General features: G+C 41.2%; 3 protein-coding genes across 5 annotated transcripts; 1 reads left to right on the top strand and 2 right to left on the bottom strand.

Annotated features, from left to right (window-relative positions):
- Positions 1 to 305: 305 nt before the first annotated feature.
- On the bottom strand, positions 306 to 77,707 carry ARHGAP19 (Rho GTPase activating protein 19). Of its 3 annotated transcripts, none has more exons than XM_049855975.1 (12): positions 77,668 to 77,707; positions 41,901 to 42,166; positions 40,277 to 40,357; positions 38,557 to 38,766; positions 32,897 to 33,123; positions 30,992 to 31,078; positions 25,120 to 25,185; positions 12,281 to 12,424; positions 10,679 to 10,777; positions 7,975 to 8,085; positions 7,354 to 7,432; positions 306 to 4,201 (listed from the first exon to the last, which is right to left on the bottom strand). In XM_049855975.1, the coding sequence occupies exons 1-12, from the start codon at positions 77,703 to 77,705 to the stop codon at positions 4,191 to 4,193; spliced, it is 1,419 nt and encodes a 472-aa protein (XP_049711932.1). In that variant the 5' UTR covers positions 77,706 to 77,707; the 3' UTR covers positions 306 to 4,190. The 3 variants fall into 3 exon arrangements, with proteins under 3 accessions (XP_049711932.1, XP_049711933.1, XP_049711931.1); XM_049855976.1 differs by lacking the exon at positions 77,668 to 77,707 and adding an exon at positions 76,479 to 76,517; XM_049855974.1 differs by lacking the exon at positions 77,668 to 77,707 and adding an exon at positions 61,692 to 61,768.
- On the top strand, positions 76,887 to 79,402 carry FRAT1 (FRAT regulator of WNT signaling pathway 1). Its single transcript, XM_049855979.1, has one exon. The coding sequence runs from the start codon at positions 77,077 to 77,079 to the stop codon at positions 77,884 to 77,886; it is 810 nt and encodes a 269-aa protein (XP_049711936.1). The 5' UTR covers positions 76,887 to 77,076; the 3' UTR covers positions 77,887 to 79,402.
- A 19,603-nt stretch (positions 79,403 to 99,005) lies between these two features.
- On the bottom strand, positions 99,006 to 102,514 carry FRAT2 (FRAT regulator of WNT signaling pathway 2). Its single transcript, XM_049855981.1, has one exon. It carries the CDS (start codon positions 102,311 to 102,313, stop codon positions 101,597 to 101,599), a length of 717 nt encoding a protein of 238 aa, XP_049711938.1. The 5' UTR covers positions 102,314 to 102,514; the 3' UTR covers positions 99,006 to 101,596.
- Positions 102,515 to 106,049: the final 3,535 nt, after the last annotated feature.

Below are 106,049 nucleotides of genomic sequence, written 5' to 3' on the forward strand. Positions count from 1 at the left end.
TAGTTTTGCTTCTCTAGAGAACCTAGCCCAAGACATATACTCAGTCATGGGAAATCAGGAAGCTCAGAATTCCTTTAGGTTCTAATCCCACTTGCTATCAGCCCAAAAACCCACACCCCTTGAACCCACCCACCTAGGTGGAAGACAGCTAAAGCGAGCCTTTTTAGAGGCCTCTCATTCCTCAGAACAAGAGGTAATCTCTCTCCTCTTCAGAATAATCCATCACTCAAAACATGGAACTCAGAAACCAGTCAAAGCCTATTGATATGAAATAAAAGAAATTTAATTTCAGAATATTACATGAATATAGAAGATAATACATATGGTGCGTCTTTACAGTTACATATATATATATGATATATAGTCAAACAAAAATAAAAAAATGGTGAAGCACTTAAACCTTGTTTCTCTTGTTGACTGAGCTCAGAGTCAGTATAAAGGCAACCCTTGCTATGAAGAAGCGACTCTGAGGTGAGGGAATGTTGTTTCTGACTGGTTCTGCTGGTCTCCAGCATATCTAGGGGAGTGCTCAATGGCTGTGGCTTTGCTCGTTTCCATGGTAACCCAAGCACTCAGGCTATTATGCACTCCGCCTCCTCACTAGCCCCTCCATCAACTCTACACTGTTAGAATGGGCTCAGCATTAACTGCCTAGGAAAGCCAGCTTTCTATAGCGAGTTTTAGAATGGGTCAATTGCCACTCGTTAAAAAAGCCTGTGGATCTTAGGAACCCAAATCTCCAAGTTCTACGTCAATCCTGCAAATGCTGGTATCCGCCTTTGACGCTAGTCCTATCTTCAGTATGAAGGCTTCAGGGTGGAGGAGGGCAAGGATACAGCTCTCTCCTGGGGAAAGGAGTTTTATTTAGAAAAGATCTCAGAATGGGAGCCATAAATTTCAATCAACTGTGTAAGGTCCTGTATGAAGTAAGCAGAAAGGTCTAGAGAAGTCCATTCCCAAAGATGGCTTCCCCAGTTATACATAGCTAGTTCACTGTGGGGCACAGTCCCAGTGATCACAAATTCTCCTAGAAGGCAGTATTTTAAACTGTATCGTAATGCAGGCTCCTGTGTGGGAAGCTGAACAGAAACATTCCTACTCAGGAGAGGATGGTTCTCCTGTAACATTCTGGGATCAACTGGCTTTCTTACAGGCCAAGGGAATAGTCATCTCAGGAACACCCAGTAGTCTCTGCATTCCACAGCCCTGCACTGACCCCATTTCCCAAGGGCATTCCCTTGTCATATCTCACTGACCACAGAAAGACATTCAGGGTAAAGAGCATTCCTTCCCATTTATGATTTGCTAAGTATCTGCTCCTTTAACACGTTTTGGCACTCAGGTACAATCAATACTTCCTAATCCTTTCACTGCTGCAGTGGGCTTCATCAAACCAGATTCATTGGTCCCAGAAAAAAGTCCATCATTGTAACAGGTTAGAAACTCCAGTGCCTTGGCTTTTCACTGATTCAACCAGTGTGGCTCACTCAACACAGATCTGAAGCCAGGAAGTGGTCTGCGTTTTTATGCTTGGTTCCCTGTATTGCCTCATATTAAAGCCCATTGCAATTGGTCCCAGAAAGAAAGAAAATTTTAAAAGCACAAAAGAGGCACTTTCAAAGAGATTGTTCCAACATGAAAAATAAACAAAACATTTTTAAAACACAGATTAAAAGTTTTTAAGTACTGGCTCAAAAATAGTACCTACCCTCCAAGTCTGAATGGAGGCAGTATCTTCTGGTGGCAAATGATAACGGGTATCTGTTTGCCAGAAGATACTACAGAATTAGAATGGTTTCATATTATAAGGCAGAGGGTTATGCTGCTTACTCCTTAAATTTGGATTGCAACTAGATCACAGCTTCTGTAAGGAAAATGACCTATAAAATACCCTTAAAGCAAGGGAAATAATATTCAATAAATTACTGAAACAAAACACACATACCAAAATACATATATACACTACCCAAGGGGACCAGCTATGTAAAACCATGTGCATGTGATAAACATCTCTCTCATCACCCTAGCCCCAGGAACACTACCCTCGGTTACTGACTCCATTCATCCAAAGAGTGTCTCCTAGATTTCGGCTACCTCCCTCTAACAGTACCACAAAACTGATTCGATGACAAGCAGGTGTCAGGTCAGTGCTCTGCTCTATCTGATGCCAGACCTTCTTTAACAGAGCATCACCCCACTTCAGGAAAGAACACACTTAACCAAAGAAAGGAAGTACCAAGTTGAAGGATATTTAGCTTCGGTTTGGTGATACCAAAAAGTGACTTCAGTGTTTAAAGTCACTGACATCTGGTAGGAGGAATTTTGTTTTTTTGTTTCTCTTAATAAAAGAAAAATTGACATAGAAATCTACACAAATGAATTTGATAGTAAGTATTTTTAAGAATGACATCAAACTGCTCTAAAGAAAAGGGCTTCTGAGCAGTTGTATGTGCCTAGCCATCTATTGTTCATACTTTATCCACTCAGAAGCTCACATTTTACATTTCACTACTGCTGTTGCAGCAGCAAAAGAAACAGAAAGCATGGAAGAGAGGGATGACACACAGACACAAAGCCAAACTCTGCTCCCCCAGAGTCATCTTTCGCCTCTGTAGTAACACAGCATTTTTAGTAGTTTAAAATAGATCACCGAACCATACTTTGCTGGGCAACTGCTTTCCCACAGACACCTGACTCAGCTCCAGTACACAGGGTGAGGACGGTTATATAGCTGAACAGAGCCAGGCACACACCTGAAAATTCTCACCTGCCATGCTACTCTCTGGGCAGGAGACATTTTATACTTGATCAAAGCCATGGCTCACCTCAAACATATGTGTACATCCCCAACCCAGCCAGAGTTCTGGCACCATCTCCAAATGACATCTGTGCCATCCTGATAAGCAGAGGGGCAGTGCAGCAACTACTCCTTCAACACTGATGATAAGCCACAACTGCTTCCAAATAAATTCTCTTCTTTAAATTCTACCAACCCTTCAAAGACTGATGCTCACTTCTTTCCTCTGGCTCCAACTCGCTTCTCAGGAGATGGTCTAGCCTGCACACCTGATCCCTTGGAAGGATGGAACAGAATTCCACCCATGAAGAGTCATTCTGTGACATAAGGCCAGCCAGCCCCATCCCAGTCACACTCCAGAGCTTCCACTACATACAAAAATTTCAGCAAACCTCTATTAAGCTGTCAGTGACTTCTCCTGAGTCACAGTGATTTGGCACAGAAAGAATAAAGCTCAGAAGTATTACACTGGCACCAGAGATGTTTTAGGCGAGAGGAACTGAATGAAGGAAACAAGCTCAGCAACCACACGGTTATTTTGGCATCACTAAGAAAAGAAAAAAAGGGAGAGAGAGAACTGATGGGAAGAAAGGGAAGGAGGGAGGGAGAGAAGGAGGCAGAGTTTAATAACTGAAATTTGTTAAACTATTTTATCATTCTGAATCCTCCTTTTTCAATATTATATTATAGGTTCACTGCCCTTCAATCTCAGATCAAGAAATAACTGAAAATTTCCAGAAAAGGTATAAATTCTTTGGACACAAATAAAGTATTAAGGAATACACCTCATGAGATAAAGAGTTTTCCCAAAGTTTAGGGTAAAAAAAGGTGAAAGACATCTGGCTTAGAGACCACTTAGACCTTTAGACTACCTATTCCCCTGCCCAGAAAATGGCTTACAAAACAACAAACAAAAACAACCAAAATACCCGCCAACATTTCAAAACAGAGAAAAGCCACCTAAAATATCAGTTAAAAATAACATCAATCCACTAGGATTAAAACCCGCTAGGATTGGCAGTACTTAAAAAGAATCACTGGCAGCTAAATACACATTTCATATTTTTAAAAAATAGAATCTGCCTAAACAACACACTGAATGAGCATTGGAGCCCGCCTGATTCTGCCCATTTATTGTGCTGTCTAAGCTGGCTGGCTGGTTAGTGGTTTCCCCCTATTAAAAAAAAAAAAAAGTTCATAGCATTCGCTCAGAAGGCACAGTTTACAAACATCCAGTGAGTAGGATTAGAGGTATCAGTCAGGTGTTAGCTGGCTTTCACGATTCACAATGCAGCAAGCAAGCTGCAAGTCCAAGCATCGCTGTGAGTGGTAGTGACACTTGGCCCACTAAAGAGAAAACTCCTGGGTGGAGGACAGGGCAACTCTGGATCCTTCAGAGGAACCCTAGGTTGGAAGAGAAACAACAGCATTAAGCACATTTATAATTATTTCTTTCTGCACACATCCCACCTGAAAATTAGAGAATGTACACCTAATATTTGTTCCAAACCATGAGGGTTAAAGAGTTTAAGAATTTATGACTCTGGCGCAGTGGTTAAAGTGTTCAACAGCCAACCAAAAGGTCAGTGGTTCAAACCCACCAGCCACTCCATGGAAGAAAAATGTGGAGTTAAGATTACAGCCTTGGAAAGTCTATGGGGTAGTTCTACTCTGTCCTGTAGGGTCACTGTGAATCAACTGGACAACAATGGGTTACCAGTAAACACAATCCATCCACTTGATCCTATCTCCATTCATTAAATCATCTTAACGATAATAACAGCTATCACCTATGAAGTGCATATTTTGTGTCAAGGGCTGCTCTAATTTTTTTATCCTCACAACAACCTGTGTAGTAGGTAATACTCTTACCATTTTACAGATGAAGAATCTGAAGCCTATACAAGTTAGCCTGCCCTAAAATACACAGCTACTGAGCAGCAAAGCTGGGATTGAAACCCAAGCCTGATTGAGTGCAGGGCTCATGTCCTCACCACGACTACCTCTCTCACCAGTGAACGTACGCTAGATACAAGACGCTGTCATCACTGGAATGAAGACAAGAAAAGGCACTGTCATCATTGGAAGGAAGGCAAGAAAGAGACAGGAGGCCACAAATACATTCTTAAGTCTGGTATTTGTCTCCCAGAAGAGGAAACTGCTACAGAGATGAGAAAATACATGTGAAATAACTACAAAAAATCCTATTAAATATCAACATTTTAGTTGAGTCAATAAGAGTTCAGGGAAAAAAAACTAATTATATATGGTTAGGCCAGGTTTCAAAGAGGAGGTGGGGTTTAAGATGGCCTTTGAAGGAAAGGATGGTTTTGACTATTGCAAATAATGGCTAGTTAATAAGTAGGTGGTTCTCAGTTGGGAAATATTTTGTCTCCCCTTTCTCCTCCCCCTCACCCCGCGACATTTGACAATACTGGAGGCATTTTTGGTTGTCACAACTGGGGGAAGGGTACTACTGGCATCTAGAGGGTAGGGGATGCACCTAAACATCCTACAAGGCATAGGACAGCTCCCCACAACAAAGAATCATCTGACCCAAAATGCCAATAAAGTTGGGGATGAGAAACTCTGTGCTAAGTGTCTTTTTGGATTATGCTATTGATGATGATAATAAAATTACATTGTCTTCTTCAAAGAATATGACTTTTAGGAACATCACCATCACCATTAAAGAAATATAGGGTTACATTCATTGTTGTGTAAAATAAATACATGCCAACTGCATCTGCAGGCTGAGAGATTAGAAGAGAGTTCAGATCTGGTGGCACAGGCTTAGGAGCAGTCATCATACAGACAGCAGAACTCAGCCATGGAAGTAGACCAAGCTGCTAAGAAAAAAAAAAGCAAAGGCAGAGAACTTAAGATAAAGCACTGAAAAACAGGAAGAGGTAGTGGGATAGGCAGACAAGAGTAAGCTACTGCAAAGAGGGAAAGAGTTAAAGAGGAAGGAGGACAAGAACAATGTCACACTACGACTGCCAAGGAAGGCATCTCAAGACAGAGTGCAACCAGGGAGAGGAAAGCGGAAATGCCACTGACTGATCCAATCAGAGGGCATTCATTATCTGTGGGCCTCTATTTTTCTGAATCACTGACATTTTTGAGAATCTAACAAAAGCTATACATTCTCTCACCCAAAAAAATGCACCTACCTATAAGACTGTATCAACACTATTAAGAATTTTATAGATCCCTTAGGAGGCCCAGAGATAACAGGTCAAGAATCCCTGCTCTAAAAATTCTTAGTGAAATGCTAAGCTGGCTTATTTTTTTTAATCCATTTCTTTCTTTCCAAAGCATAGTTGTCAACATAGAAGGACATTATTTCTTGATTACCTTCAAAAATGAAAGTGACAAAAGATGTAATTGATACAAAACAATATATCCTTCAGAAATAATTTATCCTTGGCTTTAACTCATGGACATGGAGGCATAAATATTTAGACACACATAAATCAGACACTGAATGTGCCTCAATCAGACAACTCAGCCTAGAAGTCAGAAACAAAGCGGAATGAAAAGATAATTCATTCAAGGATAAGTAAGGAGACTACAGTGAAATCTAATTTTCTAGAAAAAAATACAGACTTATCCATGAGGATTAGGCTTTTGTTCTCTTTCTTTTCCTGATGTCTTGAATAGTAACTGTGCTCATGTCTCAGAGGTAAAAACGAGCATACCAAACCAGAGATGACTTCATCTGTTATGTAAGCCATATATAACAAGACCAAGTCTCATCTATTAGCCTTAACAATTATAATGTGTTTCCAAAACATTATTCTGATTGTGCCTCATAGACGTTTGTGAAGTAGTTATAATTATTATCCTCATTTTCAGCAAAGGAAACTTGGGCTGAGAAGGAGTCAGTGGTTTTACCAGTTTAGAGAAATGATGACTCAAATCAGGTCTAACTATAAATCTCTGGTCTTTCCAGTGAACCACACAGCTTCTTCACAGGAGAGCGGCAACGCAGCTTCTTCACAGGGAGCACAGCTGCCGCTGCCTCTTTACCAGAAAAGCCTGAGGCAACCAACAGTCCCAACATTAAATAATCCTTCTTGTCCTCAACAGCCTCAAAAACATGTTGTATGATGTGCTTTCCAGTGCCCTTCTGCATGAGCTGTTTATCCGGAAAGCTTCATTGAATACACAAGGCTAAAGTCTACACAGAAAAGGAGCTTAACTATTCCAGGTTTACTGAGCATTCTCTCAGCCCTTCTACGGTTTACACAAATTAGTTTATACTTGCTTTGAGTTTACTTAAATAAGTAGTCTTAAGATATTTTACATGTGTGTCCTGTCTGTCCAAGGACACTGGGACCATCTGGGCCTGAGCTCACAGCTCTATCCTCAGCACTTGGAGCAGTGCTGAGTACATGCTCAATAACCATCTGCTAAATCAACTCAACAGCCTTATAATTTGTCTGTAAGTTCTGACTACAACTATACCACACTGCAAATTCAAAAAATGCTGACTGGCTAGATGTAGCAATGAGCTACATTCAGTAAGAACGGAGAACAAGTACCATTAGTACCTTTTTTCCCCTCTTTCTTCCCCTCAGACCATTTCAATCTTGTTGGTGTCATCCTGACAGCTGGAGATCCAGAAAATAACTGTAAAAGAAAATTTTACAGTGGCTTAAGAATTCTGTCGTTCCCAAAGGCAGATTTACTATCAGAGGAATTACTTACTTGTTCAAATTTAATGTGAAGAATTTTACTGAGACTGACGTCTTTCTCTTAACTGACTTTACTGCTAGCTTAATGAAGTAACCACACCTGGGACACCTTGAAGGACTATCCCACAGGTGATGCAGCACCAAGGCCTGGCTCAAATGTTACCGGCCCTGTGGAGTCTTCAGTTAGAATTAATTGCTCCCTTCAGCGCTTTGTTTATGGAGTATTTCGCTGTATTTATCATCTGGGCTTAGTCCTGTATTTGTTGAATAAATCACTGAAAACCCACAGACAGAAGACAACATAAAGGAAAGGATTAATAGGAAAAAAAAGGCATAGTTGCAGGGCCCAGAGAAACACAGTAAAACAGATGACAGTTTATATTAACCAAAACCAAACCAAACCCAAACATACACATATAGACAGAAAGTCTACGAACATACACATGTAGTCAGAAAGGCTGAAGAACAGTGTCTTACCGAGTTCACATTTTCTTTGCTGACTCTATTCAATTCACCAATGGCCACAGATTCTGGAGTAGAGTACTTGTTTTTCTTTTCTGACGTCAGCTGATTCCCCAGGACCTTCCGCTGATTTAGGAAGAGAAAATATTTTATTTATAGACATCTACTGTATCTATATTATAACTATACTGGCCTTCAAAACTACAGTTTCTTAGGTTAAAAAATTTTCAGCTTTCTGATAAATTCTGTATGTACCCTCCCAGGCCATCTTATACGGGAAAGCTAAAAGCATGTTCAAAAAAAAAAAACAATTGAAGTCATTGCCTTTCTTTAGGTGATTACTTTTCCTCTACATTTAAAAAAGCTGAAATGGCAGAAGCAACTTTATAGCTGACTTAAACTAGCTAATATAGGCCAATTACAGTGTGCCTCTGAGACCATAACAAACTCCAGTTACTTACCAGTCTAATTTTTTCCCCAAAGATGTACTGTCTCTGGCAACTGTTAAAAGTTTCCCTTCCTCGCCTCCCCACTACGGATACTTAGGCTGAGTCCACTTTAAGATTTTACTTCCCTGCCATGTCATCACACAGGACTGGATAATTTGGAGAGGTTCTATAAGAGTTCCTAATATAGCCACAAGGCGGCACAGGCCTTAAGAGGGTCACATGACTATACTGACATTCAGAGCAAGACTGAAGTCCTTTCATCACTGAACAGCTTAGGAGCTGATATAACCTACTGTAACAGCTGACAGTGACAATTCTACCATCTTTGGAGAAAGCTACCCCTTTTTCCCCTTGGAGAATAAATTTGAATTCCAAAAAAAGAACATGTCAAAACTAGAACATTAAAATCTACAACATAAATATCAGAGCATTATTCTGAATACTATGATGCAATAAATTATTTACATAAGATGAACTCTGGAGGAAAGAAAAAAAATGTAACCTAAAAAGGGATCAAAGCTCGATAGAAATCAAATAGTTAAAACACAGAAATGTTGAAAAATAAGACCAGTACCATCATCCTCTCAAAAGTCAGCGATCACCTCAGAGTAAGCCAAACTGGGGATGACAAGAGCCACAGGACTTGTCATAAAGCTTCCACTCAACTTTCTCTTTGTTTTTTAAATTGTGATGAACATATATATAACAAAATATATTCCATCTCAACAATTTCTACATGTATAATTTATCCACTGATCTTTTTAAAAGACATTTCATTACTCCTTTACAGACCTACTGAGAAAAAATACCTTACATCTATTATTAGCACAAAAATCTCTTCATTTATAATGAAAACACTTTACTCCTGTTTCACAAAATTTGCAAACATTTGTGTTTAAACTTATTCTAAAATGTCTTATCCTGATAAAATTACAAGCTCTTTTATAAATTCTAATGTTCTAAATTCTCTTAGCAAAAAAATGGGCAGCTGCCAAGAGGATACTATTAAATTTGCATTTCAAGCAACAACTAGCAATATAGCTAAAGCCAGGAGACTAGCTCACTAAAAACAGAAAACTACAGTCACCTAACTTCAGGTAAAGACACATTTATCTGACTAACGCCTAAAGAAACATTTGACTATAATTTTTCTTTTCTTCAATTATCTCTATGACCCGACAGTCAGTGGGAATGACAGACTTTTTCAACCAAGAAGGAAAAAAGAGGATGAACCAAGAGTGTTTACCAGCCACATCTAAGCAGGTGAATATACTTCTAGGGTTCTGCAAAGGAAATCTGGATGTAACGCAAGCCTAATATCCCATACTGACTTCAGCAGATTGGGATTGAGAGTGAATTCTAAACTTATATAAATTATGACTAGGACCAAAATTAGGGTTAGATGAAGCTGCAACTGCTAAACAGCTGCTGCTTAAAGAAAAAAAATTACAAGGTTATTCATTTTCTGAGCAAAAATTTTTAATTTTAAACAAAGGGCTCCTTACAATGTTGTTGGATATATAGATTTTAATAAAGTTAAAAAAAAAAAAAGTAGAACCCAGAATAGTGCTGATCCTCTCCAAGTTAACCAGAACCTTGCCTTAGTTTATGCCTATAAATTTGAACTCCATAATCAAGGTATCTACTGCCACCTGATGGCAATATTCTTCAACTACAAGTCCAGAACATTCAGGCCCATAAACTGAATCTACAAAGAGTGATGGCAGTAACAGCATAGAAGTGTGGGTTTTTGGTCTGTTTTAAAGACAAGATTATTAATGAATTTGATACAAGGGAAGAGAATACAACTGATAAAAATACTAAGTTCACAAAAATCTGAGATACTGAAAACTCACTAATCTATTGGAAAATCCATTTTTCTAACAATCTTTCAACTTCTTCACTTCTCCACAAGTTTAGAGATTTACACAATGAAGTCTGTAGTGCAAAGCAGGTCAGAAAAAGAGACTTGTTACACTGCTCAGTAATAAGGATCCTGTTTTCAGCCCCAAAAGAAAAGAACAGACCTTTATTTCTTTTACTTCTCACTTCTCTAATCACAGAGTCCCTGATTTAAAAGTTTCTCTGATTTGAAACACAGCAAAATGCTTTGAAAAATAAAAGCTTTTCCAAATTCTATCCCTAACCCCTTACAAAGGAACCATTCATAGGATCACAAAGAAAAGAAAAAAACCTTGTTATTCATAAGAGAAGTCAGACTGTTCCATTGCCTCACAATTAACGCTAACATGACAGCACAGTGTCCCTACCTTAATAAGCCCGCTGAAGGAACGGGAGCGGGTCCTCTTCTGTACTCGGGGAATAGGAGATTCTTGCCCTGGCGTTTGGGTCGCAGAGTGCTTATTAAACTAAAAAACAGAGAAAAACATTATTATTCCCCCATCAAGAGACAGCACTCTGTGACAACCAATAGCTAAGTCCAGAAAAGTCCATGAAAAAGTGGGCATATGTATACATGGATTAGTGAGGCTGCAAGCAAATCCCAAAGGCAGAAATGGTGCTGCCAAAGAGAAGTCAAAATTTAGTAAATTACTCTGAGGGATCCTGTACTTCACATTCATTATTTCATATGCATTGAGGGTGGATTATTATTCCTATTTTACGGACATGAAAATTGAGACTTGGAGAGCTTCTGTAATTTGCCAAAGATCTCTAGATGGTAATCAAGGTTTTGTGCATAAAGTATCTTGGACATAGAGAGTTATTAGCACAACCTTTTTAAGATAGGGAATAATTTAACAAAAATTACACAGGATTAAAAAAATTACTAAAGCTCCTTAAATGGATGTCTATCAGGATGACCTGCCAGCATCATCCTCAGAGAAAATATAGCAGAATGCAGACTTGTCAGTTCTATCAAATCAGCTCTCTGGAGGCATCTAAGGTAGAAAAAGGGAAGAACCAAGCACTGTACAGTCTCATTCAATACTATGATTAGCCACTCATCTCCCCACTTAAAATTAGTAATAATATAATACTTAATTCTACTCTTCTTCCTTTTCTAACTGTCCTTTTTAGTTTTCTCAATTGTCATTTTGTGAATTTGTATCAGTCCAGGTTCAGTTCTACAGGTTAAAGAAGTGACATTTTTTTAATATACAGGTACTCTGAGGTTCTAAAAGTTAATTTTCTCAGCAGATAGGAAATCTAGTCACCTCTAAACAGCTCAGCTCAGTAAATAAAAAATACAAGTAAAAACCAACCATTCCTGATAATCCTGGCAAGGGTGCAATAAGGTGGGCCCTCTCATATCCAACTGGTAGGAGTATTAACTGGTAAAACTTTCTGGAAAGCTGTTTAGCAATATGTATCCAGATCCTTTTAAAAAATGCATATTGAAAAGCACACATCACTTGTGAAGTATGCTCTCTCTAATACTTCTAATTACTGTATCTCTGATACTTCTAATTAGTTCACCTGTAATCTTTACACTCATGAAACATGGACAGTACTATTATGATTTTACAAACAAAAAAAAAAAATTAAAATTCAGAGAGATTACATTATTTGCCAAGAAAACCTTAAGGGTTTAAACTTTGGAACAATACATTGATAACTACTGGTTCTCTGTCAGCACACTTGGTACATGACCAAAATTAGAGAAGCTCTAAGCAAACTTTGATCCTTTTGTTTAACTCTAGAAATGAAGAGCCTCTTCTCTTTTCTCTAGTAGGGTAGTACTACAAAGATTGCCATTGAAGTTCCATAGACAAGCTTGCTTTATTGGCTGAGCCACAACTTGGCCCAATAAGAGCTAAAAATTAAATGAGATACTTACAATAGTCCCTAGTGATTCTAAAACCACACTCCAATTCCGAAAGCCCCATCACTATTTCCCTGCCTGTGGTCACCTGTCTAATAAGCTGCTTCTTCTTTGCTGACTCTGGCATATTGTGGACATGTTGGAATAGCTCTTTCAGTGCCTCTTCCGTGCGCTGTTGGGTCTCCAGCTGTAAGGACTTGGTACGGCATGAAGTTATCAAATCAAGGTCATCCTAAAGAAAATTTAAAAGAAAAGCAAGTTAATACATCCTGCCAGCTTTGCTTTCACGTTCCCACAAAAGCTTAGTGCAAATAAATGAAGGGGGGCGAGGGGCCGTGGCATATTCCTATACCCAGGAACAAGAATAATCTTAATGCTTTGATCAGATAAAGAGGAACCTTTAATTATCAGTTACATTAATAGCCCCACTCCCATGGCCTGCCCAGAGAACCCTAAATTCATTCAGAATATTGGCAAGAGTTATGCTTGTATAACAGTTCAGTTTTCAAAGCATCCTTTAATCTCATATAATTCTCACTGCTATCTTCTGAGGGAAAACATCATCCTTTCCATTTGACAGAAGAAAAAATTGAAGTTAATAAGCTGAAAGTCATCTAGATACTGAAGTGACGAACCCATCCTGGAGCCCAAGAGCACTAGTTCTTGGCTGGTGCTCTTTCCCACACGCGACAACAGGAGGTAACAATTATATGGCAAGTGGTAAAGGAACATAAACCACAACTCTCTAAGAAAGAGAAACTCTAGTTAAACACATCGAGATCAAATACTCTTTTCCTGGTCATACCAAATATTTTCTGAATGAAATGTAGAAACTAACTAAAGGAACAGAAAAATTAGTATAATTAGAAGCTTAAGTTTCTAACCAAGACAGGCTAAACAGAAACAGTCAGAAAGTGATTGTGCAATTTTTGTTAAACTTCTCACCTTTGCTTTTGCTTAGGGGGCACTGAGTTTTATGTTAATGGTGGTGGAATGATTTGGAAAAGGATATCAAGAATGGTTGCACAACTTAAACAATGTACTCAATGTTACCAAATTGTACGTGTAGAAATATGTTTTGCTCTGGATATTTTAACCACAATAAAAATTTTTAAAGACATTTACATTAATTTTTTAAATATATTTTTAAAAACTCACTTTTAAAGCTCAGTGTGACAAAAATATGTATTCTATTCTGTTAATCAGCATCACATATTTCCCTCTCTAAGCTCACGTGGTTTCAAGTCTTTCAGCCATCTGATAGAGTTCTATCTTACCAACTGAACCTGAAGTAAGAATATATTACATAGAAGTATACTTCTATTACTGAAAAATGTTTAATAATTTGCTATTTAAAGATTGTTTAACATGACTCATAGTGACCCTATAGGACGGAGTAGAACTGCCCCATCAGGTTTCCAAGGAGCAGATGGTGGATTCAAACTGCCGACCTTTTGGTTAGCAGCAAAGCTCTTAACCACTATGCCGCCAGGACTCCTTTTTTTTTTTTGGATTTTTTGTTTTATTATATGCAATAAGAATGTATAAAGGTGGAGAGGCAGGGCCAAGATGGCAGAGCGGTCAGATGTATCCTGTGGCCCCTCTTAAAACAACCAAAAAAAAAACAAGGGAATCAACCATATATAACAATCTAGGAGCCCTGAACATCAAACACAAAGTCGAGGAGTCAGACTGAGCAGAAGAGGGAGGGAGAGACAGTTCAGATGCAGTGAGGATTTCCCAGACCTGACCTGGCTGGCACCCTGCAACCTGGATCAGCCGGTGCTCATGAGCTGAGGCAAGCAGTAGTGCTTGGGATGTGTTTTCCACATCAGAAGAAAGCGAGTGGTAGAGAGTCTGCTCAAACCTCCAGAACCAGGGAAAAACAGCACTGAATCGGCGAAGGATAAGTACAAGTGTCTAACCTACTATGTGGATCAAAAAAACCCTTCCCCCCCTTGAGAAGTACCTCTCTCTCAATCACCTGCCTCCTGTCCACTCTGCTCTGGGTCCCATTCCAGCTTCAGCCATTGCTACGACCCCTGGGCCAGAATTAGGATCCAGCACGTGCCCTGAGTCATTCTCTTGGCTTTGGAAAGGGAACAAATTAACAAACAGGAAAAAATAATCTGCCATCTCCCCTAAGCCAGGAACTCAGAGCAGACACAGCCTCTTTACCTAAGCACAGGCATAGGGAGTCCACAGACTTTGAATGCCTTTCACTTCTGCCTAGGCCTGTGTGGGCCCATTTCAACAGTGTAGGCCCTCATTAGCCTAGTACAACAGGGTATGTATCTGAAGCCTATTTTCAACCGCAAGAGCTAAGGGGGAGCACCAGATTCGTGACATTTGACACCGCCCTGCCCATTAAGCAGGATTCTAACCTACCCACATCAGGGGCCTGAGCACTGATGGCTCCACCCAGTCCACCTAGCCACCTGTGATAGGGGTCTGGGAATAAAAGGTGCCTCCCAGTCCTTACAGCCAACAGCATGGGATGCCCATAGTCCGGCTGCAAAACCCACCCACCTACACACTCTAGAGAACAGGGACACACCTACCCAGGCACTCAGGGGCAGCCGTCAGCCCCCTGCCTTCCTCAGCACATGACCCCCTACTGTAGCCAGATACCTGTGCCTACAACAATCACCCCTGCCTCTCTAGGACTGTAGGTGAGAGCCTGCACCACACACTCAGTGACCAATGACCTAGACACCTGAGCTGAATCCATACAAGAAAAGTAACAAACTCCTAGGCTCGCATACCTAGTAACAGCTCTAACCACCTGGTGACAGGATATGAGAGCTTCAAAGACAACAATAATCAAAGTAGCTCACATGACCAGCATATCTGGGCATATCAAGACAAAACAAAACAAGAAGCTAGAACACAGTAAGCAAATGTAATAACTTACTGACGGCTCAGAGACAACGGTCAATATCAAATCATATAAAGAGGCAGACAATGAGGGCTTCAGCAAGCTACCAAAACAAAAAACCAAGGAACCTCCCAGACTAAGAGACCTTCTTGGATTTACTGGAGGTAGAATTCAAAAGATCAATATACAGAGCTCTTAAAGAGATCAGGCAAAACACAGACCAAGCAAAGGAACACAGAGATAAAGCAACAGAGGAACTTAAGAAGGTTATACAAGAGCATAATGACAAATTTAACAGGCTACAAGAATCCATAGAGAGCCAGCAAACAGAAATCTGGAAGATTAACAATAAAATTTCAGAATTAGACAACTCAATAGAAAGTCATAGGAGCAGAATTAAGACAATGGAAGTCAGAGATTGAAGATAAAGCACTTGACACCAACTTATTTGAGGAAAAATCAGATAAAAGAATTTTTAAAAATGAAGAAACCCTAAGAATTACATGGGACTCTATCAAGAGGAACAACCTACAAGTGATTGGAGTACCAGAACAGGGGAGGGTAACAGAAAATACAGAGAAAATTGTTGAAGATTTGCTGGCAGAAAACTTCCCTAATATTGTGAAAGATGAGAAGGTATCTATCCAAGAAGCTAATTCCATGTCACACAGGGTAGATCCCAAAAAAGAGTCCCCAAGACATATTATAATCAAACTTGCCAAAACCAAAAATAGAGAATTTTAAAAGCAGCTAGGGATAAATGAAAAGACATCTACAAAGGAGAGTCAATAAGACTAAGCTCTGACAACTCAGTAGAAACCACGCAGGCAAGAAGGCAATGGGATGACATAAATAAAGACTTGAGGGAAAACAACTGCCAGCCAAGAATTATATATCCAGCAAAACTGTCTCTCAAATATGATGAAATTAGGGCATTTCCAGATAAACGGAAGTTTAGGGAATTTGTAAAAACCAAACCAAAATTACAAGAAATAACAAAGGGAGTCCCCCATTTAGAAAATCAATAACATCAATTAACAACCGGGCACTAGAAGACAGAACAACGAGATATCAACCCAGATAGGGAAGTTACAAAAATAAATCAAAACTAAAGCACTGAAAATAGGGAAAAAGAGACATCAATACGTAAAAGATGACAACATTAAAACAAAAAAGAGGGACTAAATAATGTAGTCACAGGACTTTCATAAGAAGAGGAACTCAATGCGTTATCAAAAAATAAAAGATTGCCTTAGACTTAGAAAAATAGAGGTAAATACTAAGGTAACCACAAAGGAGACTAATAACTCTACGCATTGAGGAAAAAAAAAAAAAGAATCCAAACCAAAAAAAACTAAACCCACTGCTGTCAAGTCGATTCCGACTCATAGCGACCCTATAGGACAGAGTAGAACTGCCCCATACAGTTTCCAAGAAGCGCCTGGTGGATTTGAACTGCTGACCTCTTGGTTAGCAGCCAAAGCACTTAACCACTACGCCACCAGGGTTTCCAACAAAGTATCAGCATATACAAAATCAACAACAATAAAAAAGATGAAAAGAAAATACATAAAGAAAAACGACTCAGCACAGAAAATTAAGTGAAACAAAGAAACTGTCAACAACAACACACACACACACACACACACAAATGACAGCACTAAACTCATTCCTCTCAACGCACCAATAAAGAGACAGAGAGTCGCAGAATGGATAAAAGAACATGATCGGTCTACATGCTGCCAACAAGAGATGTGCCCTAGACTTAAAGACACAAACAAGCTAAAACTCAAAGGATGGAAAAAAAATATATCACGTAAACAACAATCAAAAAAAGAGCAGGAATACCAATATTAATCTCTGACAAAATAGACTTTAAAGCAAAATCCACCAAAATGATAAGGACACTATATAACGATTAAAGGATCAATACACCAGGAGGACATAACCATAATAAATATTTACACTCCCAACGACAAGGCTCCAAAATACATAAAACAAACTCTAATAGCATTGATAAGAGAAATAACTCCACAATAACAGTAGGAGATTTCAACACACCATTTTCAGTGAAGGACACAATATCCAGAAAGAAGCTCAATAGACACAGAAGATCTAAACGCCACAATCAACCAACTTGATCTCATAAACATATACAGAACTCTCCACCCAACAGCAGCCAAGTATACTTTCTTTTCCAATGCACATGAAACATTCTCCAGAATAGACCACATATTAGGCCACAAAGTAAGCCTTAACAGTATAAAACATTGAAATATTACAAAGCATTTTCTCTGACCATAAAGCCATAAAAGTAGAAATCAGTAACAGAAAAAGCAAGGAAAAAATAAAAACACATGGAAACTAAACAACACCTTGCTCAAAAATGACTGGGTTATAGAAGAAATTAAGGATGGGATAAAGAAATTCACAGAATCAAATGAGAATGAAAACACGTCCTACCAGAACCTTTGGGACACAGTGAAAGCAGTGCTCCGAGGTCAATTTACAGCAATAAATGTACACATACAAAAAGAAGAAAGGGTCAAAATCAAAACATTAACCCTACAACTCAAACAAATAGAGAGCAACAAAAGAAGCCCATGGGCACCGGAAGGAAGGAAATAATAAAATCTAGAGCAGAATTAAATGAAATAGAGAACAGAAAAACAATTGAAAGAGTTAACAAGACCAAGAGTTGGCTCTTTAAAAAGACAACAAAATTGATAAATCATTGGCCAAACTGACAAAAGAAAAACAAGAGAGGAAGCAAATAACCTGAATAAGAAATGAGACAGGTGATATCACAACAGACCCAACTGAAATTAAAAGAATCATAACAGATTACTGTAAAAAATTATACTACAACAAATTTGAAAATCTAGAGGAAATGTACAAATTTCTAGAAATATACTACCTACCTAAACTAACATAAACAGAGGTAGAACAACTAAATAAACCCATAACAAAAGAAGCCATTGAAGGAGTAATCAAAAAACTCCCAACAAAAAGAAGCCCGGGCCCTGACGGCTTCACTGGAAAATTCTACCAAACTTTCAGAGAAGAGTTAACACCATTACTACTAAAGGTATTGCAGAGCATAGAAAAGGATGGCATTCTCCCAAATTCATAACCCTGATACCTAAACCAAACCAAAATCAAACCCATTGCCATCAAGTTGACTCTGACTCATAGCAACCCCATACGACAGAGAGAAACTGCCTCACAGAGTTTCCAAGGAGCACCTGATGGATTTGAACTGCCGACCTTTTGGGTAGCATCCGTAGCACTTAACCACTGTGCCACCAGGGTTTCCAAACCAGGTAAGGGCACCACAAAAAAAGAAATTTACAGACCAATATCCCTCATGAACATAGACGTAAAAATCCTCAAAAAAATTCTAGCCAATAGAATTCAACAACATATCAAAAAAATAATTCACCATGACCAAGTGGGATTCCTACCGGGTATGCAGGGGAGGTTCAACATTAGGGAAAAAAATCAATGTAATCCACCACATAAATAAAACAAAAGACAAGAACCACATGATCTTATCAATTGATGCAGAAAACGCATTTGACAAAGTCCTAATACCCATTCATGATAAAAACTCTCAGCAAAATAGGAACAGAAGGGAAATTCCTCAACATAATAAAGGGCATTTATACAAAGCCAACACCCAACATCATTCTAAATGGAGAGAGTCTGAAAGCATTCCCCTAGAGAACAGAACCAGACAAAGATGCCCTTTATCACCACTCTTACTCAACATTGTGCTGAAGGTCCTAGCCCGAGCAATTAGGCTAGAAAAAGAAATAAAGGGCATCCAAATTGGTAAGGAAGAAGTAAAAGCATCCCTATTTGCAGATGATATGATTTTATACACAGAAAACCCCAAAGAATCCACAAGAAAACTGGAACTAATAGAAGATTTCAGCAAAGTATCCAGATACCAGATAAACATACAAAAATTAGCTGGATTCCTCTACACCAACAATGAAGATTTCGAAGAGGAAATTCATCAAATCAATACCATTTACAGTAGCCCCCAAGAAGATAAAATACTTAGTAATAAATCTAACCAGAGATGTAAAACACCTATACAAAGAAAACTACAAGACACTACTGCAAGAAACCAAAAGAGACCCACGTAAGTGGAAAAACATACCTTGCTAATGGATAGGAAGACTCAACATTGTGAAAATGTCAGTTCTACCCAAAGCAATCTACAGATACAATGCAATCCCGATCCAAATTCCAATGACATTTTTTTCATGAGATGGAGAAACAAATCACCAACTTCATATGGAAAAGGAAGAGGCCTCAGATAAGTAAAGCATTACTGAAGAAGAAGAACAAAGTGGGAAGCCTCACATTACCTGGTTTTGTTGTTGTTGTTGTTGTTAGGAGCCATAGAGTCGGTTTCAACTCATACCAACCCTACACACCATCCATACAATTGTTGCTATGTTGAGCCCATTGTTGCAGCCACTATGTCAATCCATCTCGTTGAGGGTCTTCCTCTTTTGTTGACCCTCTACTTTACCAAGAATGATGTCCTTCTTAAGGGACTGATTCCTCCTGATAACATGTCCAAAGTATGTGAGACATAGTCTCACCATCCTTGCTTCTAAGAAAGACTCTGGTTGTACTTCTTCCAAGACAGATTTGTTCGTTCTTTTGGCAGTCCATGGTATATTCAATATCCTTTGCCAACACCACAATTTAAAGTCATCAATTCTTCTTCGGTCTTCCTTATTCATTGTCAGCTTTCACATGTATATGAAGAGACTGAAAACACCATGGCCTGGATCTTAGTCCTCAAGGTGACATCTTTGCTTTTCCACACTTTAAAGAGGTCTTTTGCAGCAGGCTTGCCCAATGCAATGTGTCTTTTAATTTCTTGACTGCCACTTCCATGGCTGTTGATTGTGGATCCAAGTAAAATGAAATCCTTGACAACTTCAATCTTTTCTCCTTTTATCATGATGTTGCTTATTGGCCCAGTTGTGAGCATTTTTGTTTTATGTTGAGGTCTGATCCATATGGAAGGATGTAGTCTTTGAGCTTCATCAGCAAATGCTTCAAGTTTTCTTCATTTTCAGCAAGAAAGGTTGTGTCATCTGCATGACACAGGCTGTTAATGAGTCTTCCTCCAATCCTGATGCCCCATTCTTCTTCATATAGTCCAGCTTCTCAGATTATTTGCTCAGCATACAGATTGAATATCTATGGTGAAAAGGTACAACCCCGACAAACACCTTTCCTGACTGTGAACCATGCAGTATCGCCTCGTTCTGTTCAAACGACTGCCTCTTGATCCGTGTAGATTCCTTATGAGCACAATTAAGTGTTCTGGATTCCCCTTCTCCACAATGTTATCTATAAAATCTGTTACGATCCACACAGTCTAATGACTTAGCATAGTCAATAAAACACTGGTAAACATCTTTCTGGTAGTCTCTGCTTTCAGCCAGGATCCATCTGACATCAGCAATGATATCCCTAATTCCACATCCTCTTCTAAATTCAGCTTGAGTTTCTGGCAGTTCACTGTGGGTATACTGCTGCAGCCACTTTTGAATGATCTTCAGCAAAATATTGCTTGCATGTGATATTAATGATATTGTTCAATAATTTCCACATTCGGTTGGATCACCTTTCTTGGCAATAGGTATAAATATGGATCTCTTCCAGTCAGTTGGCCAGGTAGCTGTCTTCCATATTTCTTGGCATAGACAAGTAAGCACTTACAGCACTGCATCCGTTTGTTGAAACATCTCAATTGGTATTCTGTCAATTCTCAGAGCCTTGTTTTTTGTCAATGCCTTCAGTGCAGCTTAGACTTCTTCCTTCAGTACTATCGGTTCTTGATTATATGTTACCTCCTGAAATGTCTGTACATTGACCAATTGTTTTTGGCATAGTGACTCTGTGTTTTCCTTCCATCTTCTTTTGATGCTTCCTCCACCATTTAATACTTTCCCAGTAGAATCCTTCAGTATTGCTGCTCAAGGCCTGAATTTTTTCTTCAGTTCTTTCAGCTTGAGAAATGCTGAGCATATTCTTCCCTTTTGGTTTTCTATCTCCAGGTCTTTGTACATGTCATCATAATACTTTGTCTTCTTGAGCCTCCCTTTGAAATCTTCTGTTCAACTCTTTTACTTCATCATTTTTTTCCTTTTGCTTTAGCTACTCGATGTTCAAGAGCACATTTCAGAGTCTCTTCCAACATCCGTTTAGGTCTTTTCTTTCTTTCCTGTCTTTTTAATGACCTCCTGCTTTCTTAATGTATGATGTCCTTGATGTCATTCTACAACTCATCTGGTCTTTGGTCATTAGTTTTCAACACATCAAATCCATTCTTGAGATGGTCTCTAAATTCAGGTGGGATATACTCAAGATCGTACTTTGGCTCTCATGGACTTGTTCTAACTTTCTTCAGTTTCGACCTGAACTTGCAAATAAGTAATTGATGTTCTGATCTGCAGTCGGCCCCTGGCCTTGTTCTGACTGATGATGATATTGAGCTTTTCCATCATCTCTTTCCACAAATAGTCAATTTGATTCCTATGTACTCCATCTGGCAAGATCCATGTGAATAGCCACTGCTTATGTTGTTGAAAACTGGTATCTGCAATGAAGAAGTTGTTGGTCTCACAAAACTGTATCATGCGACCTCAGGCACTGTTACTATCACTGAGGCCACATTTTCCAACTTACAATCCTTCTTCTTTGTTTCCAACTTTTGCATTCCAATCACCAGTAATTATCAATGCACCCAGACTGCATGTTCAATCAATTTCAGACTGCAGAAGCTGGTAAAAATCTTCAATTTCTTAAACTTTGGCCTTAGTAGTTGGTGTGTAAATAGTCATATTAACTGGTCTTCCTTATAGGCGTATGGATATTATCCTATCACTGACAGCATTGTACTTCAGGATAGATCTTGATATATTCTTTTTGATGATGAATGCAATGCCATTCCTCTTCAAGTTTTCATTCCCGACATAGCAGACCATATGATTGTCCACATCAAAATACCAATACCAGTCCATTTCAGCTCCCTAATGCCTAGGATATGTATACGTTCCATTTCATTTTTGAAAATTTCCAATTTTCCTAGATTCATACTTCTTACATTCCACGTTCCAATTATTAATGGATGTTTACAGCTGTTTCTTCTCATTTTGAGTTGTGCCACATCAGCAATGAGGTCCTGAAAGCTTGACTGTATCCATGTCATTAAGGTTGATTCTACTTTGAGGAGGCAGCTCTTCCCCAGTCATATTTTGTGTGTCTTCCAACCAGAGGGGCTCATCTTTTGGCACTATATCAGACAATATTTCACTGCTATTCATAAGGTTTTCACTCGCTAATTCTTTTCAGAAGTAGACTGTTGGATCCTTCTTCCTAGTCTTAGTCTGGAAGCTTAGCTGAAACCTATCCACCATGAGTGACCCTGCTGATATGTGAATACCACTGGCATAGCTTCCAACATCACAGCAACACATAAGCCCGACAGTACGACAAACTGACAGACATGTGGGGGATTTGAGAACCTGATTTTAGAACCTATTATACTGCTATGGTAGTCAAAACAGCCTGGTACTGGTACAACAACAAATACATAGGCCAATGGAACAGAATTGAGAATCCAGACATAAATTCATCCACCTATGAGCAGCTGATATTTGACAAAGGCCCAAAGTCCATTAAATGGGGAAAAGACATTCTCTTTAACAAATGCTGCCGGCATAACTGGATATCCACCTGCAAAAAATAAAACAAGACCCCGACCTCACACCATGCACAAAAACGAACTCAAAACGGATCAAAGACCTAAACATAAAATCTAAAACTATAAAGATCATGGAAGAAAAAATAGCAACAACAGTAGAAGCCCTGTTACATGGCATAAACAGAATATAAAACACAACTAACACCAGAAAAGAAACTAGATAACTGGAACCTCCTAAAAATCAAACACTTATGCTTATCAAAAGATTGCACCAAAAAAGTACAAAGGCAACCTATAGACTGGGAAAAAAATTTTGGCTACAACATATCCAATAAGGGTCTAATCTCCAAAATCTATAAGATACTGCAAAACTTCAACAACAAAAAGACAAATAACCCAATTAAGAAATGAGCAAAGGATATGAATGGGCACTTGACCAAAGAAGACATTCAGGCGGCTAACAGGTACGTGACGAAATGATCACTATCATTAGCCATTAGAGAAATGCAAATCAAAACTACAATGAGAGTCCATCTCACCCCAACAAGGCAAACATTAATCCAAAAAACACAAAATAATAAATGTTGGAGAGGTTGTGGGGAGACTGGAACACTTATACACTGCTGCCGGGAACGTAAAACGGTACGATCACTTTGGAATTTGATTTGGTGCTTACTTAAAAAGCTAGAAGTAGAGCTACCACATGATCCAGCAATCCCACTCCTTGGAATATATCCTAGAGAAATAAGAGCCATCACACAAATAGATACATGCACACCCATGTTCAATGCAGCACTGTTCACAATAGCAAAAAGACTGAAACAACCTCGGTGCCCATCAACAGACAAATGGATAAACAAATTATGGTATATTCACACAATGGAATACTATGCAGCAATAAAGAACAATGATGAATCCGTGTAACATCTCACAACATGGATGAATCTGGAAGGCATTATACTGAGTGAAATTAGTCGCAAAAGGACAAATGTTATATAAGACTACTATTATAAGAACTCAAGAAAAAGTTTAAAAACAGAAGAAAACATTCTTTGATGGCTAAGAGGGTGGGAAGGGAGGGAGAGGAGAATTCACTAACTAGATAGTAGAAAAGTATTATCTTAGGTGAAGGGGAGGGCTACACACAATACAGGGGAGATCAGCACAACTGGATTAAACCAAAAGCAAAGAAGCTTCCTGAATACAACCGAACACTTTGAAGGCCAGAGTAGCAGGGACGGGGGTTTTGGAACCATGAGTTCAGGGGACAACAAGATCAATCGCCATTAGAAAATTTATTAAGAAAATGTTGTGCATCCCATTTTGTTAAGTGGTGACTGGGGTCTTAAAAACTAGCAAGCGGCCACCTAAGACGTATCAACTGGTCCCAGCCCATCTAGAGTAAAGGAAAATGAAGAATACCAAAGACACAAGGAAAATATTAACCCAAGAGACAAAAAGGGCCACATAAACCAGAGACTACATCAGCCTGAGACTAGAAAAACTGGATGATGCCTGGCTATGACCAATGACGGCCCTGACAAGGAACACAACAGAGTCCCGGATGGAGCAGGCTAAAAGCGTGGTGCAGAATTCAGATTCACGTAAAAACACCAGACTTAATAGTCTGACTCAGACTAAAGGAACCTCAGAGGACATGGCCTCTGAACTCTCTGTTAAACCAGAACTAAAACCATTCCTGAAACCAAGTCTTCAGACACAGATTAGACTGCACTATAAGACATAAAATAATACTCATGAAGAGTGTGCTTCTTAGTTCAAGAAGATATAGGAGATTAAATGGGCAGCTCCTGTCCAGAGGTGGGATGAGAAGGCAGAAAGGGATAGGAGCTAGGTGAATGAACACTGGAAGCCTGGGGTGGGGAGGGGGAGCGTGCTATTACATTATAGGGATAGCAACTAGGGTCACATAACAATATATGCATACATTTTTGTATGAGAAACTAACTTGAGCTGTAAACTTTCACCTAAAGCACAATAAAAATAAACAAAGAATACATAAAGCCTTTATGGAAAACCCTGAAATCTACAGTCTATGCCATCACTCACACATAGAAGATCCCATTCACCAGTGGAACACCTCCGAAAGCAGACAACAATACTGTACAAAGAGGCATTTTGATTTCAACATATAACTTTCTTCTTCTCACTCTCCTTCCTTATCTCAAATGACTAGATAATTTTGAGCTATAACTACATGGATTTACTTTCATACTTGGTTTTAAAACTTTACTAATTTTAATGAACTGTTTCATTGTTTGGGCTGAGAGCAATTTCCTTTTCTTACCTTTGATGCTTGAGTTCTGGAGCCCAAATAGTGCAACCTGGCACATTCCCGAATGTACGCAGGAGCCTGGACAAGACATAAAAGAAAACCAAGACCCAAAAGTTAGTAGTACCTAAAATTCCAGACTGCAAGAACAGTGGTTCTCAAATGATTTTACTGGTAAATTACTTTGGAAAAACAAAAGATCCTCAAAATGCCTTATTCCATAGCTTCCTCATTCTTACCACCAAAAAGATCTTAGCAAATCACAGAAAAAAGAACAAAAAAACTATTTGTGAAAAGACACCTCTGCTCCCTGGAAACCCTAAGGGGCAGCTCTACTCTGTCCTATAGGGTTGATATGAGTCGGAATCAACTCCACAGCAACAGGTTTGGTTTGGATACTCAAACAAGCCAGGAACAAAAATAGAGATATTTGTGGTAATGTTTGTATGTGACAAAACCACCCCAAGGACTCTTATAATCAGTTAACCAGCTGCCGTCAAACTGATTCTGACTCATGGCAACCCCATGAGTGTCAGAATAGAACTGTGCTACACAGAGTTTTCAATAGCTGATTGATTTTTCAGAAGTAGATTGCCAGGCCTTTCTTCAAAAGTGCCTCTGGGTGGACTCAAACCTCCAACCTTTCGGTTAGCAGCCAAGCATGTTAACCATTTATTTATTTATTTTATCGTGCATTAGGTGAAAGCACACAGAGCAAATTCGTTTCCTATTCAACAGTTTGTGCATAAAGTGTTCCATTACATTGGTTTCATTCCACTCTCCCCACTAGATTCCCCATTTCCTTTCGTCCTGATTTTCTATCCCTTCCTGCCTTCTCGTTTTTGCTTTTGGGCAAATGTGGCCCTTTTAATCTCGCATAATCAATTGTTCTAAGGAGCACATTCCTCTGGGCGTTACTGCATGTTAACCATTTACATCACCCAAGGACTCCTTCACAAATAAAAAAAACTCACCGTTGAGTCCATTCCGACTCACAGCAACCCTACAGGATGCAGGAGAGCTGCCCCATAGAGTTTCTTAAGGAGCACCTGGTGGATTCAAACTGCCAACCTCTTGGTTAGCAGCCATAGCACTTAACCACTACACCACCAGGGTTTCCTTTCACAAATATAAACCCACTGTCATCAAGTCGATTCTGACTCTTAGTGACCCTATAGGACAGAGTAGAACTGCCCCATAGAGTTTCCAAGGAGCATCTGATAGATCTGAACTGCTGACCTTTTGGTTAGCAGCCGTAGCATTTAACCACTACACCACCAGGGTTTCCTTTCACAAATATAGGGTGAGTAAATCATAGCAAAGGGATATATTCAAGGGAAAAGGAACTGGAGGGAAATTTTAAGCTTCAGTCAATAGGTTTATGTAGGTTTACTCTTAGTGGTGACAGTTGTATCATTTTGAAACTAATTTACGTATATTGTAGGATAAAGCAAATAATATATATAAATGCTATTAAAATCTGTAATCTGCAGTATAAGAAAAAAAAAAAAAGAGATACAAATATAAAGTAAAAGAAGTCAAGAAAAAGCCCCGTAATGTTAAATCCAAATTGGAAATATTAACATGAACTAATGGGTTTTTTTTTTTTTTAATCTACTTCCTTGCCCTGAAAGAGCCTAGAAGAAATAACACCTCAGTAGGAATGAGTACACCTAATGTCACTCAAAGAAACCAGGGCTCCTTGGAGGAAATAACTGATTCCAGTTCTAGGGTTAAGCAAGTACAAAGTGAGCTGGGGACGTCTTATGCCAGAAAGAAAAGAAGCACTCTATGACTAATGAAGTCTTGTCAAAAAGATACACTAGCCAGCTTGCAGGGGCTATCACTGGCCAAATTTGGGACAATTTGAATACCAAAATTAATATGTGAAATTGACTAGCCTTTTGAATAAATAAAAATCCATGAGTCTACAGTGCTACTCATAAAAAAGAGACAGAAGAGGAAAGCTATTCTCAATGTCACCTAATAAAGATTAAATGACAGAATTTTTAAAAAAATCATTATTTTGCAATGCCCAACGTCATGATTGATTCCTAACAGGATTTCCATGGATGCTAAAGCCATTACATTAGGTAATTGCCCTCCAGGCTATTTATTAATTGTGAAGAGAAAAAGGTACCTTTATAATGGAGAAATCTGGCAGTTGGCAAAACGAGCACCCCTGAGAACAGGGACAATCTGACGTTCTCTGTGCCGACACAGTGTGCTACACTGTGACGCACACAAACATCACCTGTGAATTATCTTTGCCCAAAATGCTTGACCTGAATCGAGCCTCCAGACTTAACTTCTCCTTTACAGAAACTACACGAGAGGGGACAGAGGAACAAGATAAATGACCTTGAGAAAACGGTAAGACTGATTCAGAATGTGGGACACCCTACAACACATTTGGCCTGAAAGTTTCAAAAAATCAGCGGCGCAGGAAAAAGCATGATTGTTCCAGACGCAAAACTGTTCCAGACCAAGCATCCAAAGCAGCACGTAAACTTTGATTAGCTTATACGAAGAAGAAGCGCTATAAAAGGCCTTCTTGGGACAGTTCAGGAAATCTAGAGAGCACTGCGTGGTAGATTATATTAAATTCTTGTTGATTTTATTATTTGTGATCATGGTACTGTGACTATTAGAAGAATATCCTTATTCATAGGAGATGAATGCTTAAATATTTAGGGGTGAAGTATCGTGATATCTACAACTTACTTTCAATGGTTCAGCAAAAAAAAAGTATGAATGTATATAAAGAGATAAAGTAAACATGGCAAAATGATAACATTTGTTGAATCTGAGAGTGAATTATATCAGTGTTCACTAGTGTGCTCTTTCAATTTTTATCTAATTTGAAAATTTTCACAATAAGTTTTAAAAAGTATCCTGTGATAAAGATATTACAATAGCTATAGTTTAACTTTTAACTTAGAAAACTATACAGCAGAGCTCAGTACCAAAAGAAATTTTCTCCAGACAAGAATATGACAGAACTCATGCCACCTCTTCTATAAACTACATTAAACACATACAAGCCACTGGCCAAAAACACACCATGAACTGAAAGGATATCCACAAAGAGAGCCAGAGACAAATGGGTTTAAATGAAAATCTGAGGGTCTTGCGTATTTTACAATTCAAAGGGAAAACAACAAAAGGATTTCCCAAATTGTATGGGAATTGGCCTTAACTATTTTTTATATAAATCCCAAGGAAAGGATATGCTGACTCATGCTGGGGAAGAGATAAAAACAGAGTGAGTTAGATGGGTTAGTGAGTTAGCTGATAATAGTAGAGGACTATAAAGAATTAAGGGGAATTTTAGGAAAAACGGTAGTGCAGGGGGAAAAAAAAAACAGATAAGCCAACACAGAATCTGAGAATTCACGTGAAAAGTCTACCCAAAGAAGCCCTGAGAACAAGAAGAAGAAGGTTCCAAAAAAGCACAGGAAGGACAAATCTGGGGTAAAACAGGAACCTGAAATAAGTGATACAGCACTTAGAACGATCGACTACTTCTGATCAGGGAAGAGCTCAGAGAAGAATTAAATCCGCTAAAGTGGTGAAACAGGTGGTCACAAGGACAATGGTTAGGGCCCAAATCCAAAGAGATGAGACTGGAGGCCAAAAAAAGTCTCCAAAAAAAAGTTTCTCTCTCCCTTAGGGATCAACGGAGGCTCAGAGTATTCAATCTAGCCTGAAAACAAAGAAACAGTAGAAGCAAGAATCAAAATCCCAAGGTGAGGTGCTAAAAGATGAAATCTATAGAAGAGACAGAAAAAGTAAAAATAGAGAATGTTTGATACAGTCTAATAACTAGAACTTGTACCAAGCTGAAATACATATAGGAGATTACACTTGTGTTTTATCTCCAAGGTCTGTATGAGCTGTACTCTCAAAAAGAGAATACACAAATGAAGCACAACACCACTGAATACTTGAATTGTGTATACTGAGCAACGGGCAAGGGAGAAAGGCCTCCACTCGTAGATCAGAAGGTGGAAAGCTTAGAAATTGTGATGTGAAACCGTAAAACGGAATACTGCTGATTGATTGATCTCTGAGATCCCACCTCTCTTTTAACTTGTGGTTGGTGGCTATGAAAGTTAACCCTAAATCAATGGTAATAACAGCACTCAAGTGAAGGAACTGCCTATTAGGAATTGCCCCTAAGAATCCCTCACTTTGATTCATAACTACTGCCAGGTACTGCTTTACTTTCCATACCCACAGCTCTTCTCTACTTATAAATCCACGCTTTGGAACTAGTTCTTCCCTTAAACAGGAAATATACAAGAACTCTGGTCTGCAAGCTCTTTGCTTATCATTAAAAACCATCCTTTCTTCTGGTGACCAATTCACTTACTAGATTCTGACCTCTTATTGACCAGAATCTTTGGCCTGGGCAACTTGGCTCTTAATGCATCTCTGACCCTTTGTTTTCCAACCTATTAAGCCAAAGATTCTGATCTTTCATTTCTAAACTCTGGACTCTAGATCGCTTTCTAGGTCCTAAGGTAACTCCCATGTTCACATCCTGTATAATCCCCTCCAGCTTGAGGCTTGAGTGTGAATGGGACTTGTGACTAACCAACAGAATATTGGTGACTGAATGTCACTCTTGTGATTAGGTTATATTACATATCAAGGTGATGCAATGTCACAACTCAGATTAGGTTATGATACATACATATATACATAGTTCTGTTTTGCTAGCACATACTAGAAAGACTCTCCTGCTGGGCTTGAAGAATCAAGCCTCTATGATGCAACAGGAAAAAAATAAAGTGAGGGAAGAAATGTTAAGCAAAAAAGAATCAAGGCTGGATGGTGTGAAAATTTTCCGCCTCTACAGATGGCAAAAGATGATAAAATTAAGAGATTCACTGTCAGGAAAACATGCTCTAAAGAAAAGGCCAAGGATGTGGCTGTACAACTTCTGCTAAAACCTTAGAAAGACCAAAAGGTCAGAGTATTCAGTCACACAAAGAACCCTTTGAAGAAGCTGAGAGTGTGCCTCACAGCCATCCCCACCACCCCATTTGTCAGTTTGCCATACCATGGTGGCATGGATGTCATTATGATGCTAAAGGCTGTGTCACTGGTATTTCAAATATCAGCAGGGTCACCCATGGTGGACAGGTTTCAGTGGAGCTTCTAGACTAAGACAGAACTATTTTAAAAAATTAGCCAATGAAAACCTCAAAGAACACAACATAATACTGTTCAATATAGTGCTGAAAGATGAGCCCCCTAGGTTGGAAGGCAGTCGAAATACACAGCGGCCTCAACAATGGACTCGAGCAAATTTCATTCTGTTGTACGCAGGGTCACCATGAGTCGGAGCCAACTTGATGGCAACCAGCATCACAGCCATCTCAGCAAGAGGCCAAGGCAGAAAAGGGTTTATTTTCAAAAGATCTATATATGTGGTTTTTATCTAATGGAGTGAATCCTACTGAAACCCACAGAAGACCCAGAGAGTTCTTGAGGAAATTATTTCACCAAAAACACTGCCAGTTTGGACTGAAAGGGACAAGAATACAAAATGAAGAGACCATCAGATCCTCAAAATTCTTCTGGTAGGAAGCAGGCTGATAAAACTACTCAGCTGCCAAAAGGTGCTGCCTTTCAAGAAAAAGGAAGGATGACTCAGAGTGTAGAGCCAATTTACAGAGGGCAGAGCCCTACTCAGTCTCAAGGTTCCTTCCTATTCTTCCCCACCTTGGTTGTTCTTCCTGGGTTTTGGCACTGCCCAACCTATTTAAAGTCCCAGTCAGCCCCTTTGTTATCTAGTTATCTTCACAGCCCTGCTTAGGACCTCGCCTTGCTCCATCTTCCTTGTTCTGTTACTACCCAAATCCCACACCTTACTTACCTTAAAAAGTTTCTGGGAGTGTTTAATCATAAAAGCCATCCCATTGTTTAACTTTGTGATGTTCTCTTGAAGGTCATTTGCAGTGACCTATTCAGAGGAGGAGAAATGGGAAAAAAAGGGAGGCGGCATTAAGAGCTGGGCAGTAGAAGGCAGATATTTCATTTACTTAACAATAGGCTTATTCTTTCAAAATGTGTAATAGTTTATATCCCTAACAAAGGTGCCTTTAATAGAACTTTTAATTCTGGAAAGGCTTTTCAGTTTAACAGGTTTCCACAGGATATGACATAATCTAGGAAGAGCATGTATCCCTGGAGTGACCAGGAAATCCTTAAGAACCAATCTTCATTTACTAATTCTGCTTGAAAATTGGACATGCAAGCAAAGCTACTAAATAAGATCTAGTTTCGGATTCGAAACAGGCAGGAAGAACAGAATCTGTTCGAGCCAACAAGACATTATCTCCTCAGATAACTCACTTTTCTCCAAAGATCTCCAAAGACGAAAGAGAATTACTGCTACCAACTGATACCAAAGGTAACATCTTTTTCTAAAAACCCTGGTCAAATTTTCACTGATTCCCTTCTTTCTCCTGCCTCCTTTTGAAGCACTACAGTAACTCTGGAAACCCTGGTGGCAGTGATTAAGAGTTCAGCTGCAAACCAAAAGGTTGGCAGTTCAAATCCACCAGGCGCTCCTTGGAAACCCTGTGGAGCAGTTCTACTCTGTCCTAGAGGGTCAGTATGAGTCTGAATCCACTTGACAGCAACGGATTACAGTATCTCTACTATCCCAAAGCTCTCTTCCTCAGCATTATCTTTGTTATCTATCTGCTTTTACCAAAGCCCCTTAAATGCTTCTTTTTGTAGCCACAGTTTACTCACTCCTTTTCCATGTCTTGGTTAGCTGGTTCTAAAATACCTTCATTAGGAGGCTTGATCTCCTTAATATGGACAAGTGTCAATGTGTCCTCTCTTCCCCCACCTGCCTTTCTTTGGCCAGAGGCTCTCACCCCTGGCCTAGAACTTTATATTCTTTTTTCCCTAGCTACTTGTTAGGTAATTGTTCCACACAGCCTCTCTCTCCTTTATCTTCCTTTTCTCGTTTCTTACGATCTCAAAAATCTGTAGAAGTCACCATAACCTATTTCAATTATCTTCCCAACTTTGTGAAATAAGTAGTAAAGGTACTATTATGCCCAGTTTACAGAGGAGGAGCCTAAGCAGAAAGAGTAAAGGGCACAGGTCACATAACTGGCTTGTAGCTTCCAACCCAGGAACCCTGGCTCCCAGTTCCATCATACAGTAAAACCTGTATTATGAATGGGCAGGAATATGAAGTTACGTGCCTCCAGATCAAGAATTAGTTCAAGGGACTTTATTTCTTGTGTAAGTCCCTAAGTAGACCATGGTCTTAGTAATAAGAAACACATTCAACTTTATCCAAAAAGACTATATCTGTTGGAAATACAAAAGTTAGGACAAAGCAGGATTACTCTGAGTCATCTTATTATAAAGCTCTCTCTATTCTGAATTTACACTTGCCACACGATTTTCAGAAATTAATTTTATTTTCTAGGAAGGCTTTCCAATTAAGAAGGAATGCACATTAACCAGCCAAAATGAGTATTTTGTTTAGTTAGTAGCCATAGTTCTTCACTAAGAGTTTCCACTAATAAGTTGCCATTCAGCTTATAGGACTAGTTTACAAGTGAAGTTAATAAGAATTGGCCCTCTCGGGTTTGATGACTCTTGAATGAACTAATAAATAAGTTCCTAACCTCATAAAGCTAAACACTAGACCTTGGACCCTTGATAACCTCGCCAAGGTGTGGCCACAGGATGAGGCCCAGCCCAAGAAAGCCAAGTAGTCTTTACTCTTCCCTTAGTCTCTCTCAATACTCACATTTTTTGGCCACAGGACATGGGGTGCAAACATAAGAGCAAGGTTATAGGCAGACATCTTATTCTTGTCTTGTTTCTTTGCTGTCTGGTACAGGAGATCAAGCAATAACTTCAGCAAGTTACGATTAGGTGGAGGGAGAATGAGGAAGAGCAACTGAAGAGCCTCAATTTGCCGCTCCTTATCCGGTATATTGGTCTTATTGCCTTTATCATCAAACTGCATCAAATCTTGAGAACAAAAGCAGTTATTGCAAAGGAGGAAGAAAATAACTGGGGGAAAAGAAAAAAAATCAATGTGCCTACTATTATCCTCCCCTCAGCTCCCATCAGAAAAAGAAAAAACATAAAATTGAAGATTATAGCAAAACAACGTCAATACAATTCAAAAATTAAAAGACAAAAATAACTCAATTTATAAACGTACAAAGGTTTTAAACAGACATTTCTCCAAAGAAACTAAACAAATGGCCAATAAGCACATGAAAAGATGTTCAACATCATTAGTCAGTAGAGGAATGTAAATCCAAACCACAAGGATACCACTTCGCAACCATTAAAAAAAAAACAAACCCGTTGCAGTGGAGTCAATTCCAACTCACAGCAGCCCTACAGGACAGAGCAGAACTGCACCACAGGGTTTTCAAGGAGCGGCTGGTAGATTCGAACTGTCAACCTTTTGGTCAGCAGCAGAGCTCTTAACCACTGTGCCACCAGGGCTCTTCACAACCACTAGGATGGCTGTAACTTAAAAAAAAAAAAAAAAACTGACAATAACAAGTGGTGGAGAGAATGAAAATATGGAGAAAATTGAACCCTCCTACATGACTGGTGGGAACATAAAATGGTGCAGCTTCTATGGAAAATAGCCTGGCAGTTCCTCAAAAATGTAAACATACAGTTCCCATATGATCCAGCAATTCTACTCCAAGGTATACATCCAAGAAAGACGAAAACATATCCACACAAAAACTTGCACTCAAACATTCACAGCGGCATTACTCACAAGAGCCAAAAAGTGGGAACAACTCAAACGTTCATCGACTGATAAATGGATAAACAAAATGTGGTATATTTACACAATGCAATGTTATTCCACCATAAAAAGGGATGAAGTACTGATACATGCTACAATGTGGATGAACCTTGAAATCATGCTAAGTTAAAGAAGTCAGACACAAAAGACCATATATTGTACGATACCATTTATGTTAAATATCTAAATCAGGCAAATCCATAGAGCCAGAAAGTAGATTAATGGTTGCCAGGGGGTTGGGGTAGGAAGAAATGAGGAGGGACTGCTAATGTGTATGAGATTTCTTTTTGAGGTGATGAATGTTCTGGAATTAGATAGTGATGATCGTTGCACAATCCTGTGAATACAGTCGGCCCTTCATATCCTCAGTTCCGCACCTGTGGATTCAACCAAGCACGGATGGAAATTATTTGGGCGGTGGGGGGGAATGTTCTAAAAAGCAAAACTTGAATTTGCTGTGGGTCTGGCACTACACAGAATCCAGGAGATGTAGCCAACCCCTGCTGTAGCCTCCCGCCATTTCAGAGATCCTCAGTACATCTCCAGCACTTGTCTGGGTACTGTTCGCCTCAATTCTGTTTGTTTGCTACTTGTGTTGTGTGCACCCTTTGTATCTGTGAGAAAATGGCTCCTAAAAAGCAATTACATGGTCAAAGCAACCCCTCAAAGGAGAAAATAAAAATCTGAGATCTTTTGAAAAGTGGCATGTTGCTTGACAAAGTGGGCCATAAGTGTAAGGTCGGTAAGAATAAATCCAGCACTCACAATAAAGTAGAAAGAAGCTGAAATTCATGGCAAAAATGCTTGCAAAGACTGAGACAGCATCAAGTGTTAAGTGTAAGCATTAACAACTATTTACATGGCATTTACATTATATTAGGTATTACAGGTAACCTAAACCCACTGCCCTAGGTCTATTCTGACTCATATCGACCCTATAGGACAGGGTAGAACTGCCCCATAGTTTCCAAGGAGCACCTGGTGGATTCAAACTGCTGACCTTTTGGTTAGCAGCCATCATACATAACCACTACGCTACCAGGGGTTCCATAAGTAACCTAGAGATTTAAAATATACGGGAGGACGTGCGTAGGTTATATGGGAGGATGTGCGTAGGTTATATGCAAATACTACGCCATTTTATATAAGGCACTTGAGCATCCACAGAGTTTGGTATCCACAGGGTCCTGGAACCAATCCCCCATGGATACCAGGGGACAGCTGCATACTAAAAACCACAGAAACGTACACTTTAAAATCGTAAATTTTATGATATGTGAGTTATATTCTATATATAAAATGAAAAAAGTCAAAAAGCCATGCATTTCTAACACGTGGACTAGATTCCCTGAACTGGCTATGATTTACATATCCACATCTGACTTTACCACACATTATTTAAGATAAGGGCGATGCTTTGCTTTAGAAACACAATACTAATGACCTTTTTTACCTTAATAATGCCACCCTCTACACTTTTCTCACCCGAATATTTTACTGCTGAAAGAAAAATGACAATGAATCATGCCCTGATAACAGGATGGTTCCAGGCAGCCCCTAAAGCCAGAATTACTGTTTCTCACCTAACAGGCTATACAGGTTATCAGTAAAAACAGTTCCTGGGTAATCCGAATTTCAAAGGACACTAATAAACATTTGCGTATAATTTTATATAAACCTGAAAATGATGACAGTGTGCTGTCTAAGCTGATTAACCTCAATAACAGTTCCAGGTTTAGGCAAGTCAGGTGATAGTTCTAGAAAATGTTCCCTGTTAATATGAAATTGAAAACAAAAATTCCTCCCAGATATCAGAATGGAAAATCAAATGCCACAACTGTGCCCCACCTCAATATGATCTCAAAGTACAGTGAATCACAAGGTGAGAGAAGGGAGGAGTTCAAATACTGCATGGAATGAGCTCGACATGAAAGTAAACAGAGCGAGAATTTGCCACGTCAGCATTTATAAAAACACTTTATCAGTATTGTCCAAACTTGCTCCAAACAAAGATCTAACAACTTAATTTTTCCCAAAAATAATAGTAAAATTATATCACATTCTAGCAACATTTACTCATTCATATCATCTGGATTGCTATTCCAAGTGCTAAAAAGTCTGATTTTACTAGATTTTAGCATTCAAAGCTAGTTGGTTTTTTTGTTATTTTGTTTCAAGTCAATAAAAAGTTTTCAAAAGAAAAAAACTGTGTATTTTTTTCCTAAAATGAAAAGGAAGAGGAAAGGAAATGCTCAAGAGCAGACAACTAAGTAAAAGCAGTACGGATTCTGACGCTGTGTGTACTTAGAGCCTAAAGCAGCAGAACAGTTGTATAATTTAAGAGTGAATTCCCTGCCATATAGGCATAAAAGACAATGAGGTAACTATTTGAGCTGAAAAATGGAACAATCACCAAGATACATTAAGTAAAAAAAAGCAAACCACAAAGCCATGCATATAATAATGCCCTACCATTACATAAAAAAAAGGGGGGAAAGGAATACAGATAAGTACCTGTTTCTAAGTACATAAAATTCCATGGAAGAATGTATTAGAAACCAATAACATTGGTTGTCTCTGGGAAGGAGAACTTAGTGCTGGGAAACAGGGTTGGAAGGGAAACTTTTCACTGTATATTCTTTTGAACCTTTTGATTTTGAGCCCTGTGTTCAGAAAACAAATAAAAATTATTTTCAAAAAACAAATTCTCAGTTTGCCAACAGAAAGTGATAATGGTTGCACAAGACGATGAACGTAATTAATGGAATTGAATTGTACATGTAAAAAACGTTGAAACAGTTAAAAAAGAAAAAAAAATCTAATTTCCAAAAGTAGAGATGAACGAACTCAACTGACACATGGTAATACTTGGCAATAGTCCCAAACCAAGGCTAACATGACAAACTTGTAACCGTCTCATGTATGTGTATCAATCCAATGAACAGCACACATTTACTGAGCAACTACAATACTCAAAGCATTATTTTAGGCTCCCTCAGGAATAAAAAAATAAATAAAACAGAGACCTTAACTTCAAAGAAGCTTATTTAACCTAAGTGCCCATCAACAGATGAATGGATAAACGAATAATGGTACATACACACAATGGAATACTACGATAAAGAACAATGATGACTGGCGAAACATCTCATGACATGGATGAATCTAGAGGGCATTAAAACCAAAAAAACCAAACCTGTTGCCGTCAAGTCGATTCCGACTCATAGCAACCCCATAGGACAGAGTAGAACTGTCCCATAGAATTTCCGAGGAGCGCCTGGTGGATTCGAACTGCCGACCTTTTGGTTAGCAGCCATAGCACTTAACCACTACACCACCAGGGATTCCCTGGAGGGCATTAGGCTGAGTGAAATAAGTCAATCACAAAAGGACAAATATCGTATGAGACCATTATTATAAAAACCCAAGAAACCGTTTACACACAGAAAAAAAAAAACAATCTTTGATGGTTACAAGGGAGGGGAAAACACAGGCTAGCAGACAAGTGTTAACTTTGGTGAAGGGAGACAAAAACAATACAGGGGAAGTTAGCACAACTTGACAAAGGCAAAGTCATAGACGCTTCCTAGACACATTCAAACACCTTGAGGGACTGAGTAACTGGGCTGAGGGCTGGGGGCCATGGTCTCGGGGGACATCTAGGTCAACTGACATACCATAGTTCATAAAGAAAATGTTTTACGTGCTACTTTGGTGAGTGGCGTCTGGGTTCTTAAAAGCTTGCGAGTGGCCACCTATGATACATCTATTGGTCCCATCCCATCCGGAGCAAAGGAAAATGAAGAAAACCAAAGACACAAGGAAAATATTAATCCAATGGACTAATGGCCCACATGAACCACAGCCTCCACCAGTCTGAGACCAGAAAAACTAGATGGCGCCTGGCTATCACCACCAACCACTCTGACAGAGATCACAGTAGAGGGTCCCAGACAGAGCATGAGAAAAAAAGTACAACAAAATTCAAATTCACAAAAATAAAGACCAGATTTACTGGTCTGACAGAGACTAGAGGAGCCCCTGAGACTGTGGCCCCGGGACACCCTGCTAACTCAGAACTGAAGCCACTCCCAAAGTCCACCTTTCAGTCAAAGATTAAAAAAAAAAAAAAAAAAGATTAGCCAGACCTAAAAAACAGTAACACACATATGAGAATGTGCTTCTTAGTTCAATCAAGTATATGAGACCAAATGGGCAACACCTGCCCAAAACCAAAGACGAGTAGGCAGGAAGCAACAGGAAAACTGGACAAATAGGAACCCAGGGTGGAAAGGGAAAGGAGAAGAACGCTGACACAGTGTGGAAATTGCAACCAATGTCACAAAACAATTTGTGTATAAATGTCTGAATGAGAAACCAATTTGCTCTGTAAACTTTCAGCACAATAAAAATTTTTTAAAAAGCTTATTAAGAAGGAAAAATATTTGACTAAGTCACACTTAATTGGCCAGTACTTACGAGTACCCAAAAAAAAAATCCAAAATAACATAAAGTTTTAATCAATATTAGTAGAAGTACTGCTGTGGGTTAAGCAACAGAATATTCCAAAGGACTCTACTAAATTGAAAGAAATGTATTTATATACACTTCTCAATTTCTATACTCACCAGCAATTTTGAGGTGTGCATGGAAATGTTTATGTGTCAGCAGGGGCTCCGGTAACTCTCCTAGAAACATCTTCAACAAGGTGGCAACATCATTTGAGTGAAACTCCCCTGACTCCAAGTCAATATCAGCTCCATTATTGAGAGCATCCCTTAAAATCTGTTGCCGGACACTATTCCCTGGTACTCGAAATAAACCCTCTACTCGCAAGTCTGCTTATAGCACAGCAAAAAAAAAAAAAAAAAAAAAAGCAAAAAGACAAATTATTATTATTAAAATAAGTAGTCTAAAAGACATTTTAAAAACCCTTTACAAAAACTTTGAGGGAGGTTTTTGCCCTTATTCCCAGAGTTGTTTAGAACCAACTAGCCCCCTGAGGAGACGTATCTGATCCTGAGCACCTGGAGATCTCCCAGACTAAAAGGTGATCCTCCCAGGATTCAATCAGCCTGTGACGTATATATGGAGACTGAATTTAACCTCATCAATGGTTGGAATGAGCTTGAAAAATAAGTTAAAAGAAAAGCCAAATTTCCCTAGACACCTTTCTCTTGGTAGTCCCTGGCTTTGTTTGGAGGGGCTGAGTTCATCTGTAGAGGTTTGTTGCACCTGTAAACTGTTTTCCTAAACCAAAATGAATCTAGAGCCTCTGCACTGCTCCAGGAATTAGAACCCTAACCTGTTAGATCACCTTTAGTCTAAGATTCGCAGAACTAAACTATTTCCAACTAAACTATTCTTTCCCCAAACCAGGCTCTAAGCCAGTCTAAGAGGGATTATAAAAAAAAAAGGTGGGAGGTACAGTTTTGGCCTGATCCATAAGAAAAGAAAGAGCTCATGTTTTCAGCTTAGGTACATATTCATCTTGGTATAACTCTCTTATTCAGGGGTCCAAGTTCAAATGCCTGGAGAGCCAGGCAGGTACTAGGAAATCAATGAACGGAAACCATAGCGAACTAGAGAGTCCATACCTGTGCTCTAGGGTGGCAGTGGGGCCCAAGGCTGCTCGCAGATCTTTCTGTTATCCAAATAAGCTGAACACCTGGACTCTCCCCATTTTAAAACACTGATAACTAATTTTAATGTCTAATTTAACCCTTTATAAACCAAACAAAACATGAATATAGATGACTCAAGCCCTTGGGCTGCCAGCTTTGCAACCTCTGCTCTAGTAGCATAATGTCCCACATAGATAAGCCATAAATAAGTGGTTGTGTTGAATTTATCCAGAAAATACTTTGTTATATTTTGGTACCACGTATTTCACATATACTCAGCTGTGCCAAGCACTTGGTACAATGACACAGACAGCATGACTAGCAAATCATGAAGCTGGAATTAAATGAAAAATGCATATTAATTATAACATTCTGGAGATAAAAAGTATCTTTGGTGATACATCATGCTCCCTTGAGTAACTGTAATGATTCTTTAGGGATGACGTGTTTTTTCAAAAAACTATCTTTCTGAGTTAAGGAGAAAATGCGATTTCACAGACACTTTCTAATTTATGTACATCTTGGAGAGTATAAAGCAAATCACACATGAAGTGAACTTTAAAAGAAAATATATTTAGAAGCATGCCACCTGAAATTATTGCTGGTTAGTTTCTTTGTTGATGGGTGACTGGTACCTGTTTTCCTACCTCAGGACGGTTCACTCTCAATAGAAAGCAGACCACCTGCATTAAACAAAGAACAACAAAATTTCAAGTAGTCTTACTTTTGTGTAGATATTCAATCAGTTGGTATATCTGGGCAATGCCTTCCTCTGTCAGTGGGGATCCAAACACCACTCCTTTTTCTGAAAAAACATATGATAGGACAGGGCTACATTTTGCACAAATAGTACAAATTCATCACACTGAAATCGACTCAGGCATCCTGTTCTACATTTCGGCAAATGTTTGCACAAGGTCAGTAAACAAAAACCTTAAAGCTGGAAGGGTACCAGAAAAAGCAATCAGAAGAACTTTCAACCAACTCTCTCCAAGTTTAACATTAGACTATAGGTTCCTTGAAGGCAAAGACCCTCTTCTTGTTTAAGTCACAACGCCTAGTATGTTGATATTTAATTTAAAACTAACAAAAATCAGAAATTAAGAGCTGTGAGCGTCAAAGCATCACAGGTTATTCACTAGAGTTGATACAGGGTCTGATCTGTTATAATATTTAAACTTTTTTTCCTACCTTAATGATTTCTTTATATTTCATAAAATAAAATAATATCAAAAGCAGTACTACACAACTATTGGTCTCTTCCCATCTGGAGCAAAGGAGAGTAAATGAAACCAAAGACTCAAGGAAGAAATCAGGTCACAGGACTAACGGCCCACACGAACCACAGGCTCTTTCAGCCTGAGATCAGAAGAACTAGATAGTTCCTGGCTACCACCACCAACTGCTCTGACCAGGGACACACAGGTGGTCCCAATCAGAACGTGAGAAAAATCAGAACAAAATTCAAATTCATAAAAAGACCAGGCTTACTAGACTGATAGAGACTAGAGGAACCTCTGAGACTATCACCCTAAGATACCCTTTCAGCCTGGAACTGAAGCCACTCACCTTTCAGCCAAATAATAGATTGGCCTATAAAATAAACAATACCACTGGTGAGGAATATGCTCCTTTAAACAATCAACTGTATGAGACCAAAGTGTCAACATTTACTCAAAAGCAAAGATGAGATGGCAAGGAGAGACAGGGAAACTGGACAGAAGGAAATGAGGCAGGTGTGGTGGAAAATAATAAGAGTGCCAACACACTGCAGGGACTGTAACCAATGTCACAGAACAATTTGTGTGTGAACTGTTGAATGGGGATCTAATTTACTGTGTAAACGTTCACCTAAAACACAATAAAATATTTTTTAAAAAGCAGTGCTACAATTTCTTTATTTCCCTGGGAAGGCTTTTTTTTGGGGGGGTGATCTGTAGGGATCTGCCTTACCGAATCATTCCATGGATTGAAAATATTTGAGAACTACTGCAATTAAAAGATGTTCAAGCTTTATTTACTGTGCTCTGCAGCTGTGTTAACTTTTTTTTAAATACTATTTCATTACACTATTAATAGAAACATGAAAATAAAGGTGCCTTTGATAACCACCAAATCATTTCATCTCTTGGGGGCTGAATATACTTGCTTTAGTTTAGTGATTTCTTTATTTAGACTGTTTTTATAATTTTGATTACTATTACTTAAGGTTTTGCTACTTATGAAAATGAGAAAATTGATCCAAAACGCTTTATGACTAATAGTGACCCCTCAATTAAGAATGTGCAGATGTTTAAGAGTGAAGCCCAGGGAGTAGCTGAGACCCACTCACTTTCACAGTCTCCTACCTTTTCGTTTAAGAGACATTAGAGACCGGAAGAAGCCTGATGCTGGGCCAGCCCCACCCGGCAACTTTAGGTCCACTTCTCCCATCAGCTGAGCCAACTCAGTTCCAGGTAAATCAATCAGCCTTGTGATATTGCTGACCACCAACTCGGTGAACACCTCAGGTTTCTCATGTCGGAGCTTCTCCACAAAGAAGTCAGGGTTGAAGATAACGGGCTGACCTCGAAGGGAAGAGTCATTGCAGATAACAAAACTGCAGATGGCATCTCTGAAAAAAATGAAGCACGGGAAGAATCTTTAAGTGGATTATTTTTGTATGTGTTTCTCATGCCCTTTCAGCCGTACAATTACTCATGCTTTCTATGGTCTCTTGAAAAACCTAAATCTTAATCTGCTGACTGCAGAAAAGAAGCCAATTTGGGTTTGTTGCTTTTTAGGTTCATAGCCACCTTAATAAAAGATACTTAGGAGTTTAGTTTGATGAAAAGACACCAAATAACCTCTATGATACGACCTGAATTTGCCTCTTAACTGTAGGCACACACCCTAAGAAGATATAAATCACTAACAGGCTACCAGGTCCAATAGTGTATTCGAATTGGTAGTCACACAGATCACATTTCCTATAAAAACAGTCAAATCCTAAATGATTATTGTTAAATACCTGGTAAGACTTCAGACCCGCAGCTGTGGCCCGTAACACAGCAACGGGTAATCATTAAATTAAGGCCTTGCTCGGAATACAGCCAGCATTTCCCATGCCGTGCTCAAATGCTGACAGCACTCCCTGCCAGCCAGTCTCAAACACCACAGAAACCACTTTACAGTAAGCGTGAGACTATATAACGGCTCAAACTATAGCTAAGAAGTGTAATAGATATTTTGGAGATAGTCTACTCTACCCATAGGGTTCTTTGGTTCCTGGGTCCATACAAGGCAGATGTTTCCTTAAAATCAGCCCCCTTTAATTCAGCTAGCTGCCCTTGGATTCTGTGCCTCATAACCAAAAAGCCTTTACTTCTTCTTAAACCAAAAACCCACTGCCGTCAAGGTGATTTCGACTCACAGTGACCCTATAGGACAGAGCAGAACTGCCCCATAGGGTTTCCAAGGCTATAAATCTTTACAGAAAAACTGTCACATCTTTCTTCCGTGGAACGGCTGGTAGATTTGAACCACCAGCCTTTAGGTTAGCAGCCAAGCGCTTTAAGCACTACATCACCAGGGCTCCTCACTTCTTACAGGTATGTATGGTAGATATTGATTCACCTTGCTCAGGTCCAGAAATAGGCTTTATTTTAAAATCCTTCAATTCTGGACACCTCTGACCCATCACCTAAGTTCAACCTTTGCTTAGAGTCCTCTCTAGGGCACTTGGAAAAATTCTGTATTTTGCTTCTACTTTAACTCTCCTATCACTAAGTGATACTTGAGCAGATATGTCCCACTGGCCCTTGATCTTAGCTGGTTTTCCACTCCTACATTATGTTGGGCTATGCTCCTGGCAAAGTTTCTTCGATTCTCAGAAATATTTTCTTCCCCATTCTTTGCTTCCCAATGCCTGACTACTATACCCCTTTTTACTTTTTATGTATTATTACATGTATTATTATTATTCCATCTCTTGTAGCGGACACATCACTTGTTTTTATTCTTTATCGATTAACTCTAATGGCTTGTTCTAATTCTTATTATATAAGCAATCATTTATTATGTAACCAATGAATACAACAAAAGTCAGAAGGGACAAGTCATCACATCTCAGTCAGGCAAAGTTAAAGTTCCTCTAACTCATACAACATTTACACAATCACAACTTAAAAGTCTTCCGCTACATCCTAGATACCAAAGCACTATTCCAGGAAAAATGACACCTCTAAATATAAATAGGAGCCCTGGTGGGACAGTGTTTAAAGCGCTCAACTGCTAACAGAAAGGTCTGTGGTTCAAAACCACCAAGAGCTCTGTGGGAAAAAGATGCGACAGGCTGCTTCTGTAAAGATTTACAGGCTTGGAACCCCTCTGAAGTTGCTATGAATCGGAATCAACTCGGCGGCAGTGGATTTGGTTTTGGGGAAATGTAACTAACGTATAACACGTTTTGCCAACAGATACATGGATAATTTTTAATAACGGTATAATGAAAACAAGGCATGGGTAAACTTTAAAGTTCATCACCACTTTCTTGAAAAATATTACACAATTTTAATCAACAGCCCAATCTTCTGTTGGTGTTTACTAGATTCCTTTTTTTCTCTAAAATGACAATGCACCATGAGAATTCACATAAAATTTTAAAACTATGAATGTGTGTTCTCAAGCCAGTCACTAAAGAAAAATAAGTTAAAATGTTTGTCTCTTCAGCCTTTCTACAGGCTAGGATAGGGTATTTTTCCTGTATAAACTTAAAGATGCCAATGATTACAAAATAAACCAATTAGAATTAGAAGCGATTTCATCCTAAAAGGTTGACAACAGCCACTTTTTTAAAATGTCAGCTTATTTCAGTCAGGAAAAAGAGTCAACATAAAACTATTGCTTATAATCAACACCAGTGAAAAATTATTACTCTATGGATGGAGCCAGAAATCATGAAATGTGTTAGCACTGAAATGTCTTGTAATTTATCTAGTCTAAATCATTTTATGGAATTCACATCACTATTAATTCTGAACCGCAAATCTTATTTCAGAATAAATTAACTCTAAAATATAAATATATACGAACAGTATCTATTATATTTCTGAAGTAAAAACATATATAGACATAAAACCTACACACCTTTATTTTATTAATGTGCAGAATAAGACTCAGTTAAGATTCTAAAACTTACATCACAGTTAACTCTTCTGCACTGAGCTGGACAAACACACAGGTGAGAAAGGAGCCAGAAGCACAAAGCCTCGTTTCTCAACAGAATCCCTCCTATCTGGCCATCACTTCCAAACTGCTCCCTCCTAAACAAGTGGGGCATAGATGGAAGAGTCAAGAGGTCAAGGCTGCCCCTAGCTATTTACAAAGAATACAAAAAAAATTCCTTGGGAGTCCTAACACACAAGTAACACTTAAGCAATCTCTTTCTTTTCCTCTGTTTTTTTCTCCCCTTCCTCCCCTGTTCATTCCCTCTTTTGTTTTGCTCCACTTTAATTTCTTTCAGCTAGTTCTTTTTATTGCTTCCTCATTTTTCCTTAGTGAACAGCATTTAGTAAGATAGGATCTAAGAGAGGGAAAGGGTTATTAAACAAAGTAGTAAGGAAGATGAGAAATGGAAAAGAAAGATACAGTGGGTTATTTTTTAAAGTTATCGCCATGTCATGAAGCCCATTAATCCCTTTCCAAAGAGTACACAATGCCACAATACAAAGCTAAAAAGATTTTGTTTTAGTATTGCTTATCCCTGACTATGACTAGAGAAAAAACACCATATTTAAGCAAAAACAACTTCCTACTCTACAATATCTTATTTTAAAACAAACTAAGTTTGCTCAAGTTAAAGAAAAAAATTAATTTCTTACATAAGTGCTGAGAGCTTCTGATGAGGCATTGGTACATCGAAGAGACAGAGAAAAAAGCTTTCTCCTTGTTTGTTGTTAGAAAGAAATCCTCCTCTCCCTGCCCCAGCACACCCTACACAAATTCCACACGTGTTAGAGGACACAAGGGCACATTATGGAGCCTGAAAGGCAGCAGTTATAAGGACTCTGAACACCATCTACAAGTAGGAACAAAAACAGAAATTAAAAACTGGACCAACTAATTGTATTTGCCAATGTGTAGATGAAGCTCAATGGCAGATTCCCGTTTCCAATGAGAGTTGTATTACATGAAATAATCACAAGGACAAGTAGTTTTACAATATGGAAGGAGGGGCAATCCCTACCTCACATCATACACAAAAAATAAATTCCAGACAGAATAAAGATGTAAAGATGAAAAACCAAACTTTAAAACTTTTAGAAAACAGTGTAGAAGAATAAATCAATGAGGCAGAGGAACTGTTTCTTAATCAAAATGCAAAAAGCACAATCCATAAAAAAAGATTATTACATTTAACTACATTAAAATTTAAAACTTCTGTACAACAAAATTTATAAACAAAAATGCAAGTCACAATGCCTCTAGAGAAGGGAACTGGGTAAAAGAGGAAAAGGAGTGGGAGAGGAACTTTTCATTATATATTGTTTTGTATTTTCTGAATTTTTGAGTCAAGTGAACACACTACCCACTCATAAACTTAAAACTTAAAAAATAATAATGAAATAAAAGACAAGCCATAAGAGACATCTGCCATGCATATAGCTAACAAAGAATTAGTATTCAGAATTTATCAGTATGCCTAAATATTGATGTCATTCAACTAAACAGAAAATTGGACAAAGGATATGATCAAGTAATTCATAGAAGAGGGGGCCTGTGTAACTAATAAACACATGAAAAGAAGCTCAACCTCACAAGTTATTAGGGTAAATAAAAAACCCATTGCCATCAAGTCAATTCTGCTCATAGCGACCCTATAAGGCAGAGCAGAATTGCCTGTGGATTCAAATTGCCGACCTTTTGGTTAACAACTAAGTTCTTAACTACTGTACCACCTGGACTCCTATCAGGATAAAGCAAATAAAAAAAAAAAAAAAAACAGTAAAATAACTTCCCCTACCCATCATCTTGGCAAAAATTATCAGGTTCAGACAATGCAGTATAATAATTGCTTTCGTGTGACCTTTCTCACCATGGTCTTGTAACTCCCACCCAGGTGATTGTACACGACTGTGTGATAGGGTAATTGTAGCCCACAAAAGGGATTGGTCAGTTTTGCCATTCCACTGGGCTTGAAATGAGCAACCCCAGGGGCGGGAAAGACAGAAGAATCCCACTACCTCCAGGGAAGAATGGCCAGGACTGCCATGTCTTTTGGACTCCGGGATCCCTATGCTAGGGGGCTCCTGGGACCAGAAGACAGAGAGAACTGTAACCTAAAGATGGTGAGAAGCGGTGGCAGAAGAGGCCTGGCAGCAGAGACTTGGCAGCAGAGACCCAAGAGTAGAAGACAGCGCAGTGGGCTTCCTGGCCCACAGATCGAGAAAGTTGTGTGTCTTTGGGCAGAGATTGAGAGCCTGGGAGAGGCATGCCTGTGAGCATGGCTGGGAAGAAGCTGTCCTGATGGAAGAACTGGATGCCTGAGTGTTCCTGAACCTGAATTTTAACCTGTTACTTCCCTAACAAACCCCATAATCATGAGTATGCTCTATGAGTTGTGTGGCCATCCCAATGAATTATCGAACCCAGCAGAGAAGTAGAGAGTGTCATGGGCAGGACAGTTGGTATCAGCATTGGAAAACACGACAGAGAGAAGAGGCATGTCTGACCACCATCTCATAGGAATCAGCCTTGGGCTGTTGATCTTGAGTCTCCTTCCCCTTTGTGAAGTTAGAGGAGGCAGACCCACCGCCACACCATTTTTACAGGCAAGATCTTTTTACTCCTAGTTTGCTAAGAATGTATTTATTTATTTTAAATCATGAGTCAGTGATTTATCAAATACTTCCTGTGTACCTATTAACAATAATCATATGATTTTTTTCTCTATTTTGTTAAAGTGGTCAATTACACTGATTAATTTTCTAATGTTAAACCAATCTTGCATTTCAGGAATAAACTCAAGTTTGTTATGATGTGTCTTCTCCATATATATTCATAAGTGAGACTGGCCTGAAACTTTCCTTTCTTGTAATATCTTCATTAGGTTTTGTATCAAGATTGTGCTGGCTTTATAAAGTTCACTGGGAACTGTGTCTTATTTTTCTGTTTTCTAGAAAAGTTCATGGAAGATTGGTATTATTTCTTCCTTAAATGTTTGATTGAATTGGCTTACGAAACCATCTAGACCTAAAGTTTTCTTTGTGGGAAAGTTTTTAATCATATATTCAATTTATTTTGTGTTATAAGACTATTCAAAATTTTTAATTCTTCTTGTGTTAATTTTGGTAAGTTGTATATCTCTAAGAATTTGTCTATTTCACCTCAAAGTTGTTTATAATATTCCTTACGATCTTTTTCTAATGCCTCTAGGTTCTGTAATAAGACCCCTCTCTTTGTTCCTGATATTGGTTAACTTGTGTTTTCTTTTTTTATTTATAAGCTTTATCAAAGGTTTATCGATTTTATTAGTTTTATCAAGGCTTTAACGACTGGCTTTGATAAATCTCTCTATTGTTTGTTATTTATTTTCTTAACTTCTGCTATTATCTTTATTATTTCCTTCTTTCTACTTTCTTCACTTAGTTCAGGATAAAAGTGACACCACAAATCAGTGGGGAAAAGATGATCTTTCCACTAAGTGGTGCTGGGACACTTGGATTTCTATAAGGAAAACATTAAAATTGACACCCATCTCATACTATACACAAAGATCAACTGCAGGTGAATTATTAATCGAAAGGTAAACAACAAAACAATAAACTTCATAAAAGGTGATAAAAAGTAATATATTCTTAAACTTAAGGTGGAGAAATAATTTTTAAATAAGACATAAAGAATATTACCAATACCGACTTTTACCGCTTCTATCCAACATAATACTCGAAGTCCTAGCCAAAGAAATTAGGGGGGAAAAAAGGCACTCAAACTGAAAAGGGAGAAGTAAAAGTATCTCTGTTTGCAGATGAGATAATCTGATATGTAGAAAACCTTAAAGAATCTACAAGTAACTATTAGAGTTAATAAATAAATTTAGCAAAGTTGCAGGATACAAAGTCTACACACAAAAGTCAGTCACCAGCCAGTGATGGAAAAATCACATTGATTAAGGGCACGGTTGCACAGTCAATTAATGCAAACGCAGTCCTTAAGTTGTACATCTGTAAAAAGTTGAACTGGCAAAAGTTGTGTGATGGATACATCTACAATGACCAAAAAAAAGCTGCTGAGGCTGCTTATATACAACCAACAGCTCATGGGATTTGGTTCCTTGGAGGTTTTAGGGTCATGGTTTCATGGGACATTCCCATTAATTGGCCTAATATGTTTAGTGCTTCTGTTCTATTTCCTAGTTCATTGTGTAGTGCCTGGGGTCTGAGAAGCTTGCAAGCAGCCATCTAAGGTACAACAACTGGTCTTCACTCACCTGGAGCAACAGGGGAAGAAGAAGATTCAAAATAGGAGGAGGATATGGAACATGTGGCTAATTGTCTCCATGAACAACCACCCCCTTTGCCATGAGACCAGAAGAACCGGATAGTGCCTGGCTACCATTACTGAACGTTTTGATCAAAGATAGTACAGAAGAATCCTGATCAAAAGGAAGGAAATGCAGAAATGAATTTCAAATTCTCATGGAATCCAGACTTTTTGGATTTCATGGAAACTGTATGAACCACCAAAAATACTGCCCTGAGATCATCTCTAACCTTCAACCTTAAACCAAAAATATCCCCTGAAGTCTTCTTAAAACCAAACAATAGCTTAGCTTAACTAGTAAGGAATGTCTGCCTGGAGCATTGTGCTCTTTTAAGAACTATCTACATGAGATCAAACTGACAACAGCAACTCAAAATATTAGACAGGAAACTTAGGGGGCAGTGGTTTAACAGTGGAGAAACAATTCAGAAAACGAGAGTGACAATGGCTGCACAGCTTGAAGAATGTAATTAGTGTCACTGAATTGTACAGGTGGAAATTACTGAATTGATATACGTCCTGTTGTGCATATTCTTAACAACAAAAATAAATAAATAAAACAAATCTTTAAAAACGGTGGTGGTGGTAGTGTCAGTTACCACAGAGTCAATTCTAACTCATGGCAACCCCATGTGTGCAGAGGAGAAATCTCCATAGAGCTCTCCGAGCTGTGACCTTTTGGAAAAAGATCTCCAGGCCTGTCTTCCGAGGTGCTTCTGAGTAGGTTTGAACCACCAACCTTTCAGCTAGAAGTCGAGTACTTAATCGTTTACATCACCCAGTGGTAAAATTATAGAGAGAAGCAAAGATGTATTTACCATAAAAGTTGAGATAATGGTTACCTTAGATGGCCAATTAAGAGGAGGCATGCAGGGATTTTCAGGGGTACAAGCACTGTTCTTGTGAGAAATCCTTGAGCTACGGGGAAAAGGGGGGATTTGAAGTAACTAGGGTAAAATGTTAAGATGTGTTAAAGCTGACTGATGGGCAAAGAGTGTTTATTATTCTATATACTTGTTATATTATTCCACATACTTGCATGTATAATCAAAAAAATTTTAAGATACCAGGTAGTTTTGACCTGAATCTTGTTACAACTTGACCTGACTATCATGAAAAATCAAAGTACACACAAAAGGTTAATTTCCTCATCATAAGTTTTTCACAGCCAGCCAGAAGCAAGAGAATTAGCAGCTAGGCATGTTGGCAAAGATGGCAAGGGCTCCAGTTTTAAATGCATCTACTTGTCAACTATCCCAAACATTAACATAGGCAAGAACTCCTACCCCTCAAAAAAGTTAATTTTTACAACCCACTAACAGTCTGCAATTATTACTTTTACCACTAGATGGAACTCTACATATAAAGTGATATGCTTAGTGGAGGAATGGAAACAATACTTAGCTGAAAAATCAATTATAGAAAAATGAAATGTAAGTGCTTTTGAAGCATAGTGAACTCATGAATCTGCAAAATTCAAGGCAGTGAAAAAAAACTTGTACCCCGCAGATGTATCATTTGGCTGACTACTACCAAAACTGCAGACTCAGAAAACTAAACATTTCCTCCCTGAGGAATTGCTCAACTTGATTTGTTCTCCAAGAACCACAACCTTGGCAACATTTATCGAAACATGAGCTATATTTAAAGTTGTCTAAATCTGACTTAACATTCTAAGAGAAGTATGTACTCCCTTATAAAATATATATATACAAAACTTTTATAAATATACATACATATATAACAAAACATTTACCATTTGAACCATTTTTAAGTACTCAAGTGTACGATTTGGTGACATTAATTAGTTTCACCACGTTGTGCTACCATCACCGCTACCCATCTCCAAAAGTTTTACTTAACCCCAGTAGAAACTCAGTACCCCTTCAGCAATAACTCCCATTCCCTCCTCTGCCTAGCCCCTGGAAACTTCTAATAAACTTTTCTCTATGCATTTCATAGTCTAGATATTTCCGTAAGTGGGATCATATAAAATTTGTCCTTTTTGTCTGACTTATTTCACTCAGCATAATGTTTCACTCAGCATAATTTCACTCAGCATAAAGTTTCATCCATGTCGCAGTATGTATCAAAACTGCATTCCTTTTAATGGCTGAATATTCTCTCTTATTGCTTTTTTCAAACCTAAAAGGCTCTGAAGCATGACTTTAATTGCGTCATTTTTTGCAGAGTTGTTAAGATAAACACATACAAGTGTTAAACAAAAGGCTGTATTCTTCCCTCCTTTCTACATACCAAATTTAAACTGGTATCATGAAAGCTATACATAAAAATACATAAAGAGAGGACAAAACTGCCCGAGCTGGCAGTTTTTCTATACCAGAAACAATTCAAAGTCAATAAGTAGTACCACAAAATTTCAGGGAACAATATCTAATTTCTTAGATAAAATTTTTGAAACATTTCACCTAATGTCTGCCCTTAGGAGCAGCTTATCCAAGGTTTTTTAATATGGACCTCTTACCTGTAATTTAGACTCCAGTAGCCTACAAAAGTGTATTTGGTTCCTATAAAACACAGGCATTATATTTTATCTCAACTTTTACTAGTTTTAAACTATCAGAGCAACTTGGTCTGAATTAAACTGGCAAACTATTTAGAAATCAAAGAATTCTTGATTCCTTACCTTCTTCACCTAAACATTTTTAGAAATCTGACCTAAGAGAACAATACAAGGTTTTGCCCTATGAAATGACAATGTAAAGTTCTTAGTCAAAAAGACTACTAGATGGTGCCTAGTTACCAACATCAACTGCTCTGGCAGGAATCACAATAGAGGACCCTGGACAGAGTGGGAGAAAAACGTAGAACAAAATTCAAACTCATAGAGAAAAAAAAAAACAGGCTTGCTGGTCTGACAGGGATTGGAGAAAGCCCAAGAGTATGGCCCCGGACACATTTTTAACTCAGTACTCAAGTCACTCCTGAGGTTTACCCTTCAGCCAAAGATTAGACAGATACGTAGGGCCAGCAATAACACACGTGACCATCCTGCTTCATAGTTCAATCATATATACAAGACTAATGGGCACATCACCCCAAAAGCAAAGATGAGAAGGCAGGAAGAGACAAGAAAACTGGATGAATGGAAACGGGGACCCTGGGGTGGAGAAAGGGAGAGTGTGGACACCTCTCAGGGCTGGCAATCAATGTCACAAAACAATTTGTATTATTAACTGTTTAATGAGAAACTAATTTGCTCTGTAAACTTTCACCTAAATCACAATTAATAATAATTTCTTATAACTTTAAAAAAGTAATTATACCACCTCAAAGTATCAATGCCAATGTATTGACTTATTTATTTACTTGTCAATTTTTATCCTTTTGGGTATCACAAGAATTGGTATTAATTCTGTTGCTGACACTTCCCTTAATTTTTCTCTACCAGGCTGGTGTACAACAGAAAGAAAGTTACTTGTATTCAGTAAGCAAGTAACATCAAAATTTCCTAGTCTGTGGAGAAAGCTCTATAGGATATTTCACTGACAATACAGTGTCTCTCTTACCATTATCCAAAAGCAGTTCACCCCTCAGAAAAGTATCATCACAGCTTCAGAAGCCTCTCTTTTACTACAGACTTTAAATGTCATGAACCTCAGGCAATTCAAACAAAGAAGTACTTCTATATACGATCAGATTAGACTCCAAAAGACTACTTCTAAATCCATTTGTTCCAAAGTCCGGAGTGATACTATCCAAGAAACAGCTGATGCTCTTGCTGTGACACATGACTTGTTCATTAACTACACAAGTTCACATACTGAAGACTCTTTAGAAAAGTTTCTATACTTTTAGTCAACCAGAAATACGCAACATTCTATGAACCTAGCCATAATAAATCTCATCAACTAGCAGAAGAGGGTGCTACCATGTGTCTCATGTGCCAGTTAAAATCAACCACAATCTGCTAAGTTTTTGTAATTTTAAGGTGCAGTAAGGTCTAGGGACAAGAAACTAAAGTTTAAGTCTCCAGCCTCCAGGAGCTTAAAGTTTACTGAGCACTAAAACAGACTACAAGATTTAAAATAGGAGCTAAAATCACAACCAAAAAAAATGATACAAGATCATTAACCCTCAAATGCATGAAACAAACAATAAAGGCTCTAAGAATTCAGAAGTAGGAAAAAGCGGTTCACCCTTAAACAAAATGAGATTTCAGCTAGGTCTTAAAGGTGAGTAGGATTTGGAAAATGAGAGAAAAAATAAGTAGAACTTAAATAAGGGCTTTTTTTTTTGTCAAACCAGGCCAAGGAGACTCAATTCCAAGACTTTTGCTAGATACTAAGATACTAAAAGAAGCCCTGATGGTGCAATGGTTAAGCACTCAGCTGCTAACCAGAAGGCTGGTAGTTTGAACCCACCCAGGAGCTTCACAGGAGAAAGGCCTGGTGATCTGCTCCCATAAAGACTGAAGCCTAGAAAACCCTATGGGGCAGTTCTTCTCTGTCACATATGATCACTGTGATTCAGAATCAGCTCCACAGCACCCAGCAACAACAGCAAGATTGCTAAACTGGTAGAAAGTAAGAGTGCAGCTGCTGGTGGTCATTACTGCCGCCATTCGGGGACAACCTGCCTTCATATGAAGTGAACGCAGAGGAAGTCAGGTCTAAGAACAAGAAGCAAATGCCTAGTGACACTTTGAGATCTGAGATTTTGAATACAGATTTAGCAATGTTTGATCTAACCACTGGACTCTTCCGTTTTCTTGAGCAAATCAATAATAAGTGTCTCTTTGCTTAAACTAGTTTAAGTTTCTGTCACATATAACCAAAAGAATCCTATCTAATATAAATGTACAACACTGTTTGCCCCTACTGTGAATCTAAGCCCTCCCTTCCCTATCTTCATCTTCGGAGGACGGAGTTGTCATTCTGGGTATTCCTGGGATAGTCTCTGTCCTCCAGGATCACTTCTTGCTCAGCTCACTGTCACCGCTGCCTCCAAGCCCTGCCCCTGTGGCTGTGACCGGCAACCTCTACTAGAAGCTCACCCGCTTTTCTTTATATTTTCCATTTTTTGTCTTAACTCTGTGCTTTTCCCTTCCATACCACTTTTCCAATTCTTGTTAGTTTTTCACAAGCAAGTCTTGGTTTTTCTTACAAATGTGAACATCTGTTCGGCCAAATCTACCAATCACAACACACATAGCTTGTAGCCTTTGGTTCTTCAACTCTTTGTATCAAATGTTCTCTGTTCAAAGATCTAGATAGTGCCTGGCTACCACCAAGGACTGTCCTGATAGGAAACACAACAGAGAGTCCCTGACAGAGCAGGAGAAAAGTGGGGTGCAGAACTCAAATTCTAGTAAAAAGATCAGACTTGATGGTCTTACTGAGACTTGAGGAACCCCCAGAAGACATGGCCCCTGGACTCTCTGTTAGCAAAGAACTAAAACCATTCCCGGGGCCAACTCTTCTGACAAAGAATAGACAGGACTATAAGACATAAAATGATACTTGTGAAGACTGTACTTCTTAGTTCAAGTAAGATATATAAGACTAGATGGGCACCTCCTGTCCAGAGGCGAGATGAGAAGGCAGAAGGGGACAGGAGCTGGCTGAATGGACACGGGAAATCCAGGATGGGAAGGAGGACTGTGTGTCACATTATAGGGATAGCAACTACAGTCACCTAGCAACATGTGTATAAACTTCTTGTATGAGAAACTAATTTGAGCTGTAAATTTTCACCTAAAGCACAATTTAAAAAAAGGGAGAGTGAGAAAATGTTCTCTATTCAAATTACTATTTAGTTTCTGTCTCTTGATTGAACTCTGGCTGATATACCAGATAAAATTAACAAAACATCAACACAAAATAAAGAGGCTCTGGCATCTATAGAAACAAACAAACAAAAAATCCTAAAAGATGGTTAATAAAACTGCAGCTGAGAGGGTTCATTCAAGGTGACCAGAGGGTATATCTTAATAAAGGAAGTGCTGATAACAAAGAAAGCAATAAACTAATCAATTGTAATGTGTTTCTCCCAAGGACAAAATGTGCTAATAGCTTGACTCTGTGTGTGTGTGTCTGTGTGTCTGTGTCTGTGTCTCTCTGTGTGTGTGTTGCTAACCGGAAGGTCAGAAGTTCAAATATACCAGCAGCTCCACAGGAGAAAAGACCTGACGATATGCTCCAGTAAAGATTACATTCTAGGAAACCCTGTAGAGCAGTTCTACTCTGTCCTATAGGATTCCTATGAGTCAGAAACAACTCAATGGCACACAAACACAAATTATCAAATACGTGTTTGCCTTATCAACTGGCTTCTTGTGAGCCTGGATGCAGTCATTTTCCCCAGACCTGACTAATAGATAAAATAGTTTCGGGACTGACAATAACAATTTAAAAACACTGCCATTTGCTGAGAACCTTCTACACAACAAGCCAGCAATCTCCTCCGACATTCTTTAGTCTCACAAATTCTACATAGGTTAGAGCCAAAGAAAGATGGGATGTTTGAAGAGCATAGATCAGCAAATATCAACTATTCATTTCACCCACCCCTTACCACAATTATTTATAGCTATCCAGATCTTACTTTTCAACATAAGCTACTAATTCTTTCCTCCTTCAGCACTGTAAAGAACAGCACAAGTATCACTGCTCCCTCCCTTCCAAAGCTAAAACTAAACCACAGTCATTACGACTCCTATCAACCCTATAGGACAGAGTAGAACTGCTCCACATGGTTTCCAAGGCGTACCTGGTGGATTTGAACTGCCAACCTTTTGGTCAGCAGCCGAACTCTTAACCACTGTGCCACCAGGGCTCCTATGGGGTGTAGTGAGGGCTAAATAAGAAATTACTTGTATTCCAATCATGGCTTTTTTGCTGTAGTATTTCCAAACCAGAACTCCATCTGAGATCTTCTGAGGTACTCACTGGAAGAAATTGGGAAACCAAGAAAGGAAATCAAATCATGGACAGGATGTATTTTAAATAAGAAATATTAAGTGTTACAACTGAGAAGGGACCTTCAGATTCCAGTAAAACCTCTTCATCATACGACGAAAAGAGGAAAAAATCTAGAGACTTGTATTAGGTCATACAAGATAAACGGACAATCCTGTGCCACTAATCATATTAACCAAAGCGGAATTTGAAATAACTTGAACATGTTTAAAAGGAAGTTAGAAATAAGGGCCTGACTCTTAGAAAACACATTACGACTACAAACAGATATAGAACCATCTACAAATCCAAAGTTGATAGTTAATCTGCGAGGGTAAACTCATTAAGGGAAATAATATATAAAAATAACGCCAAAGGGCCAAACCATAGAAAAACAACCAGACAAATAAGGTGTACTCAGCTTGGGCATTTATAGCATCAAATCTCAGTCTTCATTTTCCTTACCTCTGTGCTGCTTTTCACTGTGCACATATCTTTTTAAAACGCCCCCCTTTAAATGACCTGTAGGGTTGCTATCAGTCAAAATCAACTCAGGGCAGTGGGCTTGGTTTGGTTATCATCCAGACAGTGTTATACAAGGAAGCCCTGGTGGCGTAGCGGTTAAGAGCTACAGTTGCTAACCAAAAAGTTCACCGTTCATATCCACCAGGTGATCCTTGGAAACTCTATGGGGCAGTTCTACTCTGTCCTGTAGGGTCACTATGAGTTGGAATCGACTCGGCAGCCATGGGATTTTTTATGGGTACTGTTACATAAATACAGATAGTTACCAACTTACAACGGGGTTCTATTTCGACCACTCCAGTGTAAGTCGGTTCTGATGTTAAATCAAATATCTCTTTTTTTTTAAATAAAATATATTGCATCTATTCTTTTTTGCATATATTCCTATATGTCAAATATTAAATTAAAAAGAGATAACAAAGGTTTTAAAAAAGACAAAAAATGATCCCTACCAGTCAAACAACAAACTGCACCCCAAAAATGAGACTTTAAAACCTAATCTCTTCCATCTCTACAATCAACAAAATTCCATTTTTAGGGTTCAATTAATTAAACAAGTAACTTTCAAACCCTAGATCAGACTGACTCTCTTCTAAATCCCCCTAATCCCAGAACACGCAGCGTATAATCTTACACATAGATGGATATTTTTAAATATTTTTTAGAGTAACATCATTTTTCCTAATCCAAAGTGTGCACAAGCATTTATTAAGTAGAAAGTTAAAAGACATACCTGTTTAAAACAGTCTGATAAACACAAATTGAAGGAGAATTTATAGATAACTATAGCATCTGTGCTTAATACTTTTGCCCAGCAAAACATGAGTTCTCGATTTCTCAAGATAATAACAAGGAAGACAGTCACATACAGGGTAGACCGCAAACAACATGGTATATACTACCATGGCAGCAACAAAGTAAATCCCACCAATTCTAACCTTGTTAAACATCTCTGTAGTTCAGCAGACAGCTGTTGTCCCCTCCTCCTTGTTTTTCCCTCTTCCCTGTAACTTCCTCCCTATAATAGCACCCGTTAGCCCCTAAAGTTTTTCTAAAATATTTTGGAAATAAAATCAAATTTAATTACACATATCACCACCCAACAGCAGAGTCTACAGCTGTCTGCTCCTATCTACTTACACAACGGATATACGTATATCACAGATGCAGTCCCTGACAGTGCAAATGTCTTCTCCGAATACATGTATGACACCCAAAACAAAGTATTATACAACATATACGTAGATCCTAGAAAGCAAAGAAATCCTGCTTGGCTTAAAGAAATCCTACCATCTTCCTAGAGAGATAATTTTTACTTTTTTCTTTATATTTCCCTACTGAATCACTTGAACTGAATCTGCCGGTAATGTTCTGTTTCTTGATCTGATCACTCGTGTGCATTCGGTTTAGGAAAATTAAACAAGGTACACACTTAAGGCGTGTGAAAGATAGTCACAGAACTTCAAGTGCCATCCTGACTGGATATTCATGAATTATTGTTAATTTTTAAGATGCGATTAATGGTATTGCAGTTGTTTGCACCTCTTTTGTCCACAGATAAATGTATCTACTTCTCTGTCCCAACTAAAATTTCATTTCCTCAAATACCAGCATTTCTTATAAATAAAAGTCTACTTGTTACCACTTTTGGTTTCTTTTATGGTTTAAATACTATGATGGCACAGCAGTTAAACGTTCAGCTGCTAACCAAAAGGCGGGCAGGTCGAATCAACCAGCCACTCCTTGGAAATCCTATGGGACAGTTCTACTTTGTCCTTCTAGGGTGGCCATGAGTCAGAATCGACTCGATAGCAATGGGTTTTATTTCAATAATATTATTTTCTACCCTTTCCAGTGTAGAAAGTTTAAGTAAACATTATGGGCTAAAAATTTTCTGTAGCTATCCTGAATGCAAAAGGATGAAAAACATTTATTAGAGACCCAGTATGTACAAGAAACTATGAAAGGAAATCTACATACATTATCTCATTTAATCCGTACAACATGGTAAAGGATATTATTACTGCAAATGAGGAAATGGATTCAAAAAGGTAACATGCCCAAGGTCTCATATCTAAAAGTAGCAGAGCCAAGATTCAAGCCTTGGTCTCTCTCTTCCACCTGAACATGCTAATTCCTCAACAACTATTTATAATATTTTTTCTATGTCCAAAATATACTTTCAAAGACCTTTAAAATCTTAACTTGCTAATGTCAAAATATTAAAATACTCTTAGAAACTATATATTTTAATATAAATCAAATTTCTGAATAGGGAAAGGCTGCCTCAACTTAAACTGAACTTTAAATTTGTATATGTAATAAAAAAAAAAAGGATGACTTAGATTATCAATTCAAGATAGCTGATTAAACCCCTTTTCCATCCTATGATCCTAATGACAGTAAAGATACATGAAAAAGAACAAATCTCTCGCAGCCTTACAAATCAGAAAGGAACACATCGACAGACTAGGACTTTGATGACTTTCTGCAAAATAGAAAGCAGAGAGGATCAAAAGTAAAACGACCTCAGGAAAGAAAGTTGTAGAGGTGATGAACACCATTCTTACCAGTACAGCATCCAAAAGACTCTAGGCTTGGAGTTGCCAGGTTTCTTGAGAAAGGTTTGCAGGGCAGCAATCAGGGTTACTTATTCTCTCTCTATATATGGACCATAACGAGCCCTGGTGGCACAGTTGTTAAGCTCTCCGCTGCTAACCAAAAGGTCAGTGGTTTGAACCCACCAGCTGTTCCACAGAAGAAAAATGTGGCAGTCTGCTTTTGTAAAGATTACAGCCTTGGAAACCCTATAGGGCAGTTCTACTCTGCCTTTAGGGTGGCAATGAGTTGGAATCAACTCAATGGCAATGGGCTTGGGTTTATATAGAGCATGTGGCAGAATTAGTCATTCCTGAGACTGATCTCCAAAGCAGTGTTTTCAAATTTCAAGTCATGATCCACTTAGTGTGTCACTAAGTTAGTTTAGTGGGTTGTTAACAAAAAATTTTTAATGGAATAGTAAGAGACAAGAAAAGAAAAACATCTACTACATACGTATACTGCATGAAATAAAGGTAAATGTTTCATGAAACTTTTTTTCACATAGACACAAACACATGTATACATGTATTTCTTACACTGTTTTAAAAATGCTGCCCTAAACAGAGTGGAAAATTTATGGAGTGGAAGGGGGCCACCAGGGTGAAAATCTTGGGACTGGAGATAAAGGTAGCAGGGAGGGAGGCAGCTCCATCTAGAAATGGAATACATTAAAGACTAAAGAACTCCACTTGAGTAAAATCCTTCTTTCCTTGCAATCTGAGGTCTGCCTACCTGCTCCCTCTGAAGTGAAGCCTTCCTTCCACTCAATAACCCCGTGAACTTTCACAGAGCCTCTAGTCAGTTCTCCCACTGGAGAGAAAAACTCTTGGAGGGAAAAAACTCTACACAGCTGCAGAAAAAAACCAAATCAGGTATTTAGGCAAATCAATAGAATTCTAATGAAGTCAATCATGTATCATCAGAAATTTGAGGAAAACCAACAGTAAGAAATCCCATAAATGTGCATACAAGAACGGATCCTGATGGAAGCCGATTAAGACAAAGATCACAAGAGTTCTGCTTCCAGAACAGCAGAGTTTAAGAAAGTCAGGAAACCCACTCCTCTGTAAAAGCAACAACAACACTGGCAAAAACTGTCAAAATCAAGTTTTTCAGAACTCCGGAAATTAAAGGCTTACAACCATCGGAAGAGTTATTTACTCATGTAAATGACAGTCTCACACAAACTTTAAATTCAACTGGCAATTTCCTTTAAAGGAATTCAAACTACTCCTGCTACAAAATAGTATTTCATTTGTCCTCAGATTTTTATTACAATTCAAGACTTTAGAGCCAGAGGAGGGATGATCTAATTTATAAATCCCCTCTACAGTTCCCCGGCAAAAATGGCCAGCCATTTATGGACAGAGCTCCAAGTGTGGAAACTTCCAATAAAATATGAAATAACACATTCAACCACCCCATCACCGCTCAGGAAGGAGCCCAGTGCCCGCTCACAAACGACTTCCAAGACTCTTGGAGTCTCTTATTCATTACAAACCACACCAAGAAACTCGCTGTTGAATTTTACAAAAAAGTATTTGTAATCAATTAAGTACAATGTCCTGACTGACAAGACCACCTAAAAAGTTAATTCCAGGAAAAGAGAATGCTCCATTATAAAGTCATCATTTCCTGGATTACAGACCTCTGAGATATGTTTTTCAATTGTTCTAGAAGGAAAAAAGAAAATCTATCTGTGGTTACTACATGCCAGTTGGGAGAAAGATATGGTAGGCTGCTTCTATAAAGATTACAACCTTGAAAACTCTATGGGGCCGTTCTACTCTGTCCTATAGGGTTCTCATGTGTTGGAATCACTTGATGACAATGTATTTATGGGTACTAGAAGCTTGGAGTGGACTGTCTCATTTAATCCTGACATTTTGGAGTAGTCATCATTATGTCCATTGTACAAATGAAGAAACTGAAACAGAAGTTTAAAAATTCGACCAAAGACACACACCTAATACGGGGTTAGGTCAACTCAAGCCAATTTCTGATTGACACTCAAATCCTTGCTCGGGCTTAACCACATAAACTGTTTCAGAGCAGATTAAAGTGGCGTAGTGGTTAAGAGCTACGGCCGCTAACCAAAAGGTGGGCAGTTCGAATCCACCAGGCGCTCCTTGGAAACGTATGGGGCACTTCTACTCTGTCCTATAGGGTCGCTATGAGTCGGAACAGACTGGACCGCAATGGGTTTGGTTTTGGTTTGATGGCAGCGTTCTCTCCGAGCGCCGTGGGACGTCGGGGAATTCCGCAACAGCTCTTAGCTCCAGTGTCCACACTGTCAAGCTGAATCTCAGCGCAAAGGCGACCAGCGTTGCCGCCACCGACAGATCGGTTGGCAGCCAAGGCCGCGGGCCAGTGTCCCGAGGGCATCAGCAGGGACAGGCGGGGTCCGGGCCGGACCTCCGCGCCTCTGCCCCCGCAGGCGCGACGGTGCAAAACGCCGTGGGAGGAACAACCAAGCCCGGCCCCACTGGGTCACAGTGACTCAAAGGCAGGGCACAGTCGACCAGCCCACAGCCTCGTTTCCTAGGCAGCTGGACCAAGAAGTCGGCTCACCTCCGGCCTGGCTCTCGGACCGGCACCTCCCCTTCGCTCTGCGCCTCCGTCGCCATCTTAGTCAGCAAATCTCTTTCTCCGCCCTCACACCAGGTCCCACCCTCCACGCCACTGGATTGGCTGGAATGTTCCCCTCTTCCAAGTTATTGGATGACTTTACCGCCCCGCCTCAACCTGAACAATTTCCCGATATTATTGGTTTATTCAAATACTTAACCGCCATTGGTCTTCCCGAGACATGGCGGAAAAGAAAGGAAGACCCAGCCCCGATGTCTGCCGGGAGGTGTAGTTTCTCATTTTGATTAACCCTTCGAATCCCACGGACGTTTAGGTTCAAGTCAGAAATCCCCATAATGCTCAAATTGTTTCTTGATGTGTAACTCGCAGAATTACAGAGCTATCGAAATGAAAGTGACTTTAAGAATCACTCTCTAAAATGCAAGCCCCTTTTTCTGTCTTGACAGATACTTAGAAGAGCAGGCACAGAGTGGGTGGATACCCAAGAAGTTGTTGTGTGCCCCAAGGAGTCAATTCCGACTCAGAGCGACCCTATAGGACAAAGTAGAACTGCCCCATAGGGTTTCATAGGCTGTAAATCTTTATGGGAGTAGATCTCCAGGTCTTTTCTACCTTGGAGCCGCTGGGTGAGTTCAAACCTCAGACCTCTGAGTTAGCAGCGGAGCTCTGTACCACCAGGGCTACTTACCCAAGAAGTACTTATTGCTACATGTAGTCCAAAGCCTTCCTTCTTCAGATAGGGGAACTTGTCCCAAGTGACGCGGCATAGCGGCAGGCCGCTTCTGCCTGATCCCCCCGCTCCCTTTTGGCTTCCCAGAGAACCCACAAAATTGGCCGCTCTGGTCTGAACTATGGAACCAAAAGCTGCATAACTGTCCCTGACTGAGCTTTTATTCACAGTGATAGAAATAACAAGAATTATCCTTGCCCTCTCTGCCACATAGGCTTCTGGTGGGGATCAATTAGGCAACAGATGTACGTACACTGTAAAATTAAAGCATTAATTTTCTGTATTGTTTTTCTATGCCCAACGTTTCTAGAGATGCCTTTTCTATTGTTCCCCGTCATCCTGTCACCTGACGTTCTCCCAGCACTCTCCCTCTTTTCCACTAGGCTTCACCCCTCTACCCACCTGTGTTTCAGTTTCTCAACAAACTCTTTCCTGTCTTGGGGCCTTTGCACACGTTGCTTTTTCTGCCTGGTCCACTTTTCACCTTCCCATCTTTCAGGTCACAGTTTAAGTGTCATTGGCTCAGGAGCCTTCTGTGACCCCCACTGTATAAATTAGTTCTGCCACTAAACTTTCACATAGCACTTTGTACTCTTCCTTCATAGTTCTAATCATAACTTACAATCATCTAATTCTTGGTGTGACTATTTGTTTCATGTGAGGCATCCCAGCTAGGCTTTCTGCCACAGAGAGGCTCCCTACAGTGCCTGGCACATACTGAAACAACCAAATCTATTGCCATCGAGTTGATTCCAACTCATAGTGACTCTATAGGACAGGGTAGAACTGCCCCCATAGGATTCCCAAAGCTGTAATCTTTACAGGAGCAGACTGCTACATTTTTCTGCTGCAGAGCAGCTGGTGGATTCCAACCACCAACCTTTCCGTTAGCAGCCAAGCACTTAACCACTGTACCACCAGGGCTCCTTTCCTGCCACACAGTGAACATTTAATAAATGTTTTTTGAACAAATGAATAAACAAGTCCTCAGACTATATTGTGGCATGGTGGTCAAGCATCTGGCTGCTAACTAAAAGGTCAGCAGTTTGAATCCACCAGCCACTCCTTGGAAACTCTATGGAGCAGTGCTTGTCCTGTAGGGTTGCTATGAACTGGAATCAACTCGAAGGCAATGGGTTTGGTTTTTTCGGTTCAGATTATATTATTCAAATCAATTTTCTAACTGTTCTAATAGATTTTCAATTAATATTCATGAATTCATATTAAAAGTTCAATAGAAGTAAAAGAAAAAAGTTCAATAGAAGTGTCAAAACAAAACTGCATTTAGTTTTATGGCTAACAAATTGTTTTTATTGAGCAAATACATGAAAAGAAATACAAATTCAACAAAGACATATCAGTGAAATTTTTCATTGAACCCAGGCAGCCTTAGGAAATCCTGGCTCTGTAACTGCTGTGTGCACTAAGCAGGGAACTCAAGACTTAAATCCTTTCCTTTCCCCAATGTATGAACAAGTTTTTCTCCCAGCCCCATGGCACCCAGCACATGAATGATTGATCAATTGAAATAAACTGATGCCTTCATTAAAGAAGAAACATTCAAAATGTTAAAATATTAACATTCAACCAGGTTCACCTGTTATGATGAAGAATCCCATTTTTATATAAAACATGAAATTATTTTTTTTTATATCACAGTAGTTAAGAGCATGGCTTCTGAAGTTAGTGAACCCAGGTTCAAACCCTGGCTCCATTTCCTAGCTGTGGGATCCTGAGAAAGTTACTTAACTTTCTGGTTCTATTTCCTCTTCTGTAAAATGAGAATGATAATAGTTCTCACAGAGTTATTGTGAAGATTAAATGAGACAATCTCTGAAAAGCTGCTTAGCAGGACAGTGTTTGCCACCTAAAACCAAACCCACTGCCATCGAGTCAATTCCAACTCATAGCAACCCTATAGGACAGAGTAGAATTGCCCCATAGGGTTTCCTAGGCTCTAAATCTTTACAGAAGCAAGCTGCCACATTGTTAGCCCACGGAGTGGGTAGGGTCAAACCGCCAACCTTCGGTTAACAGCCCAGCACTTAACCACTATGCCACTACGGCTCCTTTTTGGCACATACAAGGTTAAATAAATGATGATATGAAAAATATCAAAAATGCTAAACTCAACATACATGTGAAGAATGTTAAAAAGGTAAACCACAATCAAAAAAAAAGCTAAACTCTCTTCTCAGGTAATACATCTACCTTCATTGCTGCTTGATACAACTATACATTACAACATAGTCGGTACAGTTTAATCAGTTACTTTGGAGTGGGGAGCGTTTCTCCTCAAAACCAGCTATACTGCTGTGACTTCTGATTAAAAGCAAATATCATTGCTGCGTGCTGTAAAAATACCCACTCAGCTGATAAGCCTGTACACTTTGCTTCTACAAGGGCATCAGGGCTCCCCTGAAATCATCCTTACTCTATCTAGGTACAGGTTGTCAGTCTGATGATAAGCATGGAATTCAAGAAAGTCCAGAAAGTCATCTTGTTTCCAACAACCTGGTGGAACAAAAGGTCACAAAGAAAAGTGGTCTTAGCCCTAAAAGAGTTTACAGTTAACAAGGGGAGACAAAATGAACACACATAAATCACACACAATAGAAGACAGTTTGAAATGGTCGTTGTTAACTGCCATCGAGTGGACAACAAAATGAAACATTGCCCAGTCCTGCATCATCCTCACAATTACCAATATGTTCAAGTCCATTGCTATGATTATTGTGAAAATCTATCTCACCGAAGGTCTCCCACATCCTTGTCAGCCCTTTATTTTGCTCAACTTGATGTCCTTCTACAGAGATTGATTCCTCCTGATGACACGTCCAAAGCAAGTGAGTGAGACAATGTTCTATTGTGAGCCATAAAATTTTCACTGGCTAATTTTTGGAAGTAGATTTCCAGGCCTTTCTTCCTAGTCTGTCTTAGCCTGGAAGCTCGGCTAAAACCTGTGCACCATGGGTGACCCCACTGGTATTTGAAATACAGCTAACTTGTATTTGTCATAATAAAGACTTGGAAATAGTGGCATAACTTCCAGCATCATAGCAACATGCAAGCCACCACAGTACAACACATGAACAGATGGGTGGTAGAGTTTAAAATTATGAAGGGCTAAACATTAAAATTGAGAACAAACCCCTAGGAATTCAAAAGTGTAGAGAAGTGAAGAAGGTTGGGGCTGTAGGGAATGGTTTAAGTGCAAGGGCATGAACTAGAGCGTGCCATGAACATCATTGTAAATCTACCCACTTCCCCCATCAGACTTTGAGCTTTGGGGGGAGAAGTGGAGCTTTAATCGTCTTTGTGTTCCCAGGTCCTAGCCTCAATGGAGGAAGAAGGCAGAGAGAAAAATTACGAGGGAAGTGAAAGAAGGAACAAGGCCGAAGGGAAAAAAAAAAAGGAGGGTCTGCCCTTGCCCTCACAACCTCATCCCCTACCAGCCCCCCAACACCCCTCGCACCCTCCAACAATGCAAACGACTTGTAGTTCCCAAGTGCATCTTTCTGCTTCACACTTTTGTTCTTGCTGTCCCCTCTGCCTAAATTAAAGTAAGACATTCTGATGCCCACAACAAAATATAAATGCTTCATGTACACAATAAGCATTTCTGAGCTTTTCCTCAGTCCTGAGCCTGATTAGGGATAGGATGAGGATACCTATCTTTTTTTTTTTTTTTTTTTAAGGCTAAAAGTTTAATTGTTTGTTCTCTTGTCCAAACTGCCAACAGTCCCACCAAAATATTACATGCCCACCTGGAATACCCAATCTTTCCCCCTTTTTTCCAAGGTAACTTGTATTTGTCATCATAAAGACTTGGAAATCATCATTTTAATGGTTTTCTCATCCCATTATTACTCAGGTCTTTTTTTATATTGTTTATACACGACTAATACATAAAGATATTTGCTTCAAAAATTCAAATAGATGGAATATGTTTTGGTGTGTATATTTTCACCACAGTGAATTTTTTTTTCAAATAATGCAGATAAATCCCTCTTGTCTACCTACCCTCCTCTAAGAAACCACTGTTTTCAGTTTGATGTGTTCTTCCAAATATTTTTCTATGCAATACATTCATTCAACAAATGCTTATTCAGATCCTACTATGTGCCAGGCACTCTTCTAGACCTGCAGACATAGGCATATACAAAACAAAGTCCTTCTCTTGTGGCATTTTCATCCTAATGGTATCACAGCTACATAGGGAAAAACATAATTTTGTCTTAATTTTTAGCTAAATGCTGACATATTGTACATATTGCCCTCAAATGTGTATCTTGGAGATCGTTCTGTGTAGTACATGAACAGCTGCATTATCATTTTTAACTGTTGCATAATATTCCATATTATACGTGTTCCTTTGCTTATTACACTGCTCTCTCCAATTGGGCATTTAGGCTTACATCAGTTAGGGTTGCAAGCAATGGAAAAGGACTTTGGCTAACATAAACAAAAACTGGATTTGTTGGAAAGATATTAGATTGAAAACTCGCAGGGAGGAAAGGGCCTAGGGAGCTGGAAACTCAGCCACGATTAGGCCATTTAGTGCCCCTTGACTCTCAGCACAGTCTTCCTTCTACTGATTTCCATCTGTCCTTGGGTCTCTGTGTCACTTCCTGAGGCAGGGGTATGGGTGAGGGAGAACTTATGATTGGCTGGGCCTGGGTCACGTGGCTCCGACCTTCTATTGGGAGGAGACTACTGTCTCCCACCAAAGGTCTCCCGGTGGGGAATTATTCCCAAATAGGAAAAAAAAAATTAGAAGACAAATATTTACTACAAAGTATTCCCAATTTTTTGTTCCCAGGGCCTCCTTCTGTACATGGGCACCCACTTATTCTTGGATAAGCCAAAGTTCAACTATTACATCTCTTTCAGATATACCAAGGGCTCTAATATCTAACTTTCATATGCAGAAGAAAAAAACAAAACAAGCCTGTCCATCTTCTGCTTCCCTGTGGAATCCTCTTCAAGGCTGGCCACAGTACCAGAGAGTAGGAGAAGAAAATCAGTGACATGAAGGGAAGAGGCCCAATTCTAAAAATGGCCAAGTTTAGTGCTAGAACTCCATGAACAAAAACTCTGATGGCCATTTTCCCAGCTAGGAGAACAAGTCAGGGAAAAGCCAGGCCATCGCCAAGAGGCATCAAAAGGCTGGCAAAGAGGAGAGGTGGAAGCACACCAACTTATTGAGCATTTATGATTGGAACTCCCCATGTGTCAAGACACTGAGCTCAGCACTGGAGCTACAGACCTGAAAAGGTCATGGATTCTATTCACAGAAAGCTCAAAGACTGGTAGCTGGAGTGCAAAGCAGTCGTGCCACCTGGGCTACAACAGAGACAAGAACCAAAGTCTCTAAAAGTCTGGCAGGGCCCCAAGCAACTAAACCTGGCATGGCAGCTGGATCTGAGAAAGGCATGGAGGAGGATCCGGGTCATGAGTCTCGCAGTAAGTCGGAAGGCCTGCAAACAGACCAAAACAATTCTGAATTGAAATCTTCCTGGCTCCCTAATCTAAAATACTCTAGACCTCAAACCAGGAGGCCCCAGATGCTGATAGTAAGTTTCAAAGCAGTAACACATATGTGATGTTCAGGTGTGGCTGGAACATTGTGAACCTGCTGTGTCAAGTGTTATTTCCACAGTCATGTGAGCTGAAGTCTGGACAGATCTTTTTTCTGCCACTATTCCCGTTCTCAAGGGGAGGTGTTTTGGTATGGAGAGAAATTTTGCACATATAGTGTCTATAGTACAAAGGATAAGGAAGGGCACTATGTAATAATTAAAGGGTCAATATACAAGGAGGATACAACCATAATAAATATTTACACACCCAAAAACAGGACTTCCAGATACACAAAACAAACTCTAACAGCATTGAAAACCGAAATAGACAGCTCCACAAAAATAGTTGGAGACTTCAACACCCCACTTTCGGTGAAAGTCAGAACATCTAGAAAGAAGCTCAGTAAAGAGACGGAAGATGCCACAGTCAGCAAACTTGACCTCACAGACATGCACAAAACAGTCCACCCAACAGCTGCCATGTATACTTTTTTTTTCCAAAGCACTTGAAACATTCTCCAGAATAGACCACATATTAGGTCATAAGGCAACCCTTAACAGAATCCAAACCATCAAAATATTACAAAGAATCTTCTCTGACCATAAAGCCATGAAAGTAGAAATCAATAACATAAAAAGAAGGGAAAAGAAATCAAACACTTGGAAACTGAACACCTTGCTCAAAAACCACTGGGTTATAGAAAAAATTAAGGACGGAAAAAAAGAAATTCGTAGAATCCAGTGAGAATGAAAACACTTCCTATCAGAACCTTTGGGACACAGACAAAGCAGTGCTCAGAGGTCCATTTATATCAATAAATGCACACACCCAAAAAGAAGAAAGGGCCAGAATCAAAGAATTATCCCTACAACTTGAACAAAGAGAGAGCAACAAAAGAAACACTCAGGCACCAGAAGAAAGCAAACTATAAAAATTAGAGCAGAATTAAATGAAACAGAAAGACAGTTCAAAGAGTTAACAAGACCAAAAGCTGGTCCTTTGAAAATATCAATAAAATCGATAAACCATTGTCCAAACCACCATCATCCTAAATGGAGAGAGTCTGAAAAACAGGAAAGGAAGCAAATAACCCAAATAAGAAATGAGATGGGCGGTATCACAACAGACCCAACCGAAATTAAAAGAATCATATCAGGTTACTATGAAAAATTGTACCCTAGCAAATTTGAAAACCTAGAGGACATGGACAAATTTCTAGAAACATACTACCTACCTAAACTAACACAAACAGAGGTAGAACAACTAAATAAACCCATAACGAAAGAAGAGATAGAAAAATTAAAAAACTCCCAGCAAAAATAAGCCCTGGCCCAGGCTGCTTCACTGGAGAATTCTACCAAACTTTCAGAGAGTTAACACTACTACTACTAAAGGTATTTCAGAGCATAGAAAGGACGGAATACTCCCAAACTCATTCTATGAAGCCAGCATAACCCTGATACCAAAACCAGGTAAAAACACCACAAAAAAAGAAAATTACAGATCAATAACCCTCTTGAACTTAGATGCAAAAAATCCTCAACAAAATTCTAGCCAATAGACTGCAACAATATATCAAAAAAATAATTCACCACAACCAAGAGGGATTCATACCAGGTATGCAGGAATGGTTTAACTTTGCAAAAACAATCAGTGTAATCCATCATATAAATAAAACAGAAGACAAGAACCACATAATCTTATCAATTGACGCAGAAAAGGCATTTGACAAAGTCTAACACCCATTCATGATAAAAACGCTCAGCAAAAAAGGAATAGAAGGAAAATTGCTCAACATAATAAAGGGCATTTATACAAAGTCAACAGCCACCATCATCCTAAATGAAGAGAGTCTGAAAGTATTCCTCTTGAGAAAGGGAGCCAGACAAGAATGCCCTTTATCACCACTCTTATTCTACATTGTGCTGGAGGTCCTAGCCAGTGCAACTAGGCTAGATGAAGAAATAAGAGTCATCCAGATTGGTAAGGAAGAAATAAAATTATCTCTATTTGCAGATGACATGATCTTACACACAGAAAAACCCTGAAGAATCCTCAGGAAAACTACTGGAACTAATGGAAGAATTTAGGACACAAGATAAACATATAAAATTCAGTTGGATTCCAAACAGAACACTGAAGAGGAAATCGTCATATCAATACCATTTACAATAGCCCCCAAGAAGACAAAAACATACGAATAAATCTAACGAGAGACATAAAAGACCTATGCAAAAGAAAACTACAAGACACTACCGCAAGAACTCAAAAGAGACCTACGTAAGTGGAAAAACATACCTTGCTCATGGGTAGGAAGACTCAAAATCCAAAACCCAAAAACAATTGTGAAAATGTCTATTCTACCTGAAGCAATCTATAGATACAATGCAACCCTGATCCAAATTCCAATGACATTTTTTAATGAGATGGAGAAACAAATCACCAACTTCATATGAAAGGGGAAGAGGCCCCAGATAAGGAAAGCATTACCAAAAAAGAAGAACAAAGTGGGAGGCCTCACACTACCTGATTTTAGAACCTATTATATATACACCATGGTAGTCAAAACAGCCTGGTACTGGTACAACAACAGATACATAGACCAAAGGAACAGAATTGAGAATCCAGACATAAATCCATCCACATATGAGCAGCTGATATTTGACAAAGGCCCAAAGTCAGTTAAATGGGAAAAAATACAGTCTCTTTAACAAACGGTGCTGGCATAACTAGATATCCATCTGCAAAAAAAAAATTAAACAAGACCCATACTTCATACCATGTGCAAAAACTAACGCAAAATGGATCAAAGACCTAAATATAAAATCTAAAACAATAAAGATCATGGAAGAAAAAATAGAGACAACACCAGGAGCCCTAATGCATGGCATAAACAGTATATAAAACATTACTAACAATGTACAAACACCAGAAGAGAAACTAGATAACAGAGCTCCTAAAAATCAAACACCTATGCTCATCCAAAGACTTCACCAAAAGGGTAAAAAGACTACCTACAGACTGGGAAAAAGTTTTTAGCTATGACATTTCCAATCAGTGCCTGATCTCCAAAATCTACATGATACTGCAAAAACTCAACAACAAAAAGAAAAATAACCCAATTAAAAAATGAACAAAGGATATGAACAGGCACTTCACTAAAGAAGACATTCAGGCGGCTAACAGATACATGAGGAAATGCTCACGATCATTAGCCATTGGAGAAATGCAAATCAAAACTACAATGAGAGTCCATCTCACTCCAACAAGGCTGGCATTAATCCAAAAAACACAAAATAATAAATATTGGAGAGGTTGTGGAGAGACTGGAACACTTATAAACTGCTGGTGGGAATATAAAATGGTACAACCACTTTGGAAATGGATTTGGCTCCTACTTAAAAAGCTAGAAATAGAACTACCATACGATCCAGCAATCCCACTCTTTGGAATATATCCTAGAGAAATAAGAGCCACCACATGAATGGATATATGCACACCCATGTTCATTGCAGCACTGTTTACAATAGCAAAAAGATGGAAACAATCTAGGTGCCCATCGATCGGTGAATGGATATATTATGGTATATTCACACATAGAATACTACACAACAATGAAGAACAATGATGAATCCGTGAAACATCTCATAACATGGAGAAATCTGGAAGGCATTATGCTGAGTGAAATTAGTCAGTTGCAAAAAGACAAATATTGTATGAGACCACTATTTTAAGAACTCAAGAAGTTTAAACACAGAAGAAAATATTCTCTGATGGTTATGAGGGTGGGAAGGGAGAGAGAGAGGTATTCACTAATTAGATAGCAGGCAAGAAATATTCTAGGTGAAAGGAAGGGCAACACACAACACAGGTGTTGTTGCTGTTGTTAGGTGCCATCGAGTTGGTTCCAACTCATAGCAACCCTATGCACAACAGAACAAAACACTGCCCGGTCCTGCTCCATCCTTACAATCGTTGTTATGCTTGAGCTCATTGTTGCAGCCACTGTGTCAGTCCACCTCGTTGAGGGTCTTCCTCTTTTCCGCTAACCCTGTATTCTGCCAAGCATGATGTCCTTCTCCAGGGACTGATCCCTCCTGACAACATGTCCAAAGTATGTAAGACGCAGTCTCGCCATTCTTGCTCCTAAGGAGCATTCTGGTTGTACTTCTTCCAAGACAGATTTGTTCATACTTTTGGCAGTCCTTGGTATATTCAATATTCTTCGCCAACACCACAATTCAAAGGCGTCAATTCTTCTTTGGTCTTCCTCATTCACTGTCCCGCTTTCACACGTATATGATGTGATTGAAAATACCACGGCTTGGGTCAGGCGCACCTTAGTCTTCAAGGTGGCATCTTTGCTCTTCGACACTTTAAAGAGGTCCTTTGTAGCAGATTTACCCAATGCAACGCATCTTTTGATTTCTTGACTGCTGCTTCCATGGCCGTTGATTGTGGATCCAAGTAAAATGAAATCCTTGACAACTTCAATCTTTTCTCCGTTTATCATGATGTTGCTCATTGGTCCAGTTGTGAGGATTTTTGTTTTCTTTATGTTGAGGTGCAATCCATACTGAAGGCTGTGGTCTTTGATCTTCATTAGTAATTGCTTCAAGTCCTCTTCACTTTCAGCCAGCAAGGTTGTGTCATCTGCGTAACGCAGGTTGTTAATAAGTCTTCCTCCAATCCTGATGCGCCATTCTTCTTCATATAGTCCATCTTCTCAGATTATTTGCTCAGCCTACAGATCGAGTAGGTATGGTGAAAGAATACAACCCTGACACACACCTTTCCTGACTTTAAACCCATCAGTATCCCCTTGTTCCGTTTGAACTGCCTCTGGATCTATGTAAAGGTTCTTCATGAGCACAATTAAGTGTTCTGGAATTCCCATTCTTCACAATTTATCCATAATTTGTTATGATCCACACAGTCGAATGTCTTTGCATAGTCAATAAAACACAGGTAAACATCCTTCTCATATTCTCTGCTTTCAGCCAGGATCCATCTGACATCAGCAATGATATCCCTGGTTCCACGTCCTCCTCTGAAACCGGCCTGAATTTCTGGCAGTTCCCTGTCGATATACTGCTGCAGCCGTTTTTGAATGCTCTTCAGCAAAATTTTGCTTGCGTGTGATATTAATGATATTGTTCTATAATTTCCACATTCGGCTGGATCACCTTTGTTGGGAAACGGTAGCTTTCGGGACCCCACAATCTGTAAAACAATGCTCTACCCAGAATGAAATTCCAAAAAGAAGTTTGTCAAAAGTAAAAGATTCAGATTGATTCATGTGATGATTTTCTTTATATAATATTTTATTGTGTTTTTGGTGAATGTTTACACAGCAAATTAGGTTCCCACTTAACAATTTCTATATAAATTGCTCAGTGACATTGGTTACATTTTTCACAAAACCAACCAAACCAAACCCAGTGCTGTCAAGTTGATTCCGACTCATAGCAACCCTATAGGACAGAGTAGAACTGCCCCATAGGGTTTCCAAGAAAAGCCTGGCAGATTCGAACTGCCGACCCTTTGGTTAGCAGCTGTAGCACTTAACCACTAGGCCACCAGGGTTTCCCATTTTTCATAGTGTATCGAAATTATCATTATTTCCATTCTGGTTATTCTGTTTCCATTAATCAAATTTCCCTGCCCCCCTCTCCTTACCTTCTCATCTTTCTTTAGAGTATATGTTGACAAGTTTGGTCTCACACAGATGATTTTTCAAAGGAGCACAGTACTCACAGGTGATACTGTTTATTTTATAAGCTGTCATGGATTAGGAAACCCTGGTGGCATAGTGGTCAAGTACTACAGCTGCTAACCAAACGGTCGCCAGTTCGAATCCTCCAGGCGCTCCTTGGAAACTCTATGGGGCAGTTCTACTCTGTCCTATAGAGTCGCAGTGAGTTGGAATCAACACCACGGCACTGGGTTTTTTGGGTAATGGGTTGAATTATGTCCCCCCAAAAATGTGAGTATCAACTTGGTTAGGCCATGATTCCCAGTATTGTGTGGTTGTCCTCCATTTTGTGATTCTAATTTTATGTTGAGAGGATCAGGGTAGGATTGTAACACCACTCTTATTCAGGTCACCTCTCTGATCCAATGTAAAGGGAGTTTCCCTGGGATGTGGCCTGCACCACATTTTGGAGATTAAACGAAAGAGAAGCAACCAGAGTTGAGGACCTCATACCACTAAGAAAGCCTTCCCCTGGAGCTGACGCCCTGAATTTGGACTTGTAACCTACTAGGCTGTGAGAAAATGAATTTCTTTTTGTTAAAGCCATCCACTTGTGGTATTTCTGTTATGGCAGCGCTAGATGACTAAGGCAGCAGTCATACCATTTTCAACCCCAGAAAAACGCTTGAAGCTTATAAATCCTGAACCAAAGAATAAAAACAGAGATTAGAAACTGCTCCTATTTATTTTCATCTTAAAATTTTAAAGAATCAGGTTCAGAATAGTATAGCTAATAAATGGCTGCTTTGACCACATTCTCAAATGAACAATTTAAAATAAGTTGTTGGTCTTTTCACGATAAAAACACTCGAAAAATCAGGAATGGAAGGAAACATTTACAACCTAATAAAGGTCACCCATTCCAAAGAAACACGATTCAACAGAACGCAGAAATTATCAAGCAATATCATGCACAAGTAAAATTTTGCTGAAGATCGTTCAAAAAGGGCTGCAGCACTATATAAACAGGGAACTGCCAGAAATTTGCCAGGATTCACAAGAGTACATGGAACAAGGGATATCATTGCTGATGTCAGATGAATACTGGCCGAAAGCAGAGAATACCAGAAAGATGTTTACCTGTGTTTTATTGACTATGCAAAGACATATGACTGTGTGGATCATAGCAAATTATGGGCAACACTGTGAAGAATGGGAATTCCAGAACGCTTAATTGTGCTCATGTGGAACCTGTGCATAGACCAAGAGGCAGTCTTTCAAACAGAACAAGCTGAATACTGCCTGGTTTAAAACCAGGAACAGTATGAAAGTGTTGTATCCTTTCACCGCACTTATTCAATCTGTATGTTGAGCAGATAATCTGAGAAGCTAGACTATGTGAAAAAGAACAGGGCATCCCGTTTGGAGAAAGACTCATTAACAAACTGAAATACGCAAATGACACAACCTTGTTTACTGAAAGTGAAGAGGACATGAAGCACTTACTGATGAAGATCAAAGACCACAGCCTTCAGCATGGATTCCGCCTCAACATAAAGAAAACAAAAATCCTCACAACTGGACCAATGAGCAACATCATGATAAATGGAGAAAATACTGAAGTTGTCCAGGATTTCATTCCATTCCACCACTTCCTAAAGGATTATTACTCTAAGTGTCATCCTCAGCACCACTCACCAATACCCTCGATTTCTACTTGTTATCTGGATCCCTGGCCCCCAATCTTTCCCTCTTGCATCCCCTTTCTAAAGCATCCCCCTCTGTTATCGATAAAGTAACAAGCACCCTGTTGCTTTGCACAGAGTCCGAACTCTCCTTGTTGGATTCTGTGTGTTTGTGGGTGTGTGCTTTGTGGCTAATTTTTAAAACAACTTTAAAACCAGTTGCTGTTGAGTAGATTCCAATTCACACCGACCCCACGTGTATCAGACAGAACTGTGTTCCGTAGGATTTTCAGTGGCTGATTTTTTGGAAATAGATCTCCAGTCCTTTCTTATGAGATGCCTCTGGGTGGACTCAAACCTCCAACCTTTTGCTTAGCAGCCAAGCAGGCTTCCTAAACAACTTTTCCAAAATGTAATTTATATGCAGTAAAATTCAGTCATCTGAAGAGAACTTTCAATTATTTTTAGTGAATTTACTTAGTGGTGCAGCCATCACCATAATTCAGTTGGTGATGGCCTGGTTGGCTTTTAAAGGCAGGTCCACCAAAAGCTTACCTATAAATGCAGTGTCTGAAAGTTAGGCCTGGAGGGCTTGGAATTTTGAATAACAGTCCAAAATCCCCAAGCAACATGACACTAAAGGATCATTTTCTGCTCCTTTGGTTAAAAATGAAGTCTTGGTTTACCACTAAGCCAACCATAATATCTACAAAGGTTAAGCTAACCCACATCTCCATTTTTAACCAAACAGCTTTCCATTTTCCCCTCCTGCTAGCACCTCAGCAGGGATCCTCCCTACTGGGCTGCGGAATTTTTCTTAAAAGAAGCCTTTCTAGCTCACGGCCCCCCCCAAGCCCGTCAACCTTCTCCTCTGTCTTCAGCAACTCCAGCCCTAGTCCAGGCCCCCCACGCCCATCCGCCTGATCAAGAAACACTAATCACCTTAATGTGTGGCCTGTCTTTGCCAATTCCAACTCCGCCATTACCACTTGCACCGAAGTGTCCCTTCCTACCTTCCATCCCAGTCAGCCTTGTTTTCCTAACCTCTAGCCAGGCCCTCTGCCTGGCTCCCCCACCTCTCCATCTTTGCCTCTCCAGCACTTCTCGTCATCACTCTCCAAGCACCAGCACCCAGGATCACGAAAGCGCGAAGGTTAAAACAATATTTGTCGCGCCGAGAGAAGGGGTGTGTGTTGGTGTGTGTCTAAGTGTATGTGCTTGTGTGTGGAAGAAACCAATGGTGTCCGCGTCGGTGTCCAACTTCTGGAAATGCCTATCACTGCTGGCTAAGAAAGCCAGGATCAGCTCCCCAGTGCACTCCCGCACACCGCACTCGGCCATCCTGAGCTCAGAGGCAGCAGGGCTTCAACCTGAACCCCAGACCTGCAGGACCCCTGCCCTCGAATGACACACCACCCCCAGTCCCCGCGCTGTGGTAGGGCCGGGCGCTACGTCACCCATTGTTTACAAATCTAACAGCGGGTAGAATTCTGGCTCCCGCGACTGCAGGCGCGCAGCGAGCGCCTGGCGGGCTCCGGCTTCCTAGTCCTCCGCATCCCCGGCCCTGGCTTTGGCGTCAGGATCACTCCCGGCTCTGCTGCGGCCCACCGAACCCTAACGGGAGCCGGGCCGCCGACGACGCCTGCAGAGCTCCGGGTGCCCGGGCCGGGGGCCATGCCGTGCCGCAGGGAGGAAGAAGAGAAAGCCGGCGAGGAAGCGGAGGGGGAGGAAAAAGAGCAGGAGGATAGCTTTCTCCTGCTGGAGCAGCCAGCGAGGCTGGGCGGATCGGCCGAGGTGGACCGGCTAGTGGCCCAGATAGGCGAGGCGCTGCAGCTGGACCCGGCGCAGGACAGCCCGGCCTCCTTGTGCGCACCGCCGTGGCAGCCGCTGCAGCCACCGCTGCCCCTGGCTGAGGTGCCGGCGTACAGGGCCCGGCCCCCGGCGCTGCCGCTGCATCTGCCGCCCTCATCGGTCGAGGCCACGAACCTAGGAGCCCTGTATAGCACCTTCGGGGACTGCGGCAGCGTGCGGGACTGGGCTGCGCCCTACTTAGTGGCCGAGTTTGCCGCCGGCCCCACGGCGCTGTCACTACTACCCCCTCAGCCCGGCTTTGAAGGAACTCCCGGATCCGGCAAGCCGGGCGCCTCGCGGCAGCTGTCCGGGCGGTGCCGGCGAGGATGGCTCCGGGGTGCAGCCGCCTCCCGCCGTCTACGACAGCGACTCGGGCCCCGGGCCAAAGGCCGCACCAGCGACGACGACTCTCACCGTCTCCTGCAGCAGCTCCTACTCTCGGGAAACCTCATCAAGGAGGCAGTGCGGAGGCTTCGCTCGCGACGGCTGCATTTATATGCAAAGCTTCCCCAACGCCGGCTCCCGGGACCTGTGCTCCCCCGCAGCTCTCGCGCAGCCTGTAGTGACCCTGGCGCGTCCAGGAGGAGCGCGCCGCTCAGAACTGCAGACAGAGTTCTTGTCCCCAGCAGCTAACAAGCCCAGGGTACCCACAGCGCCAGCCTCAGACTAGGCGTCGGGGGTACCCACGGGACTGCAGCCCTGCTCGAGACTAACGGAGAACTCGCGCCTTTGAAAGCAGAAAATATAAGCTAATGAAGACGAGGAATAGGAAAATCGCGAAGGTTTCCGCGGGGAGCTGGGGACAAGCGCCCCTCTCTTTGAAATACAGGTCTTGGCCCTATTCAAGGCAGATTACATTTCGCAACCCCAGTCCTAATAAGACACGTACTGGTGGCGCAGCGTGCAGTTCCTTGCAGCTAGCTTCTCAGGGCCCTACAGCCTGGTGGCCATGTGACTACAGTCCACCCTACTCAGGACAGCAGAGCTCGGGAAGGACGCTGTCCAGGACCGGGGCCCGGACGCCCTCGTCGCGAGTCCAGCGGCCTCACTGGGCTCAGGCTGGAGGGCGATCCCAGTTACTTGATCAACCGTTTCAGGGCTGGTCCCTGATCCATTTTGAGGGAGGGAAACACAAATAGACATTGATAATTCCAGGGAGCACCTCAAACTGCCAGGCCTGAAATTTTACATTTAAAAAAGGACCTCATGTCTTTTGAAGTGCTCTTTCTTAATATAAAACGCACGTACCATGAAAGGAACCTTTGAGGGTTGAATAGGAGTAGCCTTTTTCTCTGCCCCTTCTTTGGGGCCGGCTGCTGTTTTCAGAGCCGTCGGGGAAGGCTGTACTCCTAGCCTGGGGACAGGAGAGTAGGACCCGGACAGGAGGTGTTGGGTGGTGGAAAGGTAGAGTGAGGCGGGGAGTGACCCGTCGGTCCTCTCTAAAGTGGCTTTTAACAGCCGCCCCGCCCCTCCTCCGGGTCAAGGTCAGTTTTCTGGTCGCACATAGCGGTGCCAGGCTCCAGCAGGGTAGAAGAGTCGCCGGGCTCTGCCTATACTCCGAGAAGTGCGCGGTGTTTTGCAATTGCTGGAGTCTCCTGAGGACACGCGCGCCGCCGCCACCGCGGGTGTGGAGAGGCTGGGCTGTGCCCGGAGCCTGTGCTTCCCACTGACGGCTGCCGCCCCTGGCCACGCTCTGGGCTGTCACGGACACTGTCCTGAGACGTGGCCCCAGATCCCACCTCTGTCCCTCGGCTCTCCTCTCCTACTCAAGCGGGTGGCGCGGGCGTTCCTGGGGGCCCGGGCTGGGGGCTGGGGAGACGCCACGTGACAGGCACTCCAGGGACAGCCTCTCACTGCAGCTTATAATGGGCTCTCCGGGGCTTTTTGCAATAACAGCTGCAATTTCCTGGATAGGAGTTGATTTCCTCCCTCTACCCCACCGCCAGCCATGCCCACTCGCCTTTGTAAGTGAAGTAAACCGAGTAGAAAATGCTACTCTCCAAATGGAGAAGCAGCAGGCTTTGCCTTTGTGAACCGTGGTGAAGTGCTTGGAGCACGCTGCGCACTCACTCCAAGGGAGCTAAAACCTTCTAGTTCTTGCTTTAGCTTTGTAGGAGTCAATGGCTTGTCCATCATCTGGATGTGGCTATCTACACTTGGCACTGGAGTGTCTGGAATTGTGGCTATCCTCATTATAGGATTTTATCTTAAATACGTTTTGAATAAATGTGTTGGGTTTTTGCTTGGTTTTATCCTTCCGCTCAGTGGAAAAGATGTACAGAACACATTTCTCTGATCTCCATAAACATGAAAACACCTGAAATCCCTGTCAGCCTGGCTTTGAGATGGTAATTACAGCGTCTTTGTGACTGAGGATCTCACTAGTTAGACAAGGTCTGTGCTGGGTGTGTATTGGTCCTGGCATGAAATTCAATGAAAGTGAGGTCAGGCTTTGGACCAATCCCATTCACCCAAACCTCAGAGCCATTTGGATTACTGTTTAGTAATGGAGATGATTTATGATTTTTTTTTTTCTGACTATGTTAGCAAGGGACATCAGATCAGTCATCGCAGACTGGGAAACATATCGTTTTTTTCTTACTAGTGCAGTCATTAAAGGATTCCCTGGGTGGTGCAAACATTAAGTGCTCGACTACTAACCAAAAGGATGTTGGAACCCACACAGAGGCCCCTCCCAAATAAAGGTCTGACAATCTGCTTCGGAAAGGTCACAGCCTTGAAAACCCTATTGAGTTCAGTTCTACTCTGATACACATGGAGTCTTCATGAATTGGAATCAACTCCACGGCAGCTGGTTTCGGTTTGGTTTGGTGGTCATTAATGAACTTGTTCCATGAGGTGGCCCTTAAGGCTGGAGTAGTATTTGGTTGGGGGCTGCTCAGGATGCAGGCTTTAAAAAAAAAAAATTAGTGGTGGGAAAACTGGCTGGGAGTGAATTAAAAGGACTCCCCTTTCTTTGCCCTTGGCATGTGGCTACGGTTCTCTTCTTAAGCAGTGACATATCTATCCCTCCAGTTTTGAGTTATTTCCGTCTGTTCCTTCAAGGAAGGGGAGGAGCGACACATCAAGGACTGGGTTGGCCTGGGCAACAGAAAGGATCCCAGGGCTCAAGTCCACTAGCTAAATGAGGAAACTTGGACAAGTTGCTCAACCTCTGTGGGTTTCAGTTTCCTCATCTGTACAACAGAGATGATGAGATAAAGGGTACATGGTGATTGGCACATACTGGAGATGAACAGTGTCTAGTCCCTAGCCCACCCTCCTTACTACTTCTTCCTTCCCAGGGCTGTGGCTAAGTAACCAAGCAACCGGGTCTTCCATTTCTCATGAAATGAAGGTGTGCCATGATCCCCAGAGGGTCTTCTAGATTGAGTGCTCTATTATTTTTGGGTTTATTACTGAAAAGCCCTGATTTTCTAACTCCCCTTTGACTCAGTGCCGTGGTCTGTACCTTCCCATTTGCTTGCAAATACACCACAGACCCCCAGTGGCCTCTGAGGAATACCTCCAGAACACACTGAGCCAGCCTTTTCCCACAGCTGCCGAGTAGGGGCGGATTGTCCAATAGGTAAGGTAAGCATAGTGCTTACCTTGCTTACGGATCATCTGTGGTGAACAATTTCACATGGGTTTCACCACATCAAAGATTCTGCTTCTAGGTACAACTGGCATCTGTTTCTCTCCCAACCCTACAGCATATTCCTACAGAATCAAAGCCTCTTCAAATGTACAATCCCTGACAGGGACAAATTACTCAGTGATGTGGTGAAACCCATGTGAAATGGTTCACTACAGATTAGTAAGGAAGCACAAGTAAGCCTGTGCTTACCTTGCTTATTGGGTAATCTGCCATTACTGCCCAGAAAGGCACAGGGGGATCAGTCCAGTGATGCCCGGCAAGAGAAGGGTAGTGACAGAGGCTCTAATACAAACTGAGGAAGGAGGGCCTGCTCAGACAGTCCAGTGAGCAACAACCCCTGGGCACTGGGCATGAAGGGAAACTGGTCAGGTGTTGACTTCCCCTGACACTGGAGTAGCCCTGGGGCCCTCGGGCCTGCTCCCGGTTGGGGTAGGATCTCTAAGGGGTCAGAGAATTAGGAACCATCCAGGGCCTTCTCTCTATCCCCAAACTGGCCATGATTTGATGCCGCTGAATCGACTGTACTAGCTTTTTCTTGTAATAAGAATGGTCGGTTAAGACTAGAATCAACCTTGTCCTCACTCAGTACAAAACCCAGTTGCCATAGATTCATTTCCAACCATTGTGACCCCATGCATGTCAGTAGAATTGTGCTCCATAGGGTTTTCAATGGCTTATCTTTTGGGAGCATTTCTGCTAAGGCACCTCTGGGTGGACTTGAAGCTCCGAACTTTCAGTTAGCAGCCGAAAGTATTAACCATTTGTGCCACGCAGGAACTCTTTCTCCTTAAAAAAGGAAGTCTGGAGAAAATTAACGCTTGCTATGCACCAGGCACTTTAAATGTACTATAACCCTGTCTGGCAGTTCTACCCTGTCCTATAGGGTCGCTATGAGTCGGAATCGACTTGATGGCAGTGGGTTTGGAAATCCTGGTGGTGTAGTGGTTAAGTGCTGTGGCTGCCAACCAAAGGGCCAGCAGTTCGAATCCACCAAGTGCTCACTGGAAACTCTATGGGGCACTTCTACTCTGTCCTATAGGGTCGCTATGAGTCAGAACCAACTCGACAGCACTGGGTTTGGTTTGGGTTTGATAATCTCATAGCCATCTTTTTAAAATTTCCTGCAAGGTCTTACTATTTACCCCAAATCCTTTTTGGAATAAGGCAGGATTTACATATATAATTTTTAAAAGTTATTATCCTATTTGTGGGTGGAAAATAGTCCAGTGAAGGGGACAGAGCAGAGCCACCCACCAAGGTCGTGAAGTGGGAGGCCTGCAGAATCTAGAAATGAGGTCTATGGCCTCCCAGTTCAGGCTTGTTCCCCGTAGCCCAGCTGGCCTCTCTAAATATCATCAGACAGGGTCCAATATTGTTCCCGGCAAAACTCCACACATACACTAGGGGTCTGAACGACACCTCTGCAATTGGCAGGCCTGTCATTGAAACCCTGGAAAACTGTGCCCCAGGTCCCTAGGCTGAGCTAAGGAAAGCCAGGTATACCATAACCGTTTTCTTACAAAAATCCAGCATCCTATAAAGACAGCTGACCACAGAAAACAGCCTGGGTGAGACTGAAAAAAAAAAGACAAAAGCTAAGCTCAATGAAAAATAAATTAAAACACGGAAATCGGCAAATAACAGAGGTGATCTGGAGAAAAGAATGTCAGACCTCAGGGGGAGCGCCAGAGTCTGCCATCCCAAGATTTTACTCTGAATAAGGCATAAATGCTACAATATTTGAATTCAGCTTTTATCCCCTTTTGTTCTTCCCCTTTCCAGCTCAGAAGCAGAAACATGGAGTGAAGATCAGACGCCACTCTCCTACCCCGCCAAGTCTGTGTCAAACTCTGTGATCCCTTCCAATCAGATAAAAGTTACCGTGGCAACCAAATTACTAACTCACTCAATGAGCACCCTACCTATTCCACCGATGCTAAGGAGTCACAGAATGTCAGCCCCGGGAGAGCTCAGCCTTCGGCAGTCTAGTGCTACTACCTCATTTAGCGATGAGGAGCTGGAAGCCCAGAGAGCTCTCCTCTTGGAGGTCACTCCATTTAAACACTGTGAAAGCTGGTGCAGGCAAAGGCAGCAAAAACCCTTCCATGTGGCTCTTTCTCCTGGTTGTCCATCCATCGCTGAAGGGAGAGCAAGTGACCTGCCCATAACAGCGTTTCTCAGAAGACAAAATAGACAAGAACATGGGCCCTACAGGCAGCCCTCCATTATTAGCTGTGTGATTTGGGACAGACTCCATAACCTCTATAACCTCAGTTAACTCATCTGCAAAATGGGGGTAAGAGCCCACCTTGAAAAAGTGCATGAAGATTAAATCAGATAGTATATGGGAAGCAAATAGCAAAAAATAAATAATTTCTACAACATAACATCATTCCTAAAAGCTATTGCATGAAGGCCATTTCTTTGACTCTTTAGTAAAAAATCCTGCCTTTTAACAACTTCGACCTGTTTTTTAAAAGGCATAAATTTTTGTGTTCTCTAAAGGTAAGATCGGTTTCTCAGTCATGCACCCCTGTTGTGTAGGTAAGTGTTAAGGGAAGTGTAGACAGAGTCCCTGGGTGGTGCACAGTTAAGCCCCCAACTATTAGCTGCGAGGTCGGTGATTCCAACCCACCCAGAGGTGCCTCAGAAGATATGCCTGGCAATCTGTTTCCAAAAGGACACAGCCTTGAAAACCCTGCGGAGCAGTTCTCCTCTACACTCACGGGGTCTCCGTAAGTTGGAACTGACTCCATGACAACTGACAACACAACAAGGGCAAGGGAGTTGTTGTTCTACCACCACTATTTGCTGTCCAGTCGATTCTGACTCACAGCAACCCCATGTGTGTCAGAGTAGGACAGGGCTCCATAAGGTTTTCGGTGGCTGATTTTTCAGAAGTGGATCTCCAGCCCTTTCTTCTGTAGCGACTCTGGGTGGACTCGAACCTCCAAACTGTCAGTTAGCAGCTGAGCACATTAACTGAGCACCCAGGGACCCCTTAATCATTCTTCTTGTTGTCAAGTGCCCTCGAGTTGGTCCCAACTCATAGCAACCCTATGAACAACAGAAGGAAACACTGCCCACTCCTGCGCCATCCTCAGGATTGTTATTATGCTTGAGCCCATTGTTGTAGCCACCATGTCAATCCATCTTATCGAGGGTCTTCCTCTTTTTCGCTGACCCTTCACTTTACCAAACATGACCTCCTTCTCCAGGGATTGGTCCCTTCTGATAACATGTCCAAAGTATGTGCGAAAAGTCTCACCATCCTCGCTTCCAAGGAGCATTCTGGCTGTACTTCTTCCAAGACGTATTTGTTCCTTCTTTTGGCAGTCCATGGTATATTCAATCTTCTTCGCCAGCGCCACAATTCAAAGGCGTCAATTCTTCAGTCTTCCTTATTCATCGTCCAGCTTTCGCATGCATATGAGGTGATTGAAAACACCACGGCTTGGGTCAGGCTCACCTTAGTCTTTAAAATGGCATCTTTGCTTTTTAACATTTTAAAGAAGTCTTTTGCAGTAGATTTGTCCACTGCCAGTCGTTTGATTTCTTGACTGCTGCTTCTGTGGGTGTTAATTGTGGATCCAAGTAAAATGAAATAATTGATGACTTCAATATTTCCTCCATTTATCATGATGTTGCTTATCGGTCCAGTTGTGAGGATTTTTGTTTTCTTTATGTTGAGGCGTAATCCATACTGAAGTCTGTAGTCTTTGATCTTCATCAGTAAGTGCTTCAAGTTCTCTTCACTTTGAGCAAACAAGATTGTGTTATCTGCATAACACAGGTTGTTAATGAGCCTTCCTCCAATCCTGAGGCCCCGTGCTTCTTCATATAGTCCAGCTTCTCAGATTACTTGCTCGGCATACAGATTGAATAAATATGATGAAAGGATACAACCCAGACACACACCTTTACTAACTTTAAACCACGCAGTATTCCCTGGTTCTGTTTCAAGAAATACTTCTTGATCTAAGTACAGGTTCCTCATGAGCACAATTAAGTGTTCCGGAGTTCCCATTCTTCACGATGTTAATCATAATTTGTTATGATCCACACAATTGAATGCAGTTGTATAGTCAATAAAATATAGGTAAACATTTTTCTGGTATTCTCTGCTTTCAGCCAGGATCCATCTGACATCAGCAATGATATCTCTCGTTCCACATCCTCTTCTGAATTCGGCTTGGATTTCTGGCAGTTACCTGTTGATGTACTGTGCAACCACTTTTGAATGATCTTTAGCAAAAGTTTACCTGTGCGTGATATTAATAGCGTTGTTCGATAATTTCCACATTCGGTTGGATCACGTTTCTTTGGAATTGGCATAAATATGGATCTCTTCCAGTTGGCTGGCCAAGTACCTGTCTTCCAAATTTCTTGTCATAGATGAGTGAGCACTTTCAGCTCTGCATCCGTTTGTTGGAACATCTCAGTTGATATTCTGTAAATTCCTGGCGCCTTGGTTTTTTGCCAACATCTTCAGTGCAGTTGGACTTCTTCCTTCAGTACAATTGGTTCCTGATCACATGCTACCTCCTGACATTAAAAACCCCAGTCAACGCCTGCCCCTTTCTTTGTCTTGCTAATCACGATCTTGTTTCCAGCACATTTTTCAGGAAGTCGCAGCAGGCAGTGGCTCCATCCATTGAACTGGCCCAAGCTACACCTTGAACCACGCACAGATTGAAGAGATCACGTCCTTCAAACGACGCAGGACCCGATTGTCGCCGGAAAGAATGATATTTTCCAGCCCATGATGTCACTCAATTCCATATTATAAGTGAGAGGTCCCACTACATGCACATCCGATGGAAGATGATTTAATATACGGACCTCCAAATATGGGCATGGGAGGGCTAAGGGCAGAGACTTCGGGGTACCAAACCAAATCCCCGAAGCCACTGGAAACAAAAAGCTCCCCAGCCCCCTCAGATGGGGAGCACGTGGCCTTATGGTTGCTAGATCCCACGTAGCTCCTTGTATGTGCAGACAATAAACTTGCCACTTTCTGTTTCCCTTACAGTTAGTGTCCATCTTATTTCAATCGGCCAATAGGACAGGACAAGAACCCAAGTGGCATTTGGTTACAAAATGATTGAACATACATCAATTCTTTTTGGTAGAGAGACTCTGTGTATTCCTTCCATCTTGTTTTGATACTTCCTGCATCATTCAGTATTTTGCCCATAGGATCCTTCAATATTGCAAGTCGAGATTTCATTTTTTCTTCACTTCTTTCAGCTTGACAAACGCTGAGCTTGTTCTTCTTCCCTTTTGGTTTTCTAACTCTAGGTCTTTGCATATGTCATTATAATGTTTTACTTTGTTTTCTCAAGCCACCCATTGAAATCTGTTCAGCTCTTTTACTTCATCATCCCTTCTGTTCACTTTAGCTACTTGATGTTCAAGAGCAAGTTTCTGACATCCCTTTTGGTCTTTTCTTTCTTTCCTTTCTTTTTAATGACCTTATGCTTTCTTCTTTTTTTTTTTTTTTGTTGTGCTTTAAATGAAAATTTATAAATCAAGTCAGTCTCTCATACAAATATTTATATATGCCTTGCTATATACTCCTAGTTGCTCTCCCCCTAACTGTAACAGAATGAGGGTTCTTGTCCTGTCCTATTTAATTAGCTGATCAAAATAAGACAAATGCCACACCACCAGTTGCAAGGGAAACAGAAAGTAGAAATTCATTGTCTTCACAGACAAGGAGCAACGCGGGGTCTAGCAACTATAAGGCCATGTGCTCTCTGTCCGAGGGCGTTGGGGAGCTTTTTATTTCCCATTGCATCTGGGTGTTGGGTTTGGTGCCCGCAACTCTCTGTCTTTAGCCCTCCTATGCCCACATTTGGAGGTCCGGATGTTGAATCATGTCGGTGATGTTCAGGTCCAAAGACAGACGGTGGACGCAGCTCTTCAGGTCCTGTGCGCGGTCCAAAATCCTGGTTCATGCATGCGCGGAATTCTCGCACCAAATTCAAGCTGTGGTTATGGCTGCAGCATGGTTGGGCCAAACAGCAATTAGAAACTTGGCTTGGCGGGCTGCTAAGGGGGCAGGGAACTACCGGAGCAGGGGGAAGTCTTGACGGAGGCTTCATAATGAAACAGCACACTCCTTCTCTCCTCCCTCTATTTCCATGTCCAATCAGCCAGCCTCTGTCCCTCTCTGCCTTCTCATCTCCCCTCCAGAGAGGAGCTGCCCACATAGTCTAATGTGTCTACTTGATCCAAGAAGCCCACTGCTTACCAGTACCATTTTCTATCTTATAGTTCAGTCCAAGCCCTGTCTGAAGAGGAGGGTTTGGAGTTGTTCCTGTCTGGGGCTAACAGAACGTCTGGGGACCGTGACCTCTGCGGTCCTTCTAGTCTCAGTCAGACCATTAAGTCTGGTCTTTTTATGAGAATTTGAGGTCTCCATCCTACTGCTCTCCTGCTCCTTCAGGGGTTCTCTGTTGTGTTCCCTGTTAAGGCAGTTATCAGTTGTAGCCATGCACCATCTACTTCTTGTGGTCTCAGGCTAATACAGTCTCTGATTTATGCAGCCCTTTCAGTCTCTCGGGCTCATAATTACCTTGTATCCTCGGTGTTCTTCATTTTCCTTTGCTCCAGGTGCGTTGAGACCAATTGATATATGTTAGATAGCCACTTGCTAGCGTTTAAAACCCCAGGCGCCCCTCACCAAAGTGGGATGCAGAGTGTTTTCTTAATTTTATTACGCCAATTGACTTAGATGTCCCCTGAAACCATGGTCCCCAATCCCCTGCCCCTGCTATGCTAGCCTTCATAGCATTAGGTTTATTTGGGAAACTTCTTTGCTTTTGGTTTAGTCCAGTTGTGCTGACCTCTCCTGTATTGTGTGTTGTCTTTCCCTTCACCTAATATAGTTCTTGTCTACTCTAATTAGTGAATACCTGTCTCTGTCCCTCCCTCCCCACTCTTGTAACCATCAAAGAATATTTTCTTCTCTGCTTAAACTATTTCTTGAGTTCTTATAACAGTGGTCTCATACAACTGACTAATTTCACTCAGCATAATGCCTTCCAGGTTCCTCCATGTTATGAAATATTTCACAGATGCATCATTGTTCTTCATTGTTGTGTAGTATTCTATGTGTGAATATACCATAATTTATTTATCCATTCACCCATTGATGGGCACCTTGGTTGCTTCCATCTTTTTGCTACTGTAAACAGTGCTGCAGTGAACATGGGTGTGCATATATCTGTTCATGTAAAGGCTCTTATTTCTCTAGGATATATTCCAAAGAGTGGGATTGCTGCATCATATGGTAGTTCTATTTCTAGCTTTTTAAGTAGGAGCCAAATCCATTTCCAAAGTGGTTGTACCATTTTATATTCCCACCAGCAGTTTATAAGTGTTCCAGTCTCTCCACAACCTCTCCAACATTTATTATTTTGTTTTTTGGATTAATGCCAGCCTTGTTGGAGTGAGATGGACTCTCATTGTAGTTTTGATTTGCATTTCTCTAATGGCTAATGATCGTGAGCATTTCCTCATGTATCTGTTAGCTATCTGAATGTCTTCTTTAGTGAAGTGCCTGTTCATATCCTTTGCCCATTTTTTAACTGGGTTTTTGCAGTATCATGTCGATTTTAGAGATCAGATGCTGATCAGAAATGGCATAGCTAAAAACTTTTTCCCAGTCTGTAGGTAGTCTTTTTACTCTTTTGGTGAAGTCTTTGGTTGAGCATAGGTGTTTGATTTTTAGGAGCTCCCAGTTATCTAGTTTCTCTTCTGGTATTTGGGCATTGTTAGCAATTTTTTATATACTGTTTATGCCATGTATTATGGTTCCTAGCATTATCTCTATTTTTTCTTCCATGATCTTTATCGTTTTAGAATTTTTGTTTAGGTCATTGATCCATTTTGAGTTAGTTTTTGTGCATGGTGTGAGGTATGGGTCTCGTTTCATTTTCTTGCAGACAGATATCCAGTTATGCCAGCACTTTTTTGTTAAAAAGACTGTCTTTTCCCCATTTCACTGACTTTGGGCCTTTGTCAAATATCAGCTGCTCATATGTGGATGGATTTACGTCTGGATTCTCAATTCTGTTCCATTGGTCTACGTATCTGTAGTTGCACTAGTACCAGGATGTTCTGACTGCTGTGGCAGTATAAACCAAACCCACTGCCGTCGAGTTGATTCCGACTCATAGTGACCCTATAGGACAGAGTAGAACTGCTGCGGCAGTATAACAGGTTCTAAAATCAGGTCATGTGAGGCTCCCCATTTTGTTCTTCTTTTTCAGTAATGCTTTACTTATCCGGGACCTCTTTCCCTTCCATATGAAGTTGGTGATTTGTTTCTCCATCTCACTAAAAAATATCATTGCAATTTGGATCAGAATTGCATTGTATCTATACATCACTTTGGGTAGAATAGACATTTTTGCAGTGTTGAGTCTTCCTATCCATGAGCAAGATATATTTTTCCACTTATGTAGGTCTCTTTTGGTTTCTTGCAGGAGTGTCTTGCAGTTTTGTTTGTACAGGTTTTTCACATCTGTGGTAAAATTTATTCCTAAGTATTTTATCTTCTTGGGGGCTACTGTAAATGGTATTGATTTGGTGATTTCCTCTTCGATGTTCTTTTTGTTGGTGTAGAGGAATCCAACTGATTTTTGCATGTTTATCTTGTATCCTGATACTCTGCTGAACTCTTCTATTAGTTTCAGTAATTTTCTTAAGGATTCTTCAGGGTTTTCTGTGTATAAGATCATGTCATCTGCAAATAGAGATACTTTTACTTCTTCCTTACCAATCTGGATGCCCTTTATTTCTCTAGCTCTGGCTAGGACCTCCACCACAGTGTTGAAAAAGAGTAGTGATAAAGGGCATCCCTGTCTGGTTCCCATTCTCAAGAGGAATGCTTTCAGACTCTCTCCATTTAGGATTATGGTGGCTGTTGACTTTGTATAAATGCCCTTTATTATGTTGAGGAATTTTCCTTCTCTTCCTATTTACTGAGAGTTTTTATCATGAATGGGTGTTAGACTTCTCAAATGCCTTTGCTACATCAGTTGATAAGATCATGTGTTTCTTGTCTTTTGTTTTGTTTATATGATGGATTACATTAATTGTTTTTCTAATGTTTGAACCATCCCTGCATACCTGGTATGAATCCCACTTGGTCATGGCTAGAATTTTGAGGATTTTTGCATCTAAGTTCATGAGGGATATAGGATTGTAATTTTCTTTTTTTGTGATGTCTTTACCTGGTTTCGGTATCATGGTTATGCTGGCTTGATAGAATGAGTTTGGGAGTATTCCATCTTTTTCTATGGTCTGAAATACCTTTAGTAGTAGTGGTGTTAACTCTTCTCTGAAAGTGTGGTAGAACTCTGTCCAGTGAAGTCTTCTGGGCCAGGGTTTTTTTTTTTTTTTAATTGGGAGCTTTTAATTACCTTTTCAATCTCTTCTTTTGTTATGGGTTTGTTTAGTTGTTCCACCTCTGTTTGTGTTAGTTTAGGTAGGTAGTGTGTTTCTAGAAATTCACCCATTTCTTCTAGGTTTTCAAATTTGTTAGAGTACATTTTTTCAAAGTAATCTGATATGATTCTTTTAATTTCAATTGGGTCTGTTGTGATATCATCCATCTCATTCCTTATTTGGGTTATTTGCTTCCTCTGCTGTTTTTCTTTTGTCAGTTTGGCCAATGGTTTATCAATTTTGTTAATTTTTTCAAAGAACCAGCTCTTGGCCTTGTTAACTCTTTCAATTGTTTTTTTTATTTTCTATTTCATTTAATTCTGCTCTAATTTTTATTATTTGCTTTCTTCAGGTGCCTGAGTGTTTCTTTTGTTGCTCTCTTTCTATTTGTTCAAGTTGTAAGGATAATTCTTTGATTTCGGCCCTTTCTTCTTTTTGTATGTGTGCATTTATTGATATAAATTGACCCTTGAGCATTGCTTTGGCTGTGTCCCAAAGGTTCTGATAGGAAGTGTTTTCATTCTCATTGGATTCTATGAATTTCTTAATTCCATCCTTAATGTCTTCTATAACCCAGTTGTTTTTGAGCAGGGTATTGTTCAGTTTCCAAGTGTTTGATTTCTTTTCCCTTCTTCTTTTTCTGTTATTGATTTCTACTTTTATGCCTCATGGTCAAAGAAGATGCTTTGTAATATCTTGATGTTTTGGAGTCTGTTAAGGCTTGCTTTATGACCTAATATGTGGTCTATTCTAGAGAATGTTCCATGTGTGCTAGAAAAGAAAGTATACTTGGCTGCTGTTGAGTGGGGTGTTCTGTATATGTGTATGAGGCCATGTTGGTTGATAGTGGCATTTAGGTCTTCTGTGTCCTTATTGCGCTTCTTTCTGGATGTTCTGTCCTTCATCAAAAGTGGTGTGCTGAAGCCTCCTACTCTTATTTTGGAGCTATCTCACTTTTCAATGCTATTTGAGTTTGTTTTATGTATATTGAAGCCCTGTTTTCGGGTGCATAAATGAAATATTTAATATAGTTATATCCTCCTGGTATAAAAAAACCAAAAACCAAACCCATTGCCGTTGAGTCGATTCCAACTCATAGCGACCCTATAGGTCAGAGTAGAACTGCCCCATAGAGTTTCTGAGGAGTGCCTGGTGGATTTGAACTGCCGACCTTTTGGTTAGCAGCCGTAGCACTTAACCACTATGCCACCAGTGTTTCCCCTCCTGTTATACTGTCCCCTTAATCATTATATAGTGTCTTTCCTTATCCTTTATGAGGGATTTTACTATAAAGTCTGTTTTGTCAGAAATTAATATTGCCACTCCTGCTCTTTTTTGGGGAAACCCTGGTGGCGTAGTGGTTAAGTGCTATGGCTGCTAACCAAAGTGTCAGCAGTTCGAATCCACCAGGCACTCCTTGGAAACTCTGTGGGGCAGTTCTACTCTGTCCTATAGGGTCACTATGAGTCGGAATCGACTCGGTGGCACTGGGTTTTTTAGGGGGGGCTCTTTTTGGATTGTTGTTTGCTTGATGTATATATATTTTTCCATCTTTTGAGTTTTAGTTCGTTTGTGTCTCTAAATCTAAGGTGTGTCTCTTGTAGGCTGCATATAGATGGATCATGTTTTTTCATTCATTCTGCCACTCTCTGTCTCTTTATTGGTGCATTTAGTTCATTTACATTCAGCGTAATTATGGATAGGTATGAGTTTAGTGTAATCATTTTGATGTCTTTTTTTGTGTGTTGCTGACAGTTTCTTTTTCCCACTTAAATTTTTTCATGCTTTCTGCATGTATGAAGTCCTTGAGGTCATTCCACAACTGATCTGGTCTTTGGTCATTAGTTTTCAATCCTCAAATCTAATCTTGAGTTGGTCTCTGAATTCAGGTGTGGTATACTCAAGGTCATACTTTGGCTCTTGTGGACTTGTTCTAATTTTCTTTAGCTTCAAGTTGAACTTGCATATGAGCAATTAATGGTCTGTTCTGCAGTCAGCCCCCGGCCTTGTTCTGACTGATGATATTGAGCTTTTCTCTTTCCACAGATGTAGTCAATGTGATTCCTGTATATTCCACTGGCGAGGTCCACATGTATTAAAAAAAAAAAAAAATTCTGTTGCAGTCGAGTCGATTCCAACTCATAGCAACCCTATAGGACAGAGTAGAACTGCTCCATAGGATATCCAAGGAGCACCTGGTGGATTCTAACTGCCAATCTTTCGGTTAGCAGCCGTAGCTCTTAACCACTATGCCACTAGGGTTTCCTCCACGTGTATAGTTGCCGTTTATGTTGTTGAAGAAAGGTATTTGCAGTGAAGTCACTGGTCTTGCAAAATTCTATCATGCGACCTCCAGCATAGTTTCTATCACCAAGGCCATATTTTCTAACTACTGATCCTTCTTCTTTGTTCCCAACTTTCACTTTCCAATCAGCAGTAATTATCAATGCATCCTGATTGCATGTTTGTCATGGATTGAATTGTGCCCCCCAAAAACATCTGTCAACTTGGCTAGGTCATGATTCCCAGTATTGTATGATTATCTACCATTTTGTTATCTGATGTGATTTCCCTATGTGTTGTAAATCCTATCACTATGATGTAATAAGATGGGTTCATGCAGTTATATTGATGAGATCTACAAGATTAGATAGTGTCTTAAGCCAATCTCTTTTGAGTATACCAAGGGAATACTGATGACAAGGACCTTCCTCCAGAGAAGCCAGAGAAAGAAAGCATTCCCTTGGAGCCAGTGCCCTGAATTTCGACTTCTAGTCTACAGGACCGTGAGAGAATAAACTTCTCTTTGTTAAAGCCATCCACTTGTCATATTTCTGTTATAGCAACAGTAAATGATCAAAACAAAGTTCCATCAATTTCAGATGCAGAAGTTGGTAGAAATCTTCAGTTTCTTCATCTTTGGCCTTAGTGGTTGGTGTATAAATTTGAATAATAATTGTATTAACTGCTCTTCCATGTAGGCGTATGGATATTAACCTATCACTGACAGCATTGTACCTCAAGGTAGATCTTGAAATGTTCTTTTTGAAGATGAATGCAACGCCATTCCTCTTCAAGTTGTCATTCCTGGCATAGCAGACCATACGATAGCCCAATTCAAAATGGCCAATACCAGTCCATTTCAGCTCATTAATGCCTAAGATATCGATGTTTATGCATGCCTTTTCATTTTTGATGATTTCTAGTTTTCCTAGATTCATATTTCATACATTCCACATTTCAATAATTAATGGGTGTTTGCAGCTGTTTCTTCTCATTTTGAGTCATGCCACATTAGCAAATGAAGGCCCCAAAAGCTTGACTCCATCCATGTCATTCAGGTCAACTATACTTTGAGGAGGCAGCTCTTTGCCAGTCATCTTTTGAGTGCCTTCCAACCTGAAGGCCTCATCTTCCAGCTCTGTATCACACTATGTTCCCCTGTTATTCATAGAGGTTTCACTGGCTAATTCTTTTCAGAAGTAGACTGCCAGGCCTTTCTTCCTAGTCTGTCTTAGTCTGGAAGCTCATGTGAAACCTGTCTACCATGGGTGACCTGCTGGTATTTGAATATCAGTGGCAGTATCACAGGAACACACAAGCCACTAAAGGATGACAAACTGACAGACACGTGGAGGATAATCATTGTAAAAAAAAAAAAAAAGGTTTAATCAGTGAGGCTTCTTGATGGAGGTCACCCTTGAGCCAAGCCATGAAAGAAGCTCAAGGTTGGAACTGGTGGAGTAGGGGCAGAAGGGAATATCACCAACAAAGGGTAGGGTTTGTGGTGGGGACAGCCTGGGGCCAAGCTCTTTCCTCCCCCATCTCCTGTCAGAAAACCCATCCCCTTTTAATTCAAATTCAGTGCTCAGCTGACATTCTGTTTTCCTGGCCTGTCCACTCCTGTCTATAATTTGTATTGAGAAAGTCATGTAATTTCTTCACAGACCTTCAAGTTCATTTTATTCGCACTCCTCATTTTATTTACTGTCATTATAGGGTTATCTCAGGGGCTCACATGTGAATGTGTTCTTTTCCCAAAGTGATTATATATATTCTTTTACGGCTGAGGAGTGACAAGATGCAGAGAATGTTTTAGGCAGATTAATCAGGCAACGGTGTGGGGGGTGGACTGGGAAGGAGGAGAACATTTCTGGTCAGTCAGACCAGCTGGATGGCTGTTACAGCATCCAGGCACCGGACGATAAGAACCTGGGCAGGAAGGGAGAGGAAAAGACAAGGACACATTTCAAAGGGAAAACCTGCAGGCCTCAGTACAGTACCTCATAGCTGTTAAAACTCAGGCTCAGAGCCAAATTGCGTGGGTCCAGTCCTGGCTCCTTCCTTTATTATTATTATTTTTTTTAATTGTTGTAAATATATATAAAATATTTAGAGTACAATATTTGCCAATTCAACATTTAGTGATATTAATTACATTGACTAATGTAATTAATATCACTAAATTACACACCTGAAAAATTGATTATGCTGTGCAATCACCACCTTTAATCACTGCCAAATTTCTCACCATCATAAATAAGCTCATTAAGCAGACCATTCAGACAGGGATCCTGATAGAGAGTCCTGGACAGAGAGGGAGAAAAATGCAGAACAAAATTCAAATTCATGAAAAAATGACCAGACTTACTGATCTGACAGAGACTGAAGGAACCCCCAAGGCTATGGCCCCCGGACACCCTGCTAACTCAGAACTGAAGCCACTCCCGAAGTCTACCTTTCAGCCAAGGATTAGACAGGTCGATAACACAAACAATAACACATGTGAGGAACATGCTTCTTAGTTCAGTCAAGTACAGGAGACCAAATGGGCAACACCTGCCCAAAAGCAAAGATGGGAAGATAGGAAGGGGCAGGAAACTGGACAAAGGGACAGGGGGAATGGGTGAAGGGGGGCGAAAAGGGAAACCGGGAAAGGAGAGTGCTGACACATTGTGGGGTTTACAACCAATGTCACAAAACAATTTGTGTACAAGTTTTTGAATGAGAAACTAATTTGCACTGTAAACTTTCACCTAAAGCACAACGAAATAAAATTTAAGACAAAAAAAGAAGAAAAGCTCACTAAACAAAGACTCCTCTTTCCCCCTTCCACCCCTGGTCACCACTAATAAACTTTGGTCTCTATACATTTGCCTATTCTTCTTACTTCATATAAGTGAGATCACACAATATTTTGTGATTGGCTAATTTCACTGAACATAAGGTTTCTGAGCTTCATCGATGTTGTAGCATCAGTCAGGACTTCGTTTCTTTTTATGCCTGAGTACTATTCCATTGTATGTATGCACCGTATTGTATTTATCCAGTCATCCCTAGATGGATATTTAGGTTGTTTCCACATTTTGGCTATTGTGAACAGTGCTGCAATGAGCACCCATGTACATCTGTCTGTTTGCATTGCTGCTTTCTGGTCTCTCAGGCATGTACATACAAATGGAATTGCTGGGTCATATGGCAGCAATGGGTTTTTGTTTTTTTTTTTAAATGGTGGCTCTATGTTTAACTTTTTGAGGGATCCTGGCTCCTTCCTTTAAAACTGTGTGACGCTGGGCAAGTTATTTCACCACTCTAACCTCACTTTCCTCATTTAAAAAGTCCAATAGTAATAAATATCCCTACCTCATAGGGTTGTTGGATTAATTGAGCTCATGCTTGAAAAATGCTTAGGCTACTGCCTGAAACATAGCTGTGTTGAGTAGGAATGCCTGGATATTATTCAGTAAATATTTGCAGAGTAAATAATGGAACATTTCCACAGACTTCAGGAGGCTCTAGGAGAGGGGTGCTTTGGGCATCAGTGAATCATGGTGTTTAGAAGTTGGAAGAATATGGGAAAGGAGGGACAGGGGCTAAAAAGGGGAAAGAGAGCCAAAGGAAGGATTTTCTTAGCCAGGAGACATCTGTGCTTGTCCGAAGGCGGATTGAGGATTTGCAAAGGGAGAAATTGAAGGTAAGATGCTGTGAAGGACAGGGGAACCTGGGAAGGGATGAGGGCCTTAGTTCGAGCAGGACTGAAGAGCAGGGATCAGGGGGATTGTAGGTGTGGCTGTCCTACGTGACAGTGCCCTGTGTCACAAACTGTCCTGCCACATTGAGGCCCTAGGCCTGACAGATTGGCTGTTGAAACAACCCTGTATAACCCTTCATGCCTGGGCTGGCTGGGTGTGTTTCTGTTGTTTTTGTGTTAACGAATCCCTGTTCTCTGTAGCCTACTCTAGAATAGAAACAAAACTGAAACTGATTCCAAGAAGTTGATTAGCTGTTCCCCCTTATCAATTGTTAACTGACTCATAACTGACTCATAGGAGGTAAAATTCACAATCCCCAACTGATAGGCCTTTTGGGCAGTTTGACTTATTGATTTGGGTGGGTTAAAAAAATCACAATCTGGTTATCATCTAACCTTTGCCCTACCTCTTGGCCATTTCTTTTTTACTGTCTAAATTAGATGCCGAGAGTCCCTGAGAGGCAGAAGTGGTTAAAGCACTCAGCTGCCAATGGAAAGGTTGGAGGTTCCAGTCACCCAGAGGCACCCTGCAAGAAATTCTTGGCAATCTACTTCCAAAAAATCAGCCACTGAACTGAAAACCCTATGGAGCACAGTTCTACTCTGACACACATGGGGTTGCCATGAGTTGAAGCTGACTCAACAACTGGTAAATTGGATTCCACAGCTTAATATTAGTGAAAAATGGTTGTCTAGGTTTTCATCAACATCTTCCTCAGACACAGGAGTCAGAATCACCTTTCTCCAGATGCACCATAAACAGCACTTTCCTTCTTCTGGGTTTAGGACGGGAGGAACCCACATTGCAGATGTTCAAAACACACTTCTTAATGGTGCTGATAAAGGGAAGCTGAATAACTTCAGGGTTCAAAGAAGATAATGAAAGTTATTGAGCAAGATCTGATTCTATATACCCTGGACTTCCATGGCCAGACCACTGAGGATATAAAGAGATAATATAGATATAGCTCTGTGTCGGACCACCAGCTCTCCAGGTTACCCTTCAGTCTCCTTTGGCCTCTCTCGGTTCTACTCTTTCCTTCTGTTCATGATTCCTCCCACATAGATATCTGATGAGCTGATCTTTGTAAAATGCTTAGAACAGACCCTGGCCCATGGTAAGAAACACTACGTATATTTATTACTACTTCTCAAGTGATGGCATCTTCCAGGCTCCATCCACCCCTCTTGGCTTTAACTACCAAATCTTTAATTTCAGCCCTGATCTCTAAGTCCTATCTGCTTAGCTACTATCCCTATAACTTTCTGCATGAAACTCCTCACTAACCGTCCCCCACCTGCCACCTCAAACATACACAAACCAGCTTCTCCTCTCCACTTCCCTATTATTCTAGTCCTCTCAGCTAGATACTCACGGAATGCTATCAGGGAAACCTGGGCCTTGGCCCTTTCAGAAGATGGCCCTGTCTGAACTCTGCCCCCCACCCACACCCCCAGTTCTGTGCTCATCCACTCCACAGGGTGAGGCACAGCCCAATCAGAGTCATTCCCAGGTTGAGTACTATGAATGGGCTGGCCCAGGCTGTAACACCTCAGAAATGGCCATTGCCTCCTTGAAACAGAGACACTGTCCCAGGCCATGAGGTGAGATAAGGCTCTCTACTGCCTTTTCAGGTGGCTGGATCAGTAGCAGGGGCTGGACTACAAGGAAGGAGATATGGGTAGACTCAGTTAGGAGGCAAGAGGATCAACTTGAGAAGAGCCGTGAGTTCAGATCCTGGCTCTACTGCCAATAATTCCTACCTCTTACCTTTTTGTAAGGAGCCCTGGTGGCACAGTGGTAAAAAGCTTGACTGCTAATCAAAAGGTTAGCAGTTCGAAGCCACCATCCACTCCTTGGAAACCCTATGGAGCAGTTCTACTCTGTCCTAAAGGGTCACTATGAGTCAGAATCGGCTCGATGGCAACAGTATATACACCTTTGTGAAGAGCGAAGTATGTCTTGTAAAGGGTGCCTACCAGAATGGCTGCCCATAACGCGCCGCAAGTGGTTTCTGTTCTCTCCAGCTCCTTTAGATCTTGCCTCTGTTCAAAGTCATCATTCTAACCTCATTCCTGAGTGCCGGCCATGCCGCAGACCCACAGGATGTCTGCCCTGGGCGAGACCTCACCATCTGGCCCTATGCCTTCATCTTACAGAGGACCCAAGGTTCTAAAAGTGGATATGTACCATCTGTTGTCTGTGCCTCTTGTGTGATGTGTTGTCTTATGTGAAAGTTTCAGCCCCAGACCTGCCAGTGGGTTACATCAGGACCTCTTGAACCCTGCCTCATCGTGTTTCGCATATATGTGACTACTGCACAAAAAAGCTTGAGAATGGTGATGCTACTGTGTTGGGGTCGAGGTTTGTGGGATGCACTTAAGAACTTTTAATAAATCCAAGAAACAGGTGGTACAATATGACCAGAAAACCTAGTTGAGAGAAGCAGGAGATCCTAGAGGCAAACAGCTGGATTCAAATCTCAGCTCCCCCCACTTAAGACAGTGACTTGAAGCAAATCACTTAACCTCCTGGGCCTCAGTGTTCTCACCTATAATATGGAGATACTAGTGCCTATCTCATAGCACATAGAACTATGCTATAATGATGAAACACACCCAGAATGGTAAGTTATGGCTCTTTCAAGTGCACAGTAATGCCACCATCCAGATGATGAAAGCAGAGACTCTCTGGAAGGTGTGTGAGGGTATCCTTCTGGAAGTTCAGGAAGAGGCTGGGGATAGCTGTGTTCATGGTGGAAGAGAAGAGTGGACGAGAAGAGAGAGTGAATGGGCCACATTTAAGAGACAGATATGGGCCCTGAAGGAGGAAAGGGCAGAGATGATACCAAGAATTCACAGCCAGCATTTTTTGAGTACGTAAAGTGTCCCAGACACCTCAAGTTCTCATTTAACTCTCCCGACCACCTCTTTAAGTACTGTAGTTTTATAAACGAGTAAAGGGAGACCCAATCACTACATTAAGTATTATGGTTTTACAAACGAGAAAAGAAAGAAGCTCAAAACAGTGACTTGCCCGCTATGACACAGCTGGTGGACAGCAGAGCTGAGTCCCATCCTGAGTCGCTGAGCACTAACCTTTCTCCTGCAGCCCTAGCAAGGGAGTGGGCTGGGGCAGGGGGTAGGCAGACAGTGAAGGAAGAGGTGCTGAGCAGAAGTAGGTTCTTCAAGGGGGGCTTAGTTAGCAGTGCCGGGCTGTACCAAGAAGTTTCCTTGAAGAGGACAAGGGAACAGTAGGAAGGGGTTGAGTAAAGGTTCTATGTCTGGGGAAAATGGGGCTAAAGGAAGGATAAGGAGCAGGATGGCTTCCGTTAACCTAAGCGCTGCCTTCTGAAACTATCAAATGACTCACTGCAACACCATTTTCCTTTCTCTAGGCCATGGTCTGGGTCAGTCTAGAAGGATAAAACAGGCTAGCTTTGCTTGTGCCCTCCCCACTCTTAACAGAAAAATCCAGATAAAAAACTCAATTCCGTCCACCTCCCTCCAGACACAAGTTACTTGGTCTTTTTGCCCTCCAGCCCAAGAAAGCATTTCTGGAATATGTTATTTTTCCCTAAAGGAAGCAAAGTTCACTTAGCGGCTTTTAAAAAACAGGACTTAATTTTTTGATCCCGTGGACTGTCAACCCAGAAGCCCTCAAGTGCTGCATCTGTGCTAGTATTCTGTGCTCAGCAGAGTTGGCTCCAACAATTTGCCGAGGACCCCCTCCCCCCGTCTTCCAAAGCACACTCTTCTTAAGGGTATCCCATATATGCTTTTCTTTCCCCCACTTTCCACCAAAAAGCCAAACCATGTTCCAAAACAGAAAAACGAATTTATTCGCAGACATTTTAATTAAGAAATCCTATAAATCAGGACCACCACAATTTCAGACACTCCGCTGCGAAGTGTTCATCAACAGCTACATCTGAAGGATGATCAAGCCATTGAATCTTTTTAAAAAAATTGGTTTAGCTACCTTAAAGTTTGGGGGTGGCACCTTTCTAAAGCGCCCTCAAGTTTCACAACGGTAAAGCCAGCGGTTTCTCCTCTTGGAGAGTCACATTTTAAAAACGGTTTCAGTCACTCACAAAGAAGAGCTGGCACGGCTGAAGGAAACTGTGCCCAGTGAAGAACCACGGAGGCTCAGGCCCACGGCTCCACAGAGGGTCAAAGCAGAGCAGAAAGTGTCCGGGGTCTCTCATCCATCCTGTACAGACACCAGAAAGGGTGGAATAAGAAAGGCGGGCAAGCAGGACAGGAGAGCAACTCAAAAGAGTGTTTATGACTGCTTTTGAGAAAGCTCTGGCATGGCCAAGAGTGGCCTCCCAGGAGGAGGAGTTCTGGAAAGAAGAAAGGACAGAAAAAATAACTCTCCCCACACCCATCCCTCTCTCCATGCCTGTGTCCCCGGGAGACTCCAAGCGGTAGCATAGACAGGGCTCTTGGAGCAAAAGAAAGAGAACACACCCGGGTGAGTTAGCTCTCTCAGGAACCTCACAGCCTTCCACTTACACCAAACTGTGACCTTGGTTTGCTGGCAAGGTCAAGTCATTTAAAAGTCCGCATTCAACTCCAATTCTCTCCACCTTCAGAAGTCTCCACCTCCCTCCCGCTCCAACCTCGACCAGCCACCAATTAGGTGGGAGAAAGGGGGTGATACCAATCCACCCATCACCAAGTTTTTATATTCTTCCCCCCAGAATATCTTTGCACAGCAATTGTAGCACCATTTTCACTAAGCTCCTCCACCGGAAAATACAGAGAAAACGTATGTGTGTCATTAGTTTTCAAGTATCGTTATAAAGCCCTCACGATTCCCGCCCCTCGGAGTCCTATCTTTATACAATCCAAGCGTGCGACGCCAAGGGCTAAATCAGGTACAAGAGGATGCTAGTAGCTGCCACAGTTCTCCCAGTTAATCCCAGGTCCTTGGCTCTGGGATGGCTGGGGAAATTTTCAGGCGGCACAGGCGTGCCCTGGCCCCTGAAATTTCTCCACTCTTAAGTTTTCTCCGACAGCCTCGAGGGAGCCAGTAAGGTTGGTTTGAAGGTCTCTCCCCACGAGCCTCCCCGCTGCCTAGGCGGTCGCTCCCAGAACAGCAGCGGCGGCTTCATTCATGACTGGTGGGGGCAGGACGCCGTCGGGTCTGCGCAGCGGCCTCGGATTCCTCCTCCAGGGGGGTCCGGTCAGTGTAGGGCGCCCGAGGGCTGCAGTGCGAAGGGATCCGGTCCGCTGAGGCCACCCCCGGGCCCTGGGGCGCCCGCCGGGCCCGTGGCTGCCACAGCGGCGGCCGCAGCAACGGCTCGCTGGAGCCTCCGCACCGCCTCTTTGATGAGGTTCCCCGAGAGCACAAGCTGCTGCAGGAGCCGGTCATCGTGAGAGCCGTCGTTACCGGCGCGTGTCCCGGCCTGGGGCCAGCGTCGCTGCTGCAGGCGGTTGGCGGTGGCGGCGCCCCGGAGCCATCCTCGCCGGCAAGGCCCGGGCAGCGCGCTGGGGCCGGCGGTGAGCTCCGCCACGCAGTAAGGCGCAGCCCGGCCCCGCACGCGGCCGCGGTCCCCAAGGGTGCAGCGCAGGGCTCCTGGGCCCGCGGCCTCCGCCGACGCGGGCGCGGGCGACAGAAGCAGCGGCAGGGCCGGGGGCCGGGCTTTGTCCGCCGGCACCTCAGCCGGCGGCCGCGGGGGCTGCAGCGGCGGCGCCGGGGGCGCACACGGGGAGGCCGGGCTGTCCTGTGCAGCGTCCAGTTGCAGCGCCTCGCCGATCTGGGCCACTAGCCGGTCCACCTCGCCCGACCCGCCCAGCGTCACCGACTGCTCCAGCAGGAGGAAGCTATCCTCCTCCTCTTCCTCTTCCTCCCCCTCCGCTTCCTCGCCGGCTTCCTCTTCCTCCTCCCTCCGGCACGGCATGGCCCCCCGCCCGGGCGCTCGAAGCTCTACGGGCGTCGCTGGCGGCTCGGCTCCCCTCCGGGCTCAGTGGGCCGCAGCAGAGCCAGCCGCGATCCTGCGGCAGAAGCCGGGGCCGAGGCCGACGCAGAAGCCGGGCCCGCCGGGCGCTCGCCGTTCGCCCGTGGCCGCCGCCGGAGCCGGAATCCTACCGGCTCGGGTTGATTTGTAAACAATGGGTGACGTAGGGCCGGGCCGTACCACCACTCGGAGGCGGGGAGGGGCTCTCGAGGCGGCGCCGGGGCGCGGGGAGTCCAGGGCGGCGCAGGGTAGCGGCCGGAGCCTTCTCGTCTCTGGCCTGGGAACCTGCTTAGGAGGGGATCCCGACCGCAGGGAGAGCGTTCGTTCTCCTCGCCCCGATGAGCAGCAGAGGAAAGCGGAGACTCTGAGGCGGCCTGGGTTGGTTTCTCCCACTCACTGACACCGCCACCCGCACGCCAAGCTCCTCCTCCTCCGACGTTTCTGCCTCCCCACGTGTCAGCCCCGCTTGGGCTCGCCCTGCTTCCCCCCGCGCGCGGTCAGGCACCGGCCGGTGCGGGGGCGAGGCGGGCCCCGCGGAGGGTACGGTTTCGGGGAGGTGGGCGGGAGGGGAGGACGGCACTGGGGATGGTGCGGAACTTGGCGGCCGATCGACCTGAGGTAGGGGTCCTAAGCCGTCCCCCTCCGCCCCATCCTCCAGTCTCCGGGGGTGTCGCGAGTAAGGGACGCACAGCCTGACTCAAGAAGAGTTGACTTTGTTCATTTCAAGAAAAAAAAAGGGGGTGGGGTGGGGGAGGATTCATATAGACATATAGGACGATGGAAAAATCTCCTGATCATGACTCGAACATGGCTCATATTTTTAAAAATGTTTCCTGGTTTTTCTATAAAAGCGTACTATACAAACAGCCACATTTGGCAATTTTATGTACATTTTCACTTCGCATTGCATCATAAGCGTTTTTCGTGTTATTGCATGCACTTTGAAAACATTTAATGATTGCATAAGTTTCCATCAAGTGGCTGTACCATAAATTATTAAACAGCTTCTTTAACGTTCGCTGTTTGCCTGATAAGGAGCCCTGGTGATGCAGTGATTTAAGCGCTCAGCAGCTAACCGAAGGGTCGGAGGTTGGAACCCACCAGCCAGCGGCTCTGCGGGAGAAGGATGTGACAGTCTGCTTCCAAAGATTTGCAGCCTTGGAAACCCTATGGTGCAGTTCTGCTCTGCCCTATAGGGTGGCTATGAGCCGGAACCGACAGGACAGTAATGGGTTTAGGTTGGGGTTTGCCTGAAGTCACCATTGTAAATAAGCGTGTGACTAATATTTCTGTGTGTAAAACTTTTTCCATATCAATGAGTCTTTCTTTAAAACATATTTCCAGAAGTGGCGTTTTAGGTCAAAGGATATGGATATTTTAAGGTTTCTGATGAATGTACCAAATTGCTTTCCAAAAGAGTTGAGTAAATTTACCCTCCCATCATTATTCATTGCACCTTCAGTAGTAGTTGGATATTATTATTTAAGATTTTTTTTTTACTGGTTTAATAGATGAAATTGATTTCCCCTTTCAGTTTTCATATCTTTGATTCTAGTTAGAGCAGTTTTCTAAATGTTTGTTCACCAACAGTACTTCCTTTTTTTGTAACTTGTCATTTCCCTACCAAGTTTTTCCTGAGTTTTTCTTATGTGTTTGCCTGACCCCTCTGCATACCAGAGGTTAACTCTTTTCTTTCATATTTTGCTGCAAACATTTCTTCAGGTTTTTCGTTTGCCCTGTACAGTTTTTTTTTTTTTAATTGTGCTTTAGGTGAAAGTTTACAGCTCAAGTTAATATTTCCTTCAAAAATTTATACACATCTTGTTATGTGACACTAGTTGCAATCCCTATAATGTTAAATTTAGACTCGCCTTGCCTCCAGAAAGTTATTAAATATTCTGATCTATTTTCCTTAGATTTTTCTAATGCCCTGATTCTTTCAAATTCATCCGGGGTTAATTTTGGTCTTTGGTGCAAGGAAATGATATGAAATAATTTTTTTTCCCAGAGAGCTTGCCAGCCAGAGCTGCATTTCATCAGTACAAAGGTGTGGGATAGTATAAACACAAACTCTGTCCTAGTAAGTTCCCAGTTGCCCATTAAGCTAATGGTTGTGAGGACTAGGTGGGGCTGGGAATATTTTGATCTGGCTGTTGTGCAGAGTAAAAATTAAGAACCCTGAACAGGTTGTACAAAGACCTAGATTCTAGCCTTGTTCCTGCCACATCCTGGGTGTGCGGCTGCTGGCAAATCAGCTTGCAAGTGTTTTCAGTTGTAAAATGGAAAAAATAATCCCTGCCCTGCCTTCTGAGGATTGTTTTCCGGGATCAAATGAGATAATGGGAACGGGCTTTGTCAGGCATTACACAAATGTAATGTGGGATTGGGTCCAGTGGTTTACTCACAGAGGCCTGGCTCACTTCCAGCAATTCCCCAGGGAAACAGATAATGTATGAAGGATAAAGGTTGCCCCTTGTAGCCCACTAACTAAAACATACCCTGAAGGCATTACTTCCTTGGACTTGCCTGGTCCCCTGAATTCTACCCCATGTCTACCTTTACCTGGGATCATTTAGGGCCCCCCTGAAGTCAGCCCAGAGGCTCCCAAGTCCCAAGGTGTGTCGCCACAACTAGTTTTGCAGGTTTTGGTGACTGATTCTTTCCCAGCAAGCAGCCTCCCTCCTCCATCTCCTTGGAGAGCTCCTTCCACACTTTTCTGATGAGGGTAGGAAGCCGTTCCCCCAGAGAGACGGGTTCTCATTTTCATTCTCATGGTACTTACTGGAGAATTTCAAGGGGGATGAAAATATGGGAAGGGTTTATGGGTTTCAGTAGAGTTCTAATAGTAATTTTCCCCCTCTCTGTGAGATGATGCCTGCCTGTAAGCAGAGAAAAGCAAGTTGTATGCTCCTTTGACTTTAAACCGTAATGGGGCTGGTGTAGCTATTCTCTCTAACCAGCATCCCTGGAAGTGGTTTTTGTCTTCCTGTCAGGGTAATTCCAATGGTTTTCTAAGTACTATAGGAAATGGAGTTTTGAGATGGCTTTCTTTTCAAAATCTTACCCTTTGTAATGTTATCAACGGCACTGGGTGGGTAATGTTGCTTTTGTGTGAAGATTGCAATGTAAATATGCTGGGACTTCTCTGATATTATACTCTTCATTATGGAGATGGATTTATCACAGCAGATCAGCTCTTTTCTGGGGACACTTCTCTGGAGAGCTCGGGGAAGGTAGTGCTGTGCTGGACCTGTGGGAGGTGGAGAAATGCCCTGGATTAGGATTCAAATTCAAGATGCTAGAGAGGCTCAGGTGCAATTAAAAGTAATGAGAGGGTATCAGAGAGGGAAGCAATGAGAGCCGTTTGCCTGGCACGCTGGCTGCCTGCCTACCTGCCTGGAAAGAGCCGTTCAACGGAGCGGATTCAGAATCGCCCGTGAAAGAATACAGAGTTCGAGGGTTTTCGGCATTAGTTCAGACTGCCTGAAAATTTACCCCAAGGGGTTTGCTTTCCACATGGACCTTGCCTAGAGACATGAGCCCCTGGGTGGTACAAATGGTTGAGCACTTGGCTACTGACTGAAAGATTGGCGGTTTGAATCAAGCCAGAGTTGCCTAAGAAGAAAGGCCTGGAGTTCCACTTTTGAAAGATCATAGCCATTGAGAACCCTATGGAGCA

Source organism: Elephas maximus, chromosome 16 (genome assembly GCF_024166365.1).
Source record: "Elephas maximus indicus isolate mEleMax1 chromosome 16, mEleMax1 primary haplotype, whole genome shotgun sequence".
NCBI classification, from domain to species: domain Eukaryota; kingdom Metazoa; phylum Chordata; class Mammalia; order Proboscidea; family Elephantidae; genus Elephas; species Elephas maximus.

Bases quoted from the DNA above. Each gene is read 5' to 3' on its own strand.
- ARHGAP19 (XM_049855974.1), bottom strand. From the start codon at position 61,747: ATGGCGACGGAGGCGCAGAGCGAAGGGGAGGTGCCGGTCCGAGAGCCA. The intron at 40,358-41,900 runs GTAGGAGACTGT...ATGTTTTTTCAG, and splicing joins AATGTCTCTTAAACGAAAAG to AAAAAGGAGTGGTGTTTGGA. The intron at 8,086-10,678 runs GTAGGGACACTG...TTCCTAAATCAG, and splicing joins CCTTCAGCGGGCTTATTAAG to CGGAAGGTCCTGGGGAATCA.
- FRAT1 (XM_049855979.1), top strand. From the start codon at position 77,077: ATGCCGTGCCGCAGGGAGGAAGAAGAGAAAGCCGGCGAGGAAGCGGAG.
- FRAT2 (XM_049855981.1), bottom strand. From the start codon at position 102,313: ATGCCGTGCCGGAGGGAGGAGGAAGAGGAAGCCGGCGAGGAAGCGGAG.